Source organism: Mytilus trossulus, chromosome 8, assembly GCF_036588685.1.
Source record: "Mytilus trossulus isolate FHL-02 chromosome 8, PNRI_Mtr1.1.1.hap1, whole genome shotgun sequence".
NCBI lineage: Eukaryota > Metazoa > Mollusca > Bivalvia > Mytilida > Mytilidae > Mytilus > Mytilus trossulus.
This window is the reverse complement of record NC_086380.1, coordinates 29,003,046-29,147,224: the sequence shown is the minus strand read 5'-3', so window position 1 is coordinate 29,147,224 and position 144,179 is coordinate 29,003,046. Positions and strand designations below refer to the sequence as shown.

At 32.5% G+C, this 144,179-nt stretch overlaps 8 protein-coding genes across 12 annotated transcripts in view; 5 read left to right on the top strand and 3 right to left on the bottom strand.

Moving 5' to 3' along the window:
* LOC134727549 (ornithine decarboxylase-like) overlaps positions 1–8,103 on the top strand; it is a 10,837-nt gene extending 2,734 nt beyond the window's left edge. The window contains exons 4-10 of the mRNA XM_063591930.1: positions 1–92; positions 1,982–2,119; positions 3,543–3,720; positions 4,786–4,945; positions 6,270–6,400; positions 7,292–7,500; positions 8,043–8,103. The exon at positions 1–92 is cut by the window's left edge and continues 81 nt beyond it. Coding sequence (XP_063448000.1) covers positions 1–92; positions 1,982–2,119; positions 3,543–3,720; positions 4,786–4,945; positions 6,270–6,400; positions 7,292–7,500; positions 8,043–8,103 — 969 coding nt within the window. The remainder of the gene's footprint in view (positions 93–1,981; positions 2,120–3,542; positions 3,721–4,785; positions 4,946–6,269; positions 6,401–7,291; positions 7,501–8,042) is intronic.
* Positions 8,104–27,020: 18,917 nt separating this feature from the next.
* LOC134727548 (uncharacterized) lies at positions 27,021–37,666 on the bottom strand. Its single transcript, XM_063591929.1, has 4 exons — positions 37,563–37,666; positions 33,998–35,799; positions 33,004–33,165; positions 27,021–29,840 (listed from the first exon to the last, which is right to left on the bottom strand). Exons 2-4 carry the CDS (start codon positions 35,774–35,776, stop codon positions 28,551–28,553), a joined length of 3,231 nt encoding a protein of 1,076 aa, XP_063447999.1. The 5' UTR covers positions 35,777–35,799; positions 37,563–37,666; the 3' UTR covers positions 27,021–28,550.
* A 7,193-nt stretch (positions 37,667–44,859) lies between these two features.
* On the bottom strand, positions 44,860–46,086 carry LOC134727547 (uncharacterized). Its single transcript, XM_063591928.1, has one exon. It carries the CDS (start codon positions 46,084–46,086, stop codon positions 44,860–44,862), a length of 1,227 nt encoding a protein of 408 aa, XP_063447998.1.
* Positions 46,087–49,382: 3,296 nt separating this feature from the next.
* On the bottom strand, positions 49,383–62,083 carry LOC134680778 (uncharacterized). Of its 2 annotated transcripts, XM_063540011.1 has the most exons (4): positions 61,955–62,083; positions 59,520–59,613; positions 57,774–58,983; positions 49,383–50,497 (listed from the first exon to the last, which is right to left on the bottom strand). In XM_063540011.1, the coding sequence occupies exons 3-4, from the start codon at positions 58,950–58,952 to the stop codon at positions 49,406–49,408; spliced, it is 2,271 nt and encodes a 756-aa protein (XP_063396081.1). In that variant the 5' UTR covers positions 58,953–58,983; positions 59,520–59,613; positions 61,955–62,083; the 3' UTR covers positions 49,383–49,405. The 2 variants fall into 2 exon arrangements, with proteins under 2 accessions (XP_063396081.1, XP_063396080.1); XM_063540010.1 differs by lacking the exon at positions 59,520–59,613.
* A 4,189-nt stretch (positions 62,084–66,272) lies between these two features.
* Positions 66,273–84,594, top strand: LOC134680777 (zinc finger protein 845-like). 3 transcript variants are annotated; one of them, XM_063540007.1, is made up of 3 exons: positions 66,273–66,328; positions 70,371–71,403; positions 82,278–84,594. In XM_063540007.1, the coding sequence occupies exons 2-3, from the start codon at positions 70,381–70,383 to the stop codon at positions 84,147–84,149; spliced, it is 2,895 nt and encodes a 964-aa protein (XP_063396077.1). In that variant the 5' UTR covers positions 66,273–66,328; positions 70,371–70,380; the 3' UTR covers positions 84,150–84,594. The 3 variants fall into 3 exon arrangements, with proteins under 3 accessions (XP_063396077.1, XP_063396076.1, XP_063396079.1); XM_063540006.1 differs by having other exon boundaries at positions 66,289–66,406; XM_063540009.1 differs by lacking the exon at positions 82,278–84,594 and adding an exon at positions 74,955–76,931 and having other exon boundaries at positions 66,289–66,406.
* An 8,759-nt stretch (positions 84,595–93,353) lies between these two features.
* LOC134727546 (uncharacterized) lies at positions 93,354–94,442 on the top strand. The gene has a single exon (XM_063591927.1). The coding sequence runs from the start codon at positions 93,354–93,356 to the stop codon at positions 94,440–94,442; it is 1,089 nt and encodes a 362-aa protein (XP_063447997.1).
* A 5,400-nt stretch (positions 94,443–99,842) lies between these two features.
* LOC134680776 (zinc finger protein 12-like) lies at positions 99,843–113,174 on the top strand. Of its 2 annotated transcripts, none has more exons than XM_063540004.1 (3): positions 99,843–99,911; positions 105,259–106,291; positions 111,169–113,174. In XM_063540004.1, exons 2-3 carry the CDS (start codon positions 105,269–105,271, stop codon positions 112,879–112,881), a joined length of 2,736 nt encoding a protein of 911 aa, XP_063396074.1. In that variant the 5' UTR covers positions 99,843–99,911; positions 105,259–105,268; the 3' UTR covers positions 112,882–113,174. The 2 variants fall into 2 exon arrangements, with proteins under 2 accessions (XP_063396074.1, XP_063396075.1); XM_063540005.1 differs by having other exon boundaries at positions 99,886–99,989.
* A 12,647-nt stretch (positions 113,175–125,821) lies between these two features.
* Positions 125,822–126,983, top strand: LOC134727545 (endonuclease domain-containing 1 protein-like). Its single transcript, XM_063591926.1, has one exon. The coding sequence runs from the start codon at positions 125,822–125,824 to the stop codon at positions 126,749–126,751; it is 930 nt and encodes a 309-aa protein (XP_063447996.1). The 3' UTR covers positions 126,752–126,983.
* The last annotated feature ends 17,196 nt before the right edge of the window (positions 126,984–144,179 follow it).

The following is a 144,179-nucleotide window of genomic DNA, read 5'->3' as shown; positions in this document are numbered from 1 at the left end:
ATCAAATATGCTGCTGATAAAGGCGTTTCCATGATGACATTTGATTGTGAGGATGAACTGATTAAAATCAAGAAAGGTTATCCAGATGCAAAGTAAATCATATATTGTTGCTTGTAAACTATTGCGGTTTCTTTTTAAATCGCAACCAATCGGTATTCTAGGGACAGCTCCGTGTTTCACTGATTAATATGGTTAATCGTATCATAACAACTTATTTCGAATAAACATTTATTAAGAATCAAATGTAAATATAGGTTCAAAAGATATCAGTAAAACCACGTGTTCTGCTGTCTATAATATGTACCTAAAGTTAACATTCCTACCACAAGAACATTGGAGTACAGGGTTGACTGTTATTTCTATATTTGATCTTCCATCTAGTAGCATTTATATAACTTACATATATTATATCAATGAATGAAATTGAATTTTTGGTAAATATTTGTAACTTAAGATGACGCTTCTGCAAATAATTGCGAAGAACATATAAAAACAACTATAATTTAACTAAAATCCGTTCAACGAGTTATCCTTATTTTCATGTTTTTCCGAGAGTATCGTATTAATAAACTCTAGAGTCTATATGAATGATTAATTCTAACTAGCAAAAGGTAAAATGAACCAAAACCACAGAATTCCAAGGAAAAATCAAAACAGAAAGTACTTGATGAAAAAATGTAAAATCGAAAGCTCAAACGCATTAGACAAAGGATAACAAATGTCATATTCCTGATATGGTAGGGTACACGATTTTGTTATGAAGAAAATGGTGAATATGTAAAAATACTATTTCTTTCGAAGACTTTATTGGTTCCCTTTGTTTTAATCCAAGAGTTTGCTTCTTATACCAAACCATTTGCAACAAAACATTCTCAGTTAGAAACATCTCAAATATCTAAACCTCCTGGAAGTACCTGTGGTTATACTATAATACGGATCTTTACATTAATTTTTAATTACACTTCTCTGCGAAAAGAAAAGTAAAATCACATAAATACTGAACTCCGAGGAAAATTCAAAAAAGAAAGTCCATAATCAAATGGCAAAATCAAAGGATAAAACACATCAAACGAATGGACAAAAACTGTCATATTCCTGACTTGGTACAGGCATTTTCAAATGTAGAAAACGGTGGATGGAACCTGATTTTCCAGCGATAAACCTCTCACTCATGTTTACTTACGTTATGTTTACAACGAGCCGTGAACAAAACAGACATAATCGGCAAAATAGTCAAAAAGAGTTACAGCATTCATCACCGTGTTACAATTTTGAAGACAAACAAATATATACAAAAAAAACACAAAAGCATCTATCAAATAAAAAAACACATTCCTTGTTTAGCTGGTTTGCGTCAGGAAATGCAAACGTCACAAAAAAAAATTGTCGTTCAATGTAAAACTATTATAATTTCTCATGGAGAAGGTGGTATGCAGGGTTATAAAATCAAAATTTATTGTGTTTTCCAAAGGGCCGAAATATTGCAAACCTACACCATTTTGTAAAACCATCAATCCGAAACGCACCTTAAAAAAACTTAAGATATCGATCGGGGCAATACCAGGCAATGGACAACTCGAAAGAGAAGAAGATACTCTCTCCGAAAAGGTTATGAATATGATGTCGTTAATCTAGTCAATATTCAAATTATAAAACTGAATAGGCCAAAAAATAAACATGTTACATCGATATTCAAAGATTAATTTAAGGCATAACAGACCTATAAGAAAATTGTACATCATGGGTTTTCAAGTGATTTGATTGGAGTTTATTTTAATCAAGTGTGACAACTTTTTTTTTATAGTAAACATGATCAAAAATGTAAACAAACAGACTACCTTTCTGGTAAAACGTGGACAAAATATGCTAAAACCTTATCTACATGGTCATAGAACGCAATCGAACATATACAAGAAAATTGAAATATAAAAATCATTTAATGACAGTATTTAAATATGCTGTTTTATAATTTGTTATATAGACTAGTGCTGAGGATCAGTCCACAATCTAACTATAAAGTCAAATTGGACCTTGGAAAAAAATTTGGATGTCATCCAATGCACACATCAAAACTGCTGGAAATGGCTATGAAACTCAAATTGGACGTCATCGGTGTAAGGTAAGGTAAGACAAATATAAAGAAATGTACATTGCACGATTGTATGCAAATAACCAAAGTGTAATTTGTTTCTGATTTTAAAATTTTGACAATGTAGTAATATATTGGCTTTTGTAACATATATTTTTAGGGGCCAGCTGAAGGACTCCTCTGCGTGAGGGAGTTCTTCCTGGATTGAAGATCAATTAGTGGCCTTCGGTTGTTGTCTGTTCTATAATCGGGTTGTTGTCTCTTTGACACATTCCCAATTTTCATTCTAAATTATATTTTGGTATTCCCGACAAATTTTTGGATCATGTATAGGTACTTTTTACGTTTTCTCTTCCCATCAAGAGAGTTCATATTATGCCAATAGATAGTCTTCTAAAAAGGATTTATGTTTGTAAGTACTCTGACATGTAAAGGTATAACGGACTATAGATGAATGAAGTCATCATTTATTTGGTAATATTTTAAATGTGACCCCCTGTAGTTGTCAATCTAGATATACACTGTTTATACAATGTCTCAGATCGATTAGCGATCACAAAGGTTGTCTATCGTGATATTCAAACAAAAATTGCGAATCGTATTTGAATATACACAAACATATCATAAATTGCAGGTTAATGATTACGTACATCAGAAGCACGTATTGCCTTTATAAGAATTATCCGTTTTGTTTGAATTATACAGTTAGGAAATCCAAGTACCGCGTTGAATATAAAAAAATTTACACCTTCTCATTTTTTTTTTTTTTTTTTATATTTTGTCATACGAATCAGATAATTAGATAAATATTGCGCAGTCATGATAATTGTACTATGTGATATTTTAAATCTCAATCTGGTTCAGATTTGGTTTGATGATTTGTTTTTTTGGTATTTGAACGCCACTTTTAAGCACCGCATTTAGGCTATTTCGTGGCGGTCAGTTTTTATAGGTCGAGAAAGCCGGAGTGCCCTGAGAAAACCACCGACCTTCGAACGGAAAACTGACAATCCTAGCAAATTAAGATTAGAGTCGAGTGCACCTGCACGAGCGGGGTTCGAAATCACAACATCAGTGATGACTGGCTAGTGATTACAGTAGAAACTACTTAGACCACTCGGGCACCAGGCCCCAATGTGGTTTAGAAAGTACAGTGTAGAGAATATTGTATTTTATTTGTATAAAGACTGTTCCCTTTCAATCAAAATTGTCTTTTTACATAATGCTTTTGACATTTTGCTTCTTGCTTCGTGTTAGAAAGTAGGTATCTTAACTTTAGCATGCTATCCAATCAAATTAATTTTTGTTATAAAATATGTGAATTGAAAACCATTGGCGTGAATGGCAGTAAATTGAAAAGTTCCAAATCAATTATTCATATCTGAGTAAGGCAGTCTTTGCATAGGGAAGCACAGATTTTATTTTTCAAAATGATATTTATATTTTTTATTAGTTTTCATGTTGGACATGGTTGTCTAGAAACAGGAGCATTTGCTGCAGCAATTGAGCAGTCAAGAAAAGTATTTGACATCGGATTAGCTATGGGATTTGATATGCACCTATTAGACATCGGCGGTGGGTTTCCTGGAGAGAAAATACAAAATGTAGAAACGAACATAACTTTCGAAGGGGTAAATGTAAAACTATTTTATTTTCGTAAGAGAAGTGCATCTCTAATTTTGTCCTTCAAATCATGTACTAGTATGTGTGCAGAAAACATTTGTAATACTAGTTTTGTCTTTAATACAATTGCATCACTGCAAAGAAACACTCAAAATCTTGACAGAAACGTTGCATTTTGCTTTTTTTTTATTAACAATAAGTCATTCTACACGTTCGATTTTATCTGACGTTTTGTTTTTGACATTTAAACTAGTGAGTGAAATGTTTCTGTAATTTGACACACTATTGACTGATAACTTAGTGTACAATTTACAAATTGAGAAAATATATATTCACAATAGTGAACGTAACTATTTACAACTTATAATGTTATACACTCAGGTAAATAAAAAGTCATTGAAAAACACTAGTAACAGTAGGTGTTCTTCAGTTTGGACCGATCGTTTGGGTGTGTTTGATTATTCAAAATTAGAATGTTTGGTATTCATTGAGCCGTTTCTATTAAAAAAAAATATTTTTTTGGTGTATAGATATCATTATATCAATAGTTGTGATTTATTTAATTATTTTTCATACCTTCATGCTTAGAAAATTACAAATTTATGACATGTGTTATATGAATATAATGTATATTCATGTATATTATGAAAAAGACAGAACTTAGCTGAGAACTTGTGTTTAATATATTTGTTTTGAACATTAAAATAAAAACCATTGGTATTTGATAACCAATTCGAATATGTAAAGTATTCGTTTATGGTTTTGATACTTTAACAGCACGTATTATAAATTTTATATATTCCTACAAGGTACCAATATTGTAGGCTAAAATGCCCCCTAAATACACGCACTTTTCATGTATTCTATTGCATATGTTAAGTTACTGAGATCAAAATTTCACTTTTTTATATATTCACATATTTAAACGTCTACATACATATCGAATTTTCAACTTCTTTTGTTTTGACCAACAGTTTCTTTTTAGTGAAATCTGTGTTTTCTTTATTTCAGCAAAATTTAATTCACCAGTAGGTTTATTAATTAAAATGTCACTTAAGTGAGTTTGTTTATAGATTGCAGAAGTTGCAAACAAAGCACTAGATGATTATTTCCCGGAAAAGGATGTTAGGATTATAGCAGAACCGGGACAATACTACGTCTCATCAGCTTTCACAGTTGCCGTCAATATTATAACAAAGAAAACGTGTACAGATAAAGAAATTTTAGCACCGGGTGCGTAATTAATTTTTATTCTAATATGACGTCCTTCTTTAAATTCTGTTGATTTACTATAACGTTTTTGGTGTTTCAATTCAAAATGGCGACATTTTAAGCATTCATTATATGTCTGCTTCAAGGTAAAGAAGTTAAAAATACTCCTATTAGAATCGAAATAATTCTATCATTCCATGCTTTGTGTTCATTTTAACATGGGAAGGCGTTATATTTGATACCTTGCTAACGCTCTCAGTATTAAGATATTGACAAATATAATGTCTACCCGTGTTAAAATGAGCAAAGAGCATGGCATGAAACAATTATTTCTTAATTACAAATATTTTCTCAAATATATGAAGTAAAATGTTAATATAAATCATGGTAAAATATTTATTGATGTATTTACTTAATTTAGAGGTGAAATAACAACTTTAACTCAAACGAATCAAGCGTGAACTAGATTAGTCGGAAAGAGTATGTTATTTAACTGATGTACAAGTTCTGGTGATAAGTTTATATGATGTAAAATAGCAAAGATTGATAATAAACCAATGGTCATGTGTTAGCTTAATTCCTTTGTCCAGATGGATTACATCTCATAAACACGAACACGAACCTTTGATTTTTTTCTACATTTTTTAGGTCCGTTATAGATATGCTATCGGTTTAAAACAATCTTTTCAAAACTGTGAAAATTCAACTGAATTAGTATCGGTACACTATAATTTGTAGTAAAATTTATATAAATGCACGGAGTTCTTTGTTAAGGTAACTAAACAAATAATGTATCAGATAACTAGCATTTTTTTCGTGAATACAAAAGAGATATTCACAACTCATAAGTTGATCGAATCTAATTATTTGCAATGAACGTAACTAGTTTAACAAAGACCAAATGCCATCTGTCGTTTTTATGATCTAACATTTAGAAAGTTTGCTACTCAGTTTCAAAATGACAAGTTTTTCATAACACAAATATACATTGATAGGGAGTAGTAAATGAACCAAAAGGGCACAAATTAAATATAAATCAATGTGCTTCTTTTCGAGATTTTACCAATTGAAATTTTTGGGGGAAATGTTCTCTCTTTATTTTTCTTAGCTTTATCATTGACAAGTTTTAGTTCTCAAAAAATAACAAGGATTGCTTAAGACTTTAACAAATGGTTTATAATTATACATGTAAACAATTTAAAAAAAGACAAATCCAGGCAATGGGCAAATCTTTGTAAGGTATTAAAACTGATAAAACCAGATGATTCCATACATCTGACTAAAATTCTAAAACATGACAAACAAACTTCATTAACACATTTTACGAAATCCAAATTAATTTTAGACTTGGATTTACTCAGCAAACCAACTGAACGGAACGAACCAGTCAGAGTGTACTATGTAAATGATGGAATATATGGATGTTTCCTGTTATGCTTGACAGATCCTGGGTGTTTTGTACCCTCACATTTTAAGGTAAATCAAAATCGTGTGATTGATGCATACACAAGTATCCCATCAATAATAAAAATCAATGAAAACATATCCATCATTCGGGATACAAATTCCAGATATTCCTGAAGCAGATGTTTCCATAAGTGCGAATTTGGCGTGTCAATTTCGGAAAGTGTTGTTTTTACTTTATAAACCCTTTCATATATATTTTACTTAGCTTAAAAATAGAGAAGGTATATTTGTCTTTACTATATGTATTATCAGTTTACCAGCTCAGTATTCAGTGACGTCTTTGTAAGATTTATATTTAATGTATTTTAGATTTTTTTGTCAGTAGTGTTGTATATCTGTAATGTACTTTTACATAGTCGAGGAATCCAACTAAAAGTCACTTTGATAAATTATTGAAATTGAAGAACTTAACATAGAAAGCAATGGGGATATTTATTAGTCGTTTTTTCCCTCAACTCATCCCTAATTGACTATTTGAGTCAATCAGGTTTTTTTCTCGAAAAATCGAAGACTCGTTTCTATAACACAGACGTTGTGTTTCTTTTCAATTTGTTTGCCACTTTTCGTTTATTTTCCATTTCTTCATTTAGAATAACCAATTAGATATAAATTTAAATTAAAAATGTAACATATGCAAAACGATATTTCCTTAGAAACTAAAAGTGCTTTTCTCTAGTAAGAAACAACATTGTTTAATAATGTATAACTATTGTAACTATCAAAAATACAAATCCGATTCAGGGGATTTGTATTCTAGAATACAAATATAACAAAGAATAGTATATTTATATTTTTAAACTTCAATGAGTAGATGATATATTAAGAATATAATTAGAACTGTAAGAAGTATGTCTTAACTCTAATATTATATATCGCATAATTCATATTTTGTAATGCTAGGACACTGATGCGGAACTATATACCAGTACTATATGGGGACCAACGTGTGATTCACTGGATTTAGTTATAGACAACGTCAAATTACCAGAACTAACAAGTGGAGATTGGATATTCTTTAAAGATATGGGAGCATATTCATTTGCTACAGCATCATCTTTTAATAGTATGCCAAAGATCAAGGAATACTTCATCTGTGAAAAAAGATTATGGTATATGTTTTGCTTATATCAAATCATTTTATCGATCCAGCATCAAATGCAAATATAAATCTGAACAGTCTATTTTAGTTGAAAAAAATAAAAGACAAATCTGGATATGTATTCGAAATGATGAACAAGCGATTAAATAGTTATGAAAACTAAACGAAACATTTCATAAATAAGATATGTTTTATTCTAGAGAAAATGTAAACATACATTCTAAAAAATGGTGTTTATACATCGATACAACAGCAACCTGCATCGTGCTAGCTAAAAAATGAAAATAAAAAGAATCGAACCAAACCATTTCTCGCATGAAAATAGCTATTCTTATCTTAAAATCAAACTCCTATCATGTCGCCTCTGCTTTTCTCGTTTATTTATCTTGCTTTTATCAAACAACGTTTATACATTGATTGTGCTATCAAAATTAGGAAAAAAAACACATGTTATGGTTACTGATTAAAGTGCTGACAACATTATTCTAGTAAGTAAATACAAGATAAAAATATAGCCTACTTAATTTGGTCAAATATATTTTTGTTTTTCAGGGAACAAGTATACAACGCTAACTCTAGTGAGCATAGTTGTAAAATAGAACAAAATGAATAAAGCATGGTTTTATATATAACGTGACTGTATGTGTGCCACTAATTTCTTATAATCCGTCCAAGAACTAATTACATTATATGAATATATCATTAGTTTGAATAATGTATTTGTAAATAATTCATTTAATTTAAAATTGTATTATAGAAAGTTGAGCATGTTTGCAATAATAAACATTTGAGAACTTTGCCAAAATGCAAGGTAATTTCAATGGGTGAACTTCGTGTTCGTTTTAGTCAATAATTTTTACAAGTGAAAACGGTTCATTTATAATCAAATGTATAAAAGGCTTGTCAAGCAAAAATATCTTACAAATAGGAGCTAGATTTAGTAATGATTTGGTATTGATTCAAAACTTTTGAGTTATTGAGTTTTTTTGGGGGGAAAAGTTCACATGTCACGCCGTATCTCAAAAACAATTTCTGATTATTGCTTGAGACTTTATTACATACTTCTTAACTATATCAATCTAAAGATCTGTAAACTTGTTGGTAATGATTCAAAATTTTATAGTTATTGCATTTTTTGTAAAAAAAGAAAAAGGGGGATTCAAATGTCGCACCGTATCTTAAAAACTATTAATGATTATTGCTCAAAACTTAACATATCTTAATTATATTAATCTTAAGGTTTCTATTTTTTTTTTTGGATGATTCAATTTTTTGCTTTAGAGATATTGATTTTTAGGGAAAGGGGAGGTTTCACATGTCCAGCCGTATCTCAGAAACTGGTCATTATTATTGCTTAAAACTTCACAAACAAGACGACAGGCGTATCATGCGCTCATGGTGCAGCTGTTTATTCCCTATGTTTGAGTATAAGAAAAATAGATTACTTTTTGACAGTTTACATATCATACGTTTAATCAAAAATGAATTTGTGAAAAAGTTAGTTTAACTGTCATAAAAGTTTTAAATGGAAAACAATGCACATATTTTATTAACTGTATTGTAGTTTTCATATTATATTATCTTGTGTTAGTATAGAAACATGCAGTTTATTTCATTACATACAATTTATTATGCCAGCTTTATTGTAGAAGCAACGTTTTAGAATAAAGAACGATAACTCTTTCTACACGACCCATCTGAAAAGTTTCGTCACTCCACTCCCGTAAAATCTCGTACGATTATTTTTTTCTAAAAGCGGCCAAATTTAACGTTTTAACGCGATCTTGAATAAACGAAACAGATCGGAATAATTTCGATGTTAACTACGACATTAATTTTTATTTGTTTGATAAAACAAGAATTCAGAAATTTTGGTAACTTGTGTGGCTTATTTAAATTTTATTGTACCACGGAAATTACCGATGTTAGGACAACAACATCTGAGGCCATGTTTCGTCTGCTTCAACATTCCATTATCAGTGAGGTCAAAACAAATTACCTAAATAATCACAGGTACTTTATTTAAAAGTCACAAAATCATAGTAAACGATTACATATTTAGCGTAAAAGTTCCGTCCAGGCATGGGAACACAGAAAAAACTTCTGCAGGCAATACATTTCGGATTTTTTGTTATGGCCATGCGGCATGCGTGGTAAACTCCGGTGCACTGGTTGACCATAAATACTTATGTTCATCTGTCACATTATTCCCCACATCAAGGAAAAATGATAATTATACTGTTGAATGTGATCACTGTTATTTATGTAGTCAATGACGAATCCAGCATTTTTCATAAGGAGGGCCTGCTGACTCCAGTCATGCTTCAGTGATTCTATATATAGTCAACATTTTTTTCCCAAGAAAAGGGGGGGGCCGTCCCCCTCTATATCCTATGGTAGCCCACATACTAATTTAAAACTTGACAAAAGTTTAAAACATAAAAGAATATTCAAATAATTCACTATCTTCTTATTCTGTACTTCCTTTGGCAAACTCTCAACAAATCTTTTCATTGATTATGTCACACCTTAAACAGTCCCGGGAGATGGAAACTGTTTTGTTTTCTCTCTCTTAGTTTAATCATAAAAGGAGACTTGAGTCTGAGTAGTACATTTAGAACTGACTACTGTATATATGATATTCTCCCATATTGTCCAAAATTGGATTTTATTGGAAGATGGAGTTATGATAACCAATGAGAATACCATGACTTTAATAGGTATATACAGGGCATGCTACTTGGAAGTGTGTGGGGTACATCTAGCTGCAGCAGACAAGTCACCTGCATATTTTATGCACCAGTTTAAACCTGTCAGATAAAAAAATTCACTCTACCAAGTACTTTATCATTATAGTTTACAATGTATGTCAGTTCTACTATATAAAATTATTGTTTAACTGTTATATACTTTAAAAAAACGTAGGATATTTCAAATATGTCAAATAAGTATTGCAATAATAAACTATTGAACTCCAGCTGTGGCCAAATTGACCGCCATTTATATGTTTACTAAAGTTTACTAAAACATCTTAAAAGTTTGGACAACGGTTAACCTACGTCAGCAACTTTATTTGTGTCAAGCTATAATGCATAAACTAGTATCTTAGTTACTTTTTAATTAAAATATAAACTAATAATTATAATGTTATTTATACTATGTTATGTGTATTATTAGTTGTATATCGATTTATATTATGGTTAGGAGAATGTTAATAAATATATTTGAAATATAATTTTGGTAATTTTAAACCAAGAAATTGAAGAAATTAAAATAAAAAACATTGTTTATGTAACTTGTAGTTGTTGTCCTGGTTAAAGACCAGAACTTTTTTTGCGCATTCTAAAAGTTGTTGATAACTCATAAGTCATAAAGTCTTTTGAATGTTGCAGTCAGTTAAGAGTTACTAGGACATTCAGAAATTAGAATATAAACTGATCAAACCGCTTTAATATTAAAAATGAGTTTCTTGATATTCTAGTTTGGTTTTCTTTCCCGTTGTCGTTTCCGGCCTCGTACCGTGGGTCTCCTCAGATTGTGTCACAGTGCTTTACGATTGTCTGGTCACAAAATAACAACAAAATATTAACACCATTTTATTTTAGTTTAGTCTTCTTTAGTTCTCTCAAAGGAGATGTGACATGATTTGTTTTTCTTTTTTTCTTTTTTAGATATTTGTTTGAACATAATTACCACCCACCCCCCAAAAAAAAATCGATAGCAATATAATTATCGTGTTAATGGATAAAATATAAAATTAAATGAATCGATCTGTTGACCTACTAATAATGCATATTTCAATCCCAGAAGTCACTCAGAACGAGGCTATGACGTCATTTGTTACATCAAACGTATATGACTGACGGATGTATATAGGCATAAGTAGCGCAATTTTATTTTCGAATATCTCCCAACAAAACCGATGACAGTTATAAAAAAATTGTAAGGGTTCCGCGGAACCGAGTGTCTCGCCTACTTTTGCTGTTAATCACACACTAAACAAAAATAATGAAAGAAATCAATAAAAATGTTCCTCTCGTTACTATCTTTTGATTGTCAGAAGCTTCTGTCCAAGTTTGGTAAAATCTAGGATAGTTTAAGGATCTTTTAAAAAGGTTTTAAAAACTTTCACTGCAGACTTTATGAAATGTTAACAGGATAAAAAACTAAGTCTATTTATAAGTGAAATAAGGGGAAAATGGGATTTTTTTTTTTACAAAATTTACTTCTGGATAATATCTAATGATTAGAAACATGCTCCTGTCCAAGTTTGGTACAAATCCAGGATAGTTTAAGAAAGTAAACAACATTTTAAAAACTTTAACCACAAAGTGAATGTAATGTTTCCTGGCAAAACTAAGTCCATTTATAAGTAAAATACAGAAAAAATGGAATTTTATTTTTACAAAAATTACTTCTGGATACTATCTTATGAACATAAACACGCTTCTGTCCATGATAGTTCAAGAAAGTTTTTAACATTTCATAAACTTTACCCACAGAGTAAATATTTGTGGATGCCGCCGACGACACCGACAACGACGACGCCGACGGATTGTAGGATCGCTATGTCTCGCTTTTTCAACTAAATTCGAAGGCTCGACAAAAATGGTTCAGTGTGCTGCCAGTGGATGCAACAATAGACATAAGTAAGATAGTTTAATTAGCTTTTTCCCGTTTTCCGAGTAACCCTCAGATCCGGAAGGCGTGGACACACTATTGTAAGAGATGGGACTTCCTACAAGCACAAGTCATAGAATTTTTCCGCAAACTAGTACACGCAGTACCAAATCACCCTCCACATCAAAATATAATTTAATAGCTGTCACGTTAAAATTCACACAAGGATTAATAGTTAAAACGTTCAAGTTATTTTTTATATTTGATATAAAATACTCATAAACTAGTCCATCTTTTAAAATCCTATCTCACGATCTTTGTACGCCCACATCACTTGTATGCACAATATAATGCTTAATGTTTCAAGACCAAATTTTGTCACCTAGTGCAAAAAGGTATGTGTCAAACATACTTTATATCTTGTAAAAAGAACTGTACAAATTATAATTTTTAGAATCCAACAGAATATATGTGATATATTCAGCAAGCAAGTACATGTAGTACCCAAATAACCTTCAACATCAAAATAGAATTTGAAAAGCTGTCACGTTAAAATTCACAAAAGGTTTAATAGTTCAAACGTTTGAGTTAATTTTTTTTCAAATATAAATATTCATAAACTAGTCCATCTTTTAAAATCTTATCTCACGATCTTTGTATTCCCACATCACATGTGTACACAATATAATCCTAAATGTTTCAAGATCAATTTTTATACCTAGTACAAAAAGGTATGTGTAAGGCATACTTTATATCTTGCAACCAAACCTGTACACATTATAATTTGTCTAAAATTACATCTTGTACACAGTTTTTATATGATGTAATCAGCAAACTAGCACGTGCAGTATCCAAATAATCCTTCACATCAAAATTGAATTGAATAGCTGTCACATTAAAACTCACAAAAGGATTAATAGTTCATACGTTTAAGAAAATACTTGCATTTAATTTTAAGTACTCATAAACTAGTCCATCTTTTAAAATTGTATCTCACGATCTTTGTTCGCCCACACCACTTGTTTACACAATATACAGATATAAGTTAGACCGTTCAGCTATTAAATTTCCTAAATGTGTATTTAATGTTTATCTTAAAAAGATCTTTATACTTATAAATAACATTTTATTTAAGATTGTTTGCTACCCTGTTATTATTTGATAGTGAATAAATGAAGGAATTGAACATATGAAGGGTCAGTGTGCTTATTTTTGAGATTTAAGCCATTGAAAGTTTGGTGGAAAATGAATTCTGCTTATGCTTAAAGGATTTAAGCTGATGCTAAGATTCATTCATCTGAAACTGAACAATTATTTAGGTAATGATTTATTAATTGTGCTCTCAAAAGAACAGTTGGCTTCTTTACTATTTGGTTGGACATTTGCTGCATGCGGTCCTTTTTCATACTAAACATATATCGCACCTAAATCTAGAATTATATATGGTAACAGAGGACCCTGTTTAAACATATTTATTTATAGTGGATTGGGAAACAAGTTTTGCAACTTATATTAATCCCTTTCCACTTTGCGGGTGCGAGTGCTGCCTTGTAGCGGCATTAGTCTACTCTTTATCGAAATCTACAAGGGTGTCTTTAAAGTGCAAGAGATATGGCTCTCTCTTAACACGGGCAGCCATTTATCGTCCCCTTCCGACGGACTATCATTGTTTCCTTAATACCATACTCGAAAATGGTGTCAAGGGAGGACCCTTCACATACCATCGTTCTTATATTCATTTTCTGACTATGTGATATAGAATTGGAGAGGATTGGGCACATTAAGTAAAAGTTAGAAATCAACAATAAATGTGAAAATACTTATTTAAGGTGGTACCAAACACCTTGACTGAAATTAATTTGGCTCGTTTAAATATTTTTTTTGAACATATTGTCATTGACCCTTGACAAATATATAAAAATTTGAAAAAATTTGAACCTAACATTTTCTTGAACAATTTCATTGGATATATAGCAGTTTGTCAAACACCTAGTTTGATCATTGAGAAGCTTAATATTTCCTTAACAATACAACATCATTAAAACGTTTACATGATGTTACAGACTTATCTCCGTGAAGTGTTAGGTACCACCTGGGAAGCTACCATTTCATTTTGATGGGACGTGGCAAGGACCACTGAACCAAAAATAATGGCAGGACTCAAACCTAAGAAAAAATAAAAAGAAACCACTCTTTCTTCGACAAATGGCGGGAACAGCGCGTGAAAACAAGCCGATTACATATTTTGTGAAAAAAATATTGCGCAAAAAATCCTTACACCTCCCCTTCCAAACACACACCCACCCACAAAAACCCACCCTAAGATTGCATATGGTTGCGTTCTAGATGTTAAATTAAGTATGACTTTGATTCCGCTTAATAATTTAGCATATGATCAATTGAATTAAGCATACCTTGAAATGATTTCAGCGTATGCTATTGTCAAATAAGCATATGTTAGATTAGAAGTTAACATACGTTAAACTGATTAAAGCATATGATTAATTCGATATATATGACCCTTATTCGCGTCATAATTATGTCAAATTTAATGTAATATATTGTATATTTTACATAAATGCAGTACAAGTACATTCTTATTTGAGTTTTCGAGATATGGATGTGCATGTTGTCAACATCTGAATATGTTATGTTTTTTTGCAAATGCAATCCACGTGAATGTCAACAAACGAAACGAGACATAGGATAGAAATTAATACAAGCTAAACCGTGTATAAACCCTCAAAAACCTCAAAACTGTTTTATTGTTAATGTAGTTCAGACTGCAGAAATTCTTTCATTGATAAATTGTCAACAACGTGTTCTGACCCTTTATTTGTTTACAAAACAATAGTTTCAATGTTAACACTAGTTAAACCACATATTGAGAGTAAATTTGGCACGTATGCTACAGAGTTGGGGTAATTGTAATTGTGATCGTTAATCAGCTGTAATTGATTACATTTTTTCAAGTAATCAGTGTAATCATTAATCAGGTTCAAATCTGGTTCCATGTAATTTAATTTAATCAATTACTATTTAAAATAGTCTGTAATCCTGATTACTTTTTGAAAATTCATCATATGCCAAAGCAGAGACAAATATACTACAATTATATGTCTCTGGCCATTAAAAAAAGATATTGTATGTATATTCACAATTTACAGATGTACATATATATATGTGTTTATTTGATAATAAGTTAACTGTTACATTCCAGTAATACTTTTCTTTATAAACCCTGAATGACAGCAGAATCACATTCTTTTGTTAAAATTGTGATTGTTGTCAACTTTGAATTGACAGGTAGAAGATCAATTAAGGTTTGTTTTTATTGCAATTACCAATTGAGCATAGCTGTAGGGCAATACATTTGATAAAAGATAAAAATTATCTAATTACCACAAACTAAAAAAGATGGACAAAAATGTGGTTGAAAATAAACAAATTTTGGTATGGATTTGGACTGGACATGTAAAATGAAATGATTTTACTACTTATATTTTGTTTACAGTTTGATTTAACAATTCTATTAAAATTTCAAATAGTTTTTTACCGCATAACCAGTGACACAATGTGCATGTACATATATATTGAACTTTTTAGGTTTATTAAATTGATGAAGTTTGAAGTTATCATTTTATAATATTTAAAAAAAATCCTTTTTCAAAAATGTTATACTAGCTATATTAAACGTTTATTCATTCACATCATTCAAAATGTTATTTTCTTGTTCATTGTAATCAGATGTAATCATGATTACATTGCGAATGTAATCATTAATTTAATCACATGTTAATCAGATACTTTCAAAAATGATGTAATCGTTAATTTAATTTAATCGTACAAATGACAAAGTAATTGTAATTTAATCAATTACATTGAAAGTAATCAGACCCATCTCTGGTATGCTAACATATCAATGCATATTATATAAATTGATAAACTATGAGGAATCATTGATCAACTGATTGAAACAAGTATCAAGGAAGAAATCACTAGGGATAGTAATATCTTAAATCATAATAAACAAATTCGGCCACCTCCCAAACTATTGTATTCTTATACATGTTATTCAAGATACAAGATCCCAAACAATTGGTCGAGTACCGAGGTATAATACTACTTGTTTATCTTCATACGATAAAAATACTGTTCCTTCGTTTTTTTCTGTATCCGTTTTACTGTTATATAAACCTAATTCGTCATAAGTTATTTTATATTTATCTTCATCAATAAAACTAAGAAAAATCTGATATTGTAAATTCGGAAAGGTGCGAGGGTTTTATCATTGCAATAATGCGACAGACTGAATTTATCTGTATGAAGACTTACCTGTTATTGCAATAAATAACTGGCATTTGTTATCCGTGCTTCCAAAATTGCCAAAATAAATGCAAACTTTAATTTTCAAATTTACAGTACATAAACTTACCAGTGCACTTGCCTAATGCCAAATAAATGTAAAACACGTTGGGTTAGCAGACCGAACATAAACGGATGAATCCGTCCGTTCATTTTCCTATTTTTAAAACATGTTAATAAATTCTTAAAAAAATAGTAATTTCTAGTCGTTGGTCGTCACAGTTTGTGGAGCCTTACAATTTTACATAATCCATTCCCAACCATTTTTGAACTAACAAAAATATATGTATCGTAATAACTTTGTGTTCTTTCACGTTTCACATGACAAGGAAATAATTAAACTGTCAAATCTAAAACATCGTCCATATTCCCTGAGCTATTTTGTCATGCCGTTTATATATGTTCCTTACATCGTAACTACAATCCCCTTCCCTTTCATGAATTTGACCTACCGAATTAGACTATTTACCGGATTTGTAATCACATAAGCAACACGACGGGTGCCGCATGTGGAGCAGGATCTGCTTACCGTTCCGGAGCACCTGAGATCACCCCTAGTTTTTGGTGGGGTTCGTGTTGTTTATTCTTTAGTTTTCTATGTTATGTCATGTGTACTATTGTTTTTCTGTTTGTCTTTTTCATTTTTAGCCATGGCGTTGTCAGTTTGTTTTAGATTTATGAGTTTGACTGTCCCTTTGGTATCTTTCGTCCCTCTTTTATATGTTATTAAATTATTATAACTGCATTGGTAGGGTGATTGGTAGTAATAAAAACCTGTGATTTCAGTAATAGTTATACACTTATATTGTAGGGATCCAGTGGAGTGGTTTCTTATTCCGAAATTTTGAGCCAGGAGTCGGATTTGGCATAAGAGAATATAGATAACGCAATATTTATAACTCACAGTACATCAGCCTAATGAAGGTAATCATTCATCATCATTTTATTTATTGTTTAATTATAAAAAAGCACTCCGGATCCCTTTTTTCACCGACACTAAAAAAAGCTTTAAATTAGTATTCGAAAATATTAAGTGATAGGTGTGTCTTCATAAGAAACCCCAATACACACAAAATACCAAAAAAAAAAACAGATTACATGCAAATAAAAATGTGGTTCACACTGAATAACGTGCGTAGCGGGTTATTTTAAAAAGTGCACCACATTTTTTTTATGTTACTTCGAATAGACCGAAATAATATAACAACCATTCCTTATAATGTCATTCCTAAATTCCATTTTAAACCATTGTCAATTATGAAATACGTCAATGACGTCACAGTCAGATGTCAAAATTGTGTCTCTGAGCTAATAAACAAAACAATGTTAGCCAATCAGAAGACGCGTTACATCCTAAATTAAATTATTTGTTTTTGCTGTTGAAATCTTTAGAGATATATTATTGTATTATTGTTGACCATTTGAGATTCTATTTTTGCGAACTCGTGTCGTGATTTTAATAATTATTTTATTATTACTACGCGGGTCTCTAGATATTTTAAATAGGAAATAAATGCAAAAAAGTGAGTTTGAGTTTTTGTGTCTTTCAAACCACAAACAACATACAGAATTAATTTCAGGATAAAGACAATAGCTGTTAAGTGTTTTTTAAATATCAGCTACATTTGTACTCGCGCGAAACAATAGTAATAGCTAAAGCCCCCATTGCACCTGTATTTTAGTAACGTACAAATTCAGCTGATATTCAAAGACATTAAACAGTTATTGTCTCCGGAATCGATTTGTAAACGCATCACAAACTGCACGACAAACCCACGGAAGACATAACAACATAATATCTGCTCAAACAGTTTGTAACCGATTGCGTCAAGTTGGTCTGAGGGTTGGTCGTCCATTGAAGGGACCCATCCTTACGCAGCGTCACAGGATGGCGCGACTTCAATGTACACGGGTACAGATTCGATGAATAGGCAAACATGGAGACAGGTTCTTTGTAACGATGAATCTAAATTTTCTGATGCGTGCGTGCCGGAAACAGATCGTTTTGGTGGTGGCGGAATCATGGTATGGGGCGGAAATACCTACCAGGAACGTACCGAGCGTTGGTAACCTAAATGCAATAAGGTATAGGGACGAAGTTTTGGCTCCAGTTATTCTCCCGTTTCTCCGAAGACATCGTTTTAACCACGTTTTTTTCAGCAGGACAACGCCCGTTGTCACGTGGCACACATTTCACTGAACTTTTTGGGAAATATTATAAACATATTCGTGTGTTGCTTTGGCCAGCAACGTCTCCAGTTTTATCACCAATTGAACATCTTTTGGCAAACTTTGACGACTAATCAGAAATAGCCAAAATCTACCGGAAACGCTAGCACAGCTCCAACCAGCACTTTTCAGGGAAGGGAACAACATCCCTCAATATTTTATTTGACGTCTTATTGATTCCATGCGACGGAGGTGTCAGGCGGTCATAAATGCAAGAGGTGGTCATACAAAGTATTGACATGTTAACCCGATTTCTGTTCTCGTCCTGTTAAAATTGTCCGAAAATGTGCAATATTGTTTTCAATAAAAAAAAAAACTTGTTATTGTTCTCTTCAAAATCATGCTAGCTAACTATTATTGTTATCATTTTTTTGTTATAAAAAATTTAAATAATCTTATAAGCATGTAACGTTTCTTTTTTTGCCTACTATATAAGACAGTATTTTATTTAAATACGAAATATCGGAATATTCATTGTCTTTCATTTTTGATAATGTGCACGTACTTTGTCTATATGCCTTTTTGTGCTTCTTTGTTACATATTTGAATTGAGAATAGAAATAGTATGGAATATGTCAAAAAGACAACAACCTGACTAAAGAGCAGACAACAGCCGAAGGCCATACATGGGTCTTCAATGCAGCAAGACAATCCCAGTGATTAAGAATCTAACACAATGCTGACTGCTGTTCCCTATTTTTTACATGTTTACATATCGTTGTCAATATAATGGATTTGATGCGACTTTCATACAAGTGAGAGGTTTAGCTAGCTATAAAACCAGTGTAATTCACCATTTTCTACATAAGACAATGTCTGTACCAAGTCAGGAATATGACAGTTGTTATCCATTCGTTTGATGTGTTTAAGCTTTTTGATTTTGCAATTTTATTTAATAGGGGCTTTCTATTTTGAATTGTCCTTGGAGTTCAGTAAACCGTTTATTCCGTTAAAATGCAGTTCGTCTTTTTAATTAACGGAATAAACTGGACTGATAGATGGATATATAGTTAGTGATTGTACCAGTCTTGGTAGAAATTTGCGGATCAGTATAAATTAGATATTATTTAATAGTTTTTGGAGACATTTGCGGATCAGTATATATAACAATTGGTGTAGTAACACTAAAGATATTTTCACTGCACTTAATATGTTACATTATTACGAAAGTAGAACAATGGTGGATTTAAAATCTTTTGAACAAATTGTACGAACTTACTACAGTGATCTATGGAGAGAGTCCTTGATAAATAAGCCAAATCTACGATCTTACTTTAAAACAAACTTCGAATTAGAGCGCTATGTAAAACTAAATCTTACGAAACACGAGCGATCTGTGCTAGCCCAGTTTGAAGCGTGATATAACCGATCAGAATTGAGACTGGTAGATATTTGGGGAACCAGTAGAAAATAGACTATGTCGATTTTGTAATTCTCAAAATGTGGAAGGTGAGCTGCATTTTCTTATAAACTGCACATTTCATAATGATATCAGACAAACTGTTTTTAGCGAGATATTAATGGTGCCTGACTATACGCAACTAGATGACCCTGGAAAAATAACATTTCTAATGGTGAACCATCCAAGGAAAATAGCTAAATACATTTCCGTAGAAAACAAACAGTTTACTCTTGTTAACATTCTTAAACTTTTTCACAAACTTTAGATGAATAATATATGAACTTTTACAATCGTTAATTCTTAATCTATAATTATCTCATTCTGTATTTAAATTTAAATTGGCAATTGACACGTGATATTAGAACATTTATATTGAACTAAAAGGTGACTTATTGGTCCATCGGGCCGGATGTATTATATATATATATGTAATTATATTTTGTACAAATTTATATACTTATGCTGACTTACACATGTCACTACGATAAACAATTTACTTACTTACTATAAGACAGTTGCTAGAAATATGCATTATAATAATTTCTTTAATATGTTAGTGTCTAAAAAGTTCTCTTTTGTGGAGTATCAAGAAAAAAGGGGGCTTGGTTGTATTATAAGATATTAGAGGATAAAGTAATAAAATCATATATGTCTAACTAAGAGTTCTTTAGAATTTGTAAATTCGTCACAAAATCATGAGGATTTCAGCGTCATGCAATAAACGTCTTGTAAAGTGATCTTGATTTCTTCGCCTGTTAATTATTAATCATATGCCAATCAAGTTTCAATTTTTTATTCCGAGTAGTTTGCGGATGGGTAGAACCACACTTACGTTAAAACATGTTAAGTAAGATTCGAGTTTTGCTCGTAAATGCTTAATTTGACGCAAAGAGTTCTTACTAAAGGACCCAAAATTTAAGATTGTTTCGAGTTACACAAATTGTTAAGTTTATGATTAGGAGATGCAAAGAATTCCTTTAAATCGGTAAGAAATTCAAATGTCTTTAGGATTGTCAATCATTCTAAGATTGATATGAAATTGCTTCTTGTTACACTCTTAGTCACTTAAGACAGTTTTTAGATGATCTTTAGTGCTAAGAGAGCTTCTCGTTACCTGCTCCTGGTACCTTTGATTACTAACTACAGCTAGCTGATCTTCTCACCTGTATGACAGTCGCGTTAAATTCCATTATGTCGACAACACTATGACGTGCTCACGAAAATCAAATCGTGTTTGAGTACACAAATTAATCGACTATTCTAATATGACGTCCTTATTACGCTTTGCAAACAAAGCCGTGTTCTAATGAGCACAACATATGTTTGACACATGCGTACGAACTTATTGTGTATATTAACGTTATTTCCACCGTTATTCTTTAAAATATATACATTTAAGCTGCTAGCATAAACTCTTATTATATATTTTTATAAAACAACATATATTTACCCTGCTCGCAGATTTTAAATTTATCAAATATGAAATGTAATGCACATACTTCTCGGGAGGAAACGGGAAAGCCAAACATGTTTACGGTATTTTCGTACGCTTCGATCTATAAAAATACTACATTTGTCCATTAGAATCGAAATAATTCCTTCGTGTCATGCTCTATGCTCATTTTAACATGGGTACGCATTATATTTGACCACATTTTACACCTCGCTAACGCTCAGTGTAAAATATCGACAAATATAATGCCTACCCATGTTAAAATGAGCATAGAGCATGACATGAAGGAATTATTTCTTACGTATTATCGATGCTGTCATATATGACACTGGACAACGGTTAAAGGTTCATCATATCAAATGGACAAAAATGGCTGTATTTTCATCCCAAAAACTACTCTGAGTACAGACTAACCTGTGAATTTGAAAAAGTTTAAAGCCCTCGCATCCACTAGATATATAAAAGTCTAGCGATTATACTTAATATCATTATATCTCACTTATACAAGGGGTACATGGTTAAATGTATTCATAAACGGAAGTATAGTAATCAGCTTTATACTGATCAAACTTTTGTTTAAACCATTAATATATAGCATAGCAATCAACATGGGATATACTATTAAGGATGTACTAAGTTGATTTTTTTTTAAATTTGCGTCAGATATTTGAACTCCTTGGTTTCTCTCCAACAATCCAGGGTAAAATATTTTGGCCCAAAACACTCATTTTTCCTCAAAATTTCAATAGCTCATAAAAAGTCATTATCTAAAATTTGAGCAGTTTCTTGATTTCTTTTCTTTCGATTTGAAACACAAACAAAATCTGCATGGCACATGCAAGGTTAAAGACCAAGTCTTCCTTTCCCTGTCATTTTCTATAACTCAAATATCTCAAAAAGAAGCTCCATAACCTATCAATATGTTTAGCTAACGTTGTTCCTTAACTAATAGGCTTTCAACTTATAGTAATTTCTTTTTTTTTTTAAATCTCACCTATAAGTACATCCTTAAATTTAAGCATTATATCTGTTTATACACTGTACCTATACGTTAATTCTGCTTGAATTATATTTAATTTGAACGTACTGTCTTACGTGATCCTTTAATTACTGTACTATGTCAAGCGATATGAATTAATACACAATTGAAAAAAAAAGACTAAGGTTTTCTTCACAAAATTTCCTTTCTTCACTGTTTACATCTTTACACTTTTACAGTTTTGCTCATGCATTTGTTATATAAAAGGACTAATATGTCGAAACTTTATAATTTTAAGCTAAGTAATAAGTTTTTGATAAAAGGGAAACGATGTGATGTGAACCTTAAAAAAGGCCAAGGTCATGAAGGTATTATAATGATTTGTATATTAAGTTATTATCTATTTCTCAATAAAATTGTATAGGTAATTACTTGTACAATTGTATTTGTACAAGTAATAACAAAAAAATATTTGTTTAAAATATTTGTACAATGAACTGCACAATATAATAACATGTACACGACAGATATATGATTATGTGTTTTGCATTTGATTTGATCTTTGATTAGTCAATATTTTATAACTTTTTAAATTTTACTGAGTAAAACGTAACCGAATCTACATTTGACCTCGGTATAATTCAACTTTTACTACAAGATGAGTGTTAAGGTTGCCGCTTAATTAGAATGTGTCTGTGACTGTATGTTTGATGGTTTATAACGTAATAATCTGCTGCATAAATTTGATAAAACAATGAAAAAGTCTGAAACTTTGAGCTTATGCATATTTTATATGTATATGTCGTGTAAAAGTTGCGATTTTGTACATGTTATAACATGTACAAAACTAGTGTACATGTTATAACATGTACAAAACTAGTGTACATGTTATAACTTGTATAATGCAAAAATACAAGTTATAACATGTACAAAAGTACCTCGTACATGTTATAACCTGTACAAAATATTACTGAAAAATAGATTCAACTTGTACAAAATCGAAAAATAAGGATCTGTTTCTATTATTGCAACAGATGTTATTTACCTCAATAAGATTTTCTTAACTTTTTTATTATTCCTTCATGCTAGTGTGTTTTGTCCTTTTTTGATACAGTTAATGCCCAGGGGTCGGTATTACGAAGCATTCCTGCGACCTGTCATAAGATATATCTTAGGACATGTCTTATTGTCCTCTTATGACTATCTATGGACATATCTTTATTTGATGAATTATAAATGTCAGTGTCCACTTTGAAGGCAATAGTAAAATACTTTCATTCTAGTTGACACTAAAAGACATAAAAGGATAGCCAAGATAGATGTGTTTACAAATAAAATTGAGAATGGAAATGGGGTATGTATCTAAAAAACAACCCGCACATGGAGCAGACATCATCCAAAGGCCACAAATAAATGAATTCAAAGTAGAGGATATATATTTAAAACAATCAAAATGACATTCGCCTCATGCAATGAGCTTATAGTTTATAAAATAAAAATTGAGTTATAAATTTACAAAAGTATACTGAAGGCCAAAAATGTTGAAGAGTAGATCCAAAGATATTGACAATGAAGCGTGGTCCAATGAAACTATTTCAGCTTTATCTTGCTTTATACAGAGTAAGCATACGAGAAATTGTTTTAGTCTTTGCATGCTATACAAATAGAGGGAGGAGTATTACCCAAAGTTATAAGGCATTGTTTTTTTAATTTTTTGGATAAATTTAGTTGCTAGTATATAATGTAATTGTCATTGAGGAAATGCAACCTTTTAGTAAATCGTGTCACTTATTTAAGCCATGATGGAATGCATAAAACATATAATTACATAAAAACACATGTTGCCAACATAAGTCATGAAACATACATTTCTAAAATTTTGTGATCACTGTCCTCTACAGAGCATTGGTGAATTTAAATGTATTTTCGATATCATTAAGATTAATCTTAAATTCTGTACAAGTTAAAACAATTTTAAGCAATATTTTGTACTGGTTATAACATGTATGAGGTACTCATTTTTGTACATATTATAACCTGTACAAAATCGCAACTTGTACACGACATATATATATGATTCTGGAATTAATAAACTATAATTGATTTCAGGTAAACCCCAATCATTGATTTCATGGATAGTAGATTTCTTTGAATGTTTTGTGCCCAATAAAGGATTTCCTATCGCCAATTTCTATAAAATATGTATGCATTTTGAATAAACAAGTGACATATTTTTATTTGTTGGCCTACTTCCTAAATCAAATACTTTCTTATTGAGATATATGGAAACTAGATGTAGACAACGTACTTTACGGCAGAACCGATATCGTTTCTTGATTTTCGATTTAAAAGCATCGAAACAGCTGATTGTCTGTATGCGAGTCCATCATAATGCGTTATAGATCAAGATTACGTTTTAAGTTTGCTTGGCTGACGACGACGTGGTACCAATATACCACATTTTTTTAAATCCATGGTTTTCGAACACAGCGTATTACTCGTGACATGAATATGTCATGCCATACTAGTTATCAATATCTATTCTCGGAAGATGATGTTTTCATCATAGGACTGCTGAATATGTCGACTTAATCATTTTGGTTAGATATGCGTCATTTCTGGAATTATGTCTCTTATTATATAACATAAGGCATCTATATACGAAATATGAATGATTCGTGTCTTCTACCTTCTGAAATTTCAAGAGATCACTATCCCTATGTCGAGCTTTCTGCGACAAAAGTGGCAGGCTCGACAAAAATAGATGTTGGCATGATACGACATGTATTTTATGTTGGTATAATAAAAAAAAAAGACGGGAGGGATTGTGATTGATTTTCATATGACACGATCTGTCAATCAATTTAATCAAGGTATGTAGCTGGCATTTCAGTAACTGCTAAACTTCCTTGGTTAATGTATGTATCATAGCCATTTTGTTCAGTTTCTTTTGTTACTATTCAGGTCTTTCACATCCAATTTTTTATGGAAATATTCTTTATAAAGCACAAATGTGTCAGTATTCACCTCAGAACCTAACAAAACCTTTGAATATACTTATTAAGAAGGATAGAGTTACGATACTGTTGTCAGGTCATTAAAAATTCACTAATATAGGTTCTTTGCATCGGAACTAAACACATTTATTAAAAAAACAGTTGTTGGCATGACACGGGTTATGTTCTTCTCATATATGTTATGATGGTATGATACTAAACCCCAAACGGGAAGGATTGTGCCTGATGTTCATGTGATGAAATCATAATCTTTCAGTCAGTTGAAGTCTGGAGCTGGCATGTCATTTAACTGCTAGTAGTCTGTTGTTATTTATGTATTATTGTCATTTTGTTTATTTTCTTTGGTTACATTTTCTGACATCAGACTCGGACTTCTCTTGAACTGAATTGTAATGTGCGTATTGTTATGTGTTTACTTTTCTACATTGGCTAGAGGTATAGGGGGAGGGTTGAGATCTCACAAACATGTTTTACCCCGCTGCAATTTTGAGCCTTTGCCAAGTCATGAGCCTCTGGCCTTTGTTAGTATTGTATTATTTCAATTTTTTAGTTTCTTGTGTACAATTTGGAAATTAGTATGGCGTTCATTATCACTGAACTAGTATATATTTGTTTAGGGGCCAGCTGAAGGACACCTCCGTGTGTGGGAATTTCTCGCTACATTGAAGACCTGTTGGTGACCTTCTGCTGTTGTTTTTCTATGGTCGGGTTGTTGTCTCTTTGACACATTCCCCATTTCCATTCTCAATTTTATGATATCAGACTCGTACTTCTTTTGAACTGCATTTTTGTGTGCGTATTGTCGTGCGTTTGCTTATTCTACATTGAAGTCGATAGCGGTATAAGGGGATGGGGGTTGAGCTCTCACAAACAATGTTTAACCTGGCCACATTTTTGCACCAATCATAAGTTAGGAGCCTCTGTTCTTTGTTAGTATTGTGTGAATTTTGTTTATTTTACTTAATTTTTCTCGCAGTGCAGTATTTTTGTCATTATACTGTTTTTCGGATAACGATTTTTACACAAAGTGGAACCGAAGAGCCAAATCTAAAAACATTTCTTTTCTTTTCTTCAACAAGAACGATACTGCTGATGGAAGACTATCGGCGAAATAAGATATCATCATAGCAGTAGTGTCGTCAGTCCTTAAAAGTTTACCACTGATATTTTTTTTTAAATACTTTTGAATTGTTTTGACTTATTCAAAATTTATCAATAAAACATAGGTTTCTTCTCCTTAATTCAAACGATGTTGCCCCTCAATGGGTACGGATTTTCATTGTATGTCCTCTTTGTTTATAATGTTTCTCCAGTATTTAGTCATCCTTGACTTTGGAATCAAAGTTCTCAAACCTTCTTGATGAAGGTAAATGTAGATAATATATTATGATGCTCCAAGTTTCGGTAACTTTGAATCTTTTTTAATACATTAAAACAATAACAAACATTGAGTAATTAAAAATCCTGATAGGCAACAAACTTTAATTCTAGGTACAACAGTGTAATAGCTAATTCAGTCATTCTCTGTTTCACTTTAACAAGGAACAAAAGTGTACACATTAACATGTTTCCCTCTGTATAACACATTAATACAGGTACAAAATGTATAACAAAAACTTAATATTATCAATTATGTCAATGACACATGTCAAGGTAAAATCATCCTCTCACACAGACCAGTAAACACTTACTGTAATTCCATTATCTAACATACAAGTCACTGTTATGATTTAAATCTAAGAAACCGACCTGATTTAATTAACACCTTTTGAAAATGTTTGATTTTTTAAGTTTAGGGTTTTGTTTATTAAAAATGTAAAAAACATCATTGTTTTTATTGGTTAACTTAAGTCCCATGGGACATTTAATTCCCTTATACTAGATTTTCATAAGGATCTGTTTTCACCTATTCAGGCAAAATTTTGTTTTGATGGTTGCCATGGCATATGATATAGGACCCCAAAAAAATATTTCAGTGAATCACCCTCTGCATGATTTTTATAAAGACAGCTACTTTAAAAGGAACATAGATATTTAAGTCAGGTTCAGAGATCCTGTCAGACAAATTTGATACACAAAAATCATTCTTTACACCATATACTCTATATATAGAGGGTCTATTAACATGAATATGAAGTCTCTGAGAACTTATCCTCATCAAATACATTAAACTAAAAAATAATCTATAGAAATAAGGTCAGTTAGACGGATATGTATACCAAATATGCTTAACCTATTTCAATAGCATTTGAACAAAATGGACCTAATCACTAAAATTTGAATTGACTTGTAATCAATAAAAAAAATGGAGCCAAGTTCAAATAAACCCAATGTGTCACACAAACATGTAATTTTTAATCATTTTAAAAAACAATATAGCTAGACTATTTCTTTGAAACATATCTAATCAAGAAAACTTTACACTTAATGTGGATTCTCTATTATTTGTTTGATACCAATTTTCATAGGTTTTATGAATCCATGTACTGTGGATTCATTTATTTTCGTGGGCACCAATTGTCAAGGATTGCAAAAAACTCACATATTCAAGGATATTTAAATTTGTTGTTTTGGAAAAGTTTGCATTCATTCCTGTAGAAAATTTGTATTTTGTTGAACATTTAAATTCATGGTTCCCCTGTTCACACAAAAAATTGGTATCCAACAAACATTAATGAATCCACAGTATGTAGACACAGTCAACAATCATTCTACATTGTTCTAAATTGTAACAGGTGACCTATTGCTTATAGTAATTGTGAAACCAACCGTAAATAAAATAATTCTACATTTGTAACAATTGTCATGGTAAAAAACTTGAAAAATAGATATCAAAATGTAAACAATTGCATACACCAAATATAAGTGCCCATCTAATTATAGCATAGATTTGACTGTGTGAATAGCAGATCAAATCCTGAAACCTTACTCTTAACCTTGACCACTCATCTAATAAATCAAATCTGGCATTAGTCGACCTCATCTCCAAACATTCTTAGATATCAGTAACATGATTTCTCTCATTTACAATTTCTGCTTCTGATGAACTATTGTTTTCATTTAATAAATGCAAGTCAATAACATTCTCAACCTGGCTTTCTTCAATGCTTTCAGAGTCAGTGAGGCATAATGCTTCAGATGGTTCTAATGGCAACTCCATGACATCTTTGGTGAATGGATATATTCCTGTTTTTCTAAAAGCCGACTGCAAATTACTAGTTGATAATGCATCTTTGTAAGCTTTGCATACCATGGGACACACATCATTATGATCTAGTGCACAGTTTTTCGTTCTGATAGTTTTATGACACAGACTGTTGTAAATATCTTTAAGAAGGCCATAACAACCTACATCTAGTGGTTGTAAAAAATGGCTGGTGAGTGCTGGTATTAACTGGAGTATAATATTATGATTTCTTGCCCATTCAAATGTGCTAACAGGGATATGAGATGCGTGTCCATCTAACAACAACAACACAAGTTCATTATCTGGGACTATCTTCATGAAATGATTGTGGAGAAAATCCATAAAAATGTCTGAATTAGACTCTCCAGTTTTAGAGAATGTGACAACAGACCCTGGTGAAGACCCCTCCAGCAGCTGGTCATTCACTTTCTGTACAGGTAAGATAAAGAAAGGAGGCAACGCACTACCAGCTGCATTTCCACAACCCAAAATTGTGACTATTTCACCTTTTCCTGAAATGGCAACACTTTTCTCATCAACATTGTAAATTAAATGAGGTTTGTCTATGAGATTGTATTTAAGTAAAGCTTTTTCAAGTTGATTAAAGTACTTAGAAATGGTCTCTTTGTTGGCATTATTTGCTTTAACAACTTCTAAAGCCTTTAATTTTACAATTTTAAAATCTGGCCATCGTTTAATCATCCCTGAGTACCAGGTCAGAGTCAAGGGTTTATCCTTCTTGGTTTTCAGATCAAGTGCAATTGCATAGTCCATAGCTATGTCCACCACATCCTGACGATAATATCCATACCCAAGTTCACCCATTTCTATCAAGTGAGTCACCAACCTGCTTTCTTTATCTATGGGAAAGAAAGGTCCGTTGCCACTTGTAGTACAATCAGGGTCTATTCTACCATTCACCCTATCCATAAGAGTTGTGAATGGTACACCATGTAACTTTGATGCTGAACGCATAGAAACCTTGTCCTCTACTACAGCTTTATAAGCTGTTGCCATTGCTGACGTACTATAAGATCGATATTTTTTATTACGCTTACGATGTATACCTTCAGTAATTAGAGTATCATGTGGATTGATCTACAAAATAAACAAATAATGAGGAAATTGCAATATAATGTATAGTCTTCATTACTGTGGAATCATTGTTTATTGTGGTGTAATAAATGTTGGTGTATTTCTTAGGCAAAATCTAAACAAATAAAAAAAGAACATGTGGTATGATTGCCAATGAGACAACTATCCACAAGAGACCAAAATGACACAGACATTAGCAACTATAGGTCACCATACAGCCTTCAACAATGAACAGAGCACATACCTCATAGTCAGCTATAAAAGGCCCCGATAAGACAATGTAAAACAATTCAAATGAGAAAACAAATGGCCTTATTTATGTAAAACAAATGAACAAAAAAAAAATATGTAACACATAAACAAACAACAACCACTGAATTACAGGCTCTTGACTTGGGACAGGCACATACATAAATATTGAATGTGGTGGGGTTAAACATGTTAGCAGGATCCCAACCCTCCCCTTAACCTGGGACAGTGGTATAACAGTACAATAAGAACAAATTATAAAAATTAGTTGAAAAAGGCTTAACTCATCAGATGGAGAAAAATACAAGTGGATTTGGCTGGGTACTTATACATCCTGACACAAAAAGACACAATGAACAGATCTGAGAGTACTCACAGTTATCTGACAGCTAGTTCAAAGCCACTAACAACTTATAAAATAATCATGCATCTAAGACTAAACTATCAATCCGTACACATCCAACATAATGGATTTAGTGTAATGATGCATAAACAGCCAGAGAAAAACATGACAAGTTTTTTTTCATGTGCAATTTTTTTTTTGGTGTCTATGAAGAATTTGGCAAACCAAGAAATAAATTATTAGCGAAAACATGCATATTATGTATACTATACACACAAAAAAATCCACACTAAATTATCCTAATTAGTAAATTTATCTATGAAGCTTATAGTCCACTTAATCTAGCATAAATTTTACCATGACCTTGAAGTAGTTACAACAGAATATTTTAAAGTTTTTATCTTTGGCATTATACCCAAAATATTCACAGAAAAAAGTCCCATAATATCTGACCTGAGGAAAACTTAAATATCACAATTTTAAAATTCCTATGGAGATTTGCATTGATTTGGGAATTCTAGGCAAAAAAGGCAGAAATATCAATAAAAATTTATATAAATCATTACTTTAGGGCTTTTATTAAAGAAAATGTGTTGATTTTTGATATTTTAGTCGTCTTTATAGTATAACAAACAACTCTAATTAAAGGTGTTTTCATATCTTTTATTAAATTCTTCACCAATTCAAGGTAAAGAATCTTAAATTGAATAAAACAAATATACTCTTCTTTTTGTGGTGTAACGTTTCTTTAAACATGGTAAATGCTGAAAAAATATAATTTACAGATATAAACAATTCCAAATATTCACATTATTTTTTTTCAAAATGGTCTTAAAGCCATAATTTGCTATTTCTTGAATGAAAAAAGTGCAACAAAAAAAATTACCAATAACACTTCCGTTTCTTACACTTCATGAGCAGAAGATTATATAAGATAGTCAAATACGAACTTATGACCCCATCGAAGTATCATACTTTACATGAATGTTAAGAAAATCAACCAAAAACTGACAAAAACAAGAATGTGTCCAAAGTACATGGATGCCCCACTCGCACTATCATTTTACATGTTCACTGGACCGTAAAATTGGGGTCAATACTATAATTTGACATTAAAATTAGAAAGATCATATCATAGGGAACATGTGTACTAAGTTTCAAGTTGATTGGACTTCAACTTCATCAAAAACTACCTTGACCAAAAAAATTAACCTGAGCTTCACACTATCTTTTTTCTTTGTTCAGTGGACCAAGAAATTGGGGTCAATACTTTAATTTGACATTAAAATTAGAAAGATCATATCATAGGGAACATGTGTATTAAGTTTCAAATTGATTGGACTTCAACATCATTAAAAACTTCCTCGACCAAAAACTTTAACCTGGAGCGGGACGAACGAACAGAGAAATTTTGATATGCTGATTTTGAGTTTTCCTCAAGTTATATTTTATGGGACTTTTTTCTGTATGTATTTTGATCTAAATGCTATAGATTGGAACTGAAACCTTTTCTGTTGCAATTAGTTTGAGGTTCAATTTTAACCGTTCAAACTTAGATTGACTGAACTATTAGAATTGATCTAATAAAAATCTTGTTTTTTTTTAATACTTTTTAATAGGATATTGTGCTCTATCAGTTATTTTAAAAGTGACATTTTCATTTTTTTTCAGCAATTTTCTTCTGACCATCATATGCCAGGTTACTCTTCACGTTGAAATATGAGGTTTTCATGTCTATTTTGAATCTGCCTGTACCAAGTCAGGAATATACATGACAGTTATTGTCTATTCTTTTGAAGGGGCCATGATGGCCGAATGGACTAAGTAGTTTCTACTATAATCCCTAGCCAGTCAAAACTGAGGTTGTGAGTTCAAACCCTGATCGTGCAAGTGCACTCCACTTCAATCTTAACTGACTAAGATTGTTACTTTTGCTATAGAAGGTCCTGGTTTTCCGAAATAGCCTTAATGCTGTGCTTAAAAGTTGCGTTAAAACTACAAAGATCAAAATCAAATCAATCCATTTGTTTGATTTGTTTGAGCTTTTGTTTTGATTGGGGACTTTCTGTTATGAATTTTCCTCAGAGTATTTTTGTGATTTTATGTTTTATACAAAATCAGTACTGACCAAATGGAAATCTTCAAAATTTATCATTCTTACAGATGTCATAGTGCCTTATCATACATGTGATATGTGCTTTTAATACAATGTATAATGTCAGCAAATATTTCACGGAAAAAAACCTGAACTATATATTGACATGTTGCAAGCTTAATCATGTTCATAGCTTAAAATGCTGCTTGTTTGTATAGTAACTGTATGGTATACTATAAATTCAGAAATTATTGTGTGCATTTATTATTGCAATTTTGTCATTACAGACTAAAATATGAATTCAGTTTTGCCATATTGAGATAATCCTTTCAATTCAAATAAAAAAATTCACAATTCGAATTTTAATTAATCATTATAACCTTGTCCCATTTAACACAATAATAAAAACATCCCAATAACTTCTGAATTAACACCAAAACATTGATCATGATTTATGTTCTTGATTAGTACATACTTACATCTATACTGACTTTTCCGCTTACTCTTCGTTGGAGTGCTAACTTGGTAACACAAAAATTTTTGCAGGCTGCCTGAATGGACATTCCTCCCTCCTTCACTGCATAATAAGCGTCCACTAATGATTGATAATCATACTGCATAACCTTTCCACTATGTAATTCCTTTAAAAATAAAATAGTGACACTATTAATCTATTGAAAAATAGTAAAATTGGGTCAGTCCTATGCAAAATTTTGGTGGTGAAATCCTGAGGACTGACACCTTTTCGCGAACTCTGACATTTTCCTCTCCTCTGGTTATATGTGACAGATGCTAAGGAAATTACCCCTTTTGGTTTATTTTAGGCAAACTTCAGCTTATGTGCAAAACTAATCAAAAATATTATTGGTCATGTTTAAGAATTTGAGAAGAAAAGCATTGTCTAAGGTCTAAATTCCGCCATAAGCCTTTTATAGCTTACTGTACAGTATGGGTTTAGCTCATTGGCATATTACATCTTTGTCCTTTAATTTGGTCTATAGATATAGAAAGATGTCTTATTGAAATTCTGAATGGCTATATATATACATGTACCTTGTCATGCATTGTCCCCTTATTTCTAAATGGTTGGGACTATCAATTAAAAAAAAATCTGAACGTGCCCTTTGTAGTATTGAACCTTTTACTAAAATTTTATAGAGTTCAATATACACAAACTTAAGTTATTGTCCAGAAACCAATTGTCTTTGGATCTAGACGACATGATAACAATACACAACCCCAAATTGTTTTTCTTGTCATATTAAAATCATTTGTTGTACTTTGGTAAATTTGTGTTTTAAAACTGAAAAGTTTGTAAATTGTGCTTTAATATCCTTAATAATTATCATAATTATACATGTATAAAAAGTTAAAATTTTCAAAAAAAGTCCTAAAATTTATTTTTTTCATGGTCAATGATCATAATGATGTACATGTATAGTACTTAAGTGTCATAAAAGTAAGTAACAGTACCTTTTTCTCTTTCTTTATTTCTGATACTTTTCCCATATTTTCTTCGTCATCTGTCTGATTGTCTTCCCCAGCTATCTGATTAGCTCCCCCATCTGTCTGATTGTCTTCTCCTTCTGTTGGGTTGTCTTCCCCATCTATCTGATTAGCTCCACCCTCTGTCTGAGAAAAAAGACTATCACAACCTGTACATATGTGCTGCCCATCTTCATTTTCAACAAAATCTTTTGAAACTTTCTGACAAAGTTGACATTTCCACCCTTGTCTTTCAGTTTCAACTAAAATACCCTGGCCTTTGTTTGTTGGTAAAGTTTTTGAATGTTTTGAACTACTCATGCTATTTGTTAAAGCTTTTGATATTTCTGAACTATCCATGCTTGTTGATAAAATTTTTGATTTTTCTGAACTACCTTTACTTGTACATGTTGGTAATGATTTTGTTTGACCATTGCTGGTTGATAAAGTTTTTGACTTTTCTGAACTATCCCTTGTTGTTGGTAAAGGTTTTTGTTTTTCTGAACTTCCCATGCTGGTTGATAGAGTTTTTGATTTTTCTGAATCAACTTTGTTTCCAGGTAAAGGTTTTGACTTTTCTGAACTACCTTTACTTATTGATTTATCTACTTGTAACTCAATAATAGAGCCATCGCTACTATTTTCATCTATATCAGTAATTGTTGCTTCGCTACTATTTCCATCTATATCAGTAATGGTTTCTTCGCTACTATTTTCATCTGCCTCATATATCAGGCCAGAAATTGCTGACAGTCTTTCAGTTTTTTTCAAAACCCCTTTCTTATCTTTTACTTTAAATGTATGTTTACTCTGGATGGTACTATCTGGGCTATCTTTATCTTCTGTGTGTTTAACAGTCTTGGGTTTTTCTTTTTCTACTTTTATCTTTTGTGAACAAATTTCTGACCGTGTTTGAACATCATTCTTTGATTGTTCTGAAACTCTTGCCAGTTTTTTAGGAATGCCACTGTCAGATTTAGATAAATCTACATTGTTTTTTCTCTTATTATTGTCTACACAATCTGAATTCAAAATGGATGTCAACGTCCTCATTGAAATAGCTCCACTAGATTGAGAACTTTGAACTTGAATATTGTTGCTGTCAGTATTAGATAAATCTACATTGTTTTTTCTCTTATTATTGTCTACACAATTTGAATTCAAAATGGATGTCAACGTCCTCATTGAAATTGCTCCACAAGGTTGAGAACTTTGACCTTTAGTATTGATAGTTCTGTCCTCTATTCTTTCCAAAATAACGTTATCTTCCAGAAGCTTCATAGGTATCTTTAGAGGAGCAGAGAAAGAGTCTTGGGCAATTTCTACGTCATAAAATATACTATTCCTGTTGTGGCTTTTTTGTCTCTCCTCACGTTGCTGTTTCAGATTGGCATCACTGTTCACAACGCCTTGAACAGAAGTTGTAAATATACTCACATCCAAAAAGGTGCAAAGATTCAATAAATCAAATGCCCGCTCATGATTTAAGGTAAAACTTCCTGTATACAGAGCTTGTACTAAATCATAAACAGTTTTCAACGAGTAATCTTTCAAGAAAACTTGACATTGTGTATTAGAACTGGTATCTGTTGAGAGCTGCTGCAGAAGGTAAGCACTGCCACATGCCACCAGTACCAGTTTATGAACAAAGACTACCCCATCTTTACACACTAGCCATGCATCACAAAACAGACCAGACTGCTGTAACCGGTACATGTGTTTTGACAGATCTTGAGAGTATTCAGGAATGGTGATATTATAATCCATAATGGACAGATGGACACTGCTACCTAGAAAAGAATAAATTTGTTATCATAAATTACATAAATTATAAATATGTAGATGTATAGATATTATTATGGGATAACATTTTGGCATGTCATGATGAACTTGGGTGTGGTTTATGAGATTTTACAGCTCTATAAAGTGGTTGAGATGTTATTTCTTTTTGAAATTTGTAAATATGTGGTTATTAGTATTGATCTGTAACCTGAAATCAAAAGGTGACAATTTTTATGTTTTTGAGTGGATTAATTTGGGGTTTGAGTTATTTCCTAAAACATTTTGAACAGAAAAATTTGTGTTTTCTAAAAATCCACAGTCATTTATTTTAGCTTTTTTTTTGTGTGTAAAACAATTCTACAAAATACATGACACAGACATCAAATATTTCAATTTATGCAAGCTTCGGTACCCAACTTAATGTTATGCTAATTGCATTATTCCTTGCTTATCCAGCATTTCATTTTGAATGAAGATCAAAAAGCACTTGTAATCCAAATAATAAAGAGTCTTGAAAGTGGCAGTTAGGCCTTTTATTTGGTAAATTATGCTTATTTTCTAAACAAAAAATTCTGTCCACTAATTTGATGGGAAAAATATTTTGGTAAAGTAGATGACAAAAGGACCCAAAAAAATATTTAAGTGTGAATTCCCTCAAACATTGTTTTTTTTGGCAAATTAAAGGACCTCAATCATGTCAATAATTCAATTTTTGATGAAATCAAACAAAGTTTAATTAGGGCTAACAGGGCAGGCAGCAGTTTTAAAAAGTGTTAAATATTGAATTAATATTGAAAAAAAATTCATTGATAGGTAAAAACTAAATAAATTTGTTTGCGCTTGTGACAACATCGACATGCCGTGATATAAAAGCTGTTGTAATGTCAGGAATAACGTTGTTACAACTTAATTATATGTCACCACAACATTGATGTACAATGTATGATGTTGTGGCAACGTAAAAAAAAACATACACTTTCACATAAATACAACGTAATAACCTGATGTCAAAGTGTCAATGCGACGAAAACATGACATTGTGAATTTGTCACGACGTAATTACGACATAATATTGTTAGCTGGGTAGGACCTTTATTAGGACTCTGGGATCATGTGATTATTAGCTTGGGATTTCGGGATTGACCCTTTTGGGATCCTGGAATCCTGTTTTTTTCAGATTTCGGGACGTCAGGATTTATTTTATTCAAATTCGATATTTCGTTTTTTTAAGGCCAGATTTCGGGATCAGTACCCCTCCTTCATACCTGCTGTAGGAGTCCTATCCCCCCCCCCACCCACCCCAACCCCCCTCTCCCCCCATGTCCCCTTTGCAGTAAAATGATTGCTCCCTAATTATTTTTATTAAAGACAGGATTTTGATTAAGATTTGTAAGAAAATCTTTATTAAACTGCAATATTATCGATAAAAAAAACTTAATATCAAGCCAGAAAAAGCATGGTAAACATTAGTCCAAATAATTATGACGTCTGGCAAGGCTATTTTAATTTTTTTCTGGGACGCCTTCCTACGACGTCGTAGGAAGGCGTCCCAGAAAAAAAATAAAAATAGCCTTGCCAAACGTCATAATTATTTGGACTAGGTAAACATGAAAAACAATGTCAATGTTTAAGGTGACCGATTTTATAAAATGTTAACTTATGGCCGATCTTTCAAAACACTGTACTTTTATCTTCTTTTAAAAACCGCCGTGTTAATTTGAACGCTAACATGTGCGAACCAATCTGACTTTAAATGTCAACTGTTTTATACCTATGATATCAAGAGTTTTGGGCAGAGTCTTCTTCTCTGTCTAAATGAATATATGATCCTGAGCACGGTGCATATCAACGGCTAGATTGTTTACCCCTAGAAAGTTTGTACATGATATGAGTATAAACTAACGGGAATTAAATTAACAACGCACTACAACCAATATTTAATTCATTCCTGAACAATTACTGGAAAAATCAAAATTACTTAAAAATAACACAAGGAAAAAAGTATAGAACAATTTCTAGTACCTGCGGTATACTTACTTCTCGGAGTTCTCCCTGTAGAAGCAGAAATACACAAGAGAAAATTGACATATTTACATTCCCTTACAACCTGCTCCAATAATAAAATAAAAGAAATCATCAGACAAATTGCAGTGAACTTTGACAATTAACAACAATAGCTTTTTCTTTCAAACTGCCTTATTAATATCAAAATATAATCTACCGGATATCTTTGACAAAAACATTCCAATTCCATCAAAACTATACTGGAAGAAATTAGTAAAAACTGAAATCACATCCTTTTGGACCCTCAGACTCAAAGAGGAAGCTCACCAAATGTCCTCAACTTTGGCAATGCATGCAGACTCAACTCAGATGGGCCTCAGTAGAGCAGAATCTGATAGAAATTCGAAAAGCCTCTACTAAAGTAAGGATGCTCACAGGGACTTACATGGTGCAAGCCGACAAACACAAGTTCAGCCAATATACAATTGACCCCACTTGCCTGCTATGCCATGGCACAGGGAAATAGAGGATATCTTGCATGTTCTTACACAGTGTCCTGTTCTATGCAATGAGAGAAAAGAATAATTCACTCCCATTAAACAACTTGTGACTGAAAACTCTCCTCCTGGAACATGATAACTGCTATTTAACAATAAACTAGCAGTTACGCAACTTGTATTGGACTGTACAAAATATACGAAACCAACCTGGATTCAAAGAAGAGTTAATTCTTAAACTGGAAACGCTTACAAGACACTTCTGTTTCAAGCTTCATTACAAAAGATTATTTCTACTGAAAAAGTTAGAACACTGACAGTTATCATTAAGATACGGATACTGAAATATAGACAATGAAAAAGTGAAATAGTAGATAAACTTTTATAAACTAATGTTATTGTATATATAGATCACTATATTTTGTAACACATATTCATTGTTATAAAACTCTAAGAAAGCTATTTGCTGGTAAAATGATTGACTAATTATTTGAGTTAAAAAACTTCTGTAGATCGGTTTGTCATTTTTATGTACATAATTTCATATTTTATATGCTATGATTTTTTTTCTTTTTTACTACAATTCACTGTTTATGTATAGTGCACTACCACTGGATTTTACCCTGATGTAATATATTTTATCCCTGTTTCTTCCCCCTTTATTAATATTTTAATATTACCCGATAAGGGGTGTTCCTTATAATAGGAAGCTCATACGAAGAAAAAAAAGAAAGATAAATAGCCTAATTTATATATATATATACATCGTTAGGTTGATTTTCTAGGCACTTCATTTTTTTTATGTTTATTAATTAAATTGATACATTACGCCTTTATATATGATAAACATGATAAAACAGTGCTTTCTTTTTATGAATTTAAAAAAAGTCATATTAACCTTTTTTCTTTGTTCTGATTATAATTTATCCGCTTATATGTGGCACATTAAAAGTGCACCCAACTATATTTTTTTAAATTTTATTCCGATGCGTGTGTGTTTATCATTTGAACATTTGATACATGTATGTGTGAGTACATTTGGGTGCATATGCGTAACTTATTTGTCTAAGTTGAAATTTTGCATTGTTTTTATTGATTGATAGCTTAATTGGTATTTAAAGTCCCTCTTTGGCACTAATGAACTTTTAAGTAAGAGTCAATTTGTATTGCTGGTGGAACCAGAGATCGAGCCGGAGAGAACCACATACGTGGCATTTTGGAAACTGACTTCGAAATTCATTTCAATTAAAATTGGAGTCAAGAACACATGCAACATACGTGGTTCGGATTTGCAATTTCAGGTCTTCCTGAGTCAATGAACAGATCGATCCAGGATACGAGCAAATTATCACTGTATCATACTAAAAAAGTTTTGATATGATGAATATAATCTGGGAACAGTATATCTAACAATATATATGTTCCTGATATAATTGGGATCATACTTTTTTTTTAATTGTATCAATTCAAGTTGGTTTATAGGATTTAACATTTAGTTTACTTTGGGTTTTTTTTGGGTATCGATAGATTCCCAAGGATTGAGAACCAGTAAACATAAACAAACATTTTATTTTCTAATTACTTCATGCACAAGATGCAGACCAAAAATAATCCTTATTTTCAACCATAATGATACAGTGCTCCATCTAGAAATTAAAAGGAGGACAGGACACTTGTTATGCCCCATTTATAGGGATTATGTTTTCTGCATGGTCTGTGCGGCTATTCGATCGTCCGTCTGTTCGTCCGTTCGTCTGTCCCGCTCCAGGTTAAAGTTTTTGGTCCAGAATAAAGATTTTGGTCGAGGTAGTTTTTGATGAAGTTGAAGTCCAATCAACTGGAAACTTAGTACACATGTTCCCTATGATATGATCTTTCTAGTTTTAATGCTAAATTCGAGATTTTATCCAAATTTCACGGACCACTGAACATAGAAAATGATAGGTCGGATGGGGCATTCGTGTACTTGGGACACATTCTTGTTTAAGGTCTACGTTTCAATATTAATACAAAAAATAAATATCATGCGAAACACAAAACTGTATTTGGTTTTGGTATATGTATTGTACTATGCGACATATTGTTAACTTAGTAATACTGTCTGTAGAAGATAAATATCGTGTCATTTTATAATAGCGTTGTTTACTGTATAAAAAGTAATAAAAATAGAAAAATACCGAACTCCGAGGATCGAAAATTCAAAACAGCAAGAGTATTGGCAAATGATATAAGAAAAATAATGTGACCCAAGTACACGGATGCCCCATCCGCAATATCATTCTCTATGTTCAGAGCACGTGGACCACAGGCACTTGTCTCAGAATTTTTTTTCCTATATATACCTTTTTAATTAGGTATATAGGAATTTTTTCTTCTGAGACAAGTGCCTGTGACGTGGACCCTAAATGGGATAAAATCTCTAATTTGGCATTAAAATTGGAAACATCATATTGATCAACATGGTTACTCAGTTTCAAGTTTATTGGACGCCAACTTCATCAAAAACTATCTCGAAAAAAAACTTTAACCTGAAGCGGGACAGATAAAGGACGGACGCACAGATCAGAAAACATAATGCTCATAAATGGGGCATGAAAATAATTTTTACTTAATCTCTTAAACATGTTAAAATTGATAAACATTTTGAAAGTTTTACAGACTATCATTTTCTATTTTTTTAAGTCAAGATATTTTAAGATAATCTTCCAAAACTTGTAATTTTATTCTCAAAAGACGGTGAGAAGTTTATATTGTAAATATCGATAAATAAAGTATCATACTGCATTTTTTGCCATTCATGATTGATATTTATTGATGTATATACTTGTTTTAAATTTGTTATTTCGGGGTCTTTTATACCCAACTTTGAGGTTTGATTATACTCATTATTCGGTGACCTGAAAGATATTAATTTCTGTGTCATTTTGTTTCTTTTTGAGAGTTGTCTCATTGGCAATCATATCACATTTTATTTATTTCTATACTAGTAGTCAAAATGCAATCTGGTGAAGAAATATTGGTACCGTTTAAATTAACAACATACTTTTTGTGAAGCGATGATAGACATTTCACAGCCTCTTTAGGGACGACATCAAAAGATCAATGTAAGATAAAAAAAAAAAAAAAAAAAACAAACTTAATTCAAATAGTTTGGGGGTAGGGGGTTGAACTGCTGCAAGATTTGGTTATCTGACATTGATTTTTACATATATCCATATGCATGGGTCAATCAATTTTTCCCCAAATTAAGTTAAGAGGGGAGTAGGGGGGTCAGTGACAAAACTATGTGAATTAAGTTTTTTATCCTTCATTGAACTTTTGATGTCGTCCATTATCTCTGAAAACTTTGTCCGATCATTCACATTGTTCAACTCATTAATGCGAAGTTTTATGAGACTACTGCTATCTTGTCCCCAAACCGCACCTTAACCAATACCCTTAAGACACATTTCGATAAATTTTGAAGGTATTTGGCCTAGACGTTTCAGAGCAGAAGATTTAAAAAAAAAAGATGCACAATTTCCTTAAAAGTACAAATTTAGTGGCAGAAAGTCAACAATGGGTTGTTTGATTCGTCAGTAATTTCAAGACTGATAGATCTTGGCCTATTGAACAAATTAGGTCCTTGCCAAATTTGCTCTAAAAACTTTAATTTTTGAGATATAAGCCAAAAACTTCATTTGACCCTTATGTTCTACTTTTAGCAATGGCGGCCATGTTTGACGATGAAAGACAACTTTAGATACAATTTATGAACTAGAAACCCTTAAGAAACATTTATTTAAAATTTTAACGTATTTTGACCATTGGTTTTCTGAGGAGAAGATATTTTAAATAGTTAACGACGACAGACGACGGACGCCAAGTGATGGTATAAACTCACATAGGCGGTCGGTGAGCTAAAAGAAAACGAAACTTAAAAACATCCTTAAAATGATTAATTCAGGAGCTCACATAGGCGGTCGTTGAGCTAAACAATGGGTTGTCTGTTTTTTCGACATTTTCAGGTCAGTCAGATTTAAATCTGAAACATTTTTACCCATTGTAACATTTGCCCTAAATGCTTTAGTTTAAGAGAAATGAGCCAATAACTATGGAACTCCAAAGGGTTAAAAATTCTCAATTCGTTAACTGTCAACTTGCATTGTAGCTTGAATCTTAGTAATTTCAAAATTTTTAATTCATAGATTGTCAATATGTAACGTTTGACTATGTACTAAGTACTTAATTTGTAAATTGTGAATTTGGAACTTGTAACTGAGTGATTTTAAAATCCTTTATTGACTAATTGTCAATTTTTATATCGATGTGTTGTAAGTTGAAACATGTGGATTCGTGACATATTAATGTGTAAAATGTGAATGTGTTAAACTTCATCATTGTATTATGCTAACGATTATTATGACGACAGATGGCGCTCGGTTTCTTCTGCGATATTAGCCTGGGGTCCTGGCTAATCTTGGGCCGGATCCCAGGCTACTTCAATATTATATATAAGTCTCTTGTAAGAAGAAGCCTCCGATATGAAATATAGGGCAAGGTCAAATAATTTTTTTCAGACAAACATGTACATCATAAAATATTTCCATACCAAATATAGTTGACCTATTGCATATAGTATCAGTAGAAAAAACTTTAAAAAAAATAAAAAAAATTGACCACTGAGCCATGAACATGATGAAGGTCAGATGACACCTGCCAGCGTGGACATTTACACTTCACAATCATCCATACACCAAATAAAGTAGACCTATTGCAAAAGTATAAGGTAAAAATACCACATCATAAAACGTAACTATAACCACTGAACCAAGAAAATGAGATCAAGGTCAGATGAAAACTACCAGTTCTATATGTATTCCTTACAATCAATATTTACATCAAATATGAAAGACCTATTGCGTAAAGTATTAGAGATATTAACCCGACCACCAAAACTTAACATTGTTCACTGATCTATGAAATGAGATCGAGGTTAAGTGGCAGGCATGGGGACCTTACAAGATATGAACATACCAAAAGAAGTTATCCTATTACTCATCATAAGAGAGAATTAACTGATCCCTGAAAATGAGAATAAGGACAATGAACATGACTGTGACAGACAGAAACTGCGTAACATAAGGTATCTATACACAAAGTTCAAAGCATATAAAATTATGTCTTCCACCTTCTTAAATATATAAAGCTCTTAAAAAGATCGTTAACGCCGCCGCCGAAACACTATCTCTATGCTCGACTTAAAAACTGAACTTTGACCACTGATTACAAGAATAAGGTCAAGGTCAGATGACGCCTTCCAGCTAGATATGTACACCTTCAAATCATAACATACACCGAATCTATTAGACCTATTGCACAAAGTATAAGGACAGACCAAAACACAAAAACGTAACTATAACCACTGAACCATATCACAAAAAAGGTCATGGTCACATGACATCTGCAAGCTAGTCATGTACACCTTAGTCCTTCCATACAACAAATATACTAGACCTATTCTTAAAGTATCTGAGATATGGACTTGAACACCAAAACTTAACCTTGTTAACTACAAGAAATGCGGTCGAGGTCAAGTCAAATCTGTATGACAGACATGAGGACATTGCAAGGTACACACATACCAAATGTAGTCTTTTTTTTCAAGGAGTCACTGAACAATGAAATAAATTCAAGGACACGCGGACATGTAACACACAGAAACTTCGTAACATAAGGCATATATATACAAAGTATGAGGCATCCAGGTCTTCCACCTTCTAAAAAAATAAAGCTTTTTTAAAAACAAGTTAGGTAACGCCGCTGTGCAACCACCGGATCGCTATCCCTATGTCGAGCCTTCTGCGAAAAAACAGACTCGAAATCAGGATTCAGATTAGTCTTTTTTTGTTATCTGTAAGACCACAATATGTTTTTCATATCCAATTGTGGATCAAAATTTTATTTTAGGATAAAACTATAACCATAACCCAATCCCTTTTGAAGTTAAATGGCCCGTCCCTAAAACTACAAAAAGACAAACAAGATACTGCATTGAAATCTAAAGACTAAACAACGATTACCCAACATAAAGAGTGCGCATGCTCAGAAATAGTTGATACTATGACACCATGCGTGTTGCGCAGGCAAATTTATCTCCAGTTCTGATTCTCACATTTTGGGGATGTCACAATCTAAGACGTAATTGTGGTAAAGATAATTAATAGGAGCATATCCATCATGTCCATGGTCATCCGTGAAAAAGATATCATGACAGCAACTAACTGGTGAGGATTTCGATAACAAGTTTAAAGGTTACCGCTTTGAAGCTTTTGCCTCCTCCTCGAAAACAACAAAACCTTTCAATTTATAGAAGACGCAAGCTATATATATATATGGAATATGGTATATTGAGATACAAGGCAGGATAAATTGTAACAGACACATCTATAAAGTTAACTTTATAATCATTTCATAAGTCAAACATACTCCGTTTTATTGAATTTTCTTATTTTGTTCCAATATTTATAACGACCACTGATCCATGAAATGAAGTCAAGTACCCTATATGAGTCTCATCTCAACTAGCTAAATATTAATACCAGAAACACCTTCATTCTCTATGGCTTCATTTAATAGCTGCAAGTAAACCACATTTTCAAGTTGGCTTTCATTTTTTTCACTATTACTGTTACAGGCTCTTGATAGTATCGGGGGCATGTCATTTATCAAATCTTTGGTAAATGGATAAATTCCAGTATGTTTAAAACCAGCCTGCAAATTACTAGCTGATAATGCACCTCCGTAAGCTGTGCATGCCAAAGAGCAAATATCTTCGGGAGAAAGTGTACATCTCTTTGTTAAGATAGTTTCATGACACATATTGTTGAATTCATTTTGAAAGGGTCCATAACAACTTACGTGAAGTGGTTGTAAAAAGTTGCTGGTGAGTGCGGGAATTAATTGTAGTATAATATTATGACGCCTTGCCCATAGAAGTGTGCCAATAGGGATATGAGATTTATCTCCATCTAACAATACCAATAAATGTCCTTCACCTGGGACATTTTTTTTGAAATGATTGCAGAGGAAATCCATAAAAATTTCAGAATTTGACCATCCATCATTTGAGACTGAACATGAAGTCCCTGACGGAGACCCCTCTAACAGTTTATCATTCATTCGCTGCTCTGGTAAGATAAAGTAAGGAGGCAATGCACTACCAGCTGCGTTTCCACACCCCAAAATAGTGACGATTTCATCCTTTCCACACATGGCAACAACCTTCTCGTCAACATTGTAGATTAAATGAGGTTTGTCAATGAGATCGAATTTTAGTAAGGTTTTCTCCAGTTCATTAAAAAACTTAATAATGATTCCTTTGTATTCTGATTTTGTCCTTGCAACTGAAAATGCCCTTTGGCTAACAGCTTTAAAATGTGGCCACCGTCGAAGCATATTTCGAAACCATGTCAAACTCAAGGACATACAATCTTTAGTTTTCTGAGCAAGCACTATTGCATAGTCGTTAGCTATGTTCACCATTTCCTGACGACTATGGTCATATCCTAGTTCATCCATTTCTATCAAGCGAGTCATTAATATGAGTTCTTCCTCTGGAGTAAATATAGGCATATTTGCCAAGTTAGAACACACAGGAACTATTTTTTCAGCCACCATATACCCCAGTGTCTCGTGTGGAACACCATACGACATCGCTGCTGAATGGACTGGAAGCTTGTCATCGATAACAGCCTTATAAGCTTTTGACATTGCTGATGGATTGTACCCTCGAAAATGTTCCCTCTTCATCATGTTCATCTATAAAAGTAACCATAAAAGTAGATGTTTTTATATGTTGTGATGTTATGCTATTGTTTCAGAAAAAGGGAGAAGGTTTGGGCCCATTAAAACGTTTAATCCCGCTGCAAATGTTTGCACCTGTCCTAAGTCAGGAATCTGATGTACAGTAGTTGTCGTTTGTTTATGTAATATATACGTGTTTCTCGTTTCTCGTTTTGTTTATATAGATCAGACCGTTGGTTTTCCCGTTTGAATGGTTTTACACTAGTAATTTTGGGGCCCTTTATAGCTTGTTGTTCGGTGTGAGCCAAGGCTCCGTGTTGAAGGCCGTACTTTAACCTATAATGGTTTATTTTTTTAATTGTTATTTGGATGGAGAGTTGTCTCATTGGCACTCACACCACATCTTCCTATATCTATATACACATGTGTCATTATATTTTCATCGATATGTTTTCCAAGCGCTTAAAGGGGCACTATCTGTCAAATTTATTTTCACCGATTCCAATCAAATTCTCATATTTGATTTATTACAACGAAAACAAACATTTATCCAAACTATTAAAAGTCGAAATAAAACAATAAAAGGCATCAAAATGCGTAGCTCCGTTTCGTGTGTATTTGAGTCTAGACGTCATCTAAATATTTACCGAGTTGACCGCTATATAGTCATTCGATGACCATATACGCGATATAAACATAAATATAAATATAAAAAGATTAAGCAAACACGTGCTGTTGAATTATTCTAGGTCTATTTATTTTCATATTACAGATAAAAAATAAATGTTTGTCATCGTTTTTACCTGTATTAAAATGTTTATTTGTGGATCGAATCAGTCAATCAAATGATTTACCTTTGTTTTACTTTCAGTGTTGACAGTTTCTTCCTTTAAATAAATTTACACATACAATTCACGCGTTATCTATCTCAAGTTAAGGGGTTAAATCAAAGTTCACATGAATACGGATTCAATGAGGTCGAACTATTCACTTGCAAGTGAATAATTCCATAATCAACTTTTTTGGCTTATTAAAACAAAATTGAACTTTATTGGCTACTAAAAAGTAACGATTACTTCACTATTTCTATTTCATTACTTATTGAACCCCAAAAAATATCTCGTAGCTAGTGCCCCTATAAGTCCTTTACCTTTCTAGACATATAACTTGTGCTGTTGGCAAATGAATAAAAAAATCCTACCTACCCATAGGTAATAGGTATGGATAAGTTACATCAAACAAAGAATTTAATAATACACTAAGAGTTTCCCAAATTTCTACCAAGATAAGCCGGGTTCGTACTATTTTTTTCCCTCACAGTATTTTTCGTACAAGATCACATATGTGTTAAAATGTTTCAAAATTACCTCTACTATTAAATTTTAAGTAGTCATTTTGTCTCATCTTTAACATTGAGCTAAATCATTCTTTAGGCATCCAGGTACACACATGGAGCTTTTAATTATGGATTTCAGTAAAGATGAAACACCTTCTGACAAATTGAAATACAATTAATTCAGTTGAAAATGACCATTTGTGTAGTTTTTTCTCATTCGATTAAAACATTAATATAATTTTACATTTTTTAATAAGAGGAAAAATGAAAGTGTTGTCAAAAACTCAAGGTACATTTCATTTTTGCATTCATTTGTGAGATCTCAATAAACATGCAGTCCTTTTTTAAAGATAAAATGATTTCCAATTTTTTTTAAATTCTTCAAGATTCGGAAACCTTCAAATAAGTTTAATTTACCACTTTTTCAATATTATTTTTTAGTTTGCTAACAATTGTCTATTTTAATGTGTTACAGTCAACAGGAGAACAGTCGTAATTCATCATCTTTATCTAAAAGAAATGAGTGCTGCTACTAGCACATGTAGGCGTGATTCAACAAGTCTTACTGGGCAAATACTAGGTTTAAGATCTCTTACAATATTCATTAATATAGAAGTTCTTGTTTTTTGGTCAGCATTATAGTCAATGTGTATTGCATTGTCGTGCTTTTTGCTCTGTATTCAAAGTATCAGAAAACAAGACGTGAGTGACCGACACATTAAAAAAAAGAAATCACAAAAAATAATGAGCTCCGAGGAAAATTCAGATTGGAAAGTACATAATCAAATGGCAAAACACATCAAACGAATGGACAACAACTGTCATATTCCCGACTTGGTACAGACATTTACAAATATGGAAAATGGTGGATTGAACCGGGTGTTATCGCGCTAAACCTCTCTCTTGTATGACAAATACAGTCGCATCAAATTCCATTATAAGCGCACATACATTTCTGTTCATCGCTGTTGAGATCTTGAGATATTTTTACAATATGTATTATGTTCCGTATACAACAATAAGAGAAATGAGTGACTACAAAATAATTTCCTAATAAATTTGAAACCTAAATTCAAATGTCCATTACCTGATATATCAAAGTTTTGCGTATTAAAATATAATCCTGGTACCTTTGATAACTATTTACACCACTGGGTCGATGCCACTGCTGGTGGACGTTTCGTCCCCGAGGGTATCACCATCCCAGTAGTCAGCACTTCGGTGTTGACATGAATATCAATTATATGGTGATTGTTATAAACTTTCTGTTTACAAAACTTTGAATTTTTCAAAAAAAATAAGGATTTTCTTACCCCAATGGAATTAATTACCGTAGCCGTATTTGGCACAACTTTTTGGAATTTTGGGTCCTCAATGCTCTTCAACATTGTATTTGTTTGGCTTTTTAACTGTTTTGATCTGAGCGTCACTGATGAGTCTTATGTAGACGAAACGCGCGTCTGGCGTATTAAATAATAATCCTGGTACCTTTGATAACTATTTGCCACATTATAAAGGTTAACTATTGTCACTGTCATGCTGTTGATATGAAAGCATTATGTGTAGCAGCGTGGCTCTTTATGAAAACTGTGAATGCATTTTATGTGGTATTGGCTTTGCTCATTTTTGAAGTCTATTGTGACCTATAGCTGTTAATTTTTATGTCATTTTGTCTGTTGTGAAGAGTTGTCTCATTTGCAATCGTACCGCATATTTTTTTTTATATGTAAGACGAGAAAAAAATTACTAACAAAATATCATACTCCCGTTATTTCAATGTAAATAAAATGAACAATACGGACAACTAATAAGGTATATTTTACACAAAACAAAATTACATTTTTCAGAAAGCAAATAATTAACAGATATCTACTCAAAATCAGATTCGCACATAACAAGAAACAATATCAAGAAACAAGACAATATGCTGTGAGTAAAATTCATCATAACATGTATTTATATGATGATCGGCTTTTTATGTTCTCGGGACTGCTAAACACCAGAATTATTTTCAATGCTGCATAAACCAGATTTTACAAATGCTTCGCCAAGAATTTCTTGAGAGAATGCTGCGTTGTATGCTTCACATGCCACATCACAAAAACAAATTTGTTCATTTAAATGAATTTTTCTAAGACAAATTTCGTCATAACATTCCTGAAGCTGAGCACTACAGCATTGTTCTATTGGGCTGAGACTCGTATCGCAATTAGCAGGTATAACCAGTGTTAAAATGTTATTGTCTTTAGTAAAACCAATCAATTCAACGCAAAGGTGCGACTTAAATCCATCTAAAATCAATAGCACAGATTCGTTTGTGCGTTCTGGTAAACACTTGATAAAATGGTTTTTCATGTAGTCCAAAAATACAAAACTAGAGTAACCATTCTCCGACACAACAGTTGGGATGTTATTTATGCTGTTTACAGCATTATCGTGAGTTTCTTGTTCTTGGAATATGAAATACGGAGGAATCGCGATCCCGGACGCACTTCCACATCCAATTACTCCTATACTTTGAGATTCTTTGGTTTTGATTACTGATACATGTAAATTGAATACGAAATTTGGCTTGAAAGTAAAATCATGTTTATCTAATAAATCCCCAAACTCTTTAAAAAATCTGTCCTTATTTTCAGCTGCCGCGGCTAATATATTACGCTTTCTAGGTCTTTTAGTATAGAGCATTTTCAATTCTGGCCAGCGATTGAAGAATCTACTGTACCATTTGAGAGTTAAATGTTGATCACTGGTTCTCTTTTCCACCAGAACACAATAATATGTGGCTATATCTGTAATCTCTTTACACGAATAAAAATAACCACATTTTGCCATACGACTGATCTCATCGGCTAATTTGTTCTCTTCTTCTTTTGTGAACAAAGTTCCTCGACCGATATTCTCACAATCTATACTCCTTTTCCCCTCTAATCGATCTCGGAGTGTTTCCCGGGGAATACCATAAAGTCGACAAGCGGTAAGTACTGGTATATCGCCATCCATTACAGCATAATAAGCATCTTTTAAGGCTTGGTGGTGATACTGCCTATTTTTCCTTTTAGGTTTTGGAGTATCAAATAAATCCTGAAAAAAAGAGTCAAAAGATACGATAGGGACAATAAATAAAAAGTCATTAAAACAAGCAAAAAATAGTACTATATATATACAGACTACACATATCATTGTTCCGAATTCGACGGATTTTCTCTTTTAAAATTAAAGTTTTTAAATTAACTGACAGAGTTCTGTTTCACTTCTCTAGTCTTAATGGGAAGATATATATGTATTCAATGGAGTATAATTATTAAAACAAAAATGTGTTCATAGTACACAGATTCCCCACTCGCACTATAATTTTCTATGTTCAGTGGTCCGTGAAATTGGGATCAAAACTCTATGTTGGCATTGAAATATATAAAATATTAAACTGTAAAGCAGTATTGCATATTTATTTTATAGAATTGGAATATATAAATAAGTTAATAACATGAATAAGTATTGGGTGTTCTCTTTAAGAAGAAATTGGTAGCTCATTTTTATGAAATAAATCTTATGCAAAGGGATTTATCTATTTGTGGTCTAAAAAAAAAATGTCATGCTCATTTGGTAATTACTATTCATTTCCTTCGTATATGAATTACATGTGATATTTTTTAATTATTTTTAAAATAAATGGATGTTTTTATTCTTATTAATCTACTATAATATTAATTATTCATGCTGGGTTTTTTTCATGCTGTGTGTTCTTAAGTTTTATTGTACTCTATTCGTGTCACGTTGTCATTATAGCGATATTTTATATTGCCATATAAGCAGGAGGTTCGACTAGCCATTTACCTGTTTAACCATACTTTTTTCAAATGTCTTGATCAATGTCAAGAATATGATCAGAAAGATGGGATAGATGTTATCAAATAGTCTGTTTAAAGTCATGTTCGCGTTACAGGTCGGGTTCCTTTTTCCATGCGAACAAAAGTTATAACATATATGTTTTAATATAGATGTATTTTGATTTATTCCTAAATGTTTTAGACTATGGTGTTTGATCATGTTGAGCATCGTTAAACTACTGTTCTCTTTATATAATAGTATTACAAGTATTTGCAAACACAATTTTCTTGAGTACCTACATTCGTGCAATGCATGTAAATTAATGACATGATATAATTATTCATCATGTTCATTGTATTATCACCTGATCATGCAGAATACTTGTTATTCATTGGGCACTAAAATATCTTTATTAATGACTTATTGACTTTATATTTGTCCCTTGTAAATGTTACCTTCGTACACCTCGGTCCGTCAAGTACCTTTTACCCGCCCTTCTTAAAGTACTAACCAACAACAGAAAGGAGTTCAATGAACTTGTATCTTCTACAGGTGGAATTATGCCGTAGCGTATCACAAAGGTCAAAGCGACAGGAGTTGTTAGATACAAAAAACATTTTTCAGATCTTTATAAGCGATTGACAAATAAGTGTATCAACGCCACATTGTTAAAAAAAATGGAAAACAACATGTTTAATAATTTATTGCGTCCGAAGCGCTTTTCATACATGTGACTAACTAGAAAAGGGAAACTGCCAATTTTAAACTCTTAAATACTACTCTTAAAAAGGTCCTAATCAATCTTCATCAAAGCGCAAAGTATCGGCTGATAGTTATGGCAATTCCTCCTTTTCAATAGGTAAAACTCTAAAGCGATTAAGCATGTTGAGGGGAAGAAGCCTTGTAAATGATGATGCTTTTCCACTTGTAGAACTTCCATCTGGGGTAGAGCTTTACAACTCTTTTTGTCCAACATCTCATGCGAATAGGACTTGTCAACTTTCAAAGATTAGTGCAATCTGTTCACTTTAAAATTGGATTACTGTGGAGGAATGGGGCTGTCTGGAACTTCAGTTCCACGATTAGCCAATCCTGTTCGTTTTGTCTTCAGTTCTTTTTGAAGATGCCTGTAACGAGGTTTAATCCACACAATATATCTCTTGATTCAAGAAGAGGTTCGCATACTTCTACAGAAAAGTTAATTGGAAATGGTGAATTTGATACTTTAGGTTTCCATTCCTGTCATTTTGTTGCTTCCTCCTTTGACTATAAGCTTTTTATAGAAACTAATTTTAATATAGAGACCAGCAAATCTAATAATAGCTTAATTAATTTGCAACTTCTGTAAAACAACTTAACGAGGTTCGAATTCGTGGATACATTATTTCGTAGTTATTCCTATCCATCTATTTGATTAATATTCTAAATTATTTGAAGATTTTAATATAAAATATTCGCGTGATTTTTATTCAAGATTGATTAATAAATTGCTAACGAAAAATTACAAAAAATCAACTTTATATCCCCCGAAAAACCTTAGGAAGCCCCCGATTTTTACTGGCAAACATATATATATATATATGATTATAATCAGATAAACGTGCAATCTTTGTTTAGCTTTGTCTATCTTGCAGACCAGTTAGCCAACAAATATACATGTAACTTTTGTTTACGTGAATCATCATTGATAATATATGTTTATTTACATTTTTTTGTCAGTTTATGGTTGATGAATGGATATCATTACTTGCCACAACTTTTAGGGAGATATTCGGTTTTCATGTTTTTCTGATATCACATTTTTTGCCTTCCAACTGTTTTGATTCAAGCCTCCAAATGATCAGTATTGACATGATTGAGTCTTATGTCAATGCACGCGACTAGTTTACAAAATGTATGCCTGGTATCTTTTATGATGTTTTACAATTAATGTACATATAAAGATGGACGACGTGACTGGAGCTGCCAGATACTTATTTTCATATCCCTACTTCACCTAGATTTCAAAACTTAACGAGGTTTGCAATGAAAGGATTAAATGTCAGATTTCAATCAAATGAAATGGATTCTCTGATATATAAATATATATACTTATTGCATCTAGGAAGTAGCACCTCACTAATATAAATATTGTACCGGCAATGTTTCATCAGTGTGGCTCCCACTAGACGATTCGCTTTTACAAATGTTTAGTGTCAAATCTGTCTTTGAAACACTTTCAGACCAGCATTTGTTGTCAACTACAGACACCTAAAGCGATAGTTGCCTTTCTTCATTACTATAAGGTCCTTGGCATTTCTTTTCGGTTATAAAGATAATTTGATTTTCTTTGTGAAAATCGCCATGATCCATCTGAATTCCATGTTCATTCTAGTAAATCCTTTTGTAAATATGAAGTGGAAGCTCCTGCTAGTAGTATACATTGTACCTCTACTGTCTTTATTTGGATACCTTGTTGCAATCAGTTTGAATCACAAATCGAACAGCCCTTTAATCCATTCAATGTACAGTCACATAAACATGTATGTACAATGGATGAAAAGGCTGTTCAGTTGCATCTCTCCATCTTATTATTCCCTTTTTCATGAAATCGTCGCAAGACCATTCGACTAACAAAGACATGCATGATTTCCAAATAAACTTCAATATCTTCATATTTTACGGACACTTCGTCTTTTCACAGAATAGAATTTTCATTTTCGTTTGGACAAAGTTGGAAAGCCATATATATATAATATATATTTATTCATGCTTTGTAGAAGTATCCATCTCTCTGGAGCTGAGTGAAGGTCACGGAGCTGAGTGAAAATCACGGTTTCAGATAAGCTGTACATGTAGAAGTACCCATCTCTCTGGAGCTGAGTGAAGGTCACGGTTTCAGATCAGCTGTATGTAGAAGTATCCATCGCTCTGAAGCTGAGTGAAGGTCACGGTTTCAGATAAGCTGTATGTAGGAGTATCTATCTCTCTAAAGCTGAGTGAAGGTCACGGTTTCAGATCAGCTGTATGTAGAAGTATCCATATCTCTGGAGCTAAGTGAAGGTCACGGTTTCAGATCAGCTGTATGTAGAAGTGTCCATCTCTCTGGAGCTGAGTGAACGTCACGGTTTCAGATCAGCTGTATGTAGAAGTGTCCATCTCTCTGGAGCTAAGTGAAGGTCACGGTTTCAGATCAGCTGTATGTAGAAGTGTCCATCTCTCTGGAGCTAAGTGAAGGTCACGGTTTCAGATCAGCTGTATGTAGAAGTGTCCATCTCTGTGGAGCTGAGTGAACGTCACGGTTTCAGATCAGCTGTATGTAGAAGTGTCCATCTCTCTGGAGCTGAGTGAAGGTCAAGGTTTCAGATCAGCTGTATGTAGAAGTATCCATCTCTCTGATGCTGAGTGAAGGTCACGGTTTCAGATCAGCTGTATATAGAAGTATCCATATCTCTGGAGCTGAGTGAAGGTCACGGTTTCAGATCAGCTGTATGTAGAAGTATCCATATCTCTGGAGCTGAGTGAAGGTCACTGTTTCAGATCAGCTGTATGTAGAAGTATCCATGTCTCTGAAGCTGAGTGAAGGTCAAGGTTTCAGATCAGCTGTATGTAGAAGTATCCATCTCTCTGGAGCTGAGTGAAGGTCACGGTTTCAGAACAGCTGTATGTAGAAGTATCCATATCTCTGGAGCTGAGTGAAGGTCACGGTTTCAGATCAGCTGTATGTAGAAGTATCCATCTCTCTGAAGCTGAGTAAAGGTCACGGTTTCAGATCAGCTGCATGTAGAAGTGTCTATCTCTCTGGAGCTGAGTGAAGGTCACGGTTTCAGATCAGCTGTATGTAGAAGTATCCATCTCTCTGAAGCTGAGTAAAGGTCACGGTTTCAGATCAGCTGTATGTAGAAGTATCCATCTCTCTGAAGCTGAGTGAAGGTCACGGTTTCAGATCAGCTGTATGTAGAAGTATCCATCTCTCTGAAGCTGAGTGAAGGTCACGGTTTCAGATCAGCTGTAAGTAGAAGTATCCATCTCTCTGAAGCTGAGTGAAGGTCACGGTTTCAGATCAGCTGTATGTAGAAGTATACATATCTCTGGAGCTGAGTGAAGGTCACGGTTTCAGATCAGCTGTATGTAGAAGTATCCATCTCTCTGAAGCTGAGTGAAGGTCACAGTTTCAGATAAGCTGTATGTAGAAATGTCCATCTCTTTGGAGCTTTATAGTGAAGGTCACGATTTCGGTGGAAATGATTTTTAAGCTGTTTTTTTTTTAATATAAGTGGTGCGTGTATACTAGGGCACATGTCTATACATTATTAAGTGCATGTCATATATATGAGATATATTTGAACAAGACAATTTAAGTTAAAAGTATTCCTTATAATGAGATACACATAATTATTAACAAAAATGCACCATGTACACTGACTAGTCTAAAAGTTTGGATTTTATTATAATGAGCATAAAAAGTATATATAAGCAAGATAAGAAAACATGGTATTAAATTGAGATAACAAAAAAAATGAATAATGTTTATATAAAAAAGAAGCTGTTGTATGACATGTACAAAATGTATGACATGTATGATTGCCAATGATACAACACTCCACAAGAGACCAAATGACACAAAAATTACCAACCATAGATCACTGTACAGCCTTCAACAATGAGCATGCTTTAGAGTCATAGAGAACAATAGAGTACATACACATGTATGCTTTAACTGAGCTATTATTTTTTTACTCCAAGGTAAAATGTTCCCTGAAGAGTATCTGGTCTTGGTTAAGGTAGACCATTTATATATAAGTAAATGTTTTTTGAGACAGATTTTTCTTATATTTTGCTAAGATGAAGATTTTACTATGCTTTTTTCAAAAATATGATAAATAGTATGGGTCACCGTGCTATTTTTCAAGCTATGAGTCGTTAAAAATTGCCTACATTTGGTTAGTTTGTTTTTTATTTGATCTTATTAGTACTAGTAATCAGAGAAACAGCAAATTTATACATGTTTTCTTCCAGAATATATGCCACGTATGCATTTAAGTTGCTGCTGAACGTAAAACAGCTATCCATCACCATCATCCGGACTCCAAACTGACTTGAGTTATTTCATTGGCAATCACACCACACCTTTTTTTCATATTGTCAGGACTCCCATTTTTACTTGGTAAAATTCATGGGAGTATCTTAAACATATGCATATATATATAAATGTTAAAACTTTGAGAACCCTGCATATTTGTATTTTATGGCTTTCATAAAATTTACTTATGTTCCTGTTTTTATATTTTTCAATTATTAAATGTACATGTAGTATTTTACATGGAAACCCAGCAAATACTTTTATTCCAGTTTAATGTCACTTGTAAACATATGTAGATATAACACAATGTGGTACTAGTGATATTGTTTGCCTTAAATTACCGCAAATTAAAGGCGTTTTCCCCTGGAGAAGAATCCCAATTTGAAAAAAAAATGGCTTAAAATTATTCCCCAAAAGACAACTTTTTTCCCAAACAGTGCAGTCTCAGTAGTAATTGTGCATGAATACAAACTGAAAAACACTCATTTAAACATTTTTCATGCCTAAAATAACTATGTGCAGATTTGAGGGTCTATTTATGTATCATCACTGATAATAAGGGGTCTTATTTCAAATGAGGGGTTACTTCTAGAAAGGGGGTCTGCAAATTGAAGTTGCAGTCAAATTCATGGTTTATTATAAATTTCTCAATTTGATCAAAATGAACACACATTTTCCCAATAAAAAAGGGTAGAGGTAGTATTAAAAAAAGCCAACAATATCACTGGGTACGAGTGCCAATGAGAAAACTTTTTTTCTTTGAAAGTCTCAATTTGTAAATGTAAACCATTATAGGTCATAGTACAGTCTTCAACACAGAGCCTGGGCTTACACTGCGTTATTTACACTTTAAATTGTTTTTAAACATGTTCATCTTTTCTATTAATGCAATATTGTGTAATTAAAATTTATTTGATTGTTGTATATTATATAGATGATCATGATGATATATGTGCATGTCTTTTGGATGGAGTAGAGCAATTTCAATTGATATTCAATAGTGCATGTACTGATGTAGTGTCTTCTCACGTTGTAATGTTAGTTTTATTTCAAGTTAGGATGAAGGTTGGCACTGGTTTACATGTTTGTAAACCAGATCTATGCGTTGGTATGTACCTGTCCTACATGTAAGTCAGAAGTCTGTGTTTTCTATGTTTACTAGTTGCCATTTGTTGGTGTGGTTCATAATTCATAAGTCATGTAAGTGTTTCTCATTTCTTGTTTTTTTTTATATAGATTAGAACATTGGTTTTCCTAGTTGAATCGTTTTACACTAGTCATTCTGTGGTCTTTTATAGCTTGCTGTTGATGGGTAAGCCAAGTATCTGTGTTGAAGGTCGTACTTTCACCTTAAACAGTAAAACTGTTCATTTTTATATCATTGAGACTTGGATGGAGAATTGTTTCATTGGCACTCATACCGCACCTTCGTGGCAATTAAATCATATTCATACTGAAGTAAATTACCTTTGGTTCCTTCTTTTCTTTTCGTCCTCTTTTCTTCTTTTCTCCATTTGTCTGTGAATCTTCTCCATTAAACAGGCTAACACAACCTTTACATATGTACTGTCCATTTTTCTTTTCCACTGCATCTTCTGATACTTTCTGACAAAGTTGACATGATTCCTGTTGAACTCCATCTTTACCTGATTTTCTCATGTCTGTGCTTGTTGATAAAGTTTTTGATTTATCTACTTCAGAAATGGTTCCATAACTTAAAGTTGTCAAGTTTTCATCTACATGATCTATATCTGACAACTCAATACATGCTGAATCAGTACTGGTTGACAGGTTTTTAGCTATATTCAACAACGCAGTTGTATTGTCTGCTTCATATGTGTGATCACTTTGTATGGGACTACTTGAAACATTTTTTGGAGCTATCTTGACAAGTTTTGTCTGGGGTTGGAAAATATTTGGACTTGTTTGAACAACATTAAGTGTCTGCTTTGAAACTCTTGCCTGCTTTTTTGGAATGCAATCATCATCCAAATGTGTGGCCTCTGTATTGTTTTTTCTCTTAGTATTTTCATTTGTATCAGATTTTATAACCATGATCCTATTTCTCCTTGGACTTTCTGATTGAGAAAATATATCTTTGGTTTTTAAGCTCTTGTCTACTATTCTTTCCATAATAATATTCGATTTCTGTACCTTTACAGGTACTTTAAATTGAGCAGAAGATGAGTCTTTGGCCATTTCTACTTCATAAAATATACGATTCATGTTATTGCTTCTTCCACCTTTGTCAAATTCCCTTTTTAAATTTGGATCATTATCAACAACACCTTGAATAGTAGATGCAAACACTTTAACATTCAAAAATGTGCAGAGTTTCAAAATATCAATTGCTCGATCATGACACAAGGTCAAATTTCCTGTATAAAGAGCTTGTACAAAATCAGAAACAGTTTTCAGTGAGTAATCTTTAAAATAAACTTGACATTGTGAGCTAGAACTGTTATCTGCTGAAAGTTGTTGCTGAAGGTAAGCACTTCCACATGCCATCAGTACCAGTTTATGTACAAAGACTACCCCATCTTTACACACTAGCCATGCATCACACAACACACCTGTCTGCTGTAACTGGTACATGTGTTTTGATAGATCTTGAGAGTATTCAGGAATGGTGATATCATAATCCATGATGGACAGATGGGCAGATGGACACTGCTACCTAGAAAAAAATAAATGTGTTTTACAGATCTTGAGAGTATTCAAGAATAGTGATATCATAATCCATATGATGAATACTGCCCCCTACAAAAAAATGTTTTGTCAATATAGAAATATTTTCAGATAAAAACTCAATGGAATATAGAGCTTAATATGCTTATATGTCTGTGTTTGTATAAACTTGAAAGTGGTCTTATTAGTTTGAGTATTTTTTGGTGCAAAATGGGATTATAATACATGTATCATCATTGGATAAAATTGTGGCATGAAATTAATTGGTCATGAATGGGTAATTGTAGTTTCTGGGATTTTAATACTAAGTGGTTGAGATGTTATCTAACAATGTAATATGAATAATCAATCAGATTTGTAAATTTGTGTTAAGAAATGTTCTGAAAAGTAATATCAAAAGGTATTCAACATTCATGTCGTGTAGTGGATTTTCATTAAATTGCGGTCTAAGTTACTCCCGTTTGAAGAGATTTAGAAATATCAATGCATTATTAGATCACTTAAATCTGGGACTATTATACTAACTAATTAGTACAATAGTCGTCACAGCTTTTATCTGGATCAATTATATAGATGTTGATAATAATTAGTTCATAATTTTGGTGCTGCAACTTTTCACCTATATTTATGGAGAAAAAGAAAATTGATGAAGTAATTTTAATTGTTTAAATCATTAGTTCAATGTATGTATGACACTAACTTTGACAGGACATGCTGCTTGACATCTAGGGTATATATCTTATTAATCAGTCAGGGGTACTACTTGTACTTGTAAAAGTTATTTTTATTTACTTGAAGAAGTAAAACAAAATATACACATATAAGTTAATTATAAAGATTGAATAATGTCCCCTTAATTTTCTAAAAAAATCACTTACAACATCATTAATAGTAAAAGTAAATTTTTCATCCAATCCCTCAAAAATTCTCAAGTTTTGAGATGTAAAATCATGCCTTTAATGATTGTCCCAGGTGAGTTCATTTTTTTCTATAAGAGTTCAGTGTTTCATCTCATTTTACAATTAAACAAAGAAACTGTTTGCTTAAAGATCTTTTTAAAAAAGTATTTGCGCAAGGCCTTCAAAACTTGCTCCTTTGCGGTTTGTAAATGACCCATGTTCTGAAGATAACAGACAAATTGGATTTTCATTGTCCATCAAAATACTCTTTAATGATTAGTAAAGACATCTGCAAAGGGCAGCTAGATCATTTAAAATTTTATTAGACATGTTAGAGCAAAGAAATCCTAAGAATTCAATAGAAGACAATAGGATGACTTTTTTACTTACATGTTACATAATACAAGTAAAAAATCTGAATATCTAACAGTCAGGGGTACTTCTTGAAAAAGTGATTTCAGAATCACTTCTTCAAGTGATTTTGGCTGAGACATATTTTTAAAAAATCTATAAATAGACACTGACTTTTTAAAATCACTGAAACAAGTAATTTGAGAAGATCACTTCAATAAGTGTTTATTTATATACTTTTTCTTGATATTTTTCTAACAAGCTTGATTTTTTTATTGGTAAAAAGACTATAATTCCATTGAAAAAACAACTATGTCATGCATGTACATCTAGAAATTGTCTTTTGTTTGATAAGCCTGTCAGTTTTTACAATTTATTTAAAATATCTTCTGGAATAATTTGTAGATCAGGACATAACCTTGAAGTATATCATTCTAACTCAAGAAAACCAATCAGGTTACCCAATATTATATACCTATATGAAGTTATTTTCTTTCAGAACGTCAGGTCATTCTTTTTCAGAATCAACCCAGACGATACCATGTTTCAATGATAATATGCTCCAAGGCATAAAATAATGACCTGTGTAATTATCTATAACTTGATGACCTTTGTCTGATAGTCAGAGTAGTTATTGTATATTTGATTACAGAAAAATTCCAAAGGGTACTTTTAAAAGCTTAAGCGCACTAACTTACTACCTAAGCGCACTGGTGAGGTTAATATCCATAGAAAAAGGGATAATGGATCTATAAACATGATGTACATGATGTAGGAAAATTATAGAAAAGTTTGTGAAAATATGGAAAATCAATGAATTTAGCATTTGAAGATCAAAGGAAACACCAAAATCACTTAAATAGGTGATTTAACTGAATTTATCAAATCACTGAAATAGGTGATAACTGAATTGATCAAATCACTGAAATAGGTGATAACTGAATTTATCAAATCACTGAAATAGGTGATAACTGAATTTATCAAATCACTGAAATAGGTGATAATGAAATCACTTGTTTAAGTAGCACCCCTGACTGTCTAAGGGACATAACTCTGCCATATTTTTTTTTACCTAAACAAGTAAATAAAATATACTTGAATTAAGTATCCTACAAATTTATTTATATATTAAAGTATATGTACAAGTAGTGCACTGACTGTTAATGGTGCTTGTTATTAGGGTGGTGTAATGTATGATTATTTTAAATTTGTATCAAAAGTTATATATTATCAGGCATATGAATGTTACTTTTTTGTATATATATCATGTATATAAAAATGTCTGTGCTTTTCCTTCTTTTGTAATGTACTTTAAAAAAGGCGTCCCAGAAAGAAAAAAAAATAGCATCATAATTATTTGGACTAGGCGAGTTGGTGGGAAAAGGGGCGATTTGCCAGCAGGACGAGTTGTCCTACTTCATTATCATTACTTGAAGGCAATAGTTAAAATTGAATATTATGTTATGAGACCAGGCACTTGTTTTCTGTGCATGACAATCTATTATCCCTATATTTATGACTTGCTCATAATAGAGAGATGGCAGATTTTGCCATGATTAGATAACAAGTGCCTGTGTTTTGGCATCACGGAAGTGACAATTTTGGGGTGTAATTAGGTCAGTCCAAAGACTTCGTTCAATAAAACAAAGATAACCGTTGTTTTACTTAAACAACAACTACAATTTGCGTGTATAATAAATTCATGTTTACCTGTTTAAACTAAACTGACTGCTATGTGTAACCTTTTCACATTTAAACCAACTTCTATTTTTCGTCCATAGGCGAGGGCAAGGTCTTCGTGTATCAAATTGCGCCATAAGCTATGGTGTCCATGGTCAGATTGCTTCCAAGTATGGAGGTAAAAGATACGTGTATAAACCACTAAAAAGTTTAATTTACAACGCACCACAACGAACTGGCAATAAACCAAATTTCTGCTCCTCAATGATTTAGAATTAATTTTCAGGGTATATGAAATCAACATTCATTTATACTTTGTTAAATTGTTTCAGAAAAATATTGTAAACAAAAATTGTTAGATCCAGCATGAGCATGCAATATATTATTAAAATTGAACTGATTAATATTGACGGTCTGAGTTTCGTAACAAGGACTCTACTTTAACTCATTTAATCATATTATATGATGAAATTTACGGTGAAAAATCCTGACATGCAAAGGGAAAGATATTTGATTTATTTTGTGGTATGTGCCAATAGCATGCGATCGGGTTTGGCATATGATACCGTTTCATTATTTGTCACAGTTTGTTTATAAATATAAACTGGGATAAAGGTTAATTTGCTATACTGGTTCCAAGGTTATCTTTCTGATAGACACCAAAAGGTTAGAGTAACTTAGATGGTCCATCTTGTGTCTTTTTCTGTTTTTGAAAAATTTGTTGTTTGTAAATGACAAAGAAGATGTAGTTACAAGCTAAAAAATAAGTTTTCAGATGATATATCATGGATTTTTTGTAAAACTGAGATTGATAGGCAGTAATTGGAACTGAAAACTTAATTTTGCCTTTCTTATACCCATTTTGGAACATGGCATATAATCTGGGATAACTGAGCAAAAGAAGAATCAGATCTTATTGATTCTGTACAACTATCTGGTGCTAAAATGGTATCTGAACTTCGAAAGGAAACACCTATCGATGATATAGATGGCAATTATATACACGGAACCAGGTTTGGGATTGCCTCTGAATTAGGCGACAGAAAACAAATCATATTGTTTCTTCATATTCATAAAACCGTTTATTTTTTTTCCCTTATTACATTGCTGCTAATGTCTTAATTTTTGTCGTATGCAAACACTAGTGTCCAAATGGTGTAAGAAATAAAAAAAAATAGTTAAAAAGTCTTAATATAATACCGGTAGTTATGTAGTAGGACATCAAGGTTGATACATGTATTGTTAGATATCCTCAGTTTTTGAAAGAACTCATATCTGATAAATGTTAAATAATTCTGACTGTTCTCATAGTCTGTGGTTCGACACTTATATATTGTTATTTTAAAAGAATTATCTGCAAGCAGAACAGCGACATTCAAATCCGTTCCAGGACTGAACAAGACTTTAAAAATGTGAAAAACTGTTTTCAGTCCTAAAATGGTTTGGAAGGCTGTTCCATGAAGTAGCAGCAGCAAATTTGAACGATTTTTTTTTCACCGTAACGGGTTGACTTTACCTGTTCAATTTCAAGAATATTTATATACCTGAAAGAATATTTAGACTTTTTTTACATTCACCTGTATGCACGCAGGAGCTATGCTGTTAATACTTTTAAAAGTTTCTAGAGCCACTGTTCTTCTCCGTCTGATCTGCAAGGAGGGCACCTTAGCTTTAAGTAAGAGGTCATCGTAGGAGCTAGTAAAATCCTCATATACAAAACCAAGTGCTCTTTCCTGCACCTTTTCTAGGTTTTTGGAATTTTTCTCAGTGCATGCACAAATGCCATGCCAAAAGGCAAAAATTAAGATTATTAAGAATAAAAGTATGAAATATAGTAAGTTTACTAAGTCTATCCAAAAACTGAGCCTAGACTTTTTAAAACATTTAATTGCTGTAATGCCTTCCTGCAGATTCAGCTAATATGAACATCAAAATTTAGCTGGTAGTCTATTTCTAGCTATGCCTAATAATTTTACTGTTTTTTCACATTTAAGGTTCGAATTTTGAATATGTATAGATGGGTTGTTTTCAAAGGTCTTTTTGCCAACAGTCAAAACTTGAATTTTGTCAGAATTTTCTTGCATTTTATTCACCTTGAATCACTCATAAGTATTTTTAAATCATATTCCAAAGTTGAAATTAATAAATCGAAATCTGGAGTACAGAAAGAAAAAGTATTGTCATCTGCATATATATAGTTATATAAACAACTATTTTTAACAAAAAGAGAAATATCATTTATAAATATGTTAAACATCAATGCATGGTCCTACGGTGTTTATATATCTCAACTTGTACGATTCGCTTGTGTATTTAACAATGTTTTAGATTTCAACGAGAGAAATTAATGTATTACTGAAAAATTATTACACCAGGGTTTTCAATATCACAAACTAGTCAAAACATTTACTCAATTTTATCATCGGTATAAGGACATCATTCGTAAATATAGCTCAACATGCAGACTTCTTATACGTTCAGGCATTTCACATCCAATTGTTATGGAAATCTTCTTTATAAAGCCCAAAAATGTCAGTATTCACCTCAGAAACTAACAAAACCTTTGAATAGACTTATCAAGAAGGGATATAGTTACGATACTGTTGTCAGGTCATTAAAGTTTGCTTATTTTGGCGTTAATATTGATTCACTTATAGGGTCTTTGCATCGGAACTAAAACATTTATTCAAAAACCAGTTGTTGGCATGACACGGGTTATGTTCTTCTCATATATATAAGTTATCATGGTATGATACTAAACCCCTATAAACGGGAAGGAGTGTGCCTGATATAATATTCATATGATGAAATCATAATCTTTCAATCAGTTTAATTGAAGTGTGGAGCTGGCATGTCAATTAACTGCTAGTAGTCTGTTGTTATTTATGTATTATTGTCATTTTCTTTATTTTCTTTGATTACATCTTCTGACATCAGACTCGGACTTCTCTTGAATTGAATTTTAAATGTGCGTATTGTTATCCATTTACTTTTCTACATTGGCTAGAGGTATAGGGGGAGGGTTGCGATCTTATAAACATGTTTAACCCCGCCTCGTTTTTGTGCCTGTACCAATTCAACCTTTGTTAGTCTGGTATTTTTTTTATTATAGTTTCTTGTGTACAATTTGGAAATTAGTATGGCGTTCATTATCACTGAACTAGTATACTAGTATATTTGTTTAGGGGCCAGCTGAAGGACGCCTCCGGGTGCGGGAATTTCTCGCTACATTGAAGACCTGTTTGTGACCTTCTGTTGTTGTTTTTTCTGTGGTCGGGCTGTGGTCTCTTTGACACATTCCCCATTTCCATTCTCAATTTTATCCTAGTATCGAACCCTGTGGTACGCCTTTATGGATGTCAGTCCAACCACTCAGAACATTGTATTTTTATAGTTCGTTCTTATGTTGTACTGTAATATACCACTGTCCCAGGTTAGGAGGAGGGTTGGGATCCCGCTTACATGTTTAACCCCGCCCCCCCCCCCCTTTTGGTAAAAAAATGGTTGCTTATATAGAGAATCACTGAAGCGTGACCGGAGAGGGCCCCCTCTTAGGCAGTCAGTGGGCCCCATTTATCATGTGAAAATTTCTGGATTCGCCAGTGATCTGCTCCAATTTTGTCTGCTACTGTGGAGAAAAAATTATTAAAAATATTTGAAACTTCATTTGAACAATTTACAATTTTGTCAATTTCTCATAATATTTTTTTTGCTCTCCATAGTTCCCCTTTTTTGAGAAAGATAGTTTATTTTTAAAATTTCTCCCAATTTTTGTCACTCCGGTTTTATATATATTGTGAATAAAGCATTTGTTTCTATTTATGGCTCCTCATGAACCTGAAAGATTTTTATTCTATCTGATTTGAAATAATATAGTAAATGCCAAGTTGAAAATGAGTCTATAATCATAGTGTACTTTGTACCAGCACTCTTTATGAAATAATATTGATCAATAATAATACCTGTGTAAAAAAAAACACCAGGAAATTGGTAGTCTTTGTATTGTAACAAGATGGTTTGCTAATTTACTTACGTTTTGCCGGAGACGTATTCCGCATATAAATATAGGAAAATATCATGAATATGGTAGGAATGTACATGTACAAAACAAGGGGCAATCATTCTTATTATTTATACAAAGAGAACAACTTTGTTGCAATAGTGAATATGAGTAAATAAATCTGAAAAGATTTCTTTGAATATGTCATATACGCGATTTTTGAAATGAATATGTTTAAAATGGACATGAATAAAATTAATTAACGTCCGTTGTTATTTTGTTATGCAGTTTTTTTTTTGGGTCTATTTGTACGCCTAATTGATTCTATGAAGATACAGACTTCATAAGTGACGATGTCTGTACACCGGAAACTTAAGATGAAAGCAAAAGACCAAAAAATCGAGGTAGCGTCATGTCTGACCAACACAATTTATTAACTATCGTTTTGACAGTTTATACATGCTAAAACTATATAGTAAAGGGTTAGTATAGAAAAGCATTAGCTTTGAACTTGCGTTATTGTTTTATTCTACAGACAGTGTCTACGAGACCCCATATGCGGGGATTCAGTGCACAGGACAAAACAAACAAAAAATAGGCTTGCAAGACATCATAATTATTTGGATTAGGGCTGGGGTAGTACAAATAATAGGAAGGCGTCCCAGAAAAAGAATAGCCTTGCCTTAGGTAGGCGTCCCAGAAATAAAATAAAATAGCAAGTGCCAGATGTCATAATTATTTGGACTAGGGCAGGGGTACTGTCAACTGATTTGTTTTCATCTAAGACCCTAGTCCAAATAATTATGACGTCTTGAAAGGCTATTATAATTTTTTTCTTTGACGCCTTACATCGATGTAAGGCGTCAAAGATAAAAATTATAATAGCCTTTCAAGACAACATAATTATTTGGACTACTAAGACCCATGGCAAGATGTTATCGAGTTTGTTCACCCTGATTACCGGCTAGAAATTTACCACCATCCACATTAGTAAGAAATGTAAATGGTTGCTAGATAAAAATGGTTTTGCATTGCAATAAGTCAATCGAATATATTCCAGGTGTTGGGGTCTTCATACAGTTTAAACAGGTTTATTTTTAGTAGATGTGTTTAAAATTTTGAAAAAAATACAAAATTCCAATTTGTGACAAAACCTTGAATTTCCTACTCAAATAAGTGATTTGAAAATCAGTTATTTGACTAGTTATAGAACTTAAATAAAAGTTTGTTGCTTAGTTCATGTAGTTATCACGTTGATTCTGTTAACTTACTGTTTTATATACGTCTTGGAATATTAAAACTGAGGGAATGTGACAACATTAATTTTCGTCGTCTCAACAAATACTTTGTTAAGGCGTCAAAGATAAAAATTATAATAGCCTTTCAAGACAACATAATTATTTGGACTACTAAGACCCATGGCAAGATGTTATCGAGTTTGTTCACCCTGATTACCGGCTAGAAATTTACCACCATCCACATTAGTAAGAAATGTAAATGGTTGCTAGATAAAAATGGTTTTGCATTGCAATAAGTCAATCGAATATATTCCAGGTGTTGGGGTCTTCATACAGTTTAAACAGGTTTATTTTTAGTAGATGTGTTTAAAATTTTGAAAAAAATACAAAATTCCAATTTGTGACAAAACCTTGAATTTCCTACTCAAATAAGTGATTTGAAAATCAGTTATTTGACTAGTTATAGAACTTAAATAAAAGTTTGTTGCTTAGTTCATGTAGTTATCACGTTGATTCTGTTAACTTACTGTTTTATATACGTCTTGGAATATTAAAACTGAGGGAATGTGACAACATTAATTTTCGTCGTCTCAACAAATACTTTGTTATGCTGAGGACAACACATATGCTTTGCAAATTTTGAAAGCGTCCCATGTGGGAAATAGTCAGTTAGTCCTTGGGTTATTCAAAAGCAAGGCGTGAACATATAAACGAGACCACAGCAAAAGCCTCCAGATCTTTTGGATTCCTATGTAGGAACCTCAGGAGTTTTCCTCAGGAAGTTAAAAGCCAAGCCGACACAACTTTAGTGAGGCCTGTCCTCATGCATGTCAGTGCTATATGGGATCCCTACCATCAACAGCAAATCATGTTAAATTTTTCATATTAAATGGACAAATATGGCAGGATTTTGACCTCAAAAACTAGTCGGTGTCAAGGACTTATATAGACGTCCCTGTCGGTGTACAGACTTACCTGTGCAGTTTGAAAAGTTTTAAGGCCTGGCATCCACCATGTCCACTAGATATATATAAAATTAAAAATGCAATATGCATATCAGAATGATGATATATAGCTTAATGGACTTTGATGGGCATTTTTTTGCCTTCATGCAGAAGCTTTAAAAATAAACAAATACCTGAATTGCATTTGATACTGTCGACTCAGTTACTACCTTAATCTAATCAAAATGACCAATACATGTAGATGTGTAGATGTGTAGATCTATATCTGTTGTCTCTGCCAATCAAGAAAAATCAATACAATCATGACAATACAAACCTGTTTTTACCTGAGAAGGAGCATCTCAAAGTGTATCCCAACTTTGTTAATTTTTACACATTCTGCATGAAGGGAAAAAATGCTCATCAAAATCAAAAAACTATTTTATCTTTCTGGTTTGCAACTAGAGATAAGCCATTTTGTACATATGTACCAACATGACCAAAGTATGCAAGGGGAAACCTTGTGCAAAGCATTATTATTTTCTGTTTTATTGCATTTAATAGAAAAAGTGGACTTTGAGACAAAACAAAACCAAGATTTTTTTAGAAAATCAACAGCCTTTAATACTGAGATTTTTGTTATAAGATTTCAAACATAGATTACTCACTTACTTTTCTATGATGTGGTAGTGTTTATTTTTTACAAAAAGGTTGTAAACAATCTTTAAGTTCCAAAAAACCTGGTATGATTGGCTAACGTTGAGTGCCCCCGAAAATATATTTATATTTGTATTCAGCAATAACTAAATTAATACTCTTGTTTTAAGGAAAGATAGCACTACATGCAAAAATCCTCTATCTACATGTATCAATCAGGGGTACTACTTCATGTACTTATACAAGTAATTTTTATTTACTTGAAGAAGTAAATAAAAATATACATTCATAAGTAAATTATAATGTTTACATAATCTCCCCTTAGTTTTTCGCAAAATATTCTTATTCTCATAAATAAAATTTACAATCCCACCAAAATTCTCAAGTTTTGAGATGTAAATTCATGCCTTTAACAATTTTTTCTAGGTTAGCTCATAATTTTTGGATTAGCGTACAATCATGACAATGTTTCATCTCATTAATTCAACAAAGAAACTGATTGCACAAAGATCTTAAAAGTACAAAATGAAGTATTTGCCGAAAGCCTTCAAATCTTGCTCCTTCATTGTCCTTTGGGGCTTGTAAAAAGTAAAATCACAAAAATACTGAAATCAATTCAGAAAGTCCATAATCAAATGGCAAAATCAAATAACAAAACGCATCAAAAACAAATGGACAAGAACTGTCATATTTCTGAATTTGTACAGGCAATTTCAAATGTAGAAAATGGTGGATTAAACCTGGTTCTATAGCGCTAATTCTCTCACTTTATTGACAGTCTCACTTTATTGACAGTCTCATTTAATTCCGTTATATTTTCATTAATGCGTTAAATACACAGACACAAAAAATAAATGAAAATGTAAATCACCAGTGTTCTAAAGATAAAAGACAAATAGGATTTTCATTGTCCATGAAATTACACTTAAAAATGATTAGTAAAAACATCTGCAATGGGCAGACAAATCAAAATTCTATTAGAGCAACGGCATCCTGGGAATTTTAGAAATGATAGTAAAATGAATTTTTCACATACAAGTAAAAAAATCTGAAATTCTAAGGGACATAACTAAATCAATTTTTTTACCTTTACATTTATAGAAGTAAATATTTTTCACTTGTATAAATATCCTACAAATTTACTTATAAATATAATATAATTTATGTATATATATTATATATTTTTTACTAAAAGTTAATAAAAATTTGTGTGCAAGTAGTACCCCTGACTGCCAATCAAGTACCAAATTGCCAAATATGAGAGTACAATGGGAAAGAATGAGGATTTATTATAAAATTTCCATATATATGTTTAACATTGAATCAACAAAAGGTACAATTTGTACATCATCCTTAAAACACTTTGAATTCTTCTCAATTCATGCCATATAAATTATAATACATATAGTGATTGCCATTAGTTATTAAAATGAAACAGAAATAAGTCAAAAGCAAAGTGACAATTAATTTGACCAGATTGTGAGTTAACTAGCATCATGAGTATAGTCTGAATGATGTTTTCTGTTTAAATTGTATAGAATAATATAACATGTTACATACAGATTAACCTGATTATTAATGATTTATCATAATGTATTTTCAAATAGGTGCTGAAACATGGAAGGCAGCTTTACCATTCCTAGTCATGCAGAGGACCTGACAAAATGTATGTATGAACTACAGCAGGATGGGACATTCTGTGATGCAGGCCTCGAATGTAAAGATGGTGTCATATTTGTTCATAAACTTGTTCTTATGGCATGTAGAAGTCCATATTTAAGGAATCAATTGATGTGTGAAAGTCAAGGTGAAAGAGTTTATGTCAATCTAAAGAATTATTCATTAAAAACAGTTTGCCGTTTGGTGCAGACCCTATATACAGGACAGTTAAATATTTCCCAAGAGAATGAAGAAGATTTTAGACATTTGTGTGAGACAATAGAGCTTGACAATATAAAATCTGCTGCTGAAAACTTTATTCAGCAAGATCAAATTATTTATGAGGTCGAAAGCATAAACCAATTTTGTGCTGTTCAAGTTGAAAAGAAAGTATTAGAATCCCAGGATGGGATCATAGCACTGGTGGCATCTGTCAATCATGGACAAGATGACAACTTAGTTGACAGTACAAGCACTGTTGATAGTTTAGAGGATCTCAACAATGAAATCAGTGATGTAAAAGTTGATGGTGATACGGTTAAAAGAAATCAAGATTTAGAAGGAGAAAGGGAGACCAATATATCTTTGGATCCACCCACCATGGCCACAGGAAGAGAAACCAGAAGCAACAAAAGAAGAAAAATTTTCCATAATGAGAACCCTTCACAAGCAAAAGACAATGCCACCTCAGCTAACGTGGCAGAAATATTGACCATTGCAAAACAATTGTCTGGAATAGACGAAGCCCAGCCATCTAAATCTGCTTCTTCTTGTCTAGATCCAACTAAATCCAGTTTATGTTCTCTATGTACAAAAGAATTTGTCTATAAAGGGGAAAATGTAACAGATCCAGGCAAACCAGTTTGTACAGAATGTATGGTTTTATTTAGTGGAGAAACCAATGATGACCAAGAGATGGGAATTAAGTCAGACCCAACACAAAGTGACAACAGTGAAGATGGTGGAGGAGACAGCAAAAAGGTACTAGTGATAATAAACTTCTTTATATACAATTTTACATGTTTTAATACGACAAAAAACTGTGTTCTTACAATGCTCTCATGTCATTCATGTCGTTGTCTGAAGACAAATATGGTTTCCCAATAATAACGTTAGTTAAAGTGAATGGGTCTCTATTTAAAGTAACCAGCAGATTCTTGCAATAAAATAAGTTATCAGTTTGGTCTATCATCATGTTCACAGGAAATAAATAAACTGAATGTACATGATGTATATATATTGTAAGATAATTCTACAGAAGGAAATCTAAAAACAAAAAAATGATAAAAGTTGCCATGGTTATTGGAAGTGATATGCAATTAAATTAGTTCATAAATAATTTATCCACATGTAATCTATATAACATTTACATGATTTATCTGATATATCTGTTAATCAATTAATTATAGGTCTTTTCATGTTCTGAATTAGTTATCATGGTAAAGGATGAAATTAAATGCTCCATCTGACACCTTAATGTCTTTGTATTGATTAGTGTAAAGTTAACAAGTCTGCAGTGTCATGACTGTCACCCACAAATCCCATGTCCTGGACTAGTATCGTTTTATTGGGACTAGTCAATCTTTTCTAAACTTTGTTTAGACCCATATACATGTAACAGTGAAATATTTTCTGCAAGCAGTAGAATTTTATTACATAATCTGAAAGATACAACCTTGAACTTTACAGGAAAAATACTCCCACTGCTGGGAAAAATCTGTAAAGAAAGTATCAGTTCATTAAGTAAAGACATTACTGTGGATGCATTCATTTTCGTGGGTTTCAATTTTTCTGGATTGCTGAAATCTGGCATTTTCGTGGATATTTGATTTCGTGGTTTTGCCAATCTCTGAATTCAAAGCCTATTGAAAATACGTTATTTGTTGAAAATTTGAATTCGTGGCTCACCTCTACCCACGAAACCCACGAAAATTGGTATCCAACGAATAAAAATGAATCCACAATATTATAGCTTTTTTTCAACTAAAATATAATTTACAGCTAAATGATAGCATCAAAGGCATAAACCTTGCTATTTTTAAGAAGCAAGTTCATTTTTTTTTCAATTTTACTTATGAACAGATATTATTTAAACCTATGTGTTTAAAATTTTTAGTAAAACTACAAAATCACAATTTGTGACTTTGAATTTGCTACTCAAACATTCAAAGAAGTGATTTAAAAATCACTTATTTCAATAATTCCCCTGACTGATACATGTGGTATATATAACACATGTTGGGCTATTTAAAAAAAAATGATGCCATTCCTTCGAATCTTTGGCAGTCTCTTGCATGTCTTGTGTGAAACTATATATATGTTATATTTTTATGTCAGATATGCATTATGGTTAGTTAGTTCTTACTACCATGACTACCAAAGATGGTAGCTGTATGTGCTATGAATAAAAAATTATGTCCAAAAAATGTCTTTCACTATTTTCTTTTTTTTTTGTGAGATTGTAAATTTAGAACTGACATCAGTCCTGAATTTCTAACATTCTTCATTTAAACAGTCTTGAAGTAACTGAAAAATATGTCAGGAGGTTAATAAAAGCATTAAAAACATATGTTTGTATTTTTGAAATGAAGAAAGCTTAAAATTGACTTAAGCAATTGGTGTGAAATTTTCTGAGGATGTAATGAGATCATATATGTTTGATTTCTTGTAATTGTTATAAAAAGGTTAAGATTTTGCAAAGACATATGAAAACTTTTGTTATAGAATATTAAAAATTGCATAAAAAATTGGTGAAATTTACGTATTTAAAAAAAAACCACCATTATATGAAGGGAAAAAAAGACAGGAAATTCAGCTAATACCTGCCTTTTTTCCTTCATATGAAGGGATTTTTTTAAATGAAGAAAGCTAATTAGTTAGTAATTAATCAGATCAGAACATAGATATGTTTATCTTTAAACAATTATCAGCCTTTTCATCTCTATATAAGTATGTATATAAGTGTTAATGACATGACCCTGTAGGGTGTTTATTTAGTAATGTGATTGTATTTCTTTTTGAATTTACCACACTGGACTAAAATGTATTTTTTTGCAAAGAATGAATTATTGAACATGTTGAAAAAATGCTAGTAAATTTTAAAATAAGGTATCCTAAAATGTGCAAATTTTGTATTCTGCCTACATATATCATGAGGTAGTGGAGAAGAAAATAAAATTGAAATTTTGCAATGACTCCAAATGGTTAGGCCTAAATTAATATATTGTTTGTTTCCCCTATCCCGACCCTGCCTAGCCAGGTGTGGATAGGTACTAGGTAGGTAGGGAAATAATTTAATTTTTCCCTAAAAGCTGAAACAATGCCGGTTGATCTGGTAAGCATGAAAATCGGAAAGGAATAAAATAATATTTGACTAAGTTTGGACAATAAAATTTTATGAGTAGGACCATTTTAGCAGGGTCCGTTGGGATTGGGGAAACAAACAAAATTTTATTTTAGGCCTTATCTGTATCTGTATATTAAAATGGATATATTTAGTCATAACACTATGAAACTACCACAAGTCTTTACTCTTATGTGTTGAAATAAGCTTAAAAAATCATATTACCCAGTAATACCTGTTTGAGGGAGTATTGCCCAGCCTTGGAAAATTGGGGTTTTCCCACCTGGGTTTTCCGGGGCGTGTAATACTTTGCCAACTCAGTGTTAATCACACGTAGGCATCATATATTTTCTTAAAGCCCCCTAACAATTGTCTTAGTGCTGTGTTACAAGAGAAATGGCAGAATATTTATTATCTTGGGACACTTGAACCGTTATGGAATAACCGTTTCACAAATGATATCGGATATGTTCCTTACGTCGTAACTACAATCCCCTTCCCTTTCATGAATGTGACCTACCGAATTAGACTATTTACAGGATTTGTAATCACATAATCAACACGACGGGTGCCACATGTGGAGCAGGATCTGCTTACCCTTCCGGAGCACCTGAGATCACACCTAGTTTTTGGTGGAGTTCGTGTTGTTTAATCTTTAGTTTTCTATGTTGTGTCGTGTGTACTATTGTTTTTCTGTTTGTCTTTTTCATTTTTAGCCTTGGCGTTGTCAGTTTGTTTTCGATTTATGAGTTTGACTATCCCTCGTCCCTCTTTTGAAATACACATAAGCATGATAAGTGAAACATCTGAATTTGAAAAAAGAATTTACATGTTTTATAATCTTAAATAATCATGTCCAGTAATGAGTTTGTATGTGCTAGACATTCTAGACTTGTCTTTATCAATCTGTCTATGGTATTTCATGCTTGAATTGTTTAAAATGGTCATTTTGTTGAAGATTTTTGTTTGTACATGTATTTAACATTGTTTAAAAATGTAAATACGTATATATACACATGTTTTAAAAAATGTGCAAGAACATGATAAAATTTGTATTTTGTAATATATGTAATAATTTAAGGTATATATGTAGTCTTAATTGTATATCCTGTATAATACATGTAGGTTTAAATAATAAAGTGCATTTGAAATTCTGAATGAAAAACAAAGAGTTTCAATCTGATTATAGGATAGTGGTGCCTTGGAAGAGGAATATTTAAAGAAGACTTGCGAAGAAGGATCACCACTTCCAGAGGAAGCTGAAAGTGAACCTTTACCATGGTTACAAGATCAGGTAGACGTTGATGGATGTGAAAAAAATGACATTTCTGACAGAAAGCTTAGATATAAGAGCCAATCAGATAAAAGAAAGACAGAAACAGGTGAGACCAATCAAGGAAAGATGTGGCATTGTAAAACGTGTGAGTTTTCAACATGTGATAAGAAGGAACATGACAGACACAGAAAACGTCACACTTATATTGAAAAAAAAAATAGAATATCTAAACTATGTAAACGTCCAAAATATTCATGTGATGAATGTAGAAATGAATATAAAACTAAAGATGGTATGATTCGTCATAAAAAAATAGCGCATTCAAATAAGCCTATATTGAGATGTTTGCTGACAGGATGCAAAACACGTTTTGTGGAAGAATCTGCCTTACAAAAACATATGGTATGGCACAATTCTCAAGGTGTTCTGAAGTGTAGAAAATGTGCAAAGGTATTTGTTCTTAAGGGTGAATTAGAAAGACACGAGGATTATTGTATCAAAAGAGTAATGTTCAGATGTGATATCTGTAATAAAGTGTATAAAGGCCAAAAAGATCTTGCAGACCATGTGAGAAAATTACATGGTAAAGTTAAAGGCTTTAAATATTGGAAATCTGTACACTTAGAACAACATGACCAAGGGCATTATTATAACGATGCAGTCACCTCCAGTGAAGCACAATTACCTAGTAAGATAGAAGGAATAAATATAAATGATGAAACAACTAAGCCTGAAGGTTATGTTGATAATGTTGCCGAATTTGTAAAAGAGATGAATTCAATAATACTCACCCAGAAGAATAAAAAAAAATTAAGCCAGACTAAAGACGTTTACAGATGTACGAAATGTGATTTTGCAACAGATGAAAAGAGAAAATATAACAGTCATAGAGGGCAACATAACTACGAAATTCGCAAGCAAAGAAGTGCAGAACCTCAAACATATACTTGTGATAAGTGTGAAAAAGAGTATAAAACTTCACTTGCTTTGAAAAGTCATACAAAAAAAGTACATACCGGTACTGTAATATTTGAATGCCCACAGAAAGGTTGTTTTAAAATTTTTACAAATCAACACTTGTTAAAGGACCATGTATTAGAGTATGGGGAATCTGGTCTATTCAAATGTGTAAAGTGTGCAAAATCATTTGTTACTAAGCATAACTTGAAGGCACATGAGGATAGCTGCACTCCTAACAGAATAGTACCACGTGAAACTGCTCCTGAAAATAGTGGTGAAATCAATGCTGGTGATGATGATAGGATGGATGAGGATGATGATGATGATGATGATGATGATGATGATGATGATGACAATGACAATGATGATGATAATGATGACGATGATGATATTGAGAATATTGTTAAAACGTTAAATAAAGCCATTAATAAGAAAAGAGTACAGAAGAAAGTTTTTAAATGTAAAAGATGTAATTTTTCAGCAAAAGATAAAAAGAATTATTCAAAGCATTTGGATCACCACAGGTATTTAGATATGAAGCACAGAACAAGTGTTTCTGTACCACAGATGTATGTTTGTAGTTATTGTGGATTGACATTCAGGTCCAAATCAGGATTGAGTAGACATGAGCTCAATTATCATTCAGACCATGTATTTAGATGCAAGGTTAAATCATGCAGATGTGTTTATAAGGAAAAACAGCAGTTAAAAGAACACACATTGAAGCATAAACATAGTGGTCTTTTGAAATGCACGAAATGTGACAAGAAATAGGGTAACGCAACATGAAGACTCCTGCATAAGGAATATGTCTACATATGATCAGGCTCAGTGCCACTTATGTGAAAAACAAAGCACGTTTGATAGTTCACATGAGGCAACATAAAGATGACATGCTCAATTGCTCTTGTGGAAAAATATTTGACAGTATAGCACATCTTAATAAGCATAAAAAATGTCATAATGATATTAGTTTATTCCATATTGTAAAAAAGACATTTGCCCAGACAATGAAAACAAATCTACTATAGTTGAAAAGGCAGAAAGCGCATCTTTAAGTTCAAGTGCAAAGTACATTTCACAAAGTACTGTACTACATTTTGTACTAAAGCAAAGCAAAACTTATCAAATAATGGAAATGTAGAGTGTGTATTTGAACCTGGTAATATCACAGACGTTCACAAATTAACATCGATTGAGAAAGATGTGTCATCAAACAGTGATACTAATTGTGGAATTTCATTAGAAAATGAACACGACAATGAGTCAGATGAGAGTAAGGAGTCCGACATGACGTCTTGCAGTGATGCGGATGCTAACATTGACACTGAATGAATCTTCCACTGGTATATGTCAAAATGAATATATAAGTGACTACGTAGTGACATTGATCAGTATTCATTATTTGTAGATGTTTTAGACCATTTAAGTATTTGACCATACGTGTATGATCATGACCATATTGGTATATTTGAATTGTTTTACATTGTCTTATCTGGGCCTTTTATAGATGACTATGCGGTATGGGCTTTGCTCATTGTTGAATGCCGTACATTGATCTATAGTTGTTAATGTTTGTGTCATTTTGGTCTTTTGTGGATAGTTGTTTCATTGGCAATCATACCACATCTTCTTTTTATATATACTCGTTTGGTTATTAAAAAGCCAGACAATACGATAATTCAGACCTTTTGATATTTTGTTCCCTTGTCTTGGGTGTATACCAGGTTATATTAAGTTTGGACAAAGTTTTGATAAAAGATTTATGAAATGTTGTAAAAGTTAAGTTACATACTCTAGTGTTAGGCCATAATAAATAATAGGTTTGTTTGCCCAAACGCTACCTACCCCGAAAAATGCCTACTCAAATTCTTTTATTGTGCTGATTTGAAGAAGTTTTTTTTTAATCAAATAGGCATGAAGACTTATACTTTAATTTCTTTTTTTGAAAAAGAAAAAAAAAATGCCTACCTACCTACCCACTGTCTCAACCTAAATATTTTTAAGTGTGGCCTAATTTGGAATGGCTATATGTTTAAATTAGCAATCAAAAATTTTAGCATTCACTTTTCATTGCTGTCTTGTAATTTTAAGCTCACTGTTTGTGTCATATATATGTTGGTGGATATGTATGTAATTAGAATCTCATTTAAATCGAATATTCGGTAAATAAAATGGTAAAATATAGTAAGTTTTGGTGGTACCTATGACAACAGTCTGCATTTATTTGCTATGAAATATTTCTAAAAGAGGGGGAAAGATGTCATATACTTCATAAAAGCTAGAAGTAAAATTTCAATCAATTGAAGTCAGTAAAACCTTTTCTGAAAATGTTTACATATATATATTTTATTAAATCAATTAAAATCATATGTCTTTCATCTCATTTTTTTAAAAAGTTGGATCAAAAACTTCGTGTAGAAAAAAGTGGCTGTAAACATCCCATTACATTAATTTCTGGATCGGTCGGTAGCTAATAAGAATGTAAAGAGAGTCACAGAAAATATGTCATAAAAGATGTAAAAAAATATTGATGTCCTTTTAAACTGTCTTTGAAGGCTAAATTAGTACTTAACTGTCATGACTGTTTAAAAATTATTTTTTGACACAATACCTTTTATATTTGAATATTCCTCTTGGAACAAAATGCGAAACCAAATTCCTAATTGTGTATCGGCACCTATACCCATAATGGGGTGGATAGATGGAAGGATAAACGGTTAAAACAATATGCCTCAACTTTCAAACAAAATCTCAATTGCTTGCTAGGGCATCTTCTTTTATTAGTAATTCCTAGTTTATTTTTATACACCCGTTTACAGGACGTTTTATGGTATACCGTTGACCGTCTATTCGTCGGTCGTCAACTTGTTGGACAATAATCTATAAATATTTTAATCAACACATACAACATGCATGAAACTTTGGTGAATTGTTTATGCTTATATCTATTAACATGAAATCCCTTTCGATGTTTGTAATTTTTAAATACTACGTTTCGGAGTTACTAGGTTTTATTAATAAAAAACGGATTTTCCAATGTTCGATAAATAAATGAAAAATGAAAAATGCTGTCTGCAGTTCTGATGAAACTTTGGTGAATTGTTTATATCTGTAGGTGTAAGCTCCCTTTAGAATTTTATAAATTTTTGACGTTACATGTCTTAGTTCTGGTGTTTTATTCATTAATAAAGAGTGATTTTCCATTTTGGACAATAAATCAAAAATGCGTTCATCAGTTCTAATGAAACTTTGATGAATTATTTATAGCTCTTGATGCAATTTCCCTTTTGATTTTCATAATTTCAAATATGCCAGTGAGAAGAAATTGAACTTTATTTGTTTACATGTTGGTAAAAGATTAAATAAGTATTGCACAATAGCAATAACTCTTTAATTGAATGTAAATTCAATTCATATATATCATGTAATTAATTTCAACTTTTTTGACTAAATTTATTCAGAAACATATATATTATTTCAAAAAATTAACTACAATCCAAATATAGACCTGTATCAAGCTTGAATATTGTGTCAATTTTAGTCCCCAAGTGTTTCGGGTTGGAACTGCGGGTGTTTCCAGCTGCGCTCACCGAAACAGTTTATAAAATAAAGCTCGAGTTGATTTCCCTTTTCCACAAGTTATGACACCTTCTATACCAACATACTGTCTTTGGGTGACACTATTTTTCCAAAGGTAGTATGATTCCAATTATACTAAATGCCTTATTATTCAGGTATGTACTTTGTTGTAGTACTTAGTGGTGTTCGTGTTGCTTATTCTTTAGTTATCTATGTTGTGTCATTTGTACTATTGTTTGTCTGTTTGTCTTTTCCTTTTTATACGACCGCAAATTTTGAAAAAATTTTCGTCGTATATTGCTATGACGTTGGCGTCGTCGTCGTCGTCGTCGTCGTCCGAATACTTTTAGTTTTCGCACTCTAACTTTAGTAAAAGTGAATATAAATCTATAAAATTTTATCACAAGGTTTATGACCACAAAAGGAAGGTTGGTATTGATTTTGGGAGTTTTGGTCCCAACATATTAGGAATTAGGGGCCAAAAAGGGCCCAAATAAGCATTTTCTTGGTTTTCGCACTATAACTTTAGTTTAAGTTAATAGAAATCTATGAAATTTTGACACAAGGTTTATGACCACAAAAGAAAGGTTGGGATTGATTTTGGGAGTTTAGGTTTCAACAGTGTAGGAATTAGGGGCCAAAAAAGGGCCCAAATAAGCATTATTCTTGGTTTTCGCACAATAACTTTAGTTTAAGTAAATAGAAAATAATGAAATTTAAACACAATGTTTATGACTACAAAAGGAAGGTTGGTATTGATTTTGGGAGTTTAGGTCCCAACAGTTTAGGAATTAGGGGCCAAAAAGAGACCCAAATAAACATTTTCTTGGTTTTCGCACCATAACTTTAGTATAAGTAAATAGAAATCTATGAAATTTAAACACAAGGTTTATGACCATAAAAGGAAGGTTGGTAATGATTTTGGGAGTTTTGGTCCCAACAGTTTAGGAATAAGGGGCCCAAAAGGTCCAAAATTAAACTTTGTTTGATTTCATCAAAATTGAATAATTGGGGTTCTTTGATATGCCGAATCTAACTGTGTATGTAGATTTTTAACTTTTGGTCCCGTTTTCAAATTGGTCAACATTAAGGTCCAAAGGGTCCAAAATTAAACTTCGTTTGATTTTGACAAAAAATTAATCGGTTGGGTTCTTTGATATGCTGAATCTAAAAATGTACTTAGATTCTTGATTATCGGCCCAGTTTTCAAGTTGGTCCAAATCGGGTCCAAAATTAAACTTTGTTTGATTTCATCAAAAATTGAATAAATGGGGTTCTTTGATATGCCAAATCTAACTGTGTATGTGGATTCCTCATTTTTGGTCTTGTTTTCAAATTGGTCTACATTAAAGTCCAAAGGGTCCAAAATTAAACTTAGTTTGATTTTAACAAAAATTGAAATCTTGGGGTTCTTTGATATGCTGAATCCAAACATGTACTTAGATTTTTTATTATGGGCCCAGTTTTCAAGTTGGTCCAAATCAGGATCTAAAATTATTATATTAAGTTTTGTGCAATAGCAAGTCTTTTCAATTGCACAGTATTGCGCAATGGCAAGAAATATCTTATTGCAAAATATTGTGAAATAGCAATTTTGTTTTTAATTAGAGTTATCTTTCTTTGTCCAGAATAGTAAGCAAGAAATATCTAATTGAAAGTATTTTTTTTATTTGGAGTTATCTTTCTTTGTCCAGAATCAACTTAAATCTTTGTTATATATGCAATATACAATGTATATTCACTTTTTACTACCAACTGATAAATTAAAATAATCTTTACCATTCAGTGATAACAAGCAGTTTTTTTACATCTTAATATTTTATGATGTATTTAAATGAGTAGTAATTGTTGCAAACTCCATTAGAAATTTTAGTTGAGATTAGTTTTGGAAACAATTTTTTTGAGAGGAATAATATTCAACAGCATAGTGAATTGCTCTAAGAGAAAACAAAAATTTTAATTTCATTAGAACACATTCATTCTGTGTCAGAAACCTATGCTGTGTCAACTATTTAATCACAATCCAAATTTAAAGCTGAATCCAGCTTGAATGTTATGTCCATACTTGCCTCAACCGTTCAGGGTTCAACTTCTGCGGTCGTATAAAGCTACGCCCTGCGGAGCATCTGGTTATTAAGCCATGTTATCAGTTTATTTTCGATTTATGAGTTTGACTGTCCCTCTGGTATCTTTCGGCCATCTTTTATAGGAAGGACAATTGTTAAAAGATAAAATGTTGAATTAAGATAGTTGACTGATAACTCCACTGACTGTTTATTGAGCGTATTTCTTAACAATGCATTAACCGCTTTTAAGAATTCATTGTTATTTAAATTGAAAAAAAACAATCGTTGAAAGATGGACTGAAGATACCGAAGAGTCATTCAAACTCTAGATCGAAAATAGACTGACAACGCCATAGCTAAGAAAGAAAAAAAACCCAGACAAACAAAAGAATAACACAAGACACAACATAAAAGTTAAAGACTAAGCAACATGAACACCACCAAAAAATGGGGGTGATCGTAGGTGCTCAGGAATGGTAAGTAAATCTTGCGCCATATGTGACACCCGTCTTATTGCTCATGTTATTACAATTCCGGTAAAAAGTTAATTTCTAAAACGTAAGCTCTGCAGGTATTAATTGAATTTGAAATTCTAAATGAAAAACAAAGAATTTCAATCTGCTTATAGGATAGTGTTGATTTGGAGGAATGTTTCAAGAAGACTTGTGAAGAAAGATCGCCACTTCCAGATATTAGTTCCTTAGAGGAAGATGACTGTGATCCATTACAATGGTTACAAGAACAGATAGAAGTTGATGGATGTGAAACAAATGAAATCTCTGACAGAAAGCTTAGAAATAAGAGCCAATCAGAAAAAGGAGAGAAGGGATCAGGTGAGACCAATCAAGAAAAGGTGTGGCATTGTAAAAAGTGTGAATTTTCAACAGGTGATAAGAAGGAACATAAGAGACACTATAAACGTCACCAGTACATCGAACGAAAACTCAGAATGTCTAACTTATGTAAGCCTCCAAAATATTCATGTGATGAATGTGGAAATGAATATAAAACAGAAAATGGGTTGGTTATACATAGAAAATTAGCACATTCGGATAAGCCTATATTGAGATGTGTACTTAAAGGGTGTAAATCACGTTTTGTAGAAGAATCTGCTCTACAAAAACATTTGTTATGGCACAAATCACAAGGTGTCCTGAAATGTAGGAAATGTGCACAGGTATTTGTACAAAAGGGTGCACTGAAAAGACACGAGGATTATTGTGTCAAAAGATTAAGGTTTCAATGTGACATTTGTAAAAAAGTATATAAAGCCCAAAGAAATCTTTCTGAACACATGAGTAAAATTCATTGTGAGGAGGGTAAAGGCTTCAATTATAGGGAATCTTTACAATTTAGTAATAATATCAACAGTGCGACTTATGGAGTTGATCAGAATAAAGGCGCAAGTTTAACAGTCGGGAATATATGTTTAGAAACCACGATGGAAGAGTTTAATTCTGATAATGTTGAGGAATTTATTGAAGGGATGAATTCAATTTTATTCGCCCAACAGAATGAAAAAAAATCAAGACAGACTCAAGACGTTTATCGTTGTTTACATTGTGAGTTCTCAACAGAAGATAAGACACAGTATACTAAACATAGAAAACACCATGATTACTTAAAACTAAAGCAAAAGCAAAAGAGTGCAGAACCACAACCTCGTTCCTGTGATAAATGTGAAACAGATCATAAAACTACGCTTGCCTCGAAAGTTCATACGGAAAAAGTACATTCTTTGGTATTTGAATGCCCCGAGAAAGGTTGTTTTAAATGCTTTCCGGATGAACACCAGTTAAACGAACATTTATTAAATCATGAAGAAATTATTTTAATAAAATGTGGGAAGTGTGAAAAATCCTTTGATTCAGAACATGATTTGAACAAACATGATGCTATCTGCATTCCTATAAAAACAGTACAATGTGATACTGCTTCCAAAAACGATGAAACAGGTAATGGTGAAGTTGATAATGATGACATAGATGGTAATGATGATGATAATGATGGTGGTGGGGGTGATGATATTGAGGTTATTGTTAAAACGTTGAATAAGGCTATTGATAAGCAAAAGAAGTCGAAGGTTCATAAATGTCAGAAATGTAATTTTTCAACAAAAGATTCTAAGGAGAATGAAAGGCATAGACGCCGCCATCGTTATTTAAAAGACATGGAAACACAGAAACACAATTGTAGATATTGTGGATTGACCTTAAGGACCATACCAGAACTGAGTAAACATGAGCTCACTTTTCATTCGGATCAATTTTATAAATGCAAGGCAAAATCCTGCACAAGTGTATTTAAGTATAAACTACAGTTAGAACAACACATGTCAAAGCATAAAAATATGGGTCTCTTGAAATGCAAGAATTGCAAAAAGAAATTTGTTTTTAAAGATAAGCTAACACCACACGAAGATAAATGCATAAGGAATATGACAGCAAACGAACACTGTCACTTATGCAAAAACAATTTGGGAGCAAATCAGGATTGTTAAGGCACATGAGGAAACATAATGATAGAGTGCGTGATTGCATTTGTGGAAGAAACATTGACAGTATTAAAAATCTTAATCAGCATAAAAAATGCCATAATGATCCTATGCTTGAACGATTTTGTGAAAAAGAGATATCCGAGGGGAGTGACGAAAGTACAGATTCAAATTCAGATGGAATGGACACATCTTAAAGTGCAAGTGCATAGTATAATTTGAAAAAGTACTACAAAAAAAGCAAAATGTACTTGAATAATGGAAATGAAGAATTGGTTATAGAACATGTTTATATCGCAGATTGTCACAATTTGACACCAATTTTGATCATGGAATGGCAACAAAATTATGAAACAAGTGAGTTAGATGTGAGAAAGGAATATAAAGGGGTTTGGTGAAAAAGGGGATACGTTGATATTGAATGATAGTGACATGCTGAACATTGGTATTGAATGATAGTGACATGCTGAACATTGGTATTGAATGAATTTATCTCTAATGTTGTAAAATGACGATATTATTTTATTTTGAGTCCCGTTTTCCAAATTGATTATATAAAGGTCAAAAGAGTCCCAAAATTCAATTTTGTTTGATTCATTAAAAATCGGGGTTTTTTTTGTCTTTGATATGCTGAATCAATTCATGAAGATTTTGGACATTGGACCATAATGTGTTGATTTATTTGTTTTAAGTTCAATAAGACCACATTCATTCTACGTCAGAAACTTATGATGTGTCAAATATTTAATCACAAAACAAATTCAGAGCTGTATCAATCTTGAATGAAGTGTCCATACTTGTCCCAATTATTGTTTTTATTCCAATTTCACGGTCCTTCGAATATGGAAAACGATAGTGCGAATCGGGTATTCGTGTACTATGGACACAATTCTTGTAGGTTATTATCTTGAATAGTATAATAGATATAGATAAACTGTAAACAGCCAAAGTGTTAAGCAAAGGAAGATTTACAAATAAGTCAACATGACCACAATTGTCAATTGACCTCATAGAGTTACAGCTCTTAAATGAAAATTTTTCATACATTTTTTATACAAAAATCTAACTAAGGGTATCTAGTTATAAAAATGTATCTGATGACCCTGGCCAGAAAGCTAGATGGCCAACATGTCTAAAAATAGAACATGGAGGTGTTGGTATGGATTATGCAGTGTTTTGGCTTATATCTTTAAAATTACAGTATTTAGATAATATATCACGTGGGGTTGAAAAAAATTAAATGGAGATCTATCCGGCTAAAAAATTTCAGAAGCATCAGACAACCCATTGTTATGTTTCTCCACCATTAGGCCACACCAATTTGATTCCTTGTTCGACGGACCCGCCCGCACCTATTTTTTTCAAAACAGATTTTTTATATTTTTTTTATATTCCCGCTTCCCGCATCCGGAAATGTAATCATGTCCATTTCCCGCACCGTTTTTTGTTTTTGTTATTAATATCATAAAAAGATCTGAAACGTTTGTTTTAAAATCACAGTCTAACCTTTATATGACGATTTTAAACACATAAGCTCCCAACAACACTGTAAATATCTGTGAGAATATTTGTTTCAGCATTAAAAGCAATTTATTCCAAGTGGGAGTGCTCCGATATAAATATAACAGCGATTGCCGAAAATACCTGTAGAGAACAAAACATTGGTGTCCGTTTCTTTCCCCTGACTTTAATATATTCCCTCTCCAAAAATGTTCGTTGTTAAAATAGAGTAGAAAGAACTTCTGAAGGATTTGCCTTCAACTGCAATTATAATGTATGCTGACGGTCATTCCCGCTGCAGGTTTGTGCACCTGTCCTGATTGATTCAGAGACCTGTCGTTTAGCAGTTATCGTTTGTTGATGTGGCTCATTGGTATTTTCCCGTTTTGAAATACAAATTAGATCGTTGGTTTTCCTGTTCGATTTGTGTACAATGCTAAGTTGTGGTCCCTTATAGCTTGCTGTTTGGTCTGGATCAAAGCTCTGTGTAAAAAGCCGTACTTTGACCTATGTTTGTTATTATCAGGTTGGGAACAACCCTCCCTCAGACAAGGGCATCGAAGGGGTCATTTTATTAATAACATGTTTACTGTTGTAGAAAAGAAAATAGAAATACTAAGGATTTGTATAGTGCTACTACCTTTGAAAACTTAGAATTTTGTACTCAAAAAGAGGAGAAATACATTATATTTTAAACCACTTTTCTAAAAGAGGGGTCCACTTATTTTGAACAATATTAAACTGTTCAAGTAAATGTGTTAACATGGTTATAGTCCAGGAATATTAAAGAATTTTTGGACATTTTTTGTCCATTTAATACCATAAAGATATTATAGTTCTTTGGAAAAATATTAGCCCTTTGTACTGAAAGTGTTTTACAAAAAAAAATATATTATAACTTATATTGACCCCTCATACCCCTCATAAAAGGGATATTCATAACATTAAATGTTATGAATATCCCTTTTATGAGGAATGAGGGGTTGTTCTGAACCTGATTATGACTTGGATGGAGAATGGTCTCATTGTCAGTCACACATACATAGACCAGATTTAATTATTCAATTATTTCTTGTTGAACAGGGAAAAAATACTCCATAAATTAAAGAATTGTCAAGGTACAAGAGATAAATCAAGTTTTAATATAGTCAAAACCTACAAATTTATGTTTACAAAAAAAAATTATAATCGCTCGCCTTTACTTTTTAGGATTCGCCTCAAAAATTTGCAAATTAAATATTTTTTTATTTAAATTTTCAAATCGCTCGCTCGCCCCAATTTTTGGAGTCCAAAAATCCGTAGAACAAGAAATTAAATTGATGTGGCCTTATTGGTAATTTAAAGAAAATTTATAAGTTGCTTTCTGTTATAATCTCGAATACCATAAAATAGTTATCAAAGTACCAGGATTATAATTTTATACGCCAGACGCGCGTTTCGTCTACATAAGACTCATTAGTGACGCTCAGATCAAAATAGTTAAAAATTCAAACAAATACAAAGTTGGAAGAGCATTGAGGACCCAAAATTCCAAAAAGTTGTGCCAAATACGGCTAATGTAATCTTCTCCTGGGGTAAGAAAATCTTTATAAAAGATATAGATAAACTGTAAACAACAAAGGTGTAAATCAAAGTTAGATCTACAAATAGTCAACACGACCAAAATTGTCAATTGTTCTTATAAAAATTGATTGCTCTTAACTGAAAAAAAAACACAATTTCTCAATCATTTTCTGTATTTTTACAAAAATCTTCTCAGAAACTACTTGTCCAAAAAAAACCATACTTGGCCTAAGTCTTCCTTGTGGTATCTAGTTTAAAATATGTATCCAATGACCTCGACCATACACCAAGATGGCCTACATGGCACAAAACAGACATGGGGGCAAAATGAAGTTTTTTGGCTTATATCTCTTTAAAAAAGCTTTTAGATCAAATCTGCCGAGGGGTTTAAATGTTAACATGTCTATTGGATCAAATCTAATGAGGCGTAAACATTTTTCTATGCAGATCTATCTTGCTTACAATTTTCAGACGCTTCAAATAACCCATTGATGAGTAGCTGCACATGAATTTGTAATTTTATGGAATTTATTCATTTTTGGTTATATAGATAAACTGAAGATAGCTAAATGGTTTAGCAAACTAAGACTTACAAATAAGGCGTCATGAACCAAATAACCAATCCCCATAAAAAATAATTGCCCTTTTTAAGTCTTTTTTTCATAATTTTTCATGAATTGTTTGTACATTATTACAAAAATCCTTTCCTCTGAAACTACTTATAGATAGAGATAGTTGTAAATAGCAAGAATGTTCAGTTAAGTAAGATTTACAAACAAGTCATCATCACCCAAATAGAACTATAATGTATGTCCTATGTTTAATGTGCACATAGATCAAAATAGAACTATAATGTATGTCCTATGTTTAATGTGCAAATAGATCAAGGTGAGCGACACAGATTACTGAGACCCTCTAGTTTATTTTATAGTAAAATAATGTTGGTTTTTTTTAAATTGTAATCATGTTGGTGTGTATATATTTGTACAAAAGGTGAGCATGGTGAGTTGTTAATAAAATATTGATTTGTATAATTAACTTGTATAAGCATTGTGATTTTTATTCAAATTAATGCATAGAGGAATATAAGCGCAAGCGACAGGCTCAATATGAAACATGAGGAAAAAATGTTTGTCTCGCTTTAACGGAGTCAATTAGCAAGACATGTGCATGCTGTTTCCAGTGTCAAAAAAGTATAAGTTTGTGATTTGGTCTAGTTTATGGTGAACCACTAGTGATAGGTCATTATAATTGTTCTGTATATGTATTAGCATTGGCTCTTCTCGCTACAATGGAGCATAATTTACCATTCCCCCTCATTCATGATTTCTTGACTTCGAAACTTTTGCTTATTTTGTATGTTTAAGTTTGTGAGTATGTCATTTTAAGTCCATCTGTGTCAAGTCATTGATTTTAAGTATGCAAATATACCGGCATAATTTCCAAAGAGATTATATTATCCATGAAACCTTTCAATATGGGTTCCCATACTTCAAAACTTTTACATAGTTAATGTTTGTGTTAAATTTTTGGGGATTAACTGATGAAAATACAAGGGTATTTGGTATGCATTTGTATTAGCATTGGCACATCAGATTTCCTTGGAAGTTATTCAACCCTTAACCTACAGTCATGGTTCATTGACTTTGAATATTTGCAAAACGTGAATGTTAAAGTATTGCTATTTTAATTTAACATTTGCATCAAAATAAAAAAAATAGGTGCGACAAATCCCTGAGTTTAATGGTTTTAATATTTTGTGCAAGCGTTATTTGAAAGTTGCATAAAGAGACATAGATATGATATGTTTCATTGCCTTTGTTGTCATAATGATAATTTGTGGTTGAACCATTCTGTGAAACAAGGTATTTTCCTGGAAACAAGATTACAATAGGTTATCTTGTTTATGATAACGAGGAAAGCAATTCTCGAGGTTGATGTACATAGTACATTAAAGAGATAACCTCCACTAAGCAATGTATACTATAAACAATGGCGGATCCAGGAATTGTCATAAGTAGGGGCTCACTGACTGACCTAAGAGGGGCCCGCTCCTGTCACGCTTCAGTGATTCCCTATATAAGCAACTAATTTTTTTTTTCAAAAAGGGATGGGGATCCTCCTCTGATCAATATCATGTCAATAGCCTTTGGTTTTTTCTTATGAATCACAAAGCTGTCAAAATCCCATAGGATATAAAAAAAAATCCACTGCTGTGATTGTCAATCGCTCTTTTACCTTGTTATGAGTCTTTTTTGCAACAATTTCAGTGAAATGAAAATATTTGATTCTCAACAACAGTACTGGTAACTTTGATGTAATATTTTCTACTGACGATCAAGAGATCAGTAAAAATGCTGACATAATTTACCCAAAGTGACTTCAGCTAGATAAATCTGGTCATACAATAGTCAGTCCTTGGCATCCATTGCAGATATATGTGTGTTTACGTAAAAGGGGAACATTTCAATTTAAACCTGTTTTTGGAGCATATGAGATCATCCCATTATTTTAGTGGGTTCGTGTAGCTCAGTTTATTTTGTGGTGATTGGTGTATTGTTCCTTGTCTCTGTCTTTTCTTCTTTAGCAATAGCGTTGTGAGTATATTCTCGACTCATCATATCATTAGTTTGAATGTCCGTTTTCTTCACTTCTCTTTAAAAAATACATGTACCAACATATTCGGAAAGCAAATTTGCATTAACATTTGCCGATACACCAACTTCCTTCATTATTAAAACAGACAATGATATTAATAGTAACGTTTAACAACAAAACCTTATACCTCAAATTAAACATATTCATAATTGTTTTAAAATTTATATGAAAAGATCGAAAAGGGTTTTACTTTTGATCTTAATGTAGAATCTTTTTATGTGGCACATGGAACAACACATCAAAATATTTTGGTGTACCCAAACCCTACACAAAAAAGGACCGACATATACCAAAGTCAAACTGTCGAAGTCGAAATTAAACTGACAACGCCATTTGACTAAACAGATAAAGACAAACATACAAATAACACAATAAACAACATAGAAAACTAAGGACTATGAACAACACTACCTCACCAAAAACTAGGTGATCTCAGTTGTTCATGAATGCTAAGATCATACCATAAAGAAGCGACTGATGGTAGGTAGGTACACATTTTCTTTTTTTTTTTGGAAAAAGATATGAATGTATCGTTAGTACTACCTAGTACCCCGTATCTGATTAAAAAATAGCTTACATCAGAACAATAAAAGTTTTCGAGTAGACAGCTATTTTCTGGGTCGATAGGATTAGGACGAACACACATTTTTGGGATACGATTGCTTACTAGCAATCTGTAGACATTTACCGTTGACTCAGTGCAATACCCTCACGTCAATCGTTTTATTCTAAACATTAAGGTTCCACTAAAGTCAAAATATAGGACACTTCATAAACATCTAAACTTTGCCTGTATTTTTCAACCTATAATGAATAAAGTCATAAACTATGAAAACATATGTTCATTTAAACATACTTTACATATACACACTGTAAATTGTAAATAAACTTGAAATTGTTATGTTGTGGCCAAACCGGTTCTTGGGGTGAACACTAAATTTTCAAAAAAATCTGCAGGCCTGCAAGACGACTTAATTTGCTTAAATTGGTATGGATGAATACTGTAACATGTAATGCAGGGCAAGCCATTGTTGATTTTTCACATACATATGTTTTAATGGCATATTTGTCCAATTTCTGTATTGTACCTTCCATATTAGTTCACTTAGTTACATGAAATTAACTGAAACTCCAAAATCAATACATTTTATAAAAAAATCAACAATGGCTTGCCCTGCATTACATGTAATATTATTCGTCCATACCAATTTTAAACAAATTAAGTCGTCTTGCAGGCCTGCCGATTTTTTTGAAAATTTAGTGTTCAACCCAAGAACCGGTTTGGCCACAACATAACAATTTCAAGTTTATTTACAATTTACACAGTGTGTATATGTAAAGTATGTTTTAATGAACATATGTTTTCATAGTTTATGACTTTATTCATTATAGGTTGAAAAATACAGGCAAAGTTTAGATGTTTATGAAGTGTCCTATATTTGACTTTAATGGAACCTTAAGGAACATCTCAGATACTGATGATTGTCTTGCTTTAAAATGTAAAAACAAACAAAACAACTTTCCTATAATTTTCTTCTCATTATCTCATGACATTTCCCTTGACTTATACTAGTATGCGTGTTTTTAACAATACGCAAAATTGGAATTTAGCATTATTTATATTATAAGTGTTTTTTTTATAAATTTAGAAACACGTCAGAGGGAATTCCCAAGTTTTGATAAAATGTGAGAGTTCTCTGAATTCCGATAAAGCTTTTTCTGTCATATAAGAACTGAAGTGGAGCTTTTCTTATATGTCACCGTTATGAAACTGATATTTGATATTGTACTTCCATAAAGAAATAGAAAACCATCAAGATCGTTTAATTAACCTTGGTGAAAATATATATATACGTTCTTGCTCCAGGGTTTGTTTAGGTATTTATGCGCATGCGTATAGTTTTATAAACTTCAAGGGGTATTAGATTGAATGGTTATTATGCATTCCCCACTCCATTGATTAATTTGGAACTCATGGGACCCTTTCTATGTATGCCTGCTATTGAGGGTTATTGTTGTTGCATAATTTTAAATCATATGCATCATTTAGAATCATTTAGATTAAAATAAATGTAGTCAACATCGTAAAGGTGTAACTTCAACATCCCTTCATAAGACATGGAGTCTCCAATATTATCGTTTCGAACTGTCTCCCTTCCGGAAGTTACTTGCGTCAAATATGAATAAAAAATTAAACGACCTACTACACGTCGAGAAAGATAACTCGTTCTGTCGATAAACGTCGTATTAAATTAAAAACGATCGCAATTTAAACCGAGGATTGTGTACGAAAAGGAGTCATGCCTACTGACCAAAGGAAATTAAATATTTAAAGAGTTAGGAATGGGGTTCCTCCTAGAAAATAGGTGATAAGATACGAAGTGAAATACCGTCTCTCACTCTGAGTCTCAGTGACTGCTGTGGAAAGTAAACTTGGAATTGACAGTACAAAAATAAAACACAATAAGTACATTGTTCATACACTTGTATCCGGGTTTAACTATTTTGTAACTATTCAGATTACGTAAGATATATTTCACATGTGCAGTTGAATTAGCTTTGAAAATAATATTATCCAGCTACATGTATACAGGTGTCAATAAAAACAATGGCATTCGTATCCCTCGGAGAAATCTGTTCTTTGATTGATCAACCTGGCTGCAACACCTGCGCGCGCGTTTTGCTTAAAATTAAATATGACGCATAGGCTTGACTTATAACCTACAATGTCATAATAATATAATTTAAAAGCTCGTATGGTCATCAAGACATTTAAATGCAACAATGGTGCGTTAACCGACGGTTTGTATTTCCACTCCCTTTTACATTGTTTTATCGTTTGATATTTCAAAATATTTTCAAACACCTTCAGTATTAAAAGCGTCTACATTGAAAGGCTTTCTACTGCTTTGTTCTTGGGGAGAATGTGTGTCATCCTGCGCCTTTTTTTTAATAGTTAATTGCTTTAATGTCCCTACAACTACTGAATTTGCATGTCTAATACCCAAAACATATCAATTCCAATTCAGTGTTGAATACCATTCTTCGGCATAAAATGGTTTACTTTACAAATTGTGACTTGGATGGAGAGATGGCACTCCTACAACATCTTCTAATATCTTTATCAATTATTTCTTATTCACACCCAATAGAAACCATCTATGAAAACTCGCAAACCGTATGTTCCCCTAAATGAAATAACCGATTTCATTTCTTTAGAAGTTTCAGCCTTTACGTAAATCTTTGACTAGGTCTACGTTGAAGTCGATTATCTCCCTTATCTTAAAAGAAAAGACCTAGAAATTGTATATTGTTTCGGGAATGGTAAAAAGAAAAGTACTACAGAAACAACGTGAGACTATATTCGACATGAATATTTTAAACGGGAAGTGTGTTTTCATCTCCTAGTTTAAAGAAAAGACTTAGTAGTAAACTGTTGTTTATATTATTATAATTATTTTGTAGGATAATCAAGGAGAAGTTACGGAGATGAATTATGAAGAAAAAATGATTATAGCATACGAGGCAGTTGTATCAAAGAAAATGTCCTTTAAGGAAGCATGCACGAAATTCAAGATTCCTGATAGCACACTACGAGATAGAGTGAAAAAAGGAAATCCTACGAAAGGGAGAAGAGGAAAAAATGCAACGCTGGATCAAAATGAATCAGAAAAATTGACCAACTGTATAATGATGCTGATGAAACAGGGATATAATTACACAATCGATGAACTGTGTACGTTATCAAGTCAATATGTTATAAGCATTGGCAAGCGTAAGCACGATAAACCAGTCACAAAACATTGGTTTTATTTGTTGTGTGAGAACTTTCCTAAGCTTAAAGAGTTGAGGATTAAACTTACACAAATGGATAGAACTCAAACACGGGATTTGACACGTGTCTCAAGTTTTTTCTCATATTTGTCTTCTTGTGTGAACAAACATGACTTATCCGAGAGGCCTTGTTCAATTTATAGTTTAAGCTCTACAGAATTATCTTACTCATGGCCTTATGCAATCAGAGAGGTCCCTTCTCATGAAGAAGCAATCACTTTGTTTATTTGTGCAAATGGCGCTGGCAACGTTATCCCTCCTTGGTATGTTTTTCCCGATGGTAAATCAAATTTGGATATAAATCGTCTACAGGAAGATTGTAAACCAGGTTTCGGGTTTCTAGCAGAAGAGAGATTGTTTCCATCGGAGATATTTTTAAAATATCTGACAACTCATTTCCTTCGCCACACGCTACCTCAGGATCATAAGATTCTTCTCGTTGACGGACATGACCTGTATGTCTCTGTTGAAATATTGGAATGGGCAGAACAAAACCAAATTACTTTAATTGTTCTTCCTGCAGACGAATACAAGACAATTCAGCCATTACAAGTTGATTGTTTAAGTTCTTTTGAGCGTTTGTTGACGGAGAACTGTAAAGCTAGCGTGTCAGGTTCTCAGTTAGAAAGATCTGCTTTATGTAAAGCTGTTTCAGATGCATACCAACAAGCATTTACAAGTGAGGAAATTCAGCGTTCTTTTAGAATGGCAAAAATATTCCCGATTCCTACGGAAATGATTTGACAGAATTGCACTTTATGTAGCTAATATCATATACAATCGCTGTTAAGAATTAAAACTAAAAATTGTAAAGACTAAGATTCATTGAAGAAATGTCAGTGTATTTAAATTATAATGATTGTTATGTGTTTAACAAAGAAGAAAAGTAATAGAAATACGTTCTGATCAATTTACAAACTTTTTTTAAAGCCATGACATAATTCTACATGAACAAAAACTAGTAACACATTGTATGTTGAAATCATTTGGTATATAAACGTATAAAAAAAGGAATTATGTTATATAGCTTTAACTTTTGATAGTCAAATAAATGTAAGCTATTGATTAAATACATATGCACATGTATATAAACTCATCATACATACCAGGACTAAATTTTGTATAGACGCCCTATTCGCGTTTCGTCTACAAAAGACTCATCAGTGACGCTCAAATCCAAAAAAGTTAAAAAGGCCACATAAAGTACGAAGTTGAAGAGCATTGTGGACCAAAATTCCTAAGAGTGTTGCCAAATAGAGCAAAGGTAATCTACGCCTGAGGTAGAAAAGCCTTAGTATTTCAAAAAATTAAAAAAAAATATTTGTAAACAGTAAATTTATAACTATAACCATATCAATGATAAATCATGTCAGTACAACAAGTGCTGACTACTGGGCTTGTGATACCCTCGGGGAAATAAATCTACACCGGCAGTGGCATCGACTTAGTGGTTGTAAATAAACTCATCATACATACCAGGACTAAATTTTGTATATACGCCATGGCCAGACGCGCGTTTCGTCTACAAAAGACTCATCAGTGACGCTCGAATGACACAAACAGTTGACTTTAATGTGTTAGAAAATTAGGAATAGAAAATGGTTAAATATGTTGTTGTTCAATTTTGCTTTTATTGTGCAACTGTGGAATGCTACCAAAAATGTTTTGTTCCCATGGCAAATACAATTCGCTTATGTCTCACATTCTGTAATGTCGCATACGTCAAATGAAGTCTAGTCAGGACATGTGGAACAAATACTCGTACCAAGACGAATCAATGCTGCTTTCTTACCTATTCTCCACAAGTCAAGAGCTAAGGGTAATCAATTACTGGGGAACAGGGTTGGCAAAGTATTACCCGCCCGGGAATTCCAGGGTGGGAAAACCCGGGTTTTCCCGGGCTGGGCAATACTCCTAGAAATTGGTTATAGTGGGCAATACTGGGCAATATGATTTTCCTATGCTTATTTAAACACTAAATAGTAAAGACTTGGTACAGTTTCATAGTATAACAGCTATATATATACTTTTTATACAGATAACCATTGACAGTCATTTCTAGAAGATTGAAACGTCAATTTCATTCTCTTCTCTATAAATTCTATATGTACAAATGTAGGCAGAACAGAAGATTTGTACATTTAAAGATACCTTTTTAATTACCAAGTATTGTTTTAATAATCCAAACCTTGAAACATGCATTTTATTGCAGTGTTTAAGTGACTTGTTAATTTTATTTGCCATACATTCATATTGCTGAATAAACACCCTAAGGGGTCATGCCAATAAAACTTATAGAATTATAAGGGCTGATTATTGTTACATAAACAAATCTGTGTTCTAATCTGAATAATTACTTATTAATTAGTGACATTATTTAAATGTAACTTTTCTTACAAGTAATTGTTTTAATTCTTAATCTGTTAATAGGAGTTATATTTATTTGAAAAAACATTTTTTTGCTTTATATTTACAGTTTGCCCATCTAGACAAATGCTAAACAAACAAAATAGGGTATAAATATCTTATTAAATGTATTAAATTTGTGTTTATCACTGAATCCTCTTTAAAATTCAGACAAATATTTTATATTACCCAGTATTGCCCAGTATTACCCACTAAAACCCTGTAAAACCCGGGTTTTCCCAGTATTTCCCACTGGGCTGGGCAATACTCATAAAACCCGGGTTTTTGCCAACCCTGCTGGGGAAGGAAATCAATTCAAATTTTTGTTGATATAGTTAATTTATTATTATCATAAAAAAGGTTATTTATGTCAACAAAGATGTGTTGATTTCTAGGTTGATACTCTTATGGAGGAATTTTCCACTATCAGCACTAGCATCGACAAACTCATCATAACACCAGGATTAAAGTTGTCTACGCCTAGAACTCACAAGTAACATTGGTCAACTCTTGTACACCTAAACAAAAATTATAACAAGAACCATTAAATTCTATGACTCTTTTATTAGAATCCGTGAAAAACAAACGAAACTCCTTCTGGGACTTTCAAATTCATGGTTGTAGCAAACAAAGGACTACAAGTATTGGTTGATTCTTTTTATATAATTGTATAGGAATATTACAGCGTTAATCTCGGGTGCACATCTTTAATCTTTTACCCGAATGAAATGATAAGATGCGTTTAATCTTAGAAAGTTGCTTTTTTAAACTGAAATTTACAAAAAGTGGCATAGAATAATTCGGTTTATCTAGATTAAGGGACGACCATTTGATATTCTGCAAAAGGGGGTGGGGTGGTGGAGGATTTTGAAAATAAATAATCAAGTCTTGATAATCACAAAATGAATAGTTTGTTCTGTGGTCATTTGAAAATAAATTAATAACCTTACTTTTATATAAGCTTTGGATTTCAAATATTTTGGCCACGAGCATCACTGAAGAGACATATATTTGTCGAAATGCGCATCTGGTGCAGGAAAATTGGTTCCATTAATGTTATTCCAATGTATTGGAAATGAATAACTCGGAAGATCTTTTATGTTATTTTATAATTGCTATTTTAAAGTATGAGATGGCATCAGATTCTTCATAAAATTCATCGATTTTTCAAAAAAATATTTCGTGCATACTTCCCAAAATTTTAATAATAAAAGTATAAATATTATTCAAAAATACTTGAAATGGCTGAAAATGGCTTTCATTAAATTGAGGTATACTTTCTCAGTAACACGTACCTCACTTTAATCACAGGGCCGTAACCTCATTGAGACAAATGACTCATGCAAATTTCAAAACCAAATGCTGATCTTTATATCAATTTTTTTAAACGTTCTCGGATGTATACATATAGCCCCTGTTTACTCGGGATCCATATTTCTTTTTTATCTTTAGTTTTATGTGTTCTTTTCGTCTTCTTGTTTGTCATTTTGTGTTTTATCTGTTCCAGGGTTTGTCTTTTGTTAATGATTCACTGCCCTCCTGCATTCTCTTAGTGTTGCATTCCTTTTGTAATAGAGTAATTTTGTTTTAAAATTGATCATGAGTTTTATTTTATTTTTTATGGACTTTTTTAGCTTTTTTTACAACTGTTTTAACTACTTTACATTGTATCCCAGTTAGGAGGTTGTAATTAAATGAGTCATAAAAACTTGTATATGTTTTATCACTGATAATCAGTCCCCTCTTGAATTAATTTAAAATCCACTGTGGCGGAGTCTACAAGTATTAAAAATTTAAATTCTGAATCTGAAACACCAAAAAAATATTAAAACAGAACTTGAGTTTTCAGATTAAGAAAGGGTCTTGGAAACGCCAAGAAAGTATGATTTTGCATAATTTGTTCCATAGCTTCTTGGGGCCTTCAGCAGCTCCAAAATCTTTCTTTATTTTTTTTACCATCGCTCTACTTACTGAAAGTATGTTTGGCAATACTTTAAATGAAGGTTAGTTACAGCCAACTTTAATACCGTGTATGTATGCAATAGATGTATATACAATTTGGAATTCGGAAGAGTAAATTTCTGAAGATGACGATGATTTATTCTGATCAAACGGCACATAATGACTCGACTGTATATGTATCATTTTATATAATACTAGAACACACCCGTGATATCACGGGTCCGTGACCGAATTAAAGTATTACCCTGTGATTATGACCCGTGTACATATAGCATATTTATCCTGAATACACCGTTTGGTGGTGCGCCCGTTAGATGCGGAACGTACAGATAAGGTAATAGGTAACAGGTGAATATACTATTGGTATCGGTATCGGACTCGACCCGGAACTTCTTAATTAATTGGCAATATCAATTACGTGGAAAACAAAAGGGCATGGAGTGGTGTAATTTTTAATCTACACCTTTATACTATATTAGTTATATATAAAGTAGAATTCTGTGAATCGTCGTTTTTACGTGATGACGGCTGAAAAATTGGACCTCGTAATTTTAGTATTATAGATATATAGTTGTGAAATTAAATAATCAGTTAAATTTTCCTGGGCGAGGACTTTAAAATTGATAATCTAATTGTCGAGAGTGGATAAATATCGTATTACACGAGATTTGGTGGTGGAATCTGTTTCTCTAATGATTTTCTAACGTTATGCAGGCAAACTTATTCCTTCTTTTCGAATGATCTGCAAAAAGATGTGTTCTTTCTATGCGACGTCGTCAGGCATGGTCGCATTTTTTCATGCCGTCACAATAGGAAATTCAGAGGAAAGCAATAAAATTCGACGTCACAATCGGATTTTAACCAATGAAGTACTGAGATCAAACGAACCACACGTTGATTATTTTTTTTTATACAATGGGTGCAGAAAGGGATAAATTGACGAAGAATTAGAGAAACTGTTTTCTCAGAATTAATGGTAGGAATTGCAATAGTTCATGTAACGTCACAGAACCAAAGTCGCACCGGGTTTCCAAATTAGACCTACATGTACTGAACAAAAATATCTGCGGAAATCTAAAAAGTTTCATTTAAACTAAACAATTTGAATTTGTATGATTTGAAATTATACCCATATTTTAGCATAAGTAAATATATTTAAATATGATCAAAACGTTCACGGTATATATCAACAGATAAAGGATTTATAAAAAATAAAATCTACGGAAACGATGTTCATAAAAGGTCATCTTTTTAAAATGAGCAAATAAAAAAATGTTACAAGCATCTATAAAACAACGAATAGTATAAAACATGGACTAATGTCAAATCGGTTTTTTTTAATTTTTAAAGAAATGGAACAAAGCATCTGTTGCAATTGGACAAGGATTTGAAAATTGACACTATATAAATCAGTCTAGAATTTGGGTACCCCAGTTACAGGACCACGGATCGATTGGAGGTAAATTCAGACTAATTTTTCTATAATTCAAATAATATGGATTCAAAATTAAATCGATGTAAGTAAATAGTAAATTATGATAAAAGTACAAAATAAACCAAGAATTTAAAATACTTTTGCTTGAAGCATAAAAAAAACCGTTGTTGAAAAAAATGTCAGAATAGGTGCAATTTGAGTACCCTCACGTGACATGATTTTTTCAATTTGTTAAAGTAAATAATTAACGTCCGTTGTACAACTATTATATCATTTTCTTTTGGGTTCATAATTAGTTTTACGTCTAAATGATTCTATGAAGATACAGACTCCCCAAGTGATATAAGTCTGTAAACCGGAAATGTAAGATTTTTAAGGATGGAAGCTAAAACCGAAAAAATTATCCCAAGGTAGTGTCATGACTGAAATACAATCATCTATCGTTTTAAACACTATAATAACAGTCAAAACATGCTAATGAAGATTAAGTACAAGGAAACCTCGAAAATTTTTATGAGCTCCTTTTTCTAGTTGATAGTGGGTCCTGATCGAGGGTTATCACAGAAAAATAACAAACATTTGTTTTTGTGGACTCAAAAATCAAAGGACTGAAAAACATAATGATCTTCTTCTTCTTCTTTAGTTACAGAAAACCATCAACATTTTGAAGATTACATTCTGGCGCGTGCCTGATTGAGGTTGCTTTTAAAATTAATTTCAATTTTTCTTTATTTTTAAGCTTTGAACTTTTATGATAATGTATGTTACACTGTTTCAAAGGGACAATATATATTTAGTTTAGTTTATATGTATATAAGTTCTAATGATATTACTATTGTCTTTATGAGGGGGGATAGGACCTTTATCGGGAATCCAGGATCGGGTGTTTTTAAGCTCGGGATTTCGGGATTGACCCTTTTGGGATCCAGGAATTATTTTTTTTCAGATGTGGGGACGCCGGGATTTAATTTATTTGAATTCCGGACCTTGGGAAATCGTGTTTTTAAGCCCAGGATTTCGGGATCAGGACCCCACCTACATGTATCCCCCCTCCTTTATGCTTACATGTATGTAAAAATGTTTACTTAACTATAGAAAGATATACATGATAAATAACAGTTCATTATTTGTTAATTTGTATCCGGTCGTTCTGGCCCAAAACCTATAGAAAGATATACATGATAAATAACAGTTCATTATTTGTTAATTTGTATCCGGTCGTCCGAACCCCCCCTTGAAAACAAATAAGCACTATTAAAGTCAATGTTCTGTTCGAATTGTGACTGTTAAAGTCGAGTTTGTGAGTCCAACGACCCCCCCCCCCTGGAAATTCCTGGCTACGGGCCTGAGATGTGATAAAAAATCAAAAGCTTAACACCCAAAACAAATGGATAACAACTCATACATATCATGCATATGTTTACTCAATAGTCTTGAAAACTTGTAATGAAAACATAATCAATTCAACATATAGTTGTTTCAAACTCATCTAATGAAAATATTCGTCAAAGGCAAACTTTTTTTTTACTGTTCACCATCACCTTTTACATGTATAATCTTATTAATTTCATAAACTTTTATCAGTGATTTACAATTCATATATCTTCATAATAATACTTTTAATTTGGGCCGGATCAACTTTAGATATGGGGCCAGATCCACTTGGGCTTGATTGATTTTGGGCTGGATTGACATGAAAGCTTGCCAATTTTGCAAAGTACACATGTATTATTACAGAAAAAGATATGCCTGTATTAACCATGATACATGTAACTAAAGGGTGTTTTCACAGCTTTTCTATATCACTCCAAAGCACTTGCTCAGATATATATCATGGTTAATTACAATGTATTTTTATTCAGTCAGGGGTACTGCTTGTACAAGTAACTTTAATTTACTTGAAGAAGTAAAAAACACATATAGACATATAATATAAAAAGGAAGATGTGGTATGATTGTCAATCAGACAAATGTTCACAAGAGACCAAAATGACACAGAAATGCACAACGATAGGTCACTGTACGGCCATCAACAATGAGGAAATCCCATACGGCATAGTCGGCTATAAAAGACCCGAAATGACAATGTTAACAATTCTAACAAGACAACTAACAGCCTTGTCTATATATATATATGTATATATATATAAACATGATAATAGATTACAGATAATGTGTGTTGTGAACATTATTTCTAAACAACGTTGTACAGTTTCCCGGATTTTGCAAGCTGATGACGTTGATGAGTACTTTTGTTTTGGAGACGTTAGACACGGGGTGTGGTGAAGGAAGGACACGAAAAGAAAGGATTTTATAGTATGCTGTATTGAAGTGGTTTATAGAATATAGAGCTCCAGTGATTTAATACATCGGTCTGGCTTGTTATTATTCGTATATATTCAAATGAGCAATCCTTGGACATACTCTTAACTTTTCCGTCAGAAGAACTGTTCCATAGCATAGCATATATTTACAGACTTTATTCAGATTACTATTAAGTATTCAGGAACTGTGACATTTTATACCGATTTGTGATCATAATTTTATATGTGTTAATTAAATCATCATTTTCTACAACTTTCTCCGTTATCTCAAATATTTGTAGCTGAACATTATAATTCTATTTTCGATATTTGTTTATGAAAAGAATCCACCGCTCGGACATTCCTCTTTTCATAACAATGTGTATGCCACTGTACACTTGATTCGAGTAACATACAGTTATGAACTTATGATACTCCTTATTTTAAAGGGGCACTAGCTACAAGATATTTTATTGGCACATTCATTAATGAAATTTATGCATATATAGTGAAATAATAATTTGATTTTAGCAGCCAGTTTGGTCAATTTTGTCAAAATAAGCTAAAAAAAAAAAACACCAAACATTGATTAAGAATTATTCAACTGCAAGTGAATAACATGTGATCAGTATACATGTGTAAAGTTATTTAAAGGAAAAGAATGTCAACATTGAAAGTGAAACAAAGATAAATCGTTTGATTGACTGATTCGATAGACAAAAAATCATTCTTATACAGGTAAAAATTATCTATAATATTAAATCAAATAGACCTGGAATAATCCAATAGCACGAGTTTGCTTAATCTATTAATATCTATAATTATGTTTACCTCGCATAATATATGGTCATCAGATGACTTTAGAGGTCAACTAGATAAATTTTAATTAGATGGCGCTCAGACAAAAATACACACGAAATCAAGCTATTGATTTTCATGACTGTGCCCTCTTAATTGTTAATTTTAGACTTTTAATAGTTTTACATTGTTATAAATCGAGAATTTAATCGAAATCAGTGAACATGAATTTGACAGCTAGTGCCTCTTTAAAGGAATCAACTATAATATACAGTGTGTCAAAACTTTTTTCTTGGAACTTGCCAAATTGGCAAGCAGCTTTTCATTTCAACATATGAAATTCAAATCCCAATTGCCAGCTTGGCGAGTTTTTAAAATTTGAGCTCGCCAACTTATTCATATTTTAATGCAATGTTATAATCATTGTCAGAAATAGCTATAATCTAGTTTTTCAGAAAATTATATCAAGTGTCAGATTGTCTGGCAAAAAGCAGAAAGCAGTCAAGCATTTTTACCAAGTAAATGAAAAAAATACACTATTTATTTGTTTTAACATGTCCAATATTCATGATATTATATAAAACACTTTAATTTGATTAATGCATAATATGATACACAGTGAGTTTTTGAAATCTGTTTATCATGGTGGTCCCCGTGAAAAATATGGTGGTTCTCACTTTTATTCCTGTTACAAAATACGTACAACTGTCCTGTCCTTTGCAAATTTTGTTGGTCAAATGATAATGACTCAAATCCCTAGGACTCACCACCTTTCTAGAACTCTGTTCACATGATACATATATAAATGTTAAAATTATCTTTGATTATTGATCATGAAGTGTAAATTGTTTATGAACTAGTACCGTGAGTACATGATGACCCGTGATCATAATCTGAATGATGTTTTAGGTTATTCTTAAACAAATACTGAACCAAAAATGTTTAGCAACAAAAATGTGAAATTTTACTTTTTTTTACAAAATCATAACAACATATAATTTTGATAATAAAAAGAATGGGAATTATGACATGTCAGAAGCAACATGAATGTTTATCACTCACATTCATTAGGATTTTCTTTGTATGGAGCGCGGGAGGGTCAAAATGCCGGAATGAGTATAGTGTTCTTCAAAATCAATTTCGCAGCCATGCCCTTAAAGTGCACCAATAATGGATTGGCAGGCACGCCAGCAGCTGCCCTTAGTCAATGCACTACTCATGTGGCCGGAAAAAACTTGTCACATGTTGACGTGAAGCAAAGGTAGAGCTCCTCCCTTGACAATAGTTTTTTGGTCTAAAAAATATCGACCTATCCTTTGCAGTTGTTATTTATCGAAAACTGTTTGTTAGTCTCTAAACTGTTGCATAATGCACATTAAATCGAGACACAATGTCAGCAACACTCATTCCGGCATCAACCATTCAAAGAGCTTTCTGACTGTCATTTTCAGGGAGGCCTGGTAGACGCCCCTTGCAATTTTTTCAAAGGTGTATGTTTTTTTTCTTACCAATGGTGTGTTTCTGAACATAAGGGAAAAAGAAATTTTTGATATCGTTTAAAAAGTTAAGTTAAGGAACAGAAAGTAAAACATCATCAAACCTGAAATGGCGCGAAATCAATCACATTAGGAATAAAGTACTACTGTTTTAAAGTACAAGTAAAACTAAGGATTATATCAATGCTGTTTAATTATTTTTTTCCAGAAACAACAAATTGTGTTTTTTTTTTAAAAGTGTTGCTAAACTTTTTTGGCTCAGTATATTACATGTACAGTTCACAGAGGGAGGACATAATCTCATACTCCCAACACAAATTCTGGTGTAACACATTGTCTCTCTGTGAAGCACATTTTTCTCTCATAGAAACACCAAGTAATTACTCTAATCTGGAAAGATATTATGACTTCTTGATTTCAGGTAATTATATATAAAAATCAACAAAGCATGATTATTAGATAGTAAAATCATTTACCTTCTAACATCATTTGTTAATTATCAAAAATGTTTAGTTTGATTTATAGTTGGAGTAAAAAAATATGTAATGATAAGAATAAATAACATGAATAAAAATGTATGTAAAAAAATTAGAAATTCAATATAGATTTCTTCCTTTAGTTTTCATTAAAATATAAAAGAAAGATTGAATAAATTCAATATTATTATTCAACGTGACTGCCATTTCATGACGGGGAAACACAAGAAATGTTTATTGTAGTCAACAACTCCTGGCACACTTCAAAAGTAATTATAGCATTTAAAATCATGGTCACTGGCGGATCTAGAAATTTTCATAAGTGGGGGCCCACTGAATGCCCAAGAGGGGGCCCGCTTCAGTGATTACCTATATAAGCAACCAAATGTTTTCCCCAAAAAGGGGAGCCTGGGCCTCCACCCTAAATCAGCCTCTGACAGTGTTGGTAAGAAAGACACCAAGGTAATATACAATTCAGGAGCTTTAGGGAGAATTACTTCAATTTTCTCCCAATATCCTCCAAAGATTTGGTGATAGTTGCTGGAGTTTCTTGGTGTGACACCAAGTTTTTACACAGAGTTTGGAGTATGAGATTATATCCTGTCTGTGTGTACTGAAACATGCTATCTATAAATATATAGTAACATTATTAATAATGATTTCTCACATTATCATTTTAAATAGGTGTTGAAACATGAAAGGCAGCTTAACCATTCCTCGACACGCAGAGGACCTGACAAAATGTATGTATGGACTACAACAGGATGGTACATTCTGTGATGCAGGCCTTGAGTGCAAAGATGGGGTCATATTTGTTCATAAAATTGTTCTAATGGCATGTCGAAGTCCATACTTGAGGAATCAATTGGCGTCTGAAAGTCAAGGTACAAGAGTTTATGTCAGTCTTAAGAATTATTCATTAAAAACAGTATGCTGTTTGGTGCAGATCCTTTATACAGGACAATTAAATGTTTCCCAGGAGAATGAATTAAATTTTAGACTTTTGTGTGAGACAATAGGGCTAGACAATATAAAATCTGCTGCTGAAAATGTTAGTCAGCAAGAACAAAATATTTATGATGTCAAAAGCATAAACCAATTGTGTGCTGTTCAAGTTGAAAAGGAAATATTAAAATCCCAGGATGGGATCACAGCACTGGTGGCATCTGTCAATCATAGACCAGATGACAACTTAGTAGACAGTACAAACACAGATGATAGTTTAGAGGATCTAAACTATGGCAGAAGTGATGTTAAAGTTGATGGTGATACAGTTAAAGGAAGTCAAGATTCGGAGGTTGAAAGGGAGGCTAACAAATCTTTGGCTCCGCCTAAAATAAGAGAAACCAGAAGCCACAAGAGAAGAAAAATTTACCACCCTGATAACACTTCACAAGTAAAAGACAATGCCACCTCGGCTAACGTGGCAGAAATATTGACCATTTCAAAACAGTTGTCTGGAAAAGATGAAGCCCAGCCATCTAAACCTGCTTCTTCTTGTCTAGATCAAACTAAATCCAGTGTATGTTATTTATGTACAAAAGAATTTGTCAATGAACATGATGAAGGAGGAAATATAAAAGATCCAAGCAAGACAGTGTGTATAGAATGTATAGTTTTATGTAGTGAAGTAACCAATCATGACCAAGAGATGGGAACAAAACCAGACCAAACACAAAGTAACAACTATGAAGATGGTGGAGAAGACAGTGATAAGGTATAAACAATGTTAATTTAAACTTTTTTATACATTTTCTTTTTGAAGGCAAAGCATTTTGCCTTCATCATGTCATCATGGGTGTTGTCCTCAGAAGATTCATTAGTTTTTTGTACAATAACTTAAATGTAAGTGAATTGACATAGATCTATGAAATTTGACCAGAATGTTTAATACGTACTCACACAATGCAGGTTGGGATTGATTTTGGGGGTTATGGAACCAACAGTTTAGGAATGAGATGTCAAAAACAAGCATTTTTAAATAACAAAAAAAAAAAACAGTTTGCAGTCTTTAATTGGTATCACGTTCATCGTCATGTAATAAAGAATTTAATTGCCCTAAAATAATGGAAATAGAAAACAGCCAGTAGGTTATTGTAAAAAAAGGAGCATTCAGTCTTTCACCATCATGACCATGTTCACAAGAAATAAATTGTAATACATTTTACTGTATGTACATGTTAATTCTAAGAAGAAGAAAAAAGGTTACAGGAAGTTTTCATCTGAGATGCAGCTGTATGATTATCATTATTTTCTTTCAATTATCTAATACATAATTTATCAATATGCAATCTGTACAATAGTTATCAAAGGTACCAGGATTATAATTTAGAAGTCAAGACGCGCTTTTCATCTGCATAAGACTCTTCAATGACGCTCAAATCAAAATATTTATAAAGCCAAACAAGAACAAAGTTGAAGAGCATTGAGGATCCAAAATTCCAAAAAGTTGTGCCAAATACATGAAATAGGGATAAGGTAATCTATACCTGGAATAAGAAAATCCTTAGTTTTTTCGAAAATTCAAAGTTTTGTTAACAGGAAATTTATAAAAATGAACGCATTTTTTATATTCATGGGCTGGTGATACCCTCGTGGACGAAACGTATGGAACGCCACCACTGCCTTATGTTAATAATCAGCATTATACGCAGTGTTCACAGCATTATATGTAGTGCTCACAACATTATATGAAGTGATCACCGCATTATATGCAGTGCTCACAGCATTATATGCAGTGTTCACAACATTATATGAAGTGCTCACAACATTATATTAAGTGCTCACAACATTATATTAAGTGTTAAGTGCTTACAACATTATATTAAGTGTTCACAACATAATACGTTTTTTGTTGTATGATGAGATTGATGTATGATGAGATTTATGAATGATGAGATCATTCGGTAAACTTCGTTTTTTAGCGGAAATTACCGAATCCATAATTGGTAAATTACGGTAAATTAATGCCCAGCAAACAAATTTAAACAGTTATTATTATATATGTGATCATTAAGGCAGTATACAATATTTAAAACGGATTGAAATAAGTAAATTAAGAAGTATGATCAATTTAACCCAAGTTTATTCCACACCAGGGCATTTTAAACTTATTTTGAGGATTAGTTTCACCATATTCACAACTTAATATGTATACATATTTACTAGAACACATCCGTGATACCGCGGGTCTGTGACTGAATTAAAGAATATAACTATGCGTAAGCCTTATTTTAGTATTGGTATTGTCATCTGATAAAGTCATGCCGATTATAAGATGAATTTTTCTCTGCTTTTAACATCTTTCTGTTTGAACCCGTCGACCTGGAACTTGTCAATTTAATATTGGTATTATTGATTTTACAAGTACCCGCCCACATGCACGTTCACTCTATTTTCTTGTTAGATCATATGTATTTATATTTCTACCCATCTAATGAGTTAATATAAAAAAGAAGATGTGGTATAATTACCAATGAGACAACTATCCACAAAATACCAAAATGACACAAACATTAACAACTATAGGTCACTGTACGGCCTTCAACAATGAGCAAAGCCCATACCGCATAGTCAGCTATAAAAGGCCCCGATACGACCATGTAAAACAATTCAAACGAGAAAACTAACAAGCCTTTTACAACTGATTTTCATAGTTCGTTCTTATGTTGTTCTGTTACGCCACTGTCCCAGGTTAGAGGGAGGATACCAACATCCCGCTAACATGTTAAAACCCGCCACATTTTGCATATATGTGGCCGTCCCAAGTCAGGAGGAGCCTTTATTTCAGTGGTTGTCGTTTGTTAATTAATGTGTTATATACATGTTAGTTTTTCGATCGTTTGTTTGTACATAAATTAGGAATATTTTTCGTTTATCATTTCGGGGCCTTCTATAGCTGACTATCCGGTATGGGCTTTCCTCATTGTTGAAGGTCGTACTGTGGCCGTTTAGCTGTTTAAAATTTCTGTGATGTCATTTTGTCTCATGTGGAAAGCTGTTTCATTGGCAAGCATACCACTTTTATATATATACATGTATGTACCGTGCAAACTGACGAACAAACGTAGTAAACGTTTTATTCATCCCCACAAACTCAATTTTCATAAGAGATGATAACTTTAAATGAAAATGTTAAACAGGGTCTTGAAAGGGTAAATTTTTCTATGAAAGTTTGAATTTTTATATAAGACTGCTGATCATATTTAGAAGACAATCTTAGTACTTGCCGTGCTAAAAAGCTTGTAAAAAAAATGGAATAATTGATGTAAAGTTATGTTTAACACCTACAGTGAAATGCTTTAAACTGCATTTTCCATATCTGTTAGATACTTATTCATGTAAAAATGCCAAATTCTGAAAATCGAGGCCAAAAATGACTCTATCATGACATATATAAGCTAGCGTAATATGGCACCTATGTGTTATAGAAAGCTGACTGTTTTATTTAAAAGGTAATTAAGCTTTTTAAAACTGAGTACGGACTATAAAGTGGCACCTTGCTAAATTTCTTCAGTAGGAAATGAACTCGAGAATATATCATACAAATTTTCCTACGATATTTCATTAAATAAACTTTTTATTATTTAACTTACATTTTGCCATTCATATTTCTTACGACGAACAGAACTACTTCAATCATTCACCTCTCAGTTTCATCTTTTCCTTACTTATTTCAATCAGTTTTAAATATTGTATGCTACCTTATGATAACATGATTTTAATAACTTTTTACATTTGTTTGCTGGGCATTACCGTAATTTACCAATTATGGATTCGGTAATTTCCGCTAAAAAACGAAGTTTACCGAATGATCTCATCATTCATAAATCTCATCATACATCAATCTCATCATAAAACAAAAAACGTATAATGTTGTGAACACTTAATATAATGTTGTGAGCACTTAATATAATGTTGTGAGCACTTAATATAATGTTGTGAGCACTTAATATATTAATGTTGTGAACACTTCATATAATGTTGTGAACACTGCATATAATGCTGTGAGCACTGCATATAATGCTGTGATCACTTCATATAATGTTGTGAGCACTACCTATAATGCTGTGATCACTTCATATAATGCTGTAAACACTGCGAATAATGCTGATTATTAACATAAGGCAGTCATGGCGTTCCATAGAAACGTCCACCAGCAGTGGCATCGACCCAGTGGTGTTAATAGTTATCAAAGGTACCAGGATTATAATTTAGTACGACAGATGCGCGTTTCGTCTACATAAGACTCATCAGTGACGCTCACATCAAAATATTTATAAAGCCAAACAAGAACAAAGTTGAAGAGCATTGAGGATCCAAAATTCCAAAAAGTTGTGCCAAATACAGCTAAGGTAATCTATACCTGGGAATCTGGGATAAGAAAATCCTTAGTTTAACGAAAATTCAAAGTTTTGCAATGTTTTGTACATGTTGTAAACAGAAAATTTATAAAAATGACCGCATTATTGATATTCATATCAGCACAGAAGAAGTGTTGACTACTGGGCTGGTGATACTTTCGGGGACAACACATGTACTCTGTTAGTTTGATTCTTGTTCAACAAAATTCAATGACTACTTTTGAACAATTTCAAGCATAACAAATACATGAAATAGAAGACTAATATAAAATTAAACAAGTTAAACGCCATGAAAATGCTTTGCTGAGTTTGATACGACCGCACATATCAAACCGCGAACAGTTGAGGCACATTTGAACACCATATTTAAGCAGATGTTAAACAAATGTGTTAATCATCTATCTAATGGAAATGCATCATATATTGCATATTCGCAGTTAGAAACCATGTTTGTTTATCATGTTAACACAATAAGGAATGGGCAATTTAATTTGCTTTTGATTTAGAATGGGAAGAAATTGTGATTGAGATTAAAATTTTCGTTTGGACCTCTTGCTTTGTTAACATTTTCATTTGCATCAAACATGTTTCAATGGTAAGATTTTTTTTTAAATTTCGAGACCAGAATAAATCTTTCTAAAATCTTCCATGCCATCCAAGGAAATTAAGATTTTGATAAATTTCAGGATAATTATAAAATTGTCTTGATTTTAAAAGCAGGTAACAACAAATTACCTTTAAAAAAACTAATGAATAACTTTCTCAAATTTATTTATGGCTAGCCTTAACAGAGCGACACAGGCTCCTTGTAGCATCTTGTTTATTTTTAATCACGTTTGAGTTGATTCCTTCTTTCCACTTTTAGAAATGAGTTTTACCAGTGAGGACACCTGTTATATAAAAATACTGCCCTTGGGTGAAAGTGATGTGATCGATAAATTATCACATTTTTTACAAATCTTTCAGGGCCTTATAAACACTTTATTATTCACGTGTGCACTATTTTGTAAGAATGACACGAATTGTAAAAAGATAAAGTGGTCATTTAAGATAGTTGACAAATATTAATGACTTAAAAGTTAAATTGGGCTTATTTCCTGATATTGCAATAACGGCTTTAAACGTTCATTTGTTTTTTTAAATTGAAAAAAAACATCACTTACATTTAAGATCTGCAAGAATAAATTGTATTTGAAATATTTTAAATTTTCGAGTTTTTTTCTGATTATAGGGTAGTGTTGATTTGGAAGAGGAATGTTTAATCACAACTTGTGAAGAAGGATCACCACTTCCAGACCACATTTCCTTAGAAGAAGCTGACTGTGATCCATTACCATGGTTACAAGAACAGATAGTCAATGAAATAAACGATGAAATATCTGATGAGACCTATCAAGAAAAGTTATGGCATTGTAAAAAGTGTGAATTTTCTACAGGTGATAGTAAAGAACAAGAGAGACACCGAAAACGCCACTCTTACCTCGAACAAAAACTCAGAATGTCTAAACTATGTAAACATAAAAAATACCCGTGTGATGACTGTGGAAATGAATATAAAACTGAATGTGGCTTGATTCAACATAAAAAATTAGCACATTCGGATAAGCCTATATTGAGATGTGTACTTAGAGGATGTAAATCACGTTTCGTGGAAGAATCTGCTTTACAAAAACATTTGTTATGGCACAAATCACAAGGTGTCCTGAAATGTAGGAAATGTGCACAGATATTTGTACTAAAGGGTTCACTGAAAATACACGAGGATTATTGTGTCAAAAGATTAATGTTTCGATGTGACATTTGTAATAAAATGTATAAAGCCAAAGAAACTCTTTCCAAACATATGAAAAAATTTCATTTTCAGGAGGTTAAAGGATTCAATTACAGGGAATCTGAAGTTGATCAGAATAAAGAAGCAAATTTACCAGTCGAGAAAACAAATTTAGAAACCACGATGGAAGAGTTTAATACTGATAATGTTGAGGAATTTGTTGAACGAGTGAATGCAATTTTACTTACTCAAGAGAATGAGAACAAAATAAGGCAGACACAAGACATTTACAAATGTAAAAGATGTGAATTCTCAACAGAAGATAAGACACAGTATATTAAACATAGAAGACACCATTCTTACCTTTTTAGCAAGCAAAAGACTGCGGAACTCCAATCACATATTTTTGGTGATGGTGATGTTACTTATGATGACATTTATAATGATAATGATGATGAAGATGACGAGTATGTTGATGATGAGGAAGAGGGGGAGGATGGGGAGATTGATGGTATTGACAAAACGTTAAACAAGGCTATAAATAAGAAAAAAAAGTCAAAAGTTTATAAATGTGAGAAATGTAATTTTTCAACGAAAGATGATAAGGATTATGAAAAGCATACACGCCTTCATCGTAATTTAGAACGGAAGGAAACACATGTTATTTGTAGATATTGTGGGTTACGCTACAGCAACATGCAAGGACTGAAGAGACATGAGCTTACTACTCATTCCGAAAAATCGTATAAATGTAAGGTTAAATCCTGCATTGGTGTATTTAAGTATAAACATCAATTAGAAAAACACATATTGAATCATAGAACAAGAGGTCTTTTGGCATGCAAGAAATGTAACAGGAAATTTCTTTTTAAAAATCAGCTAACCAATCATGAAGATAAATGCATAAGGAATATGACAGCAAATAAACAATCACAGTGTCACTTATGTGGAAAACAGTTTGGGAGAAAAAGTGAATTGGCAGTGCACATGAGAAAACATAATGATGGACTGTTGGATTGCTATTGTGGTAAAACATTTGACAATATTATAACTCTTAATCAGCATAAAAAATGTCATAGTGATCCTATGCTTAAATCTTATTATGAAAAAGAGGTTTCCGAGGAGAGTGCAGATAGTTCAGATTCAGATGAAATGGAAGATAGCACATATTAAGGAGGTAGACCTAGGTAAAGGGAAATAACTCTTAAAATCATCAGTACGTTTGTGTCAACCATTTTCATAAATATATTCTAAGCTTCTAGGTTACATAGATTATTTCCAGTCTGCTTCAGGTAAATGCTTAAAATTCAATGATGATACTTGACTTTTATAAACGCATAACTGATTTAAAGGGTTATCTCCCTGAACCAAGGCCTACCCTCTTAAAATTGAATTGTGCAAAGTATATTCGAAAAGTAATGAACCAATGAAAAAAGTATCTGAATAATGGAAATAAAGAGTGACTTATACATTTTATAGAACATGCTTTATATTTTCACAATTTAACATTGATTCAGGAAGAAGTGTCATTAAATTGTGATAATAAAAACAACATAAAATAATGAAATAAAATAAGTTAGATGTTAGTTAGGAATTTTGGCAAGACATGCTTAACATTGGCATTGAATGAATTAAATCTCTGATATACTGTAAATTCAGAAATTATTGCGATGTTTTTATTGTTGAGAAAAATGCGAAAGGGTTATAATCACATTAATATGATTAATGTAAACTTGCAATTTGAAATTTGTTGTATGAACTACAAACGATTTTTCTCAATATCACAAATATTTAGATCGCATTTTAATCTAATGGCAAATTGGCAATAACAAATGCAGGCAATAATATTGGAATTTTCTGTAGCAAAATGTAGATAATAATTAGTGACATTTATTAATCTGAAGTATATATAGACACACAAAACAAACAAAAAAATCCCAACAAAGAAAGTTCAAATTCTATGACGTATGTTTACATGTAAGAATTTTTTTTTGTCTAGTCTGCGACTTATGTCACATAAACCTTATTAGACATAGGGAGAGTGATCTGGGGATGGTAGGTGCACGACAGTGTTGAAAAACTTTTCAAGGACTTAATATTTCCGAAGTAATTGAGTTAAGTCCCAAAAATACAGAATTCCGAGGAAAATTCAAAACTGAAAGTCCTCAATCAAATGACAAATTCGAATGATAAAACACATCAAACGAATGAACAAAACTGTAGATATAGTCCTTATGTTATAAAGGTTCTGTCTGTCATTTGTCCGTATGTTAATGGTTCATATTAATTTGGTGTAAAAAATGGTTGTAAGTTGATCTTGTCAAATTGGCTTACAAAGCTGTTCAACTTCATATTTTATTTGATCCTATTCAACTTTGTCTCTGTCTATCTGACCTTGACCTCATTTTCATTGTTCGGGGGTTAAAGGGCACGATAAAACAAACATGTGAGTTTATAATATATAAAAAAGAAGATGTGATATGATTGCCAATGAGACAACTGTCCATAAGAGACCAAAATGACACAGACTATAACAGCATGTGATTTTGTTTGGTTCAATAATTTAAAAAGTAAAATTATAAAATATTATTTCGCTTTTAGCAGCCAAGATGGTTCAATTGTTTCAAGATGGTTTATTTGTTCCTAAGCTTAAAGAATTTAGAGATAAACTTGCACAAATGTATAGAACCCAAACACAAATCTGATGAGAACTTATTTTAATAAGATTGCCCAAACACGTGATTTGACACGTGTCTCAAGTTTTTTCTTATATGTCTTCTTGTGTGAACAAACATGACTTTATATCCGAAAAGCCTTGTTCAATTTATAGTTTTAGCTTACAACATTGTCTTACTCAAGGCCTTGTGCTATCAGAGCTATAGAGGTCCCTCTTCATGAAGAAGTCATCAATTTGTTTATTTGTGCAAATGGAGCTGGCAAAGTTATCCCATCGTGGTATGTTTTTCCGGAGGCACATGCAATCAAAGGTGGAATAAAAACGTCCACAAGAAGATTGTAAACCATTTTTGGCTTTCCAGCAGAAGAAAATTATTTCCATCAGAGATGTTTTTCAAATTATCTGAAAACTCATTTTCTTCGGCACACTCTACCGCCGGATCAGAAAAAGTCTTCTCGAGGACGGACATGACCTGTATGAATCTGTTGAAATATTGGAATAGGCAACACAAAACCAAATAACTTTAAATGTTTTTTTAAGCGGACGAAACAAGACCATTCAGACATTACAAGTCGATTTTTAAGTCAGCTTTTGAACGCATGGTTACTGACAACTATAAAACTGGTTTGTCAGTCTCGCAGTTGGAAATATCTGATTGATGCAAAGCTGTTTCAGATGCATTCCAACATGCATGCTAATGCAACAACGTTTGTAACGTTCATTTTGATTAGATAAAGTTACTTTTTTTACATGGCATCAATTGACAAATGATGCTATGGGACGTACGCGCAAGCAGATTTTTATTTCTTGTTTTAACGTGGTTTTCTGTCAGTTTCATTAGAATGGAGATAACAATATTGTATTTTAAGCTCCGAATGCATCAATTGGGGATTTGATGGTCGCAAATACCCGTTTACTGTCTCCGCTAACGCGTCGCCAGTAAACTTATTTTGCGACCATCAAATCCCCAATTGATGCCGTCGGAGCTTAAAATACAATACAGTTATCTACTAATTTACATGTGAAGGAATTCAACGTACTTTCGAAATGTCCCAAATCTATACCCGATTCACACAGAAATGATTTTACATGATTGCACTAGTCTTTCTTGCCCTTATACATTGTTATACAAAGAACAATCGCTAGTAAGATTTAAACAAAACAAAAATTGTTTACACGATTTTTACCTTTTTGGCAAAGTTGAAAAATATTAAAATTACACAATAGTCTGGGACATAGTTAGACATAGTAGATAAAATCGTTTTGTATGTAAATAAATTCGGATTCACATCAAATGAAAACGTTTTAGATGGTTTTATTCTGTATGAAAGTTACGTGACGACATGCTTTAAAATATTGTGCACATTATCTTACAGTCATGTCCTTCTGGTTAACCGACATACCTATATCATATGCTAAAAATTTAACATATTTTTTTCTAATCGTGACTCCTGTGTTGTATTTACATCCTGTTTATACGTTTAAATGTTTAACTAAAGTACGAAGATGAAGAGCATTTAGGAAGAAATGTTTCGAAAGATTTTGACAAATGCATCTTTGGTAATCAGTTCCTCGTGTAGACAATCCTAAGCATTTAAAAAAAAATCAAAGTTTTAGAAACAGTTAATTTATAATTATGACCATAGCAATGATAAAGGCATCTCAGTATAGATGTGATGACTACTGGTCTGGCGAATCTTTGTCATGGAGAAAATCTGTACCAGCAGTGGCATCGACTTATTTGTTGTAAAATAGATTCAAAATATTACCAGATCTTAAATTATGTACGCCTGACGTGTGTTTTGTTTACAAAAGACTCACCAGTATCGCTCGAATCAAAGCAGTTAAAAAACACAAATAAAGCACGAAGTTGGAACGCATTTGGAACCAACAATTCCAAGAAGGTTTCGCCAAATACGGCTTGAATAAATCTATTCTAAAGTAGAAAATCATTAAGTATTTTGAAGAAGAAAAAAGTTATGTAAACAGTTTATTTATAATTATGACCATAAAATTGATATAGGTTATTCATGTCTACACTTCATGTCAACACCGTGGTCGACATTCTAACTAACTATCTCAAACCAGAAATATCTTATCATGATCTTCTTGTTTAAATGAAAAGACTAATCAACTTGATATATATGTAGGACTCTAAAGTGCGATGGTCACGCTGAAGTGCAATGGTCTACGTTAAAGTACGATGGTGTCTCACGCTAAAGTGCGATGCTTGTTAATTTGTTTGCTAAAGTACGATGGTATATCATGCTAAAGTGCGATTGACCGAAACGGTAATGTTAAACGGCTTTTAAACGTTTAAGTACCTGGAGGTTAAAAATAATCTTTTTGCAAAAGATAGAATACCATATGTGATGGGCTTTTTAATTTACCGGTAAGCTTAAGTGATTGGTTTCTAAAGTTAAAAGATCGACCACGTAATAATTGTTAAAAAGGTAATTTAGGTGTTCCAAAATACTATATTTCCTGTAAATGAATTTTCTATAATTTGGGCGTATTATATATTGTGATAAATGGTGTAGCTACGTTGTAGTCTATCACTTATGGGAACACATCTGCTAACAATCGTCCTTGTAAATTACAAATTATTGTCGGAATCTGCAACATTTATTTGTCTACCCTTTTAATATAAATGAGAGGAAAGGCGATGTTCGCCGAGCTTAAATATCTCCCTTTTTTGTAGCGACTTCACATTCATGTTATATTTTCCTGCAATGTATAAACTAATGTTTTAGCTGACAATTTATAATTTACGCATGAGAGCATGTACCTTTATTTTGCTGACGTTACTTTTCAATAAAAATGACAACATTTCAATGGTGACCACAAAGTTAACTGCCACGTATACAATTATTTAAATGCATCCGTCCGCTACCAATAGATAAAGAAAGGCAACAGTAGTATACCGCTGTTCAAAACTCATAAATCCATGGACAAAAAACAAAATCGGGGTAACAAACTAAAACCGAGGGAAACTCATTAAATATAAGAGGAGAACAACGACACAACACTGAAATGTAACACACAGAGAAACGGACCAAGCATCAGACAAAATCCCACGAGAATAACAAATATAACATCAAAACCAAATACATGAATTTGGGATAGACAAGTTCCGTGACACGTCTTATCGCAATGTGAATTTGCACTAAACAATAAGAGAAAACAAACGACGCAACGTCAAAATGTAACACACACAGAAACGAACAACAATATAACAATGGTAGACAATAGAAGCAGGATACACGATACCTATGCGTTATTCTATTTTGTATCTATATAGTAAAACAAGCCAACTGCAGGACACATGCAAGTCCTTCTTCCAACATCCGAAAAGAATCAACAGGCAGAAGCACGGTTTGGTCTGACATTAAGTCATGGACATTTGGTTTAAAAGTTGTCATAAATTAAATATTCTTAATTTGTTCTCCGGCATGTTCATGTTTAGTTTGTTTGAACGACTGTAAGCGTCAAAATCCAACTACGTTTCTTACGTCTATACTTTCGAATACCATCGGACTTTAGCGTATTGAGAAATCGCACTTTAGCGTATACCATTGCACTTTAGCGTCCCCATCGCACCTAAGAGTCCTACATATATATATACATATTACGGATTACAAATGTGTCGTGGTTTGTAATTGGATAACAACACAGAGATGTCAGTATATATTCAGGAAACTGCCGGGGTATATACGACGTTTTTATCCCCAATTGGAACCTCAACAACGTCATCATAACCCAGGTTACTATGTGACGTAGTCAAAAGCTATCAGACTGTCAGAGGCTCACAGAGGGAAAATAATAACGTGCTCAGTCAATAATGCATTTTTATACAAAATCACGCAATTTACACTTTTAATACTTAAATTTAATAAATTATTACATACACGATAAAATTATGTTCACAGCAAATTAGAAAATCCTTCACGTATGCCGATCTTATCAGGTTGGGGTTTTGGGTCAACTTATATATGTGTTGTCAACAAATACCTGCACTGGAAAATAACATTTAGTCCGGGGTAATCCGTAATATATGTGTAATTCAGGTATCAGAAAGGGTATATACTGTGATATTCCCGGCTAAGGGCTTATATCCCCTTCGCCTTCGGCTCAGGGGATATAAACCCTAAGCCGGGAATGTCACAGTATATACCCTGTCTGAGACCTGAATAACATATAATATTTGGAAATCTGTGTCAAGTGACACATAACTGCCATTACCAACTGTGGTGTTGACAACTAGGCTGTTGATACCCTCTAGGAGGAAACCTCCATCAGCACTGTCATTCACCCATTGGTTCTAAATAAACTCAGGGTTAAAATTTTGTGTACCAGATGTTCGTTTTGGTAGCAAAAGACACGGCAGTGAAGCTGGAATCAAAGATTTTGAAAAGACCAAATAAAGTACGTAGTTGGAGAGCAAAGAAAACCAACCCAAAATTCCGAAAGGTGTTGCCAAGTACAGCTCTGCATGGTTATCTACTCATTGGGTTGACTATCATTAGTTTCTGAAAAATTCTAAATTTTAAAAGATTGTTGATTTATAATTTTTACCATAGCAATATCAATATATGTTAACACAGCAGTGATACCATCTTGGAGGAAACCTCCATCATCAGTGTCATCGATGCACAAAGAGTAATTTAAAGACAAACTAATAAACACATAATTCATAAGTGCATAAAAACAGTTTAGGAATACCAACCCCAGCTGTCTAACACCATAAATATTTCAAGTAGTCTTCTAGCCGCGCTCGCACGGATTTTTTCTTCTTAATTATAAAGGAAATCACATTGCATTTGCTCTGATGCCTTCATTCTCATTAAGAGATTAATAAAAAGTTTTATAGAACAAAAAAAAGTACTAAAAGTTATATGGGTAACAATGGTTTACATGGTTAAGTAACAAGATAAATCGATCTTCATTATCCTTCTCCACAACGTCATTTGTCATAACCAAATGTGTCCTTTTCAATGTCCTAATTCTCCGCACTTTTTGACCTGCGTTGAAAATATAGAAAGAACTCTTGCCATCTACTAAAGACGACGTTTCTCGGAGAAAATTCATTTTAGATTTTATGTTTACCGTGATATCTTTACAAAGAAGTCATGCAAAACTTCAACATAAATTGAATGACCGATGGTCAAGACACGAAATGAATAGGGATACTTCTTAGAAATAAGTTGCAATCTTTTAATATATTGCGCTGTGGTATAGGCAGCATTGTTATATTGTGACTTTGGGAACAACAGATTTTCTGTGGTTCCATACAGGCCTAAATAATCAAGAATTGTAATCAAACTACATTTTATTTATGTTATTCCAACAATTCAAATTCTGAACCAGAACTGCATTACCGTTACAAGGACATACATGACATACCTGTATAGGTAAATGCTGACATAATTATATTACACATCGTTAACATAAAATAAACATGCAGATCCCGGATACTTAAATTATTGCGGTTCACTATTTATACATGTTAAATGCATGATAGTAAAAGTGTTAATCAATTATGGTTTATCAACGTGTGCTTTTCATCAAACAAGAAAAAGTAATAGTTTCAGTAAACTTATTTCAATAATAAATGTGACTATATCAACATTGCATTTACAATGAGCATGACATTTCTAAGATAAAAGTAAATGAAAGGGTAATCTGATTTATCCTTTTAAAATAACTAGATATCATTGAGATGGAAGCCATCTCTGTGGGCCCCGCTGTCAATAACGTGGGGTAATAGTGATAGTACTATTTCATAGTATAATAGTGATATGACTGCATGATGTGAACTAATTGTTGACTACTCTAAGGAGTCTCATGTGTGATTTCAATCTAAGATTTTAAGTTAAAACTGATAAATATTCTCATCTTACTTTCATAGTATAATAGTGATATGACTGCATGATGTGAACTAATTGTTGACTACTCTAAGGTGACTTCTGGATGTATGGATTGATGTTTGAACAATATGTTTAAAGGTGCTGCCCAATTGATATTTGTCACATATTTTTAGAATTATGCCTTCAATATATTATGACCCACCAAGTATAAAGTATGAAATATTAACGGTTCTCGAGAGGTAGAGCGGACACAATTTGTTAAGAACAACAAACGGATGGACAGACTGACAGACTGACCTTAGACCTAGGATGCATACATTATGACACATTCTCTGGTGTTGCTTTATATATATGTTAAGTTGAAAATGTTTGTCAGGTATAAAGTATGAAATAATAACAGCTGTCCTCTCAAAATATAGTGTGGATCAAATTTGTTAGCGATGGACAGATCAACAGACAGACAGACAGACCTTTGACCTAGGAAGTGGTACATACATCATGACACACCCTCTGGTGTTGGTTAAAATGGATGTCAAGTATAATATTTGAAATCATAATGGTTCTCAAGATATAGAGCGGACACAATCTTCACCACAGGACACAGGATTGTCAACTGAAACCAAAGTTTTTTTGACGTTGACCTTTGACCTAGGAAGTTGTACATACATCATGACACGCCCTCTGGTGGTGGTTAAAATGGATGTCAAGTATAAACTTTGAAATCATAACGGTTATCTAGATTTGGAGCGGACACAATCCCACAGGATACGGGGTTGTCAACTCTAAACCAAAGTTTTTGACCTTGACCTTTGACCTAGGAAGTTGAACATACATCATGACACGCCCTCTGGTGGTTGTTAAAATGGATGTCAAGTATAAACTTTGAAATCATAACCGTTATCTAGATTTGGAGCGGACACAATCCCACAGGACATGGGGTTGTCAACTCTAAACCAAAGTTTTTGACCTTGACCTTTGACCTAGGAAGTTGTACATACATCATGACACGCCCTCTGGTGGTTGTTGAAATGGATGTCAAGTATAAACTTTGAAATCATAATGGTTCTCTAGATATGGAGCGGACACGAAAGTGTTACGGACGGACGGACGGACGGACAGACGGACGGACGGAAAGACGGACGGACGGACGGACGGACAGACTGATCACTATAGGGCGACCCGCCTTAGTCGGCGGGGCCCTAATTATCAGGATTATAATTCAGTACGTCAGACGCGCAAGAGGGACGAAAGATACTAGAGGGACAGTAAAACTAACAAATCGACAACAAACTGACAGCACCATGGCTAAAAATGAAAAGAACACACAGACAAACAAAAGTACACATAACACAACATTGAAAACTAGTTTTAGTATTAAACCTCTGCATTCAATTTATGTCATTTTTGGCATAAACGCTTAAAGACAAAGATGCCATTTTTAGCATTACGAGGGTGAATAAAAAAACATTTTGGATCTAGCGATTCAAGACTCTAAAAAGGTTATGAATAGAGTATTTTTTTTCAACAGACTTTCACGTCAGGGTAAAGATTTCTCGCATAATCCGTTTTACAATTTGTATTTTTTTCCACAAAAAGAACATTTGACATGAAAAGTGCGATAATACAACAATACTTGTGCGAGTTAAACTGTATCATATCAGTGGTTTCAAAAACAAAGTCAACGAGCTTTTATGTCACAAACTTTTTGAGCTAGCACATAAATATAACCAATAAGCTATTTGGTCTGCATAATGCATTATAACCAGGAACACTCATTGATATGTGTATTTTCAACATATCCCCACAACTATAGACTATGTCATCCGAAGAAGTCTGCCTTAATAATGTGAGCTTACTCTGTGTTTACTTTAGCATGTATACGGAGTTTATACTCTTCAGAGTTCTAAATGTACATACTGTGTAGCACTATGTGTATCACAAATAAGTAGTTCAGTTAAAAATTAAAAAGCTAGTCTTGGAAATCGTAAATACTAGCCATATAACAGACTCTGTTTCAAAAGGTTTGGGACAACACAAAATGTATGAATTTAAAACTTTTTCGAATGGGTTTGGGCCATTATAATTGTCTAAAAACAATTAAACAACCTTTTTGAGCATCTTCAATACCCCACGCCCCATCATTGTCACTGGGCAAACTCATAACTTCATTGACTCATTACTCCTACAAAATTCAACTGATAACATTTTTTTAGCTGCACATTTATGTCCTTTTTATTTGCAATGCTTAATAAAATTATGTTTCGTTTAATAGATTCAAGTTCGGGGCCACTGTTATAGAAACATACCATTCTTTCAATTACATATTTACTTGACAAAACTCTTAAGCTACTTTTGCTGTATTTGGACGTTATTTATATCGATAAAAGATATATAGGGAAAGGGAAACAGTTTATCGACGTTTCGGTCAATACACCAAAAACAGATTTTTATCGGGAAATGGGACAAAATGCCGTTAAACAAGGTAAATTTGAATTTAATAATTTTGTTGTAGACATTTTTTTACAAAATTAATAAATTTGTGGTTCAGAGTACGAGCACAGAAGTGAACATTTATTATCATATCAAATATGGTACAAACTAGAGATAGTGAGACGATATATATCAAAAAATAATTGAACATTGAATTACAGAAATGCGCATCACAAAATGTGTCAATAGCTCATGTCATAACGAAAGTACGATTTGAGAGTCTTTGCAGTTACTGAAAGTTAGTTAAAAGCCAAAAACAATAAACAAAAAAAATAATCATGCATCAGAAACTAAAATCAATTAAACATGTTAAAACAAATCTCAGGAATTCAGTAGTTTAACGCCTTACTAGAGAGTTTCAATATCTAGCCTCTTCAGCTGTTGTGATTCATGAATTTCTCATTTAAGGTTTACGACCCCTTCTGTTACCATGTAAATTACGAATTTATCAAACTGCAATAATTGTATCAAAACCGCAAAGATAATGAATAATAGAGATACACCATTTTGTACATAAACCAAGGGGATTTGATTGGATTTGATTTTTACGAACCGCATTTAGGCTATATCCTGGCGACCAGATTCTAATGGTGGAGGAAACCGGAGTGCCCGGAGAAAACCACCGACCTTCGATAGGAAAACTGACAATTCTAGCCAATCAAGAAGAAGTCGAGTGCAACCGAACGAGAGGGGTTCGAACTCATAACCCCAGTGTTGACTAGCTAGTGATCACAGTAGTAACTACTTAGACCACTCGGTAACCGAGGCCCTTATACCAAGGAAAAATTTCGTGCAAAGCATTATTATTTATTATAATACTTTACGTAAAAATGCCAGATTTGATTGAATCATACGAGGGAAATAATTTACTGTATCTTATGGACGGGCGGGAGATAATTTTATCAAATGTCGAGCTGACCAATCAAAAACGATAATTCAAAGGACAATGCATTGCATTTACATCCATTATTTTAAAGACAAGATAAAGTTTTACGCTTTTCATTGATCATTGTTGAAGTGAAAAATTATATTTAAACAAATTCATTTGACTAACAGGTCGAACAACTGATGTTCTTTAACCCTGCTGGTGTATATTCAGTATAATAAATTGGATAACATATAGCTGAGAGGGTAATCAACAGATAATTATCTCGAAAAAACATAACCAAATTGGGCTTCTCCGCGATTGTCAATGTTTTCACGGGATGATATTTTGCTCTATCATCCAATCAGCTATGTGTTATTTCATATGATTTCATTGCATCTATTAAAAGAAATAGGGAATTTCGTTGCTAATAAAACCAAGGTGTACTTGAATTAGTCCATTTTATAATTCGTTTTAACCTATATCTAAATTATAATAGCAAAGTCAAATGGGTCACATTGTCCTGATAAATGCAATGACGGGCCTGTACTTGCCTATCAAAATATCCTTTCATTTATTTCCCTTAGCGTTAAAATGGATTATTTGTATTCCAAGTAATTGGGAGGGATGATGATCATAATACTGACGGAAACGTATCATTGTTACCCTTTCGTAGCAAAAAACTGAAATAACTGAAAACGAATTGTTAGAGGCTTCTTCTGATTTTGCAACATCCGATGACTTTATTCAGGATTTTTACTGATGAACATCTATATAAAATACCTAAAGAATGCGCTGGAATAGCCTAACAAGCAATGCTGTTTTGTGTCTTCTTTAAATTGTACAAAGTTTCCTGATATTTAATTCATATCAGGTTGAGAGAAAAAAATTCGTTTTACTGTTTAAAGAAATTAAATTCCCAGAAGCCAGGTTCAAGGAAGCACTCTTGTTTTCGTAGAACTATTTTCCTTGTACGTAAACATTCACAACAGGATTTGCATCCAAAAACAATAAGATTAATAACCCTCATTCTAGGCATGTGACTCTCGGTTAAACTATAAGAAGAGACGGTGCTATCTTACCATAATTTATCTCGTGTCAAAGCAGAGTGTATGTAGTTACACAGTTTATCCATGCTATCATAGGTAAGAAAATTTACTGTTTTCTAAAGTCAATGATATATTGAGAGACATTGCATGTACAATATTCAACATAATTATGCAATTTGTATTTTTGTTGAAAAGCAAATAATTTAAATTTGCACATGGTTTAAATATAAATAAAACAAAATTTCTTGAAAACGTTTTTTCAATTTTTCAAAGTATGTCGATTCAGGTAATAAAATGGATATTAAACAATAAATTTAACGCTGCAAAAGTGTTGTCTGTAAAATGGTTTATCCAATCATCATAGATCGGGAATATTATTATTACAATAGTTTTCGTTTGAATTAGAATTCCAATGTTTGATAACACTTAATTTCAATAAAGCAATTATCATGTCAGAACAAGTACAAAGTTAACATAGTATACCCTGAAATCCTTTCCTTTCAAGATGCTATACTATACATGTTATATCTACTGAAAATTCCGACGAACATCTATATAAAATACCTAAAGAATGCACTGGAATAGCCAAACAATCAACGCTGTTTTGTGTCTTCTTTAAATTCTTTAAGTAACATAAAAAAATTCACCAAAACTTTGTTTTCGACGCTTTTAAACGTACATACTAGTATACACTTGAATAATTATAATTCATATTTCATATACATGCATCATCTTCTACATTCCCGTCCACTTTTCCAGAATGTGATCTACCAAAGTAAACACATACAAACACTTATATATTTTTGCCGACATTCATATGCAGTTAAACATGGTCTAGATGCTTGCAAAAATCATACAGATATATGCGATCGTACAGTTACAACCTTTCGTTATAGTCAAAACTGACCTAAGTATTATAAGGACAACACAAACACTTTAGATTTGGGAACTGACGAGAAGAGATGGTTAGAAAAACAGTCCTTACAAAGAAATGTATAAGATGGTGAGGTGAGTCTCAAAATTACAAAAACTGTTCCAGATTATACAACACCAAAAGGTATATACACAGAAATAATAAGAAAACTAGATACTGATTAATTTTCATGTACCATGCTTCCAATATTAATATTTTTTGTTGTTCTTTTCAGGCGATACATTGTTCACAATGATGAATATATTTGGATCCGTTGTTACGGTTATTTTCCTATCTTTTAATTTTGTAAAACTAGAAGTATCGCAAAATTTTGCAAAATGTATTGATGAGTTTTTCTACCAGAAGACTGCACCAATGTTGAAAGGACTAGTCGGTTCAACTCAAATCTGTCAACGACTCCAAAACCGATATTATTACGCTACTGAATATGACACAACTAAGAGAATTCCGCACTATAGCGCATACACATTGTCGTTTGACAAGTGCGGCAGCCGTTTTAAGAAATGGTTTATTGAGCCTCAACTAGCCGACAAAAACAATTCAAATATGCTAGAAATCAACAAAGCAAACAACAATGTAACAACGTTCGGGAGTAAACAAGCAGTAAATATCGATTACACGGGTAGCGGTTATGAAAGGGGACATTTAAATCCACAGCTTTACCATTGCGAAACGGAGGGCAGTAGAAAAGCGACAAATACTTTAACCAATATCGCACCTCAAGTCTCTTCATTTAATCAAGGTATATGGAATGTTTTTGAAACCACTCTGTATGACATCACAAAAAGGGATTGCAATTTTGTAGGAGCAAGACGTTATTTTATCACTGGCGTTCTACCAAGCAATAGTAGGTTCATTAGTAATGGAAGAGTGAATGTACCTGATCACTACTGGACAACCGTTTGCTGTGATTCCTCACGTGCGAAGGGCGTCCTCTTTACAGAAGGATGGTCGGCAGGATTTATAGGTGAAAACAAAGCTGATCCCTCAATTTCTATCTATACAATACAGAAGTTTTTACCAAGTTTTTCAATTAAACTCTTTGCAGATTACACGGATGTAAATGGAAACACAGTAGAAAATTGTCTGTTCAACAGTACTAAAGCGGACAATATTATAAACGAGATTGCAAGTACCGACACTCGCTTCATTATAAAGTAGACTTCTTTGTTTAGGTAGCAACACACATCTCGTAAAAAAAAACCTTAAAATTGCCACTTATAATTTTTAATCACCCTCTTTTCCTTGCTTTCTAACAAATAATGCTTAATGTGTTATGTATATGGAAAAAAACACCTGCCATATAATTGATTTCCAATAATTAAAATGGTGTAACATGGCATCAATCTGAATGTATTTGATACAAAATAAGTGTTTTTAAAAATGTCCCGAAAGTCCCGAAAAGGAGTATGTTCGATAAGGTCCTAAAATGGCCCCCTTTTTTAGTGTAAATTTCAAATTTGGATTTATCGACAAATATCACGATAAATTATAGCTAATACATTGACTAGCTAGGATATTAACCATTTTGTTGAAAATTTAACGTTTCTGCGTTTCATTATGACGTCACAAGTTGTACTCATATTGATTTTTCAAGAAAAAATCAATGAAAATGGGTGAATTTTCATAGATTATTGGACAGGAAACATAGAGCGCATACGTCGACAACAAAGATCTTTTAAAATAATGTTTGTTAAGACATTTCACATGTCTTATTTGAATATTAAGCTTGTCGACGCCTGCGCTCTATGTTTCCTCGTCCTTTATTTGGGTGAAATCTAGCTGATTTTGTCAAATTTCACCAAAATCCCTTATCTTGACCTTTTTTGGATGTAAAAATCAACGTTTTAGAATAAAACTTTGACAAAAACAGTTCTGTTTAACTATCTTACATGTCTTTAAGGCAACTTTAAACATTCATTGGCTTGAAAATATGAACTTTATAATTGGGGCCAAATATGACCCTTACCGAACTTACTCCTTTGGTACAGAGATTTGTTTTAATTCAAATCCATTGATATCTTTTCTGAAACTATATTACATTTATCTATTAAGATGTCAAAAATAAATCATATACATTTCACTTCATTTTCCATAAAATTTAATTGAATATTTCGAGTGACAATTATTTGTTGAAAAACACTACAATAATTTCTTGACCTATGAGCGGTACGAATGAGCAAAAACGGGTCTATAAAACATGTGTTCCGGACCATATGAGTATCTGGACCATACGCGTATGGTCATGACCATATGGGTATATACTCATATGGTCGGGGTAATCAACACGTATACTTTTATACTCTTCATTTGGTGTGACCCTTCTGGTTGTTACGTCACTAAAATGTAATTTTATTATATATTAAAACAACTTATTAAAAAAAGAATCAGTTTCACACAGTTAATATAATACTTACTATTTGTAAGTACAATTATAAGAAGATGTCAAAATCAAATGAACATATTGTTAAAGGAATTTTATTGTTTAAAGTAGGTTACATCACTGGCAAGGATCATGATATTTATTTAAAGATCATGATATTTTTTAAGACATTTTTGATTAGTAAAATATTAAAAGTGTATGTTTCTTTATTTTTTTCTATTCTTTATTTCTATATTTCTATTCTAATCTTAATTATAAGACAGGTAAAATAGCATTTAAGAGCTATGAAATAGCCACTGCCTTTATTTGATTTGATCTCTAATATTCATTTTACGATATTGGAGATCTAGAGTTGGACATTTTCGATCTAAAACAAGCAATCGCAGAAAAGCTACATGTATGGTACCGTGTGAAGGTCATTCGAAATATACAAAAGTATACACGAATACAATTAGCGATGAAAACTAAGATCGACTGACTGTGGCATCAATATTTAATGTTTATGTAGCTTTTGAAATGTAAAACTAATCCTTTTTTTTTTGTAAACACGTTTGTTTTTAAGATAAAGTTTATTGTTTTATTTCTATTGTATTTTGAAAAAAATACCTATATGGTCCAAATACTCGTATGGTCCGGCCCGTTAATAACCAAACGAGTATAATACTCATATGGTCCGACCATACGCGTACGGTAGGACCATACGCGTATGGTCGGACCATATGAGTATACGTATATGGTCATGACCATACGCGTATGGTCCAAATACTCATATGGTCCGGAACACATGCACCAAATAATCTTGAAGGTAACACAAAACCACTTGAAGGCTATAGTATTCTTCAGCTATCTTAATATCAATTTTATTGCCAAAAAACTATTATATCCAAAAGGTTCACCATGGCCAAAACGCCAAACTGAACTTCTCACTGTGAATTGCTACCTTAGGAGTATATATGAATTTATTTACAAGGTAGAATGTATTTTTAAGTGTGTTTGAATAAATATGTTCATTTATGTTCGTCTATTTAAATGTACTTTAAGATGTATTTATGTACTTTTGTTATATTCTCAATAATATGCTTATAGTATATACCTCTTGCGGTTGCATCATAAATGAAAGTAAGCTATGATTTTGTTTTGTTTAAACTAGTTTTTTTTTTTTTTTTTTTTTTTTTTTTATCATTGCAGTAGGGTTATAATATTTTTCACAACATGTCTGCCATCTCACTGGTTTATATTGTTTACTAGTAAATATTTGTGGTTCCTTCAAAAAATCATTACTGGTCTTGCATTCTGGTACTTGTCGGGTAGTTGTATTATCTTGCCTGCACTTAAGTTGGTATTTGCATTGGTCAATAAAGATGCTTTATGGTAACTACTATACCGGTATGTGATGTTGTAGTATAATTATGCATATGTGTGACATTGTAGTATTTCTAGAAGAATGTAACTAGAGTTCAAATGGTGAAGTTAAAATCATCCCGTCGTAATTTTTACAGTCGCCATCACGAGTTGGTTGACCTTTATGTAATGACCTTTTCACATATGATATCGGATATGTTCCTTACGTCTTAACTTCAATCCCCTTCCCTTTCATGAATGTGACCTACCGAATGAGACTCTTTACCGAGTGTTTTATAACATGAGCAACAAGACGGATGTCACATGTGGAGCATGATCTGCTAACCCTTCCGGAGCACCTGAGATCACCCCCGGTTTTTGTATGGGTTCGTGTTGCTTGTTCTTTAGTTTTCTATGTTGTATCATGTGTAATTTTGTTTGTCTGTTTGTCTTTTACATTTTTAGCCATGGCTTTGTCAGTTTATTTTCGATTTATGAGTTTGGCTGTCCCTCTGGTGTCTTTTGCTCCTCCTGTACACTCCAATAACATGATTAATGAACATCTTATGCGGGTTTGGCATATCAACTAAAATCTTCATGTTTTTGAGAATCATTATTAACGTATTTCTCTATTATGTTAAGATGTACACTTATACTTTGACTTCGTACTTTATTTTTTTCCCCGGTATTTCAATAAAAAAAAATCGACAGTCACTGGTGGGTCTTTTATATAAAACTTGTTATATACATTGATTATAATAACTCGTGGTTGTAATAATAAACGTTGTCACTTCCACGTCAATACGACGTCAATGAATATACAATTATGATTTTATTTCAAAAGATGACAGTTACGCAATGTTTGAATTGATTCAAATATTGTACGTAACCCATTATGTGAGATGGGATAACTTTAAGTTATATCAAACTAAATGCATGATCATGAGCAATTCCTTTGTGAAATTTTGTCTTGAGCGTTGATTATCAGTTCTTTTTTTTTATTTTGGTGCTCACAAAATTATAATAACATTCGCTCATTAAAATGTGGACACAAATATGCTTGACGTGGAAGGTTGTTTCAGAAGCAATCATTGAAATGTTGATTTTTTTCATAGATGTATACCCAACGTTGTCATGTATTCATAATGACAAACACCAATTTGTTCACCACTAAATTTGTTTGCATGTATCATCAGTCATACTTCAAGTTAGATGACAAACTTTGAACAAATGAAACCCAATGACATCTTATACAGAAATTCAGAGGTGTCCTTTGTTTTAAATAAACTCTATTCAAATGCGTACCAACTTGCATATATATTCTAGAGCAATCACACAAATATATAATTGAATTTTTCAATTATGACATGAATTGTAAATTTCCTATCAAAATGCATATACCATGTATACTGTTAACTTACATGTCCTTGTTCTATCAGGAGCCACTTAATTTCGTTTTATGATGTGAGCCGATATGTGCTAAACCTCATCCGGAACTACGACAGTCTCCTTTTGAGCTTCCGGTTGGCGTTTTATATCAATCTGTACGATCTAGATATGAAATCAGATATCAATATATCATGTATATAACATATTCAGTTTTCAAATTTTTGTTTTCCAAACTATTTAAATTATCCATATGCAATATAAAACATTTCTCTAAAAATCATAAAAAAAAATATTTACATTTATTTTGCAGTATTTTAAATTTGTAGATGTACAGATTGTAAAATGTTTCCGTTTTTTTTTATTATTGATATGGGTCATTATGTACCTGATGCAACATTCGGTGTACCAATATTTAATGGTGCGTTTCCGTGTATATTGTCGAAGTCCGGTAAAACCTGTCGTTTGAAGTTGCATTGTAGACATGATCCTCGCCCCTCTTGTTCTCTTTCGACAACTTTCTATCTGTGACAAAAGTAACAGTTTTTAATGAATCTTAACTTGAGAATAGATATAGGAAGATGTGGTATTACGATCCGTAAAATCGATCATAATCCTTACTTTTGATTCACTTTTGATATTTTGGCAATAGCTGAGAGGCACTCCAAAATCATATTCAATTTCCTTGTAAAATACAACAACTATGACTGGATGCATGTGCTATCAGTGACACCCTTAAGGAACTAAATTGTTTGCTTGCGGCAAACAAAAAGTTTGCAGGAACACAGAAAATAGTGTTTGCGGAGGTTTGCCGCTAGCTGCAAACTTCCTGCAAATATTGCAGCTTTTTGTTGCAAGCTTGCGGCAAGTTTGCAGAAACATCAATGTTTGCCGTAAGATTGCCAGAAAGTTTAAGATAATAAAGAATGTTTGCCGCAATATTGCAGAAAACTTTGACCATTCTATATGTTTGCCGCAAGATTGCAGAAAAACTTTGACCATTATATATGTTAGCGAAAACAATGCAAGAATTACACAACATTGACTGGGCATGCCTAGTTGGCACTTCTTGGAAGCTAACAATTTGAAATTGTGACTAGGTCATGTTGGTTGTGTTTGGAAAATGCATTTAACATGTATACAAGAGATCAAGGAGGCATTTTGGTACATTAATATAGGATATGCAGTATGTAATTTTGTAAGCACAAATAATTCATGCATAGAACAGCATGTTTTAGCATATTAATTAACGTCATCATCATACATAATTAAGTATGCAACTATACATACATGTATGTGTGTTTGAAAAACTTTAGCTATTATATAAGTTTGAATTTTGTAACTGATGTACTGTACCATGTTTATTAAAATTATGCTCAGTTCTGTAATGCAATAATAACCTAGCTGACTTCTCTTGAACTGAATTTTAATGTGCGTATTGTTATGCGTTTACTTTTCTACATTGGTTAGAGGTATAGGGGAGGGTTGAGATCTCACAAACATGTTTAACCCCGCCGCATTTTTGCGCCTGTCCCAAGTCAGGAGCCTCTGGCCTTTGTTAGTCTTGTATTATTTTAATTTTAGTTTCTTGTGTACAATTTGGAAATTAGTATGGCGTTCATTATCACTGAACTAGTATATATTTGTGTAGGGGCCAGCCGAAGGACGCCTCCGGGTGCGGGAATTTCTCGCTACATTGAAGACCTGATGGTGACCTTCTGCTGTTGTTTTTTTATTTGGTCGGGTTGTTGTCTCTTTGACACATTCCCCATTTCCATTCTCAATTTTATTATACTCAATACACATTTGAGATTTATCCTTTTTCATTTCTTAATACAGGTATATGAAGTCATTTGAGAATTACCCCTGCCCCCTTTTTCAAAACTGAAATGCATGTATGTATTTCCATACATCTCATATGTTTGCAAGAATTCTTTCAATGACTGTTTGTATACAGACAGGAATTGATTTTTTTAAATGTTGCTGTGTAATTTGAAAGAGATAAATTGAATGTGTCTTCACACATTACATTTGTATATGTGTAGTTCTTGCAAGTTTGCCGGAAGTTTGCAACAAACAATTGCCGCAAGCTTGCGGCAAATCTAATTTGCATAATTATGTTTGCAGCAAGCTTATCGTAACCTTCATTTGCATTGTAAATGGTTGCGGCAAGTGTGCAGCAAATGGTTGCGGCAAGTTTGCACAGATGTTTGCTGCAAGATTGCGGTAATGTTTGCTGCAAACTTGCGGCAAGTGTTTGTCGTAGGGCTTATTTTTCGGTAAGGGCAATGTTGAAATAGTGCATTGAAAAACAAACAAAAAGCTTCCGCGCTCCATACAAATTTGTTCGATCAACACTAAGTCTTGTACACCCAAAGAAAATTATAAAAAAACCCATTAAATTCTATGAATTTTTATTAGAATCCGTAATTTTGACAACAATCGCGAGGCATTCAAATATATCATATTTTATTTCCGTGTAAACATGATTGGTAAAATACAACAGCTACAGCTGCACGTGCTATTCGTCACAATATATTTTAAAAATAATGCATTAAAAAAACGAAACCTCTTCTGTGAATCTAAAATTAATGGTTGTAGCATACAAACGAATTATGAGTATGGGTGATTCTTTTTTTTCGAGCCTTCGACTTTTGTCGAAAAAGAGAGACATACCGATTCTACATTCCGTCGTCGTCGTCGTCGTCGTCGTCGGTGGCGTTCACCGAAATATGCACTCTGTGGTTAAAATATTTGAAATTTTACTATTCTCGATTTGTTCTAAACTTGGACAGAAGCTTGTTTATGATCATAACATAGTATCCAGTCAAAGTAAATTTTGTAAAAATAAAATCATTTGTATCCGTATTTTACTTATAAATGGACTTTAGTTTTTTTCTGCCAGGACACTATACATATACGTTGGTTAAAGTTTTTAGAATGTTTATTAATTTACTTATATTATCCTGGATTTGTACCAAACTAAGCTTGTTTATGATCTAAAGCTTGACAATGTGTCTAGAAGGAAATTTTGTTTAAATTTTGTACATGTTTATCCGTATTTTACCTATAAATGGACTAAGTTTTTTTCTTCCAATTAATATTACATACAGCCTACATCTGCAGATAAAGTTTTTTTTAACATAGATTCATAAACTATCCTGGATTTTTACCAAACTTGGACAGAAGCTTCTTACAATCAAAGAATGGTATCAAGAGGCCTATTTTGATTGGTTTTCCCCTCAATTTTGTTGGGCCTACGATTAACAGCAAAAGTAGACGAGACACGGGTTCCGCGGAAACCGTACGAATGTTTATAACTGTATAGGAATGTTACAGCGTTGATTTCGGGCGCACATCTTTAACAATTGTGCATCGGTCAACGATTTTTACCCGAATAAAAGAATAAGATGTATTTAATTCTTAGAATGTTGCGTTTAACAACTGAAATTTTAAAACAAAAGAAAGTGGCAAAATTAGGTTAATCTAGTTTAGACCATTTTCTTTTATGCAAAAGTGGAAATGGGTGTAGGATTTTGAAAATAAACAACTCAGCCTTGATAATCACAAAAATAATGGTTTGTTCTGTGGTAATTTGAAAATAAAATATAACTTCCAATGTATTGAAAATAAATAACTCGGCAAGTCTGTTAAGCCATTTTGTAAATGCTATTTGTAAGTATGAGGTGGCACGAGATCCTTTATTAAATTCATCTTTTTTTTTCAAAAAAAGAATGTCGGGCACACTTCACAAATCTTTTAATAATAAGAGTATAAATATTATCTAAATATACTTGAAATTTCTGAAAGGAGGTGTCATTTAACTTGCGTTTTATTGTCTCAGTAACACTTAGCTAACTTTTTTCACAGGGACGTAACTTCATTGAGACAAATGACTCATCGACGAAATTTCAAAACCAAAAGCTTGTCTTCATATCAAATTGTTTTTACGTCGATTGTCTTCCAAGAACGAAGAAGCCCCTGTTTTTTTCGGGATTCGTGTTCCTTATTTATATTTTTATGTTTTTTTTTTGTCTTTGTAATTTGTTTGTCATTTTAATTGTGTTTTATCTGTTCCAATGTTTGTCTTTTGTTTATTGATTTATCTTCTATACATTCCTTTTGTAATTTTGTTTTAAGACTTGAGTTTTATTATTTTATGCACTTTTTTTAGCTAATTTTACAACTTAACTACTTTAAATTGTATCTCAGTTAGTAGCTACATCAAGTTGTAGTTGAAATGAATTATAAAAACTTACTTGACGTAGTTTATCACTGATAATCAGCCACCTCTTATCTTAATTTGAAAAATAACTACATAAGTTACAGGTATAAAATATTAAAATTCTGAAGGTGAAACAAAAAACAGCAGCCATATATACCAATCTATATGGCAAGCCAAAGTGGACAAAAAGAGCTATTTTCTAATATTAGAAAATATTTTTCTAATATTAAAAAAGAAAAAGTCTATTTATTAATATTAAAAAATCATTTTCTAATATTAAAAAATGATTTCTTAATATTAAAAAATGAATTTCTAATATTAAAAAATCATTTATTAATATTAAAAAATGAATTTCTAATATTAAAAAATCATTTATTAATATTAGAAAATCATTTTTTAATATTAGAAATTCATTTTCTAATATTAGAAATTCATTTTCTAATATTAGAAATTCATTTTCTAATATTAGAAAATCAAAAGTAATTTCTTATATTAGAAATTCATTTTCTAATATTAATAAATGATTTTTTAATATTAGAAATTCATTTTTTAATATTAGAAATTCATTTTTTAATATTAAGAAATCATTTTCTAATATTAGAAAATCATTTTTTAATATTAAATATTAAAATCTTCATCATCAAAACGTTTTGACTTGTTTGTTTTATATTCAATAACCCCACACTGTTTACAAACGGAATTAAGAAAATAATGTCCGAATGAACTGAAACAGATTTTGCTAAATGATACAAATGACAATAAGGACATTTAAGCGAAATTTTTTAAACTACAGGACATTTAAGTGTCAACATAAGTGCCGATTTTAGTACAGAATTAATTCGTTCAGATGTTTCATTAGCCCATTTTAGTGAAAACTGACCTGGTTGAATAATACTCGCCTGAACCATAAACAGTAATTTATACTGGTTTAATGACCTTTAATGTTAAAGTTGTTTATATGTTCATCATGGAAACACATAAGAGATGTGTCAAATTCGCTGATTATCTGACTGGATACTATGTAGCTGAAGATCCTATGTTCCCACTGAAGCTTTGGGTAGAAATTTCGTGTAATTCTTAGCAAACAATTAAAGGAACAGAGTCGTTCCATGCCATGTATAATAAGCAATTTTATAGTTGTCACCCAGCTATTCGCGCTTTCTTGATAATTATCAAATTGCAAACAACAACATATATAAAGGTACAAATGATTAAAGACGAATTTGCACCACAATCTAGACAAGATAAAGAGAAAGAACCGTTCCTAATGCAATTCTATGTACAGTACTGTACAGGAGGTATATCCAGAGCCCTTTAAAATTACGTTCTCTAAGACATATAAATTCTAGACTAGAACTAACTTTTAACAATTGAGATCATTCAACCTTTTAGACTTTTTGTACTGTATTTTATCTGGGATATATATTCGACTAGAACGGACTTTTAACATTTGATTTAATCAGTGCTGTATTTTTTAATGAACATGGTATGTTTTATATTGTGCTGTCTTGAGTTTATTAAACCTTTTTTTTTATTTTTATGCCCCATTTAAGAACAGTATGTTTTAGGTCTGTGCGTCCGTTAGTCCCGCTTCAGGTTAAAGTTTTTGGTCGAGGTAGTTCTTGATGAAGTTGAAGTCCAATCCATTTGAAACTTAGGAAACATGTTCCTTATATATATGGTACAATGTATGATCTTTCTACTTTTAATGTCAAATTTGAAATTTTATCCCATTTTCACGTTCCACTGAACAAAGAAAATGATAGTGCAGATGTGGCATCCGTGTACTGGGGACACATTCTTGTTTAAATATTATTTGTTAGAATGGGTCAAAAATGTTTCTCTAAAATGGGCATTGACAAATTTAATTTTCTCTTGAACGGGTTAAAAATCTGGCCCTAAATTGTGTTTTATTTTGGCGCTAAAATGTCATTTTTTTCTCTCGCTAAAATGTCCTCTGCCGAATGGTTCCCCCTAATCTGAACTAATCACAAGCTTATACATGTAAAATAAGCAAAAGTTTCAAAGTCAGTAGACATGACTGAAGGGATAGGGCCAAATAATCTCCATTTTTTGAAGGACATTTTAAACCAAAAAAATGTATGCAATGGATGTATTAAAGTCTTCGAACTATTGGCTGAAAGGAAAGGAAACAACAAATTCATTTTAGTGGAAAATTATACAGTTACGCTAGTAGGAATCTGACCTAACTAGTATTGAAGGCAGATTCAGTTTACCGTAGATGACCTTAAGTGACAGGGCTTTGAGAGGACAGAGAGGAACTTTTTTATCCAGTTGTTATCCATTGGTCCGACACCCCATTACCCATTTTTCCGACACCCCATTACTCATTGGTCCGACAACCCATTACCCATTGGTTTGTGTGAATTGAGGGTTACAGAACAAGAGAATATAAAGAATAGAAAAATGGGCCAAAAAATGAGGTGCTAAAATAGTAACATTATGGAGGGAGTAATGGACAAAAAGTACAAAGCATTGGGAAAATGGATGCAAATATACCTCCTTCCTGCGGGGCGCCGAGTGGGACTCTTGTGGTTTTGTACGCGAAATTCAATTTTGTACGGACAAAAGAGACCTTTGTTCAACAAAAATGAGTTCAGTTTAACAAAATTTGTAACATATTACAAATTTAATATTTTGTCATACAAAATTATCTTTCAGTGGACAAAAGTCACTTTCGTCATGTCAAAATTCATTTTTGTTACACAGACTTGACTTTTGTTACCTAATTTGAAAATTGGGCGACAAAAGTCAATTTTATATGCAAATTAGTTTAGTTTGGATTTTGTGAACTAATTTGCATACAAAATCGACTTTTGTGAGACAAAATTGACTTTGCGAGACAAAATTGACTTTTGTGAGACAAAATTATCAAAATTCAATTTTGTCTCACAAAATTGAGACAAAATTAAATTTTGTCAATTTTGTCTCACAGAACTTTTGTGTTTTAATTTTCATATCAGGTCACAAAAGTCAATTTTGTATGCAAATAAGTTTACATTTGCATACCTTTTTGACAAAATTGACTTTTGTCTACATAAATGAATTTTGTCATGACAAAATCGAATTTTGTCTACAAAAATGAATTTTGTCATCACAAAATTGTAATTCTCATAAAAGAAGTCTGTATCACATAGTTTAGTAAGACAAAAATGATTTTGTTGTGACAGAATTGAATTTTGTACAAAACCACAAGAGTCCTATTCGGCGCCCGGTACTTCCCGCCTGCCCTAATTCCGACACTCATTTGACACTCATTTGTAGTATCGTTGACGAGTTATTTGAACTACAGTAACTCTTTCTATTGAGTTTATTACAGAAACAGATAGTACTAAAGGGAAATGTCAACAGCAGGGCAGTCTCTCATCATAGAGAATAATGATCACGTATTGAGGTTTCGGATACAATCAAAACTGTACACCCCAATATGAAGTTACAAAAAGAAGCATTAAATTCTTAAATGAAACTCGAAAATTGGCGAGTTTAAGTTTATATTATTGATGTAAAGTAAAATTGTTCAATCAATGATAAAAAAAATTATGTAAAAAGGACTTTTGTAAGTTTAAAACTTCGATAAAAATTGACAAAATGTGATTTAAGAATAATTCGAAAATTCTAAGTTCGATATCATTCTGGTGGTACATTCATTTTCATCGAAGTTTCCGCCTTAATAAAGTCATGAAACATTTGCCACTGGACATAATACAAACAAATAACTACCAATCATTTAAAAATAGCCATGTATACATATGTTCTACTTAAATAAGCGATTATATTTGTAATTTCACATCCATGATACAACAATATTTGTTTCTGTATTAAAGTATTTTCATTTGTGTTTCTCTTTAACACAACTTTATGGGTAGTACTCAAGCAAACAGGCGCCTTGAAAATAACTAGCAACCAGTTCGACTTCTTCTCTTGACATTGACACTGTCACAAGAATGTACCTGTATTCATTGTTTCTATTTACAGGCACATTTGCTTTTGTCGTGAACTCGTACACTCAAACATATACCTTACAGAGAACGCGCCAAATTTTACAAAGTTATATTTGGTTTACCAGTTTTCCCACTATCTTAAGAGTTGAATAATTCACTATTTAATTAAGTACAAACACAGTTTCTTAAAGACAAACTAAACGTATGTTCTTCTCACAATAATTCTGTACACTGAACCAAGCATACAAATCGAGTTAAAAGCATGTATAATTGGAGCCTGAACTTTCTTAATTCTCTACTTAGGGTGAGATAAAAAGCTGCGTATCATCATTTTAATTAGTTATTTGACAAAACTTTACAAATGTAATTGAGAATGGAAATGGGGAATGTGTCAAAGAGAAAACAACCCTACAGTATGCAGAAAACAGATAAAGACCACCAATGGGTCCGGTCATCATAAAAACATGCACCCGGAGGAGATCTCCAGATTGCCCCTAAACGTAAATGTGTACTAGTTCAGTGAAAATGGACGTCATGCTCAACTCCAAAACATTTTATGTGGATCACGATCTGCTTACCCTTCCGGAGCACCTGAGATGTCAGAAATGAAAAAGAAAATTTCTTCAAATATCAAAGGATTGATATTCAACAGCATACTGAATTGCTTAAAAGCAAAAAAAAACAATTTTAAGTTCATTAAATAAAATTGAGAATGGAAATGGGGAATGTGTCAAAGAGACAACAACCCGACCAAATAAAAAAACAACAGCAGAAGGTCACCAACAGGTCTTCAATGTAGCGAGAAATTCCCGCACCCGGAGGCGTCCTTCAGCTGGCCCCTCAACAAATATATACTAGTTCAGTGATAATGAACGCCATACTAATTTCCAAATTACCACATTTATTCTGTGTCAGAAACCTATGCTGTGTCAACTATATTTAATCACAATCCAAATTCAGAGCTGTAACCAGTTTGAATGTTGTTTCCATACTAGCCCCAAGTCGACCTCTGCGGTCGAATAAAGATGCACCCTGCGGAGCATCTGGTTTGATTATGGACCCACTTTTCAAGTTGGTCAAAATTGGGGTCCAAAATTAAACTTTGTTTGATTTCAACAAAAATTGTATATAGGGGGTTCTTCGATATGCTGAATCTAACCATATATTTAGATTTATGATATTTGGGCCCGGTTATCAAATTGGTCCACAGTGAGATCTAAAGGGTCCAAAATTGAACTTTATTTGATTTCATCAAAAATTGAATTATTGGGGTTGTTTGATATGCCGAGTCTAACCATGTATTTAGATTTTGGATATTGGAATACTACAAAGGGAAGGAAAGAATTGTCTTTGGGAGTTATGGCTCAAACCGTTAAGGAATAAGGTGCATAAAATGGGGAAAAGGGTTTCCAGGTTAATGGACAATTACTTAAGTACAAAACATAATTTAAAAGCAGGGTAAAGTTGGTAATTGAAACTCTTTTGAATATTTCACCTAAGTGCATTTAAAGTATGTACATTGGAAATTGGCCAAAACTTTATTATTCTAACAATTTAATAAAAAAAATAAGGTATATGATGTACTGCATCATGACACATCTTGTACAAACTTGGAAAACAAATAGTACTTTTCTTGCAGTTCTTTATCTCAATAACACATGCAGTAACTGGTGTTTCGGCTTGAAGCATAAAACAACAACCGCATAACAATACTGCGATATATTATTATAGTGACGTAGCCAGGGTATAAATGATGTGGATGCGAAACCGTCGACTGTTTTAAGAAGACAATTATTTTTTATGGGGACCATTTTATGCAGATTTTTTTTTTCCCGTACATCTGAAAAGAAATACAAATTGAGAAGAAAATTGTTATTTCAATTCAAATTCAATTTACTATGTCTAGAAAAATTATTAACAAGTGTCTATAATGAGATAAATACTTATAAAGCAACTATAAAACAATAACATGTAGCTGAGTATGTAAATGTACAAAGAAAGACATAAAAGGCCATCTTTACAATCTCTTGTAAATGATGACCTCTATTTTTTATTTGGCTGGAACCGTTAAAATTCTATCTCAGGCATTTTCCCATTTCGGCAGTTTATCTAGGACTTCTTGTAGTTCGTGCATAGCAGTCGTTGTCTGAGATTGTCCGAGGAAGTGGTCAAGCAGACAACAGCATCATCCGCATACAGTCTCGCTGTTTAGTGTGAACCTTCAGCATATAGATTGTATATATGTAAATGTGCTAGTTGCAACCCTAACACTAATATTATTAAGACGAGGCGATATCGTTACATAAACACAAAGAAACCGGGGTCCTAGGACTGATCCTTGGATACTCCATTCTACTTTCATTCTGTTTATAGTTTCAGTCATATTCAAATAAAAATGAACACAAGGTTGTATCATGATGGTCAAATAATGAAATATCCACCAATATCGTGTGTATTGTTTCAATGCCCATGGAGACAACATCAAAGAAATAAACTTTGGAAATGCAAGTTTTAGCCGCATGTTGACAAATCAAAATACGCATGTAGGCTATAAACCGTCTTTAGTACAGTGGCGTCACTTGGCGTACTATATTCAATGACGTCATAAAACGCTATTACTTTTCATTCAGACGCTTTGAAAAATGATTTTTTAATATTAGAAAATGATTTTCTAATATTAAAAAAGGATTTTCTAATATTAAAAAAGGATTTTCTAATATTAAGAAATGATTCTTTAATATTAAAAAAGCATTTTCTAATATTAAAAAGTACCTTATTTTTTAATATTAGAAAATGATTTTTTAATATTAAAAAATGATTTTCTAATATTGGAAAATGATTTTTTAATATTAGAAAATGATTTTTTAATATTAGAAAATGATTTTGTAATATTAGAAAATGATTTTTTAATATTAGAAAATGATTTTTTAATATTAGAAAATGATTTTCTAATATTTGAAAATGATTTTTTAATATTAGAAAATAGCTCTTTTTGTCCACTTTGGCTTGCCATAAATCTAATATGTCAATAACACGTTTGCTTAATCCTACATATTGGTCTGTAGATGTTGGTCCTAAAACCTTAAGACTTTTACTGAATCTTTTCCTTTTGCTTTGAGACCAAAATATTGTCAAACATTATCAAAACATAATTTGCGTTTTCATATTAAGAAAGGGTCTAGGAAACGCCAAGAAAGCATTTTGTTCATTTGTTCTAATATAGCTTCTTAATTGGGTCCTTCAGCAGCTCAAACAGATTTTCATTTATTTCAAGATGTAATAATTATTTAGACATTTTTTTCAGAATTAAAGCTGGGAATTGCAATAATCCATGTACATGAATTTTGAAACAAAATATGTTTTAGTAAATATGCTAAAAAATAATTAACGTTCGTGGTATATTTATTATGTTGTTTTCTTTGGGGTTTAAAACTTATTTTATGTCTAGATGATTCTATGCAGATACAGATATCCCAAGTGACAAAAGTCTGTAAACCGGAAATGTAGGATTTTATTTAGAACCTAAAAGGAAAAATCTAATAGTTAACCACCACAGTGAGGTAACCCGCACAGTGAGGTTTTAAGACACGCCTCTTTTCATAAATTAACGCCCCAAAAACGGATCTTTTATTTAAAGGTACAAAAAGCGTTGTATTTTCCGGGATTGTAAGACTTATTTTATTTTACTAAAAGAAAGTGGGAAAATGTAAACAATATTTTTTTGGCTGTCATTACAGGAGCTTAATCGTCAATAATAATGGACAAATTGACTGTTTATTATACAAAAACTTGTAAGTAGGGATGTTCCAAAGGGATGAAAGTGCCAGACAGCTATTAGCAGTGGCGAATCCAGCCATTAAAAAAAAGGTGGTGGGGGGGGGGGGGGGGTCCAAACCCAGGACAAAGATGGGGGTCCACCTATGAGTCCCCATTCAAATGCATTGATCGTCCAAAAAAGAGGGTTTCAACCCCCTAACCCTCAACTGGATTTGCCACTGATACACCACAATATAAACCATTTGTAAACACTCATAGTTTGTAGGAACTAAGAACAGTATGTCAATATATATGTTAATTCCTGGTAGAAACAAGCAATTGGAACCAATTGCTAGATAAGGTAATGCATGCTGCTTCTGTAGGGTCTCAGGTCCATTTCGCACCCTACACGTTTGCACCTGACATGTTTGCACTCTAGGTCCGTTTGCACCCAATTTGAATTCCAGTTGAATATTTGGGAAATTAGATTGTAGTTTTAAGTACACCTTATTGTCAATCCCCCCTGATCCATCCCCTTGTACTTTTGACATGTACAACAATCACTTTTCCATTGTGGTGTCAGATATTTTGTTTTATGACGTCAAAATTTATCGGGAACCTGTGTGATATTCAGTAATGGTGGACAAATAGCGATAAGGTGTATTGCTTCATGTAAATACTGCATGTATTTAGCTTGGTATGAGTAACACATTGAAGATTTAAATGACAAACACGAAATATAATTGTTTTTAACAGCTTACTTAATTTGCCCCTTTGATGACAACAAAAAAATGATAACAATACACTTACCAAACATGATTAAAATTTATTCAACACATCAGAATCTTACTTTATTTTGAAACAATAATTTTTTAAACATGACTGACCAAAGATTTATCAGCACAAAAAAAACTTCTCACTTTTATTTGAAGCATCGAAAACAAAATATTTATAGCAATTAACTTGCAAAAACTTGATTACAAAGTTATTAGACAAAAAATCAATATAAAAAGGGTGCGAACAAGAAGGGTGGGAAAGTACAAGGTGGAGAATGTGAATGGGCGCTAACATGTTTTTGTAGAGGCATGCAATACCACTCTTCAGACACACTGCCCATAACAACAGGGCTCTTCTCCACCTTGTACAATAAAGTGGTCCACCATTCCATCTTAATCTCCACACCCAAGGAATATGTTGAAGCCATTGTCACATTGGCATTAATTTAACGAGTCTTTAAAGTTCTATGATTCACTACGTAATTCATCATTTATATTAACAGGAACTTGACCAGAATGTTAATACTGTGATGCTGCCAAATAAATAAGTATCTGTTTATTAACCCCATGGTGAAAGATAAATACCCCCACAAGCGTGTTATTATGTTCTTCACAAACTGAGTCTGTATTTTTTTTTTCTTTTAGAACTCAGTAGGGATATAAATGTGGTTATTTCTCGTTTGATTTCCTATCTTTATATTTTTCTCAGGAACAAAATCCACTGGAATATGATCATGATAACTACCTAGGGCTGGTTTTG

Coding starts and splice junctions, on each gene's coding strand:
- LOC134727548 (XM_063591929.1), bottom strand. CDS start 35,776: ATGGATTATAATATCACCATTCCTGAATACTCTCAAGATCTGTCAAAA. Junction 33,166..33,997: donor AAATAAAGAAAGAGAAAAAG/GTACTGTTACTT, acceptor TTATTTTTAAAG/GAATTACATAGTGGAAAGGT. Junction 29,841..33,003: donor GCGGAAAAGTCAGTATAGAT/GTAAGTATGTAC, acceptor TTTATTTTGTAG/ATCAATCCACATGATACTCT.
- LOC134727547 (XM_063591928.1), bottom strand. CDS start 46,086: ATGATGAAGAGGGAACATTTTCGAGGGTACAATCCATCAGCAATGTCA.
- LOC134680777 (XM_063540007.1), top strand. CDS start 70,381: ATGGAAGGCAGCTTTACCATTCCTAGTCATGCAGAGGACCTGACAAAA. Junction 71,404..82,277: donor GTGGAGGAGACAGCAAAAAG/GTACTAGTGATA, acceptor ATCTGCTTATAG/GATAGTGTTGATTTGGAGGA.
- LOC134727546 (XM_063591927.1), top strand. CDS start 93,354: ATGAATTATGAAGAAAAAATGATTATAGCATACGAGGCAGTTGTATCA.
- LOC134727545 (XM_063591926.1), top strand. CDS start 125,822: ATGATGAATATATTTGGATCCGTTGTTACGGTTATTTTCCTATCTTTT.
- LOC134680778 (XM_063540011.1), bottom strand. CDS start 58,952: ATGGATTATGATATCACCATTCCTGAATACTCTCAAGATCTATCAAAA. Junction 50,498..57,773: donor AAGAAAAGAAGGAACCAAAG/GTAATTTACTTC, acceptor TCTTTTTTTCAG/GATTTATTTGATACTCCAAA.
- LOC134680776 (XM_063540004.1), top strand. CDS start 105,269: ATGAAAGGCAGCTTAACCATTCCTCGACACGCAGAGGACCTGACAAAA. Junction 106,292..111,168: donor GTGGAGAAGACAGTGATAAG/GTATAAACAATG, acceptor TTCTGATTATAG/GGTAGTGTTGATTTGGAAGA.